This window comes from Hetaerina americana, unplaced genomic scaffold (assembly GCF_022747635.1).
Source record: "Hetaerina americana unplaced genomic scaffold, ioHetAmer1.1.p SCAF_4, whole genome shotgun sequence".
Lineage (NCBI taxonomy): Eukaryota > Metazoa > Arthropoda > Insecta > Odonata > Calopterygidae > Hetaerina > Hetaerina americana.
Window position 1 is genome coordinate 29,744,250 of NW_027286985.1, and position 134,108 is coordinate 29,878,357.

A 134,108-nucleotide genomic window follows, 5' to 3' on the forward strand; every position below is an offset into this window, starting at 1 on the left:
TCTGTGATTTATGACTACGCACTTGCGAGGTGAGATGGAAGGATAGCGGAGATTACAGGAGTAATAGTTAGTAGAGTAATTTACAGCGGAGTGGATGAGAGTCGACGAGGGGTTGCCATAATGTTGAATAAATAGGTATAAAGGATCGTAGTCAACAAAGAGCAAGCAACGGATAGAATTTTACCCAGGTAAATTAAAAGCAGAACCGACGAACTCGGTCATTATTCAGGTATACATGTCACCAAGCAATCGGAAAGAGGAAGAAGTCGATAAAGTATATGATCAGTTAGAGAATATAATCGCGGATGATCCAAGAGGGAAGCATTTTTATAGTGATGGGGGATTAGGATGCAACAGTAGGTGAAGGAAAAGATGGTTATGAGGTAGGCTAATCCGTTTTATGTAGGTGAAATGACCGTGGGGAAAAAGCAATTGAATTCTGCATCATACAGGAGTCAATCCATGACAAACTGAAATCCATACTCAAGGTGGGGCCTGCACCCTCTTATTACAATTCCCAGCTGTCCTTTTTATGAATCCTAACTTTTTATTTGCTATTCTGCAAGTTTCACTAATGTGTTTTTCCCAGGACATTTCCTAAATTATTGTTACACCCAAATATTTTACCAATTATGTGTTTGTTATGTTGGTTCCCTGCATAGTGTTAATGTTTTCAGGTGAAATACTCATTCTCCAAAAATTTATTGAAATGCATTTACTGGCTCCCATTTCTTGCACCACTTTTCAATTGGACTTGAGTTGTTAGTTAATGAATACCTTATCTTCATGACCGGACATTTCCCTATATATCACTGCATCATCAGTCAATAGATGAGGTTTACTGGAAACCTGAGACCCTATGCCATTAATGTATAACTAGCAGACCAATAACACTTCCTTGTGGGACACCTGATGTGACACTTTGTCAGATGGTATTACGGTGAGGATAGGATTGGTAAGTCTGTGTGGGTCAGAGAGACGTCATCCCAACGTCAGGAAGTAATAATTGCCAATACTTTTATATTCCATTGACCTGGACAATGGCCATAAGTTTACCCTTATTATGAGATACCTTCTCTTTTCCATGAATGGAGGTACAACACTATGGTTTTATTTTGAAATTGTTCTACTCTGGTCTGAAAAAACTATACTAAGTTTCATGGTAAAATATTACAAGAACTTCTTTAATTTCCCACAGTGAATTACCCAATAAGTAAAAGAAGCATTTTAATTAAATCATTAATTTTCTTATGAAAAAAATGGGCCCAATTTTACTGTCTAACCACAATCCTTCAAACTACAGAAAGTTTGATGAAATCTAAGTTGTAGTAGGAGGTGATCAAATCTTAGTGTGATCATTTCAGGCCACAGCTGGCATTATTGGCTCTAATGACACATTTAGAGGATCTAAGAAGTTTCAGAAAAGGAAAGAGGTAGTTGAAATATAAGGGATGTTTATAAGATATTATTGAGTTTTGTAGGCATCCACCATATTTACTACCTCACTAAGGCTAGAGGAGGGATACCTGAGACTCAGCAGCTGATCATCACTGCCTTATCACTCATCATACTAATAAGATTAATAAAAGATTTTCCTAAATATGATTCACCAACTTGTACATATCTTTATTGGAGAAAATGTCATGAAATAAATAAAATCATCTTTACATTTATAAAATAAATATTTTGGCGTTAATCCAACAGCTTGATTTACTGCCATCAACACAATGAAATGTGTACAATTAATTTTGTAATTTTAATCAAACTAAAATCAACATGAACACTGCTGATAATCTGATGTTGTAGATGGAAGTAATGAAATGCCAAGAACTTATCAAGAACAAGGCAATCCAACGTAAAAAATCAAACACATTATTTGATAGACGAAGAAACAAATACAGCACTTCGTTTCCTGTGGTCCAAGACCAACCAACATTAGGCTTGATGACTATTTTAAATGTGATTTAATCACCCCTCTTTTCATCCAAAACTTGAATAGATTAAAAATCACAACAGTAACATTCATGCATTGAGTGTAATAAAAACATTCAGTGCATGAAATGCTTTTATAAATCCTTGTATTAAAATCCTTTTCACAAATTGCCTTTTATGAAAGCTATAGATAAGCACTGGATATTTATACAAGTATGTTCAGTATTTATAAATGTCATGTCTTTGAGATAGAAAATTTCTGAATATTTGATCAAAAATTTTAATAAATGAAATGAATAACTTTCTTTCATTGCACTGATTAAAAAGAAAGATGAAAAAATAATCAAGCTTCTCTCATGTAGTCCATTATATTAATTTGATAATAAAATTGAATTTACAAAAAAACTCATTAATTTACAATGTTATTTTTGTTACTGACATGTTAGTTAATAAATAATAATTTTAGGAAGTATTATTAGAATAACTGGAGGATTTATGGAAAGCATTCACATTTTGACTATACAATTTTTCACATGTGCACGAAAGACGTCAAGGAATCATGTTTTACTGCACAGCCCATATTTAAAGAACTCACTGGCCATATAAACTCATATCAAGGCAAGCATACTTGAACATATATGTATATACATTCTCTCTCATACACACAATATTACAAATCAACATCAATTCACAAAAACTAAAGAAGTCACTGTGAAATATCAAATATCAAAAACAAATAAAACAAAGCATTAAACAACAATTTACCATAAAAGGGCTCATTAACAAATAATTGTTTATATATTAGAGGGGTTAAATTAACTGCCCAGCAGCATTAGGCTAATTTATTCTTTACAAAATATAAAATTCATTTATCATTATGTACCTACTTTTCTTATAGTGTTCTCTTTGCTCTAAAAATAGAAAGCCAAACAGAATTTATCATAAAATTGAGGCTTACTTTAGCCACTAAGGACCAAGTATTAGTGTACAGGATAAATCAATTTTTGTGCCTGGTAAATCATACCTAGGTATGCATGTGTGTTTTAGACAAAAGTCATATTGATTAAAATGAGATATCTATGGATCATTATCACAAAAGAAAATGGACTAGTACATAATGCAACTACAAGTGTTTCATAATTAACAAAATTTCACTGCATTATTGCCCAGAAATCAAACAATACAACCAAATAAGCCATGTTTTGGAGTAGTTTTTTTTCCAAAAAAAAACTAAAGAAACATATCCATGATACGTGACATCTACAAGTATGAAATGTAAAATCTATTACCTTCCTGTGACGAGCAATTTAATTAAGTGCAGAATTAAAAATTATCAGTGTGTTGATAAGCATAGACAAGAAATGCCAACACGCATATCAAACTTATAAAATGCATTTTTAGGTATACAAATATTCCATTTACCAGGTTAAAATGATTGTGTGTAGTGGGGATTTGTGATGTAGGAGCTTATTCCTACAAAATCTTTGAAGTTCTCTCTACACCTTACTCAAGAGTTTTAACAAACTTTTTATCACCAATATGATGCAAAAATTTAGCACTATTGATCAAGATTAAGCTGCAATCTCCAAAAAATCACACACAAGAGTACAACAGTCTTGGCAGGCAATATTTATTTCAGCGATGCTAAACAAAACTGCAGTCTTCAAATCTGGGCAACTTGGGGCCCAACTGGCCACTTGGTAACATCTTTTAAATGCCTTTTCACACAAACACTAATTGGAGTTGACAGGGTCCCAATCAAATTACTCATACTATTGCCCACATGGTCACTCAGCCGGCAGGTCCACTTGCCACACAATGAGATAGCTGGTGTCACTCCTTCCCTGAGATGCCCCAACCTTATCCCTGTCCATCAACGATGATGGCCTCACCTCCATTGGTTCATCCAGGTCATCACTAACCCCCACCTCACCTTCCTTGTCTACTCTCTCAATGCCATCCTCACCTCTGGCTGTGTCACCCTCGCCCCCAAGAACCTTGTGGTGATGTTCGGTGTGGGAAGACCTGTCCATCCCATCCATTTCATCTCCATCTCCTATTCCAAAGGAAATAATGGGGTCATATTAATAATGCATCATCCAAACATCATACAGAATGCATAGAAAGAGGGAAACATTGTGCCAACGATTATAAACATTGACAAAAATGAAGAATTTCTTCCAGAGGAGAAGAAAAATGTGCACAAGAGAGAAAAACACAAATAGCCAACATTTTTATCCAGCTATACAGGAGTACATCACACAGCAGTACCACTTACTTCGTTAAGTCATTATATAATTTATTTCCCATTTTAATGAGTTTCATCCAAGAAATATGTTGACTACATTTTTGCTCGCAATAAATAAGAAATAGATACATGATAATAAGTGCCTAAACTCACCTCGAAACATTTTCACAGCATACCAACACACAAAGCCTGAGAATACATATACATAGTACAAGTGCCTGAGATGGGAGCTTGCAGGAGACAAGAACCAATTCCCATGGTTTGATTTTATTTTACAATGGGGAAAAAATGTCCTCCTTGAAGTGCCCATTAGCTGTGACCGCAATGGTATTTCAAGGGATTGGTGACTTTTCATTAAAGTTATGATGCTCATTGCAATAGCTAAGAGCATTCAGTTGAATACTACAAAAGTGTATTGGTTAGATTTCCAATTGAAATGTTCAATAATTGATATCCAAAATAAAACATAGAAAAATAGTTTTGTGGCACAACATATGGTTAGCCTGATCAACTGCACAAATTCCCCTTCAATGTACACAGATGTGATGAATATTCTTTAAAATCTGGCACAGTTTATAACCCATCAAAAGCCAATAGTTTAAAAAAAAATCATTACATTAGTCATTCATTACACATTCGAATAAAGAAAATACATATGCGACTTTTTCTTCCACTGTCAACTTCCTCGTAATATCACATTAACTATCCAAAATTCCAAGTTTTACTGCTCAGGTCTACATTTTTTCCAGTATTTTTTCAAAGTTTTCCCCATTCTCAGTTTTCAAGGAATCATGTAATGGTCACCATGTTATGTAATTAGACCACTAGGTAGGTTAATGTGCTAATACATTTTCTTTTTCACAAGATGTAAATGTCTCTTATAAGAACAATATTTTTTTGAGTAAGTACCTCAATGCTCCATAAATTGTGGGGGGAAACTTGAATTAGATAGCTATAAATTCCATAAGAACAAAATTCCTACACTGTCAAATGCAAGAGGAAGAAAGCTACAATAAATAAAGGAATTAGACTGAGGCAACAGCATAATCAAATGTGTACTTAGATGGGATTAAGAACCATACCAATAACGCATCAAAAAAATTTAAATGATGGAAAAAATATTGTGCTTCATCTCATACATGACATTGCACGGATAGAAGAGAACTGAGAAGAACTGCAGACATTCTTGAGTGCAATGGACAAGCTGGTTCAAGGTTATAACATAGGAATTAATTGGAAGAAAACTAAAAAATAAGAGTAAAGAAAATGGAGGTTGAAGACAGACACTGTGCTATGAGGAAAGAAATGAAGAGTACGATTCTTTCACCCAGCTCAGAAGTAGCATAACACTGAGTGGAAGAAGCTTGATGACATTAGCACACCATTCCACAGGTTAAGAAGGCATGCATGTGGCAGAGGCAACTACTAAGATCAAATATGGTTGAAAACCAAGAAAGCAATGAAAGAAATAATCCAAGTGAACTGTGGGACTACGCAAATAAAAATGTGGATCAATGGGAAAAAACAGCACATAGGAATCCAAGCCTCCAAAACTTAGGAGTTGAATGTAGATACTGGAGATCAAGTACGGTGGAATCCTCATATGACAAGTCATGCTTATACAAAGAATAGCAATATATTGATTAATGCCAAGGTAGTTTATTGTCATAAAATTTACATGTCAAGGAAGTCAGTATTACCCAGGATTAATGTTACCCACATTGGCATTTCATACTACAACTACATTTGGCATATGGTATTTCAGATCATCTGCATGAAAATGAGACTCATTAAAAATACAACAATATTATTTGATCAAGCACCCATTATACACTGCCTCAACCTGACCATTTGTTATTTCTGGGCAAGCATGTTTTTCAAGCACCCTTTGTTTTCTCCAGAACAGATAGTTCAGGTACATTGAGGTAATAACACCATTTGCTAATGGATATGGATTAAAATTCTGGACATCACCACAAACTGTCCTTCTTGAATAATTTTGTAAGCCATGATCTAGATGAAGTGGTTAATACCAGAAGCATTACTAAGCCTTTAATTAAGATGAAATCCAAGTACCATCAGTGAGATATAATAAAATTGAGGGGTAAAATTCCCTGATGGTTGACTAATTTGGATCAGAGGAAATGTGTGGGAGCCAAAACTAGATCCTGATCTGAAGAGGATGTTTATGGAAAGAATGCCCATATCATTTATTTATACATAGCAGACAGTACAGCACTATTCTACAACCTCCTTCCCAATAAAACACTTGCTGGGTAATGTGCCAACAAAATGAGATGGATAGAGAGGATTTTAGTAAGATACAGAAAACACTACCATCAAACTGCACAATTAGGCCTCCCTTCAATTAGTTAATAGAATTTGATAGGTATGAATTCAACATTTCATATCTATTTTGGTGTTTATAATCTTTGTTCAACACAGGCTAGTAGAGGATGATGCCCAAGAAGAGTCTAACTTTGGAGGTAGATTGCAGTACCAAAGGATCCAAGTGACTGAAAAGTTATGAGCCTGTTTTTAATATGATCATCTGGGTACAGATGACGTAGGCCTGAGGACTTGCGATATCAAGGTTCCACTGTATGTATACATATTAAAAGCAAAGAAGAAGACTGAGAAATAATAGAAGAAAAGACTCAATGGGAGCAATTTACAGAAGAGGCAAGAGCATTTGGCACACCTCGAGGTAAAACAAAATTGTTCGGTAATTAACAGCAGGAAAAATATATGAGAAGGCTCCAGAATGTAGACAAATAATTGACCAATTGTACGAAAGACAGGTCAAAACGGCAAAAGAGATGGAAAACTGGGTTGGAAGAAATGTGAGAGATAAAGGCAACCAATCAATCAAATGAAAAACCTATAAAAATCACATTGATTTTCTATATTGCATGAGGTGAATGTAAATACCGATTTTGTGGCACTGTTATCAATTCCCACGCACAATAACACACACACACACACACACACTGATAATGACACACACTCACTTACTGACATTACTACTCAAACTCAGACTCACCAAAAATCACACTTACAGGTAGGCCACAAACACACACACTCTCATATTCACACTAACACAATCAATGATACGCATACACTGACCCACACACACACACTAACAAATATCCCTCCACAGACACACACGCAAAAACACATACTCTAGACACTCAGTCACTCAATCATGTGCACGATCGAGCCAACAGTAACACACACTCAAAATCATTCACATTCACAATCAGTCATTCACAACAACACACACATTCACTCACTTTTCACATTTTCTATTACAACACCAAATCACACACTGCTCACACACATGTAGACTGACACTCATTCACACAATCACCCAATTCACATACTCAAAAGACATGCACACACGCTCTCTCCCACACACTCAGTTCATGCCAAGCACATTCATCCAAACATACACACAATCACACACAACACATACTCATTCATACACACAATCCATCACCCATAAATGCACACACTCACAGAATCACATACATCCTCACTCACTCAGACACACACATGGTGGTCCACTGAGGATGCCAGTGCAAAGATTTAACAATTGAAGATACATGAGTGTGCATGTGGGCACATTTAATCTTAATCAGCACACAAAAAGGCACGTTCATGGACCATTCAACTTATACCATCCTTAATAGATCACTCTGAGCTCACACTCACGATATTACCACCACCCACTCAAAAACACCCTACTGGAGATTCACTCTCCTTTTCTGGAGGATGTGGATTTTAGATCAATGATGGTCACTAGAATAGAGGCTATAATGGAATGTACAAAAAAATCTGTCAGCCCACAGTGCCTATGGGAGGACATGAAAGTAGGAGCACAATATCAGTCATATATCAGGTGATGGATCACCACCTTACTGATGAGCAATGAGAAGATATGCCATGCCATGATCCAGATTAGAGATGCATAAAAAGCAGGAAGTGAATAATATTGGGCAGAAAGTTAAGAGAGACTCCTGGAGAGTGACACACCCTCCATTGTGTTGAAAAAAATATCCAAAGGAATGGACGAGAATGGTCACATTATCCCTATAAGGGCAGAGTAAGATCAGCCAACGATTGATTGCCCCATACTAGAGGAATACATTAAAAGCAGTGCACATTCCACCTGATGTGTGGCAAAATTCAACCCCAACAGGCTGATTTTATCTGGTAAGAAGGATTACATTGGGCTAATCTTGACATGGAGTGCATGACCCAGGAGGAGGGAGGGTTTGGACTCGTCAGGGTACCCAACGAAATTTCATATTTCCAGATGAGGATGGTGGAATTTCTCAAGCCACCATACACACTTGAAGGATCTCATCAACTGACAGTGCAGTGGGCACTTTAGTGGCAGCATGAAGGGCATTAAAACCTACACTTCTCGAGTCACATTCACTTTCTGTAGCCACTTCACATTCAACTGTAAGGAAAGCAACTACCACAGTTCCCAGAAAATTGGTCAAAGATTACTCCTTTTCCAGAGTTAGAGATATATTCTGAATGGACCGACAATGCCTAAGGCCAACATTGGCCTCTCCACAGTGCATGAGAGTGTAAACTTGAGACCATTCCATGTCAACATAATGGAGAGATGGTAATGTAATGCGGAGGCATTGTTGAGAGACTTGCAGACTATGTACTCTTGCAAGGAGGAGGGTATTGGAATCACCCTTCTATTACAAGTTTTGTTAGACATATGAGTGTATGAAGAATTGACATATGCTCAAGCTACCAAGAAGACAGCTGGAAAAAAAGAGTGCAAGCTGGAAAATTTCTTGGTGACTCTAACTAAAAGTGTAACATAAAATACCATAATTCTATTCCCTAGGGGAAGACAGCAGCAGTGAACTACATTGAGGTCCTGTAAAAATGCTAAAAAATATCTTTTAAAAGAATTTTTTAATGCCAACATGTGAAACAAACTACTCAACTACCATGAATTCGGGGGGAGAGACAAAATATTTGATGTTGTAGGAGAAGACCTCATAATTGACCAATTTTATACAACCCATCCTGGCTAGAGTACACAGCCAGGTGAAAGAAATCCTCCTGTGGGCATAAATCAAGCATAGGGAGAAGACAGGGACACAGAGGATATGGGTGGTCAAAGGTTGTGCTACCAAACCTCTTAGTCCCCAATTCTGTCCCTGAGTCAGATTTCAAGCTCCAAAATCAAAGTGAAAAATAATGAAAGAAACAAACATTTAGATGATGAGAGATAACCTAGACTACATTTCATAATAATAATAACACATTCACATAATCCTTCACACATCTACATACATGAAAAAATCATTCACACTCATGTTCTCATTCAAACACCCAATCTCTCTCTTGCAAACATTCTTAAACATACAATGACTCCACATACACAATATTCTCTCAGGTGGACCCACAAATACACATTAAATATCTCTCACTCACAACAAAATCACCAACGCAACAAGCATATTCACTCACTCATGCATTTGCCCACACACTATCTCAACCACAACCATGCACTGACAGGCATTCATTCATTTGTTCACACATTCAGTCATGAACTTGAACACAAGTATAACAAACACACAGCTTCAAAGTAATAACTTAATGTCAACAGAGCTAATTTTACATGTCTGGAAACAAATTTCTGACAAACATTTTTATGAAATGTAATTTGTTTCATTATTCAGGGGCCACCTCAACTACCTGTCATATCTGGAAGATGGTACAGAAGAAATTAAGCACATACCATCAATAAGTCATTCATCGTCATTTATATTATTAATCTCTTTACGCATTATATTATTTATGGAAAATGTATACCAATGAAAATAAATTAACCAAAACCTTTTTCTCTCATTTTCCTGTCATAAATTGATTACTTACAAAAATTAACTAATACCTTGAAGCATACATCCAAACAAACTGTAAAATTTATTTACATTTACCCTGGATAAATGTACGTATAGTAACACCTATACACAATTATTATTCAGTAATGTTCTGGAATGCTTTTAGATTGAAACATAATCATAAAAAATATTCAAAAATGATTAGCAATGCATTCCTAAACTATAAGGTACTAAATACACCATATCTAAAACTTTCCCAAAGCAAATAAAAGTTTAACTAAAGCAGCTTCACTTAATTCTCCCAGTAAGTATAATTATCAAGTTTTTATCCCAAAAAGTGACTCCAAATTTATTTCTACTACACATGATTGTATTTACAGCATCCGAACAACAAGCATTATCAAGTGCAGAGATTTAGCATGCATATCATTAACTAGCATGTACATAAAAATTTATGCAACGTATACAAATACCATGAGTTAGAAAAGGAAAATTACTGGAAGTTACTAAAGCTAACAGATTCCATGTAAAAATTTGACTAATTTAGTAGGCCAAGTAACCTAAATTAAATTAATTTGCAAACATCCTCAGAGAAAATCAAGCGCAGAGGCACTAAACATTTTCAACAAGCTACATTTAAAAACATACTGATTACAATGCAGTGAAATGGCTACAAGAACAATAAAAAGAGGAAAAACTGAGAGAAAAGTAACAAGGATACAAATAAGAGAATTTTAGGTTAGTTTGCATTTTACAAACATGTCATATTTCAGAGGGTAGAGAGAAAGAAATCCAAACTGCTCAACAGTTATTTGAACAGTGTTAATAACTAGAAAAAAAGTATACGAGTGAAAGTGCGCTAACAACCTCTACAGTAATTTTCAAATCTATGGTCAGACCTTGAGGAAAATTGTTTCCTACCAATGTTTCATGGGGTACAGGAGAGGGAGGGACAGGTTTACACCTTAGTCACGCGCCACATTCATCTTTGTCTTCAAGCCTCCCATCTGGTGACATTTGCCACACAATTAGGTGACTAGCTCCATCTGGTAGTTCTCCTGGGGTGTCTACTGTATCGGGAAAAATTTGGATGGTAGGTGAGGGTGAAAGGTACGAGGGAGGATGGATGAAATAATGGATACAGCCTCCAAATATATAAAAACTCATAATCTATTCTCTGCCAATTAAAATGTGAGCAGCAAAAAAAAAAACTAAAAAAATCATAGAAACAGAACATTTTTGTCACATAAAATATAAACTAATGATCATTGACAACAAAAAATGATTAATAGCATTGCTCACTTTACAGAAACAATGGAAATTAAGTAACTTCAAAAAGGAATTACATGGGTTATAAGTAAAAAAAAAAAGGATGATAAATCAATGGGAGTTAGGAATGGATAAAGCAAAACTTCCTCATGATTTTACTTACCTCCTTAGGCCAAATGTTACTAGTCTCAACTTACAAATCCTAAAAAGTCAAATGAATCAAAAATAATCCTGTTAGAATCTTGATACTATGCTTTTCTAAAACTCACCATTTCTGAAGTCTATATATCCTTCACCTCCAGACATAACACGCATTGATCGACTAACAGGTAACTGTGGAGACATAGGGGATGTAGGCTCTGAGCGGTAACCATCAATCATTGGACTTTGGGCTGGAGTAGTGGATGATGACTGACCGCTGCTCCCTGTGTAAAAATAAAAGTGAAAACATAGGGCATGCATGAAACATTAAATTTCATTTAATGATGACTTATATTTTAACTTCTCTGTTCACTCGAATGACTGAATGAATCTATCATACATATTTTTTGTGCTAATATCAAATAAATAAAATTAGTACAACTGTAAATATTTGACCAAAGATGACACTTTCAATAACACACAGCTAAAGACTTTCCAATCCAGTACTTAGGTATTTAAAAAATTTATAACACTTCTTTATATTTCACAATAAGAAACTGAATGAGAATGAATGATTCCCGGCAGTTCCATGAATCATCAGAGCAGGAATGCAAGACCATGATTCTCCAAAGTATCCAAAACATGACTTTTTCAAGTGTTTAACCATGGAAAATTATGCTTCTGATGGCAATAATGCACATAAAATGCAGCACTAGGCCAAAAAACACAGGCTGATGGATGAATACACTCATAACTCTTGATTAAGGCAAATTTGATATTTTAGGAACATCTGGCTGATTAATCCGCTTGGATATCAAAGGAAAAGTTAAGGTTTAACTAATTTTTCTCTCAATCATCCACTGTTTAATACAACTTTGGGGTAAGAATTCTATGGAACCTCAGTATCGCTGGATGGAGCTGTGAGATAAGGAAGGACAGCAAAGAGTAAGAGGGAAGGAAAGCACGATTAGCTGCAGAAAAGACAAAGAAAGGGCATATCAATCCATGGACCACTCGTGTCCATGGAAGATGTACACCCCATTTTTAAGAATTGAAATGAAAAATCTGAAATACTCACAGACATGGACAGAAATTACAACTTTTTGTAGGAGTAAAAGCATGAACTTTAACATAAGTGGTAACAAAAAAATTGTCTGAGAAAGTTCAACACAATGCTTTCCACTTATTCATTTTATGAAATGTACTCAATTATATCTAAATAATGCATGGCAACTTCTAACCCAGCCAATGTAGTGGCTAAAAACAAGTATAGAGGAAGCACACTAAGCATATTAATGAAAGGGTGCTTGAGAGTATTTGCTACCACAGAACCTGATGGCCATCAATGGCAAGCAAAGAAGCATTCCAATTCCTCTTCCGATCACAACTAAGGTAATGGAGGTTGAGGAAGGGTCTTCTGAGTACTACACTGCCATTGCCAAGGACAACAGGGCAATATAGAACAGCAGTACAACTTTGATGTGGCAGGTGTTACACTTAAATGTTTAAGTTTTGCACACTTTTTTTTGGAGGGGATACCTGGGAGAAAAGGTACATATGGTACACAGGTCAATTTGGTATGATACTTTCTCTTAATTAAGATTCAGAAAGGGAAGGATTCTGCTTTGGGATTAAGATTTGATCAAATATTGGATATGAACAATTCTTAGATTTTAGGCTTCAATTTAGAAAAAATGTTTATCCGGTCCCTCCTACCCTGAGATGATGATATAATATGCTTTGAATAATTAATTTTCCTCATTTGCCAATGTGCAGATATGCTAGCTCACTGTTTGGTGTCAGCACTATTCATCATTAAGTCATTACCAGTTTATACTTACCAGGAACTGCCACGAAGAATTTAACAGCATCATGATGACCATGAAATGATATCTGTACATGAGCAATTGAACAGAATGGAATAAAGCTACCAGGAGTCAGTCGTGTTCCTCTGCTATCAGAATAAACTCTAACAACACTTCCTGGAACTTTACCAGCATGAGATGTAACAGCCCTGCCCCCAGCATCTGAAAAGCAACCAACATTACTATCATCTATATTCTCTAAGGCAGTTCATATGCAGTAAACCACGTAGTGGCATTATGTTATTTATACACGTTAGTGAATTTTCATTGAAACCAAGATGTTAAAATCTAATATTACACAATCCACCAAAAACTTTATGCAGTACATTATCATCTGAAATAGTTAAATAAATACTTAAGGACATCTATAAGGATTCAAAAACATTTTGGAAGATTAGGATGACTAAAAAATGAACATTTTGCACTTCTTTATTGGTTCACATAAGTAAAAATTATGAAAAAATAAGCAGGCCTTTAAAGCATGAATTACACCAAAATCTAGCACCTGAATATTTGACTGACAAAGAGTATCAATGTTATTTTTGTAAATTTAAATTTACTGAGTGTGCAGAAAAATTATCCATTAGAAAGAGAATTTTTTGGTTTTGACCCCAAACCTTTGCAATAATTTGCAATTTTTGGATTTTCCTGAAAGATAGAAGCTCCAACATCTCATTGCCTCTACATGCACACGTAATAATACAATGAGGTGAGCCTTGCTGAGTTTGCTTCATGGCAAAGTCCCCCTTTGACAATTCATAAGAGGTTGGGCAATTTACGCAAGCCCTGTCTCATCTATAATAAATTTTTTTTTAAACATTGGAGTCATCATGATCATGATACAATGTTGCCTGCTTACAGTGAGCAAATGTTTCAGGAATACTATCAGATTCATGAAATATGGTTTTGTAAACAATGGCATCCTGGATTTTGAAGCAGTCTATTCAGCCATTTGATGCTTTGCGGTCATTACCTAACATTGCTGCATCATGCATTGCCTATTTTAACAGACGACTATTGGCTTGCAGCTCTGGGAAACTTAACCCAGTCTTCCGAATTTCCTGAAATTCATCATACTTTTGAGCATTTAAATGGTTTCTACTTTTTAACCAGTGGACTGCAATTTGGTGCACTTTTTCCTAATTTTTTCAAAGATTTGCCATAGTTTTCATTTTTGAAATGAGCATATTAAGTTTCTAACCCAGAAAACATGAGTACTGACAAAAGAGGCAGCTTTGTACAGAACTTTTATCCGCTACTGGCAAAGATTTTCTCTCAAGTTTATATTTTACCTTGAGGGAAGATTTCAATCATCATAAACCCAAATTAAGCAAGTTTGACCAAGGGAATTCGAATTAAATAGCTGAATACTTACTTTCCAAAAGTGGAACTGATATAATAACTCCATTTCCTGTCCCAATCCAAAGTCTACTAGACGATATGAGTAAAGCTGTGATTCGAGCAAATGAGAATCCAACTTTTCCTGTTCCTGTAAATATTATTGAAATATGAATATAACAATGAAGATTTAACAGTAATATAGTACACATTCTCTTGTACAAGGAATGAGATTTTTGACAATCACTGAAATAAATAAACAAACAGTGTACAAATAAATTTATATGGCACAGATACATATTATTAAATGAATTAGTAAAAGGAATATTTTAAGAAGATCTATAAGGATCCCAAAGAAAATTGGAAGATTAAGTTGACTGATTATATGAATAGTTTATACTTTTTCTTTACAGGTTAACAAAGGCACAAATTATGAAAAACTGACCTTTTGCAACATAATGAATAAAGTCCCTTTCTCATTGGATTATGAAAAGGTATAATCTTAACCTTGCTAGAAAAATCAGGTCACTTAAGCTATATACAAAACATTTAACAAACGCACCACAAAGAATTACTAACATTGCCAATTAAAAAGAGGTAAAAATCAGAGCAACCACACATTATAAACACTAGCTAATTACTTTGTTTACTTCAATTTCTCTTTCCAAATTTAGATAACAAATTATGTACTGTACCAACATGTCACCTGCAGATATGGGTGCTCCATTGAAAACATTAATTATTAATTTTAGCATGAATATATATACAAAAAATAGAAAACATCAAAAAATATTATAAAATAAAAATACTGAACAAGCAAACACAATCTGTGTCAAGGTCTGACTTTTCAGCTTACTTTGGTTTAGAAAAACATTTCCCTCAAAATGACTTTGCTCACAATTAAAAAAGTTACACATTCAAAAATTTAATTATGGCCATGGAACATCACTTAATTTCACCAGGGTTTACATTTTCATTTGAATTATTTCATATTATCATATCTTCATGCTACTCAGAACTTACACTATTTTACAGCCAAAACATCCCAGAAATAGAATCGACAGCATCAACACGAAAAACCAATGAGTAAAGGTCTTTATTATTTGAAGAAGAATAGCAATAAAATGATTTTATATGTTAAATAGTATAGCACAGTTAGTAAGTGATAACTTTTAGAAAGATAAATACCAACACCATGCATAAGGTTAAAGTATACAATTAAACATTATGCTGTAATGTGGCATGAGTGTAGGTTAGACATGAATTATATTAATTCCAACGGGGTAGATGTGAGTGACATGAATGCTAACAAATTAAATTTAGGATCAGGTGATAGATAACATATTTGATTTTTTTTAGCCCATAACCTTATAAAATCAACAGCATTCGCAGAGGTATGCCCAGAATTTACATTTGTAATTTGAGTTTTACATATTTCCTAATAAAATTAAAGAAATTGGTTTTTGCTGATATATTTGGATGTTTTATTTTAAGATGTGAAAGAGTGTGAGTGAATAACAAAATCCCCTCCTATAAAACTATTGCACAAAAATAATGCTCAGACACGTCTGCCCGTTTTCTAATTTAGAATGTGAAACATAATGAGTGATGCAATTGCTATTGAATTTCTCCAATTAGGAAATATCTCTCTATACTATCACCATGGGAAAAAATGAGGTAGACAGAAACAAGGAATAATGGACAGTTAATATTTCCAGCATTATTTCTCTAACCCTTAGTTAGAATTGATTCAGTTCTATGAAAATACCCGTTTTGTGGGTAAATATTTCTGGAAATATAATTTTCATGGTACTTGATTCATTAATCAAAGAATTATAAGTGAACTGGTTTCGGCATGCTCTTTACCGAATTTTCCTCAAGAAAGAGTATTTGCTTTTGAATCATCTTTCATACAAACAAATTCTCAAAATAGGCTGCTCATGACTAGAAATTTGGCTTTATGTGCATGAGCAAGCCATCTTAGATTCCTTGCAAGCACATCAAGGGAATGCACCCAAAATTGCATTGGCACTGGAGACATTAACCATTATTCCTTAACATTAAATAAGGCTCATGTATAGCTATGCTTATTAGATGTGAAATACATCATAATCAACAAGAAAAATGCACAACAAATTTAAAAAATTAGCAATAGGAATGAAATTAGGTACATGGAATACTACCTCCAGGGTAAACAGCTATTGTGCACAGGAATGTGGCAACACCCAAAGGCATGAAGATACACAGGATGAGAAGAAAGTGCAAAAAATTGTAAAAATCATTCAGTTGAAGCATGTCCAAATTTCAAGGGAAGCATTCTCACTATCAATAAAGCTGTGAAATCAAACTCCATATTGCATATCTATAAAAAACTAAAAAATGTTAGAGCTAATGTCTTTCACAATTAATAGCAAGAATGTAAAATAATTCCAGCCAAAGAAAGAGACATCAAGAAGCAATCATGATGAACAGTTTAACCATGAAAGATTACAAAATCTTAAATATATGCCATGTATGTAAATCAAAAGCACTCATCATGCATTGCATATGTATATTTGCACTTAAATTATACCAGCACATAACTGATAATGAAGACAAATAATAACTACTAATATCATTGGCCAATAACTCATATTGCAAAACACTTGTTCTTATCTAGATCTCTATTCTCTGGGCAAATAATCAGAGCTACTTAAAGACAGTAGATTAGATCCAGGTTGCCATGAGTTCCAATTTGGCCTCATTAGTATTTAATCAAATTTATTACAATGCTGATCAAGTAAACATAAGCTTAATGCACTTGTGACCTGAGAGCATATTTAACTTTTAAGTTAGGTTTTAAATGAAAATAAAAGGCTGCTAACCTCTAATAACCTCTAAAAGTCTTAGCCAATTGAGTACCCTAGTAAAATATAATTAGGATAATAAAAGGGTAGTCTGAAAAGTCTGTGCAATGTCAGAGAAATGGCAACACTTGAACACATTAATGTTTTTGTTTGTTAGTAGCATCTCTTGAAGGAACACACACAAAGTTTCAGCCAGATTGGTCAATCACTCTGTACTTAAATCTCTTTTGAGTTGATCAAAATGAGTGATTTAGAAAATATGAATAAATGAAATTTGTCTGTTGATGAAACACTTCAAAAATTATTTATTGAGCCATGCTATGGTGATGGATAATAAAAGAGTAGGTGTGAAAGGGTGATAATGCTGTAGGTATTTCAAATGAATTATATTTTATATTAATAAAATGAGAAAGCTACCTCACGATTGACTCTACCAAAATCATGAGACATTTTCCAAAGCTAGTTTTCAACTTTTTCTGTAAAATCCCCAGGATATCATTTCGTCACTGATCATGACATGGATAAACCACTACATGTCTGAAACTAAATTAAAGTCCAAGCAATAGGCAGATGGCTTGTGGGAGGTCTTCACCAAAGGAGGCGAAGACCATCCCTTAGGCTGGGAACATTATGGTGACTGTTTTTGGGACACGCAAGGAATAATCTTCATTGATTATTTGGAAAGGAGTAGACACTATTATAGGTTAATATTATGCATTATTATTACACTGTTAGAGACTTAGAAGGAAAACGTCCACTAACGGTCTGCAATAATGCCCTTTTCCATTATAACAATGCATCAGAGCTCAATTCTCTGCAGTGGCCACAAAATTGATCAAGTTACAACTCCAAATCATTCCCCATCCCTCCTATTCCCCAGATTTAGCTTCCTTGCACAACTAGCCATTCTACAGAATGAAGAAATGTTTGGTTGGAATGAGATTTTTTTCAGAGGGTGATTGTGAAAGAAAATTTACATATTGCAGAGTTGGAACAATTATTAATGAGTTGAAATTATTTTGATGGGTCAAAAAATAGAGCAGCATTGAACAAGCCTAAAAGGAAACTATGTTAAAAAACTGAAGTGGTTTATGAGGGTAAAAAGAAACTTAACATTTCTACTATTAGGATGTAATATTTCACAACCATGGTTTTGATGCTGTGCCGCATCAAAACCATGGTCGTGAAATGTTAAATCTTTATGGTGGAAATGTTGTTTCTGTTTACCCTTAAAAAAAAATTAATTTTCATTTTTCTCTGAATTTCTAATCACCCTCATGACATATTCTCCAAATTTGAAATTATTAACTGTAGGGCCCAAAGATAAAACATCTCAATATATACTAGTAGCGAAATAGCAGCTTTCAAACAATATACCGAGGAAAACTGGACTAACACTGTGGTTGTTTTTCAATCATTACAGCTAGTGTTTATCTATTACGCATATTATGGGAAATTTAAACAAAAATATCTTGAGATTATTTTATGATTATCAATCTCAAGTTTCCAAACATCAAGACTTCATCAAAATCAAGACTTCATTCAAAATAACATCTTTTACAAAATATCAATTTAAATGCCAATTGACAAAAGATTTATGGATAATTCAAACCAATGAACGTAAGGAAATGTATAATATTGTCATAGGAGAAATCAATAATAATGCATTGGACAAATATAAGATGCATGTATTAAGTTGGAGTTAAGTTGTACTGTAATTTTTGCTGCAACAGAGAGTATTAATGAAAAAGAACCTCACTGTGGTTGCATAACCAGAACTAACCACTTGGCACACTTCAGTGGGAGAGTGGTAGAAGAAAAATAAAATGAAAAAAGCCCACATTTTAGTACATGCAACAATGTGCTGACTTTGTGGGATTATGCCAAAAGATGAAACTCTAAAGTTCACCAATTTATGTGGGTGGATAGGCACATTATGATATCTTTTTACTAAGTACAAACAAATACTTTTTACTAAGTTTGTCAGATTCTCAGAATCACCACCAGATGTCAGCACTAGCACAATGAGTTTCAAACTTGGTAATAGGTAATCCTTTATAAGTAAACATGTAGCATGCCAATGCTCTGGGAGATCTATGGCGCAGATGCTTCTCTGTTGTTGTTCCCGTGTAGTAATTTGTGAAGGTGGAAAAATATGAGATTCAAGCAGTGATTAAATACTTCGTAAAGAAAAGTATGAAAGCATCGGAGAATCATGCCCACTTTCAGAACACTGGGGCTCAAGTTTACAGCTCTAGGGCATATCACATTTTAACAGTGGAATTGGATAGGAGAAAATTATCTGTTAGATGGGTGCCATCCATGACTCTTGACAATGGATCACAAACGCATCAAAATGGCAATTTCAGAACAATTTTTGACCCATTTCAAGAGCAAACAACAAGTTTTAGAAGCCAGTTTGTGACCACTGACGAAACTCAGGTCCCCTACTATACCTGTGAGACAAAAAAGCTATCAAAACTTGGTGGAAACTTGTTGATTCACCATCACCAAAGAAAGCAATATGGTCGGCTAGAAAGGTGACAGAGAGAAGACAACCTTGTAGAAAACTATTCACAAAAGCTAATCATTCATATATAATATGAGACAGGTGTGGTGAAGATACATATTAACATATAACATTGTAAATTTAACACATAACATCATTAATATATGCACAAACAATTATGAATCTGCAAGAGACTGTTGAAGACCACTACCGAAAAGTCAATCATACTTGGATAGTTTCATCTATGTTCTTTATTCTGCCTATAAATTTAATCATCATAACTTATGCTGATGAATGAATTATCTTACATACCCAATTAATTGGGATCAACCTGGTTTTTGAGCTGAAACAACTTAAGACTTAAGATTTAAAAGAAAGAATGTGAGCATATAAATGGATAGAAACCTATTTGGTAATGCAGTATCCATGAAAATGGACATGCCTTGATATATGCCAGATTGCAACAATTATTTTTCTGGAGTTGTTAATACTGAAGAATTGCTTTCAGAAAATTTTCTTACAAATTTTTGTCTAACCACAGATTTTAAAATAAACAATTTTCATAAAGAGTTATCGTCTGTCAAATTGCAAGAAGTTAATTTTTTCCTGACAATGATGCTTAAAAATGGTGTTCAAGTCAAACATTTTTGTAAGTGGTTAATAGGTTTCTATGGTAAATGGGTTTATGTTGTAAACACACACATTGAAAAGTAAATTGAGCCAAGTAAGTTTGCTATTCATCCTCAGGTCATACATCTCAGATGAATCTGAGGTAGCTTTACACACGTAAATGGTAGAAAATGTTTGAAACCACCTGAAAACTTTTTTATGTTAGCACAAGATCTTCACTCATTCAATTCAATTCATTTGGCTTTGCACAATATTGACACAATGACTTTCTACTGACAGCGAGTCATATAAAAGGAGTAAACTTAGACAAGCAAGCATGAGATAATTTATAAACAAAGCATTTTGCATTGGAATAAAAATAAGATAGTTGCATATTGGGTTATAAAATATTTTATGATGTAATATATTTACATAAATGACATATTCCCCTCTCCAAGTTGAAAAAGGAATATGAAAATGAAAGCATAAGAACAAAGAAATTAAAGCCAAGGATTGGATCTGACATAGGCATCCACAATACACACATTTTAAACATTAAATCATACTTACCCAACATCTTGCTGACATATGGTTCAATGTCGACATCTTGCAAGTGCTCATGTGTGTGTGCATGATAAAGCCTTAACGTGGAATCCATTCGTATAGAAACCCACACACCATCACCAAGCCATGCCATCTGCCGTACTTGACTGTCTTTTCTTGGGTGGACATTTAAGGAGGCCTATTATGGAATAAAAATAAACAAAATATACACGTATTCTAACAAGTTGTTAAGATTAGCATGATGAGTTTCAAGTGAATAATGCAGAAACAGGATATTGCATGAGTAAATGCATACAACTTAATCAGTTAAATGCATTAAAAATTACTTTTAAGTGGATTTAACTTTTCAGTTTGAATCACGGTAAGGTCAATAATTTTACAGTGAGAAGGCAACATTCATTACTGTTACCCAGTAATATTTCAATAAAGGAAATTCCTTCCTATTTGAACAATTTATAAGCAGTACACCGCCAATGAGATAACTAAACAAAAAATTGAAGTTCAAACATAAAATGTGTAGGAATTTTAGAAGCCATGTGCATAATATTTACCTCAATTTCTAGAGATCTTGGATCCAACACATGGATGTGATTTCCATAGCCACACCACACTTTGGAGTGCACCACTGACATACAGCGAATGGATTTATGGGGCTCCCCTAAATCCACAAGGAAGTATGAACCAAGATCCCACTGGCCAGCCAAATGCTGTTTACCATTGCTGTTACCCGATTCATCATCATTAGTCTTCTTCTCAAAACTGTGGCGCCTGAATACAGCTACTGTGCCATTTGCGAGGGCTGCCAGCACCCTACCACGAATGTGCCTGCAGGATATATTTAAAGAATTCATTTTCGGCATAAAATAATTAAGTTTACTGCAATTTATTATCATTTAATTAATCTTGACCTAGCTCAAAGCCAAAATCTACCATGATAAACCAAATTTAAAAACATTAAATAAACCTGATTGACACATTTTCCAACATGAAAAATTCATATTTAAATATTCATATTAAAAACAGATACAAAGGTGCTTTTCCACAGATTAAATTAGTATGATCCATGTCATAACATAATCATGTACTAAGACTGAATATGGAGTTTAGGTATAGGAACATAAACTTAGGATGGAGGTTTTCCACATAGCTTAGATGTACTTGGTGGGTAACTGCTGAGAACACCAGTAATGGCTGGGCAGAAGAACATCAAGGTGGTTTAGGGGTTAGACAATGTTGTGCTGGAAGGCAGCAGGGAGTAGAGTGGTATGTAATTAGATCCATCAAGGGGTAGTTTGGAATGGCAATGGGTAAGAAGTGGAGAGGGAGGCTTGCTCCTTGTAAGAAGGATGGGTAAAAAGTTTGCATGTAGCATACATTGAGGTAAGGATACTCAGAAGTTATCTTTTATTCCCATCTGTTCAAATTCATCCAACATCTTTAAGCCCTTTGGCAACAGGTGAAGGATTTCAGGTACAAATTCATCATAGTGATTGCAATTAAACAGAAGTTTGGCAAAGAAGGTGATGAAGCCACCATTTTTTTAAATTCTCCAATGTTCTTTGATCTGTTTTTGAAAGTTCCTACCAGTCTCACCAACAAACACTGAGCAGTAGTTATTACAGAGAGAGCATGAGGGATGTGCAAAAGAGCCTTTAGGGAAGCAGGCAAGCAGTTTGCAATTTAATACGTTTCCGAGATACGTGAGTTGGCTCGATCTGATTGTTGTCCATTTTCTGGGCTTGGAGTTGTTATGGCTTATTACAACAATATTCCTTTGTTGTTTTTTCTGGAATTATTTTGTTGAACAATCTAAAACTGTAGCCATTGTTAGTCGTAATTGATTTCACACAGTCCAAAATCCATATTTAATCCAGTTGTGTAGAAAAGGAATTTTCGAAGTTGATGGAATATTGAATATTGGGAAGAATGATTGTAAGACAAATGGAGAATAGAATTCGAATTCCTACTTAAGTAGTAATCATTTATTTAAAGGATCTAACTGAATGTTTTTTGCTCACATTGTAGACCAATGCCCAATTTTGTAAATTCTTTTCTAATATAATGCCATTATCAATTGTTTTTATTTCTCTGTAAATAATGCCATCATCTGCAAACACACTGATGGAGCTTTTTATATTTTCTCTAATGTCATTCACGTAAATTATAAATAGCAAAACTTCCAGCACACTTCCTTGAGGCAAACTAGAAGTTGCAAAAAATTCGTCTGAATAAATATTGTCATCTCTAACCATTAGCAATTGACCCAACAAGAAAAAAGATTAAATCCAATCTACTACCCTACCATCAAAGCCTAAGTTGCCTACCTTTCTCATAAAACCTTGATCAACTCGGTTAAATGCTTACGAGAAATCGATTATCATTCATATCAATTTGCTGGCTCTTATCTGCCCTATCCACAAAGTCCTGATGAAGAGATGCTAATTGACTCTCATAGGAGTACCCTTTCTGAAAGCCCTGCTGTTCCCCAACTAAATGCCATAATTGTGCACAATATGCACGTCAAATTAACTGGTCGATAGGAGAACACTAATTAGTCAACTAACTAATGAACTGGTGAACTGTCATTATTGATGATTACTTGGTTGTTACGTCCATCTAAAACCTACCTTAACCGGTAGATAACCTATAATAATTTAAATACTAAACACTATTTTACCTACAATTAATGCATTAATATTGTATTATTAACATATCAAACACTTCATTTTAATAGTGAAAATGGTCAATTTTTGGTCATCTTGGAATGGGTTTAGCCTTAAACATGTAGTTTCCATCTTCATTCAATGTTATTCCACCTGATGATAATTGTATGGAACCACTGAATACTGATAATACATAAAGGGTTTCACTGTAATGCGTTGACTTCAGATGAAATATTTTTGCCATATTTTATGCTCATTGGTTTATAGAATAATTCCATTATCACTTACACAATGCTCAGGACTGAGTCTTTCAGCTTAATAGAATGGATGCATCTTCGCCAGTGGGCCACAGAGGAATGGACATAGATAGCCCCCGTTTTTGATCCCAGCCACATTGTGGGAAGCACACTGCTCATCTTCTCAACTTCTGCATAAGCCAACTCATTCCCTAAAAAATAAATACACAACCATCACATTTACATTAGAGCACTAAGGCCCACTATTTCCAGTCAACTCTTTAATCATTTGTTTGACCACAATCCCCACCTAATTCTAAGAAACTGGAGGAGATGCCACAAAAGCAACTTTTAACAGTCATCCAATTATGCACATTACAATGCAATAATTTCAAAAAATAAAAATTGCTCAACCTGGATTCCATTAAAGAATGATTTTTATACTTCAAAATAGTAGCATTACATTCAATAAACCCAACATTGATGCACTATGCTATTTTCCTTAGACAAAAAACAATAAAGCCTCATGCATTATAAAATAATTCTCAATAATCAGATATTAAGTATGGTTGAACAAGCTTATTTAAATCGTCTTATTTTGAGGGGAGTTCGACCTGTTGCAGTATATTTTTGCTACTACGCAAATGCTCAAGCAAGCATGGTTCCACAGTTTTTTGAGTTCACCTAGCTACTCGAATAATTTCATGAATAAAGTTAAACAAAAAATATTTGCATTTTTCACTTAGTATCAAGATTATACACTAAATGATGAATCTAAAATCTATTTAGTAATCCAGCCAATTATTTAAGCATCCAGATTAATTGAATCATCACTTCTGAAAATATTTAAAGGGATGAATCTTTAACACAAAGTCCTTGAAATGAGTTCAAAGGCAAAGAAATACATTTGAGTGAGCAGTGGAAGTATCAAGGAGGGACCCACCCAAGTCACTACATCAATAAAGAAATAAAATGTTCAAAAACAAATTTCAAAAAAAGGTCATGCATGAGATCTGCAGAGATCTGAGACTGCATACTGGAGGTCCTATAATGCTAAAGGAGCAGCATTAACCTATTGCACAAGTAATCCAACTCCTGACATTTTACTTGATTACTTATGACTACAAATCTTCATTTTTTATTAATGACATAAAATTAATTTAATTCGATTAACCTATTAATGAATGAAGTACATTGTATTTCACAATCTTTACTGTTGTATCTTAATGGAATAATAGTATAAAAGGCATGCTACACACATTTCTGAGATATGTTTTGTTGAAATTTGGATCCTGATACAGTTGAACACAAAAAATATAAAATCCAATTCAAATAAATTACAAATAAATATATGCTTCAATTTCAAAATAAAACTATATTTCTCCTCTAATGTCTTTTTTTTAGTTATAAAACCAGGTTTCAACATAAACACTATGGTATTATCAAAACCAATCATACATGGGGATTAGGGATGGCAACGATATGAGATAGAAGTGATTTGCTGATAAATTTCAAATATGCCTCATTAATACTTATTGACTTCTCCAATTTGATAACTTGGGACAATGACTCATAAAAATCCTTCGATGCAGGGATTGTAGGAACAACAATTATTCATAACAAACATTTATAAAATTTGATTAGAAGCTATGTTGGGATTTCCTTCCTGTTTTCAATGGAATAGATTACAAAACTGAAGCACTACAACAGTATGATCATCTCTCCTAAGGAGGAGTACCTCCCCAGCAAACAAGACAATGTCCGCTACCGAATTCCCCCTTTTTGCTACAATGTAGCTACTATAAAGTCATCCGCCCTCCCCCCAAAGGAGCAATGGCGGCACTATCTTGATTGATTCCTTATAAAGCAAGACGATCCTGGAGCAGTTACCATTCCATTCCTCATTCTTTCCCTGTTACCCTGCCTCTGAGTCCGCCTCTCAAGCCTACGACCACACCAGAGATGCCCAGCCTTGCCCCTCTCGCTCATCCGTACTACCTGAACCCCATTGTTTGAAAAGGGTTAAATAAAAACTCATAGACCGAATAAGACTCTCTCATTCTGATCAACACTCCCACCAATGATGTCATGGCCGCCAACCATGCAACATCAGTTATATTTTATTAATATAACAGAATTAAATATTTAGCAATTTTTATCAAGGATAATTTTACGATCACTTTCTTATTGATGCATTTGAAGGAATCCTATTTTGTATTTTCATAGCTTCCCAATTAAAATGATAAGTTTCTTAAAAGAACGACGCTAAGTTTCACATGCATGAAAATAAATTTAAGAGAAGTCAACCTCGAACGATGCTAAGTATTACAAGCTTGAAAATAAATTAAATGGAAGCCAACCTCTAGAAACTTCTGATAAACCATCTTTGATGATTCCTGAAAGATCATGAAGATTATGCTGATTTGGTGAAACAGACATCTCTCCTTGTCCATTGGCAGCTTTGGGAATACTATTAGTTTCTTCCTCTACTTCTGTAAACGTAGTCAAATGTTATTATTAGAATAACCATGAAAAAAGAAAGACCACATTTTTTAAAATGCTATAACATTAATTTCACAAAAGTAGAAATAACCTTAGACTCTTCACTTTCAGGACCACCATTGATTATTGTCCATCAAAATAAATTAGAAATACGAAGGCATAAAAATTATACAAAAAAAGAATGTACGTTCACTACAATTTGAGTGAGCCATTGTACCTAGAAGATGCCATATGGGCACACTAATCAGGTATTCCTTGGCTAGTTAATAAGTGGCCAACTTAAACTTACTGCTGATATAAATGTGATTTCCTGTTATGCTATTTCCAAAGAGTATAAAATATAAGATAAAATCTTCTAAACAATAATATAAGAGAAAGTCTCAAAACAGATTGAAAATTGAAATAAAGATTGATTATCAATTTTATTTTGTTTACATGGAATTAAAAGCCTTTAAAACAAAATTTTATTTAACCAAGCATGCAATTAAAATTCTTTGGGAACTGAGAGTAAGAGCAGAATTACATTTTAATTTCATTATTTCTATGCTTAAGTAGTAATATGCTTTAATACTTCTCAGCACAATAAAGAGCAATTTCATTCCTCTAGCTACAAAAAATTCTCAAGATGATAAGGCATGAAGCAAAAAGTACTAACTCTTTGGACTGCAGTCAACCTTTGGGACAGAAGGTTCTGTGACTGAAGAATCTTTGGACTCTTCCTCTGCACAGCATTCTCCTTCCTTAGGAGGTGACTTGGCAGGTGCTTCACAGCCTGTAGCACAGCTCACAAACTCAATACTCCCGATCTTACTCTTTTCTTCACTCGCTGAGGAAGCACCCACTCCCTCCTCCCTTTTGCCTACATCCTCAGTTGCAGGTTCACTTGGTTTATCTAGGGATTTCTTCAATAATTTATCTTCGTCCTCATTTGGCAGGTAGTCATCTTCTTTAGCACCTATTTTATAATTAAAATCAACGATTTCATTATACAAAGAAAAATGCAACTACCTAAAAGGGTTGGCATGTGCACATTTTGAAGTATAATGCACAAGCAAAACTTGGAATAAAAATTGCCAAGTACCGTAATTATCAAAATATAAATACAAGAGGGGTATGGTGACCTCAGTCTCTGGCTACTGAGCAGGGAGCCTGGGTTTTTTTTCTGGGTCACTCAGAGCACTCTCACCTTTACCCAAGCCGTGATACATAGGAATTACATCTTCCTCGGATGTTATTGTGGACAGCACAGTGAAAGTTACTAACTCATCTACTAGGATGTGTGAATTTCACATGCTGTCAGGGCTTAGTATTTGGTTTGATTAGTGAGGCTTTATGTAAAAAATGTTATGTATCATGACATTACTTAAATATGTTATGTATCATGACATTACTTAAATAAGTGATAGATTTGGGCTATTTTTAGGTAAAGAGAATGTCTACTTTAATGCACTACCACGAATTTTTCGAGGGATATGGTTACAACTTGTAATATGACAGTAAAATCTGATTTTGTTTGAGGCAATAAGTTTTAGCAAAGAGTTTTCATTGTAAATATAGTAGAGTAAATTTTCTTGGGATGAGAGACTTGATGCAGTGAGTATTATGTACAGAGCAAATCTAGCCAAATTTTTCAGAGCATAATTTATTTATTCAATTGTTCCTGGCTCAACCTTTCTTTCTTGTATTCTTCATTTAATCATAATTTATTTATTTATTTAAAGACTTTCATTGGGGTGAAATTGAGACTTAATAGTTCCATCCTCCATCTAACCCCAATACATTCATACAGTACAGACAATTACAAACACCCAAGCACTAAGCAGAAGAAAACCCACCCAGGCGGGAATGGAACCCACGACCTCTGAGTTGGCAGGCAAGGGCATTAACCTGCTGCCACCAGGGCCAGCAATGGTACCAATAACCGTACCAATGCTAGGCGTAAATAATAAATTGCAATACTTAATTCTGCAGATATCAGGTTTCAACAAATAATGCCACACTTTGAACTGCTCAGCTAAGATACATAAACGTGCCATTTCCAATATCTTCAAAAGAAGTGTTTTTCAGATGTCATATTGCACCCAATTATATTATAAGCCACCAACTCTGAAGGGCTGCTATTTCCTGGATTTCATTTACTCATACTTAGTCAATTATTCACTAAATAAAAATATTTTAATGGAAAAAATTGGCTATTTGGATTAACTAATTATCTGAGAACCAATCAATATTTGCTTAGTCAAAAACCTTATTTTACACATTCATAATGATCACATGGAAACACAAGGAGGTACAACAAAGACTTAAAACAAACCAAATCAAAAATATGCTCAACAAAACTGTATAGCACCAAAAAAGCTATTATAAAGTGAAAACAAATGGGGATCAAAATGAGATTTTATATAAACATGGAAGTGAATGACAAAAATCTGACAGAAAAAAACCATTCCTTTTTTCTATAAATTACAGTTATTAAAAGACAAAATGATATATTTTCTCACCTGGCACACTGGCGATGCATAGAAGATGAGAGGAACACACTTCAAATGAAGCTAAAACAATCGCAGGGTTGTTTGCATCAACCACAGTCACTTTGCTGGCTTTTAGGGTACTAGTGCAGATCCACACCAAAGAAGACAGTTGCCTTTCCAACTCTTCTCCCTCTCGTCGAAGGCGTTCACCCTCCTATATGATTATGCCACAAAAAGGGATTAACTCCATTAGTTTACTTCACATCAAATATAACAGTCAAAAATATTATTCTCCCCTCACTCTCTCACCTCATGCTCATTCACTCTCAAATTTAATTTTATTTCATCATAAATAATGAACAATTAACTCCCCATAAGTGGAATAAATAGAACTCAAAAACAAAATTTAGAGAATGAGCAAAATTAAAAACAATAAAATTCCATTTGCATTATTGGAATCCACATGTTCCCGCGATTTAAAACATTTTAATGATGTCCCATACAATTTCCTATTTTTTCAATACATGTGTGGAACCCTGATTTCACTGTTTATTATTTAGTTTCTCCCTTTTTTCATTACTGTGTGCTGGATTAAAGAAATATCACATATTCTAGAAGAGTTACTCATGTACATCATCCTTTATAAAAATAACTTTTTTGAGTTTGTTTCGTAAAGATGCACTTAAAAAAGACATGAGAGATTGAACTCATAATCTCAGTCTACCAGGTAAAGATTCATGGTATGAAACGAATATATTTAATGACTATGGTTCAGCTACCTAATTTATCCATTGCTAGATAATGCCTGAGGAAGAATATTCATATTATGCATAAGTTAAAATCATGAGGAATGAAAATTACTTTGATCCGAATATGTTGAAGAGTGAAAAATGCAATAACTGGTGACTGACCTCTGGGATCATTTGTATTACCACAATACAACAGATGTAACAGTGATGGGCTCCTGATTAATAAGAAGTATTGAAACTTGCTTTATTTCATCAAAATTAAATTGAATCAAAAATATTATTATTTTCTCAAATAATTTTTAAGCTGGGCAACTGTTTGCCCTAGCCAAACAGTGAGGTTGCTCAGATTCTCATGTGTTAGGTTTTCCTCAATTACTCAAGAATCTCAATATTACCCTGCTTGAAAATGGAAAGACAACATGAAAATAGAACATTTTCGGTAACGAGAATTCTCCTTTACCCACTGTTTGTATTTTCTTGACATTTAAAACTTTTTCCAGGATCCCTAGAAATGTGAAAATTAGGGTTTTTACAATAATTGTTAAATATGAACACAAACAGTTCAAGATATTTGTTTTCCAATTACTTAGCATTATCACATAAAAAAGTAAATATGAGATTAACACTTTAAAAGTAAATATAAGATTTAATTCAAAACAACACCAAATATTTTATTATACCTAATACATATCTCAGATGAGTAGAGATATGATGTAAAGAAGCACGTACAAATTAGACTGGGACAAGGGTTATTATCTAGCTTATTTCCACAATTGACATAAACCTGTGAACTTAGGAAGATGACATGCCTATTTTGTGATAACATTGGGTAGAATTATTGAAGATGATAGGATTAGACACGAGGGATAGACAGCTTGTCTGGAATTAATATGTCTCAGAATATTTCAGTATTTCAATAGTAATTACGGAGACACTCAAGGTAAGAGAGTAAAACTAAACTGTATTCTGGATTAGTCTCGGACAATGGAGAACTCTCTGTGTTTGTGGTTTGTGAATAAAAAATTTCAAAATCCTTAGAAATGAATTTCAGGCAGATTTCATTCAATGACTTCTTTGCTTTTATAGTTAGCCACTGTCTTATTTCCAATTACTTATTCCAAAACAAGTGTTTTTCCACCAAGTCACAGAATAATATACTTTCTGATGAAGGCACTAGACCCCTCTTTGTTTCATCTTCGTGATAATGGTTAGTATAATTATCTATGGATTTACAAAGATGTTTAAAAGATATTCAGGTGCAAAAAAACCATTCCATATTTTTTCTGCATGCAGAAGTAAAATAGACATCTCAAATGTTCTTTTGCTGAAGGTTACCAAGGTACCCTTTAGTAATCACTCAGCAAATAATAATTGCAGAGATTATTTAGATTACAAAAAAATACCAAAAATATGAGCCTAAATCATGGCTTTGAGTCTTATTATACATAGGTAGAAGTATTTTAATTCAACTGTATCACAAAGCAAATGAAGTCCTATGCTTTTGGTAAATTCTGTTGTTAATTTCAAATTAAACATTACTTGAAATGAGGTAGTATCAAAATTATGAGGTAGTTACTAAAAGAGTTAAAGATTCATGATCTTTTTGATGGTAGAATAAGTATTTCACATGAGAATGTTGTGCCATTTTGTGAGCTTCTACAAATGAAAGAGCTTCTTCTTAGGGATAGCAAGCATTGCTGCGCACATATGGATGTCAGAGATTTTGAAAGTTTTAAATCTATTCTGCAGTCATCATTCAAGAAAAGCTGTTAGCAGATGTGACAAAATATAAAATACTCAAAATGAAACCATCAACTCACCCTGAGTTCCTTGTCTAATTTTTCTAACTGTGAGGGCCCTGCGATTTCCTTTTTGTTCTCTGCCTGCTTCAGCTCCTCAGAGGCAGGTGTTGATTCTGCTCCATCAGCATTAGTCCTGCCCTCCTCAGGTACCTCCCCATCTTCTGAATGAGCCACGACTTCCTCCACTACATTGTTTTCTTTGGCAACACTATCTGCTGTAGGTGACTTAAGGTAAAACACACTAGCTCCCACTATAGAGCCACCATCGCTTGTCCGACCACCTGTGAGATCAACCCCTGCAGCACACCAAACCTGTATGGAGAAAAATTGACTCATAAAACCAATGGTCACTGGAGTCCCTGAAATCAAAATCCAAGAGAATGTAATCGTGCATGTGCATACATACTTCATTTAATCAACATGAAATTATGGGATAAATCAAAACTGTGCAATGCATTATTCTCATAAATTCTTTAGAACAATAGTGAAATAGATTATACAGATAGATATATAAAATATGTATTGGAGAAATTGTAGAGAGATATTAACTTTTAAAATTTAGTTTTTGAATTCACAATGATGGGATAGCTACAGCTACTTACAAAAACATCTTACCACATCTCAATGCACCTACTCCTTTCATAGGAATGCAAACCAGGAATTTTATAGGAATATCAAAATTATTATCAGAAAGAGAAACAATTGCAGTAACAATAACCTTACATAATCTTCTTCCATAATCATTTCTTAGAACCAGAGAGAAAAACAATTTTTATTATGAACCCACTCCCTGGCGGATTAACAAGTGGCCAGATGGGTCAAGCCCACCAAATAACTTTAAGGCCATGGTATTGAATCCTACCTCATACAATGCAATTACAATAATGATATTTCATTTTCTCTGAGATCAGTTACAGTATTTGGGACTGAATATTAGGTAGACAGAGAATGTGAGGATGTGAATACTGGGCAAATAACTTAAAGCTGATAAAAAAGAGGAAAAATATCAGAAGCCTTACAACTAAACACTTCTGACTAACTTTGAGAAGAACTCAATAAAACAAGATTTATATGCCTATCACCCCTTTAACACCACTAAGACTATTTTTAAAGTATTCATATAGCTACTCAAAAGTTTGAAATAGAGTAAGATCTGTTTTCTGATGCTATGTTGTACTTAATATTCTCCAACATGTGACTCGTGGATATTGAAATGAAATTACTGACTTTGACATGATTGAATATTAATAACATTCTAACAAGCATCAAGTTTGAGCCCACAGTAAAAAGACTACCCTCACCTTCATTCCTCTCTCTTCCTCCGTGAGAGGCTGACAGAACACGGGCACAGGAACTGGGATGTGGTGATGCGATGATGATGAAGCTGCCGAAGGCGAGGATGCATTTGCAGCTGCCAATGAGGAAATGGCCGGGTTTGACAGGCTACCTACACCTCCTCCCCCTCCTCCTGCTCCTCCCCGACCTCCACCCCCTCCTCCACTGCCTCCTCCACTTCCTCGCACGGGTAGGCTCCATCCATAGGCCTGTATTCTTCCTTCCTCCTTTCGTACGTGAGCTTGCACCTGTCGATATTGGTCTCTTCGCTCACTCGCTCGCTTCTGCTGGAGCTTTTCGGAGGATCTACCATGGCAGTAGAATTGAAGACAGCCCTAAGGGGCATCAGTCTGAGGCTTCATGATTTACATGACATTTAAAGGGCATCACCAGAATGAGATAAAATCCTTTAATTCTCCAAAACAATTTATGTGAATTTTCTTGGTCTGTGGCATTTCTATTCTATCCACTGTTGCAAATCAACAATAGTTAAATAAAATAGCATGACTGTAGAACAATTTTATCTTAGTAGAGTAAAGTCTACATTACACGATACAAATATTGCATTACTGGATAGAATACATAACACAATAACTGTATAAGGACAATATAATGCTATAAAAACATGCGAATCTTCTAATATTCTACTACTACTAACATCCTGGGATTTTTCTGACCAAAAATTCATAAGTTTTTAACTGTATGGCTGACTTTCCGAATTATGTATGATTCACTGTGACTGTTACAGAGTGGCTAGCACAGTGCTGTGAAAATCCTTCACTGACCCATTCTTTGTGAATATTTCTTGTTCCAAATTTTACCATTGAAAGAACACAATTAATCAAGGGTCCACAAAAATATCAAAATGAAACTTGAAATTTAAAGGAGAAAAATTAATATTCGAAGATTTCAATGAAGATTGTCAAAATTTACTGATTTCCGAAAATATGGACAGCATGAAGAAATAGCCAACTTTTAGTCAATCATCACTTTTATGTATGCTATTTCTTGTATATCCCTTAATCATCAAATCTTAAAACATGCTATTCATGATGACATTTTTATAAGATAAATGGAAATGACAGAGAGTTATCTCATTCTGGTTACCCAATAAATATCTTGGGTATGGCCGACTCAAAGTGATTAATACCCAAGAAACAAAATACCCCATAAACACCATAACATTCACAATGGAAGCAAATAATAACAGTAGTAGTGCAGTCTTGCAGTATATATTTTGGGCGTCACAGAATTTTCTACATGTAAATAAATAATGAATATAGAGATTGGCGGAAGATTTGCAAATAAATATTTAACTTTATGTCACTTACTTTTAAGAATTCAGGGCACAAATCAAGATAATATACACCTATTATTAATGCAATAACTCCAGTTCTGGTGCTTTTGATGCCTTTGTCAAGTAATGTTTTACTAACATCATTATACCTAGCTGTAAGTTGATTAAAATGTGAATTTCATTTAATTTCAGGGGCAACACTGATATACAGTCAAATTCCATATCTGAATTTACATTTTCCTGCAATTTACAACATTTTTATCACATCTCATCACTTGTACTTCCACCCATCCTCCGATTAATTTTTCCACCCAAAATTTCCCACAGAGTTACCTCTATGGGTTGTTTATCTCTTCTATTTTTACCTGAGTTTTTACATTTATAATATCAAATAGCATAAATTGATGGCTACCCTATCCTACAAAAATCATAGGAAATAGCTAATGAGTGATTATAATACCATCATCAGCAATTATTACAACTCAATATAGCAAGGGATTTATTAAAAATTGTGAGATCTCATTACTTCAAGATTCTATCATATATGCTGCCCTGGAAACGACTGTTTTTAACAGAGAAGTGTTAAGATAAAGATTGTTGAGCCCTATCATATTTTATTTCGTCAAACAAAAAGACAAAGAGTATGAATACATGCAAGGAACTTCATTGATACATGGATGAAACCATTAATTTATTTAAATCACTTCAAATTACATGACACATAACTGCAGGTGGGAGATACTCATTGGATTTTTACAAAAAATTTGTCTTTTTCGGCACAGGCTCCATGAAAATCACAGTGGCACTGCATTTAGTTAAGTACCTGCGGTAGCCACCATAGAAATTGACAAGCAAATTATCTAAGCAAAATTGCATAAGGATGAATAAAGCAATCATTGAGAGCTGTTAAATTAGATATTATAGTTGGGCATATTTACCACAGCTTGTACCTTTAAACCAGTTGAAAGACCCATTACCATAAAAAATCTATTATAATACATGATTGCATAGCAATGAAATGGCAACCAGTGCAGTCACAGTCAACAAGTTAACTTTTCCGATGCTTTAAACATGCTCTTTATTCACAGTTAAAAAAGCCACTGAAATTTAGTGGACTTGAACACACTAACTAAAAGAAGACAACACATGAAAAACAGAGGTGAGCTATGAGAATTGCATGCTTTGGCAATAATACTAAATGATTGACAGACAATTTTGGTTTTAGTGCTGCAGATGTAACTTACTTAATTAACTTTAATTATTAATTGGTCTTTGCTACGGCATTTTTCTCAACATTCTTTAAAAAAAACTGAATAAACTAAAAAAACTCACGTATCAGCAACATCCAAATATTCAAGTGGAGGTGGACGACCAAAGTAATGGCCAGAATAATGTTTGCCCAGAGATCGCTTCCTCATGGTGTCCATTGCAGGAGATGAGTGATGACCTTGGGGACTGTAAGTAACGTTCAAGTTGGTCTTGGGTTGCAGGGATTGCTCATCTCCTGGTCCTCGAAAAAGACTATTGAAGCTAAAAATAGAAAATAGAGTAAATTCAAAGAGGTGACTTGATATTGAAACAACACACCTCCTATTTACATTGAAAAAAGTAGGTTAAAACATTCCATACAATTAGATAAAAGAAATACAGTATTAGGAAGTAAAAAGATATAATTACCAAGGTAGAAAACTAATAGGGGAGAAGAGGTGTGGTAGAAGACAGTGCAAGGATATGGAGGGTATACAGGGATCACAAGGGAAGGGTGAAATAGGTGCACTATACACCAATATGTGGAAATAATACACAGGGGACCTGGATGGTAAATGATATTAGGCCCGCAAGTACTAACATAGAATCATATTACTTATATGAGGATACTACTCTATGACCTGGTATATTGATTGCAAGATGGAAAGGGTATAAAGGTAATTGATATTAAATCAAATTTTGTCCTTATCCAACTAAACTAATCTTGAGTAAATAACGATACCGGTATCTTAATATGATATCTGTATTATACTTATTGAATATCTATATCATATTTTACTCATATAAAACTCATTAATCAAATCAAAATTAATGCTTGTTTCTTTTGGGACACATCATACCTAGACAGAATGGAGTGAGGGCTTCTAATTTTTTTGCTTAAATGGGGTAAAAATGCACAAAGTAATATAGGCTAGGTTTGACTTGGATATACTTCATGGACATTTTTGAGAACTGATTTTAGAAATTTTTTTTCTACACAGACGGCAACACCAGAACTAATATTTCTATTAATTCACTTTAATGAGGAGTGACAAACTGTCATGATTTATCTCTGCCTACTATATCATTTACATATGTACGAGGTTGGTCTAAAAAGATCTTGGCCTCACCCAAATATGGCATCACTAAGTGCATGATTTCTGTCTCTCATGTTGGCACAACTGAGTAGATGCCCAGCAAAAATGCAAGCCATTCCACCCAGCAGTTTGCTGTAGGCAGTCGTTTCATTTGGTTGCACTACATGTTTTGTCCGAAATAAGTGCACGGTTAAAATTTTTCATTGAATAAGTTTTAATGCCAACTGAAATTCATTTAAGGATTGTATATGTGTATGGCGACTCTTCTCCTTCAATTTCCACCATGAAGAAGTGGGCTACCGAGTTAGAATGGGGCCATGGAAGCCTTGAAGATGATCCATGTGAAAGATGTCCGAAAAGTAGACCAAACCAAATATCATTAATAAAGTGCACAATATGATTTTGGAAGACCGTCATAAGAGGTGCTAATACTTAAAATTGCTAATACTTTAGGGTTATAAAAAGAATGTATCAGTTGCATTTTGCAAGCGGAGTTACAAATGAAAAAGCTGTGAGTAAGATGGGTATCACTCACTGTGGATCAAAAATGCATTCAGACAACACTTTCCAAACAATTCTTGGTGCACTTTACAAAAAAACAAGAGTAATTTTCTGCATTAGTGTGCAACAATGAATGAAACATGGATTGGCTATTACACACCAGATTCAAAACAACAATCCTAACAATGGATAGAGGCCAGTTCTCCAGGTCCAAAGAATGCGAAAGGAATTCTGTTCATCGAATATCTAGGAAAAGGTAAAAAAAATAATTGGGGAGTATTATTCGACCTTTAAACGAAACTGGATGCAAAAATTCTTAAAAGCAGGCCTAATTTACAGAGGAAAAACACCGTTTTCAATCAGGACAATGCTACTCTCCACTAAAGTGTACTGATGATGGGAAAATTGAAGGATCAGCACTATTAAGTGACGGAGCATCCACCCTAATCCCTGGATTTGGCTTCCTTGGACATCCACCTCTTCTGAAAACTCGCAAGTCTCCTTGCTAGTCAACGTTTTTCATCTGATCAAGAAGCGAAAGTGGTTGTAGAAGAGTACTTTGCAGCTCATCTGGAAACTACAGAGACGGGAAACTACTGGAATACTACTGATGAATGAATTAATGTTAAATAATTATAAAGGAAATTATGTTGAAAAATAACACTTTTTTTTAAAACATTAATTGTTATTTTCATAATCACGGCAAGAAAGTTTTAGATCACCCACATACAAAATGAATTATGCTAACAACTTAGCAGATGCTTCTTAGATTGCAAAGAGCTGCTGCAATATTCGATAGTCTCAGATTATTTGTTTAAAAGTTAATTTTAAAAGTGCATCATTATTTCAGTAAACTGTTATACCAAAACTCAATGGTCTCAGATTATGTTTTTAACAGTTTACTTTTAAAGTGTATCAGTTTATTTTTTCAAACTCAGCGTTCTTTATGCTTGGAAAAATCAAATTGCATAGGAGGCCTCAGATGACATCGAGATGAAGAAATTGTTGAGGAAACTAAGAAGAGTATTATTTTATATAAATTTTGATCGATTTCAGCCTTCATTTAATTTTAAATACAAATTTTTTATTGAAAAGTATTGTCAGCCCCAATTATCATCAGGAATTTCATCAATTTGCATTCCAATCGCTCTTGCATTGGCATTCATGAACACACAAATTATTAGAATTTACATAATTACACTTCATTTTTTATTAAATGTTACATACAAATTCTACTGACTGCTTTTTCCTGTTTCATGTTATAAGCATTAATCAATTCACTAACAGTGCACGCCAATGATTTCACTCACCTCATTTCTCCTCTCACATTAAAATTTGTTTGAATAATCTAAAGACCTATTAAGTCAGAGCTTCACCTGGCAGACATTCTAAAATCACAAATTGATAACAATAAAAATGCTTTATTATTCATAATGTTTATCATTCATAAAGCCAACATAGAACTATACATAATTGTAGTTATATTAATTTGTAGGAGCTAAAATTGCTCTTTCACCCCACCATTCATCATAGTTAATATTAACTATACTGCAATAAAGATCAAATCACATGCATTAATGTTTTCTACCACAGCAGTATGTATATAAAATGGCCTACAATATCAATTAAATCCAGTTACAGTTGTACGGATAAATACAGCAAAGCCTGGCATAGCCACTAGTATGATGATTAAAATTATTTAATACTCACAACTGGAAAACGGTAAGAGTCTTTTTCTTGCGACTAATTGATGGGAGTTCATCTTTTCTTGCCCTGCAGGAGGCAGCAACCCGAACGGCTTCTTGAAGGTCCATGAATTTCTCCTTGTACTGATTTCTCTCCATGAGTACACGAGCCATTTCCATTCGAGTAAAACGTTTGCGCTGGGCCATAGGTACATCCTCCTAAGGAATATTAATGCCTCCAGCAAGCTTATCATAGCAAATATTATCATCAAGCATGACATAATTCTACAAGGTACATTCAGTGCCTACTATTCAGGAAATAAATTTATAGTAATTTATGAGATCAAAAGCTGCTTATAACTCATTTTAAATTTGCATCATACTGAATCAAAAACTTAACTTCAAATAAAACTTTGTTATCTCAGGCGTAACTTTGTGGAATTTGCATAACATATTGAAATGTAATGAAATAATTGAAATTGTAATTCCACACACTATATTTAAAAACACGACCCAGGTTTCGACGTTGAATGTCATGACGTTCAACGTCGAAACCTGGGTCGTGTTTTTAAATAAAGTGTGTGGAATTACAAAGTCAATTATTTCATTACATTTCAATATTCAAATGAAACCTTGAATTACATTAAACTTTTTCCTAAAGATAAATGAGATCTTAGAACATTTGAAGCATGATGACTCAAGATGATTATTACATAATGATATAATATTTTAAATACACATCACTTATGCCCTCCTAATTGTTTATAAAAGTATGAAGTTTTGAGGAAACATATAGCAATAAAGGAGATGACATCATTAAGGATGAAAATTACTTTAAATCACACCAAAAAATAATAAATACTGAAGACAAGAACATTATGCAATTTCCAATTTTTTTTCCATTAAATTTGTGAAAACAGATTCTCGAAATTTCAATCAATTTGAGATATCTTAAAGAATCGGCTTAAAATATTTATTCTAATAGAAGAGCTAATTTTTTACTCAAAATTAAGCAGGTGGAAATGTGCATATCCTAAATTTAATATTCCTTTTTACAGTGAAATTCAGACCTCATCATCCGATTTGGAGACTTTGACAGCACGTTCTGCTTCTTCACGCACACGCTTCAGTTCCTCCTCTAGCTCTCCCACTCGTTGTTTTAATCTCTCTTTCACCGTCTGAAGGGAACGAATTTCTTCACGAAGCATATCTTGCTCACTGAAAGAAGGCATTTATGTAATTTCTGTAATAAATACTTCAAAGACATTTGTGCATAGGGAAAAAGGAATACTAACGACTGGTGAAGTTCTAGAGTAACAGGATCAAAAAGGTCAAGATTTAGGTGTTTTGAGGCAAGAAGGAATTTTGAATGAAGCAAGCAAAATTCCTTGGTTGAATAACTATTTCTCAAATAGAATGCACTAATTTTAACCAGGAGGTTTAGCATTTGTCAAGTGACTTGTTTATATATACATACAAAGAACATTCCAAAAAAATATGCATCAAAACACAAACAATCATTTCTGTGTGAATTCATCCACAGAGTAGAAAATATATTATTTCATCTTATTATTTTACAATGGTAAATATAAGATGTGACATAAAAAAAAAACAAAAATGTATACATACATTTTGAGAAATGGTTATAATAAAATTACCACTTGCCATACCTTGATGACAAGTATTCATTTAGGTCAAAAAATAAATCTTGATAAAAAAAAATTTAAATTTAAATTCTTGATAAAGAGATTGAAAACAATACAAAATTAATGCAAATTTGAAAATATAGTTATCACCCAATTAGAAAATTCCCACTTAAGATACACATGCTGTTCTACAGAAGTGTTATTTCCCCCACCCCAAACTTTCCATTAAAGGCAATAGCAATAACTATAACCAAAAGCATGTGATTACCGCATGTAATGCTCATTATCTTAACCCTGCTGGACCTGCAATATACATATGCATTCCACCTACATACCTCAGTAGGTAGAAAGTAAAGCATCCATAAAAAAATGCAATATTTATATTAAAATTATTTTGACAACGGCTTAATGCTAGAAATAGCACAATGGAAAAATCTTTTTTGGAGACCGGGATTATAATTAATTCAATTTCCAATAAAGTACTTTATCCATTTAAGCTACCAAGGTACATGTGTATCACTGCAAATTTCTCAAGGATTTAGATGAAAAAGATTTTCTAACAAATTATTTAAGTAATCATGTACACAGCATCCCGATTTGCCGGTGTAGCATTTCCTGCAGTTTCATCGAGAAGTCTGTTAATTTTATACTTTGATTTGAAACTGGTTAAAACGTAATTATTAATTTATTGTGGTTTTAATACAGGGTGTTGACAGGCGTTCAATCAAAGGAAATTTTTCAAAATTACCCAGCAAATTGAAATGTACTTGTGTGTGTAAAAATAATCAACCTGGAGAGATATCAAAACAACACATGCTATTCATCTGAGCATAAAAATTATGATTGGCATAAATATGTTAAACCACTAATCAAATAAAAATAATATTATTAATAAAAGAAAAAATGAATGCTTACCTAGTCAATTCATCCACCTTCACAATTAAATCATCCTTAACTATGTTGAGGGCATTCCTAAAAGAAATAAGGATACGTTACTACGAGAGCAAACAGTTACATTAAGTATATTATTCTTTAATTTCACTGAACTACCATGAATGCCAAGGATTTACAAAAAAAAACATTACATCCAATACAAGAGTTTTCATTTGATAAAATGTTGAGCGTTAAGTGCGAATTGTCCTCAAAGAAATGGGTGTTATTGTTCAGACATTAAACAAAATTACAGTTAAACCCAAGGTGGTTAACTGTTCACAATTTCAACACATATAGTAATAAAATTTCATTTGTATGAAACTTATTACTATAAATTTCCATTCTAACAAAACTAAAACATTGACTCAAGGTACCCATAATATATTTGACCTCCATTATTACATAATAATGACATTTAAACATTTGAAACATTAACTGTGGTCCACAGTGAGAAAAAATCATTCCTTACAAAAAACTAGCAAGCAATCTGCTGGTTTCTTTTTATATATAGTGACCCAATCCACTTTGTTGTTGCTTCTACTCTGCTTTTTATATAAGCAGTAACTTGAGAACTCTTCAGGCTGTCTTTGATCCTGACTCTAAGAAATTTGGGTTGTACCAAATAGAACTGTCAAGAGTAGAAAATGCAACCATGGAAATATGTTTCCTGTAGGTGAGAATTTAAGCTGGTATCATATTTTGCCTTACTTAAAAGCTGAAAATTTTCTTTCAAAGGCTTTGTTTTTACACATTTATACTGCTATTCTTACTTAATATGATATAATTATTTTTTTAAATACCTCCATAGATTACAGAGACAGAAAAATACAGCCAAGTGCCGATAAAATGTTGATTTTTCTACTAACAATCACTTGTGAAATTTAATGTTACAAATTGACTATTTTTCACCCTAGCTAGCTTCAGAAAAATGAATTTTTAATTCAATTAGGAAAGTAACCTGACTTACAAGTTTTCATGTTTTTGTGTTTCCAATATAATTTATGAAATTAAATTATATAATCATGTTTCAAAATTCGAATGGCGGACAAAATAATTTATTTCATGCACACCAGACTCCTTATAAATGTATTATCAAAACTTAAATGAAGGAAGAAAATAAATATTAAATCTAGCACATTATAACCACATACAAATATTTGGACATATCCTTATATTTAGAAGCATTGATTATTAACACTATTCAAGTACATTGCGAACTAACATATGCAGAACATCAAGCCTAACACTGAAGAGTAAAAATAATCTAGAAGACTAGCAACATCAAACTACATGTAGCAATTTAATCGATAACAAAATAATTTTATGTCATTATTCACATTACTTAAGAAAACTCTTGCTAGTACATTTCCCCAATGCTTAAGGGTTAAGTTGAATGCTCCATTTTAACAGATTTGAGTGGAACATATTATCTCATCTCTTTTTCTCAACGACTTGAAATTGTGTGATTAAACAAGCAATCTAGGGAAAATTAGAGCAGCATTCTGCAGGGTCTGTGCAATAAATGCGCAAACTGGTGCAATCTGGTGGTCATGATGTGGACCATAGCCATACCTAATAATGGCGCTAGTTGCCTGAGACCCATTGAGCCATCTGTGCTTAGCAAATCGTCGAGCTGTGTGTATGATGCCAGTTATGTTGGTTTCTGTTGTCCTTGTTCTTACTGTTTGCCGAAAATGGAAATTGACGAAATCACGGAGCAACGAATCCAAATCAAGTTTTTTTTGTTAAGTGCGGTAAAAGTTAACAAGAAATTACTAAAATGTTGACAGCTGTTTACTGTGATAACGCCCAGACAAAAAATCTGATTTCAAGTGGATTAAGCATTTCTAAGATTGTCGACAAACGCCACGGATGATGTAAGGCCAGGACGACCTTCAACCACTTGCGCCAACAACAGCATTGATCGTGGGAAGTCCCCTGTCCTTACCGATTGTCGAAAACTGTCTGAATGATAGCTGATGTACTGAATTTATGAAAATCAACAGTGCACACTATTTTAACCGAACATGATGGATGGATCCTTCACCATGACAATGCACCTGCACGTTCAGCATTGATTGTTTGCTAGTTTCTGGAAAAAAATCAATCACAATCCTTCGTCATCCTCCTTATTCACCCGATCTCGCACCCTGTGACTTTCTTCTATTCCCAAAATGCAAAAATGTGATGAGGTGACATCACTGGGAAGATGTGGAGACAATAGAACAAGAAACGACGAGAAAACTAAAAAGCCTAACTGCCAAGGACTTCCACGGGTGCTTTAAACAGAGGAAAAGAAGATGGAATAAGTGTATAGCAAAGAATGAAGAGTACTTAGAAGGGAACAAAATCGATGTAGACTAAATTTTGTAAAATAAAGTTTCGATGGCCTCAGTTCGCGTATTTATTGGGCAGAGTTGTATAGTATAATTTAATAAATGGAAACTATTCATTAAAATAAAAAAAATCATGAAATAATGGATAAGAAAGGTGATTTAGGACCTCTAATTTCAAAACATAATAACTATTTAAAATACTGCTCAGAGCTATGATTTCTTTAAAGCTACGATTCAAAATAGGGGCCATCATCAAATATGTATCGATAATACAGGTTGTATACCACATAAGATTTCAAACAAAAATGGTTAATTAGGAAACATTTTCACAACTTTACTCAGTATCTTAACTCTTCCTTTGTATTATTTTGCCTTATATTTTTCATTTTTTAAAAATTATTTTTGTATAATTAACTAAAATTAGACACTTGCTCATTGTACATCATTTACATTATTCTGAGAATTAAAAAAAATATAACATGTGAATGTAGGAAGTGGTTCTTTCGGGTTTTCTTCCGCGTGTATCCATTTTTCGGACGATATTTCGCCAACGTTCCAGTTGGCTTCCTCAGGTCCACTGAAGTGCCGATGCAGGTTTTGGTCCAATATATATACCCTCCGTTTGGCGCCTATTTTTAGGAGGTGTGCTCTGATTCGTTGAAATCCTTGAGGACACGTTTCCACGCGCTGGCAAGGGGGTAGCCGTCCTCGCGGTTGAAATTTCTGGGCGTTTTTGCAATTTCAATTGCCTCTCTGATGATCCTTGGGTAGTAGCGGCCTTCTTTATTCAATAAAGTGGCGTTGTCAAACTCAATATTATGTGTCGGTCCACTCCAATGATGTTCAGCCACCGCTGACTGCTGGAACTGTCTATTTTTTACGGCCCTTCTGTGTTCTTGGACTCGGCATTTCAGCGCTCTTGATGTTTGGCCGATGTAGGAGTTACCGCAGCTGCATTTGATTTGGTAGATTCCTCCAGAGATGTCTTTTGGGAGGCGGTCTTTCGCGTTGACGAGGATATTGGCCACTTTGGTTACGCATTTGAACCTGGCTGAGACGTTGTGTTTCCGGAGGGCCCTCGCAATTTTTTTCCGTTGTTCCGGCGACGTACGGCAGGATAGCGTGTGCCGTCGCCTTTTTCTTAGGGCTAGTCTCGTCGGTCCTCTCCAGGGCCATCCGCTTCTTTCCTTCCACCCTGTGAATGGCGCTGCAATGGGGTCCCCACTCTCACCGGTGATCGCCAATCTTTTCATGGAAGCTTTTGAACGAAAAGCCTTGCAATCCTTCCACAAAAAACCCAAACTCTTTGTGAGATATGTGGACGACACATTTGTAATATGGCCCCACGGAAAAGAAGAACTCCAGAAGTTCCTGCAACACCTCAACGCACAAAATGGTGCTATTAAATTCACCATGGAGATGGAAACGGACAACCGGCTGCCCTTTCTGGATGTCCTGGTCGAGAAAAAAGAAAATGGGTCTTTGGGACACTCCGTTTTTCGGAAAAAGACCCATACGGACCAATATCTCCATGCAGACTCCCATCACCACCCTCAACAAAAAGCCGGAGTAATTAAAACCTTACTCCACCGAGCATGCTCCCTCTCTGACGCTGCCTCCATTGGAAAAGAAAAACAACATCTGCTGAAAACGTTCCAGATGAATGGCTTCCGGCGTGACAACATTCTGAAGATAATTCACAGGGTGGAAGGAAAGAAGCGGATGGCCCTGGAGAGGACCGACGAGACTAGCCCTAAGAAAAAGGCGACGGCACACGCTATCCTGCCGTACGTCGCCGGAACAACGGAAAAAATTGCGAGGGCCCTCCGGAAACACAACGTCTCAGCCAGGTTCAAATGCGTAACCAAAGTGGCCAATATCCTCGTCAACGCGAAAGACCGCCTCCCAAAAGACATCTCTGGAGGAATCTACCAAATCAAATGCAGCTGCGGCAACTCCTACATCGGCCAAACATCAAGAGCGCTGAAATGCCGAGTCCAAGAACACAGAAGGGCCGTAAAAAATAGACAGTTCCAGCAGTCAGTGGTGGCTGAACATCATTGGAGTGGACCGACACATAATATTGAGTTTGACAACGCCACTTTATTGAATAAAGAAGGCCGCTACTACCCAAGGATCATCAGAGAGGCGATTGAAATTGCAAAAACGCCCAGAAATTTCAACCGCGAGGACGGCTACCCCCTTGCCAGCGCGTGGAAACGTGTCCTCAAGGATTTCAACGAATCAGAGCACACCTCCTAAAAATAGGCGCCAAACGGAGGGTATATATATTGGACCAAAACCTGCATCGGCACTTCAGTGGACCTGAGGAAGCCAACTGGAACGTTGGCGAAATATCGTCCGAAAAATGGATACACGCGGAAGAAAACCCGAAAGAACCACTTCCTACATCAATAATCTCCGCGGAAGCCTACATGGAAACTTATAACATGTGAATGTATAACCCATACCACTTTTGCTTGGTTTTTATGAAATAACAAAATGATTTATTTCCAATTACTTACTATTTAAAAAATCCCATAACTCAAGCTAAGTACGAGTTGTATTTAAAGCAAATTTAAGCTGTCTTGGATGGGTTGCGCAACACAAAATGATAAATTAGCCACACTACATTTACCAACTTTGCCTGAATGCATACAAGGTATATACTTGTACAAGATTTAATTATTCCCACACTTACTCATAACCAGCATGTATGCTGCAAAAACAAATTCACCAAATCAGCAAGACTGGTGTGAAAAAATTAAATTTTGACACAACTGTGAGCTGATGCATCAATCAAAAGTCAGAATGGTTCACAGCTAATTATCCAAAAAAAAAATTTAAATATGACCTTTATAGCTAAACACCTTTACTCAAATCTTTTCTGACGACACTTTAGTTTAAAACATAAAGTGAAATCCATCCTAACATATCATGAGTTCCACAATATTCTTCATTTTCAAGTAATAGAGCATTCAACCAGATCTAACTGAGAAAGGTTATTTGAAATAACATTAATGTATAACAAAACTGTAAAAAATGTACAGCTATTGACATGCCATAGCAAGTATATCACAATGAACTACTTCACATATCATTGGCTTAAGCTGTAGTCATTACACACTGAATTACGGACACTTTCAGTAAAACCTCTAAAAGTGACCCTCTTTATATCAAAAGCCAATTCAAAATGAATTTGATACAATTCTAAAACCATGCCATCAAATCAAAAATCATATTTCATTCAAAACTTTATTTGTATGTTATTGCTACATACTTTGAACACATTAATGCAATTTATATTAGTAATATACTAATTAGGTGACTAGTGATTGTGAAAAAATTAATTATCTAAGGAAAAATGAAGAAGCACTCAAACATTTATAATTTATTAAAACTTTAAACATAATGACTACTAATTTGCAATCACTGTAACTTTACTATTACATAAGGGGCTATTACAAACTGCTCACTGATTGTGGAGAGATTCTGCCCATAGAAACCCACCACCTAAAACCAGTTTTACCACCAGAAGTGATGAGTGAGTTTTAAGCAGTATCATACCATGCTAAGGAGTTGGGAGTTTAACCACAGAAAACTACTTTCCCTTTGAAATTCCATCCAGTTACATTTTCGGATTGGGGAAGCTTGTTTGAGTCAAGTGGTCATTAGCTGTTGGTTTAAAACATTTCATTGGAGGGTATTTATCCTTATTGTTTAACATAAATACAGTATGATCATTTCGTAAAATCAGGAGAAATAACAGTGACAACATTACTTCTACTAAATATCTTCAAACAACTACTCCAGACTGTCATCATGATGATTTCATTTTCTCGCATGACTAGTAGCATAGTTTGGTCACGTTGTGCAGCACACATTAATTCCAATACTTATATTCATAATTCACTGTAAAACCCTTCAGTTTCAATTGGCATTAGTCACAGTAGCAAAATCAGTGGAATTCCACCAGGATTTTAATGAACACTTATGTCGAGAAATGTTTAGGAAATTTACAAAAGACAAATGGCTGTGATGTACAGAGAATGTATGAGTGATAACAAAAAAAGGCACTGAAGAATTTATGAAATACATTAGTTCTGATTTAAAGTTTGTAAGGTATTTTGTCTATGGTACATCATGGTGACATGCCTATTCTGTTGTTTTTACAATAGTTGTAAAAATATTATAGATATTAAAAAGCCTCCTAAATAATTAACCTGTCCACAGACAATGACCATAAAAAACCTCCTATTTTATGAATTCCCTTATTTGTTCTATTTCTATCCTCCTCAGAGTCAGAAATTTACCTTGGCTGAAATTCATATGACCAGCCATGAAAGTGAGCTTTACCAATGACTGATTATAGCTCATTTTAGTATATGTGATTTTGTTTGTCTAAAAATAAATATTTTCCTTGTAAAAGGGGGTCCCCTATAACTCCATCAAGTATCAATGTAATCATGTGACCAAAATTATGCAATGCTGATATCAAACAAACAAATACACCACCAAATACATTGTTTAACATTTTACGCAAAATATTATTTTATTTAGTTACATGTCAAACATTTAGACCATATAGATAAACAATTTTTCAGAAATATATATGCATACCAGGGCTGTCCAGAAAGTAGCTTATGTTTGCATGTAGCAAGCAAAGTAGTGGGGGGAGCTGAATGTTTGCTGTATTGACACATACACTAGGAGTGTAGGCCTCGAGTTGCAATGTTTGGAAAGCCACACTGCTTGTTGCTTGTTTACATTTGGGAGTCAAAATGAAAAATACATTTGGAAATCCCACCAAATGTAAAATCTATTTTGTGGTAAGTTTTTACTAGCAATAAACTTCAAAGCTGCTGACATTTATTGGGAAATTTGTGCTGTGCCCCGACTACATAATGAGTGACAGTGTTGTGTATCAGTGGTATTGTTAGTTTAAGAGTGAATGGACACCTGCCCATGATGTCCAAGAACTAGCCATCCATCATTTATTTCAACACAAGGTTAGGCTAATGGGGGCTAGGCACTGCGGTCCTTGTAATAAACATTGGTGCGGCCATTTTTACACTGAAAGCACCACTGCCTCACTCTGCACTTCACTCATTATTCTATCTCTGTACACTTCACAAAGTAGTCTATGAATTTCAATTTGCTTGTAGATTTGATCCCAATAAAACCTAACCACAGATCAAACTTCACAACTGGTGGGATTTTCTATTAGAGCACACATTTTAACAGCTCGCGGTGAGCAAAATAGAAGAACCACAGTTTGCACACTACCAGAGCAGGATGTGGGGACATTTAGCAACCAAGATGGTGGCTCTAACCCTACCCAATACTACACTAGGCCAAAACGCAAGTTGCTTTCTTGACAGCCCTCATATATATACATTTATGGAAAAGTTACCATGTGCTTTTTCATCTGCTATATTGCCTGATCACTAAAGACCCACTAGCCATTTCTAATTCAGACACACATAAATCAAAATGCTTTTCAACGGTCTGATTATTGAGCCAACACATTTCAGAACTGCCATGGTGTGGTCATATTATACCAATTGGATTCCACCCCAAATGTAGACTTAGAGAATGAACTTACAACTTCAAGGAGAGAATAGAAATATTCAAATAATATTGACAATGAAATAATTCTGAAAATTATAAGATATAATTATTACTTATAATATAATTAATACTTGCTATCCAATTAACCAGAAAAAAAGGTTATAATTTTATTAATGAATGATTGAAATATTCAAATGATCATAATGACTACTACTCTAATAATACGAGGTCTGTGCAATGAGTATTGCAAATTTGGAATTTTTGCGGGTTACGTATATTTGATATTCGATTTTTGTGGCCTTATGTTGGTACTTATGTGTCTCACTTTTGCTAAAAAGTTCGGCCATTTTTAATGTTCAGGTAATTGTTGACAGCTGTTTTGCTTGGACGTGTTTTGGTTTGTCTTTGATTTTTGCCTGTTCCAAAAAATGGATCAAAGAATCTGTATTAAAATTTTACGTGAAAAGCAAAATTAAGTGTGCAGATGCATTCTGAATGTTGACTGTGGCATATAAGAAGTTCCCTTGGACTGAAGCAACGTTTATCGGTGGTACAAAGTTTTCCCAGATGGCCGAGAAGATGTGAACGACGAAGTGAGTGCTGGATGCCCGAACACCCGATATTTACCAATGATTTGGGCATGGCACGGGTCGCCGAGAAATTCATTCATACCAAAATTGCTCAATTTTGACCAAAAAGAGCAATGCATTAATATTGCTAATGAGGTGTTGGACTCTGTCCACAACAACCAAAATTTGCTCCAAAGGGGCCTTAACTGGTGACAAATCATGGGATTATGGTTATGCATGCTCAATCATCCCAATGGAAGCTGCAGCACGAGCAAAGACCGAAAAAGCACACCAAGTTAAGTCGAATGTTAAAGTTTTGCTCACAGTTTTCTTCGATTGCAGGGGCGTGGTGCATCATGAGTTCTTGCCACAGAATGGTAAATAAGGATTATTATCAGCAAGTTATGCACAATTTACGCGAAGCAATCCACCACAAACGCTCAGATTTGGGGAAAAACGAAAATTGGCTTTTGCACCATGAAAACGCCCCCTGCTCACACATCATCGTTACTTGTGCGCGAATTTTAGGCCAAAAACAGCACAATAATGATGCTGCAGCCACTGCATTCCCAAGATCAGGCCCCCAGTGACTTTTTCTTGTTCCCAAAACTGAAGAGGCCCATGAAAGGATGACGCTATGCTACGATTGATGAGATAAAGACATAATTTTTGAAAAAAACACAGAGTCACGATACTTTTTGAACAGACCTCGTATGTTTTACAAGGTTTACCTGTATTTAGATTTTTGCAGATGTCTGTGTATGATTAAAATTGTTTTAAATAATAATTCTCTAATTAAAATTCCATGAGTGATAACTAGCAGTGAAGAAAAAGAGAGCTTAATTAAACCTTGCAGACACTCAACATTTTACACAGTCAGGACCTTTACAAAACACATTAATGAGAAATAACATGCATAACATTAGCATTGTGCTAATAATGATAATGTTGATCTAAGAATACTCACTGCTATATATTACTATGCATGATCAATTTATTCAGCTAGAAAAAAACATGTAACAACTGCATATAGTCTAAGCATTCTTTAGCAGTCAGTCTAAAACTGACTGTTAAACAATGTTTAGACTGACACTCATACGGAGGCAGGGATATATAGAGATCATAATTGAAAAGTGCCATTACTTACTTTGTGGCTAAAAGTTCATTATTTTCCATGATGAGATTCTCAACTTCTTTCCCCATTCCTGAAAAAAAATGCAAATGTTAATATCATCAAATTTTTCTTTGACATTTACAAATAGTATCACAGTAGCATCAAAACATGATTATTCTGAAACTATAATGTTTTCAAAAGTGGAATACACTACACAACAGACAAAATTAGATAAGGAGTAACATGCCTTCTTCCTGCCTCATGATTCCCTATACAAACATAGGTAAATTCTTAAAATAAGTAGAAAGTGATTGAGATTGAATCTAAAAAACTATAATGTAAATGGGGCTATATGGCTCAAAATAAATCAGATGAGTATGATAAGGCTGAATTAATGGGATTGAATTAATCAGTTTAATAAACCCAATAGTAACCAAGGATACAAATGACCTGTCATTGAGGCACCTAAAAATTAAATTTGCACTATGATAACGAAGGAACCATTGGATCATTAAATACCAGAAATTATATCCATACTAAGTTGGTAAGCTATTTTTTCCCCTCAAAACCCGAGAAAAAAATGGCTAAAAATATTTTGATGAAAAATCCCAAGGAGTATGTAAACTACAAACAGTCAATATAGCACCCACTCTATCTAACATGTAACTACCCTCTGGCATTTTTATGCTGATGAAACTTAAGGCCAAATTATTTTGAGGTTCTACCTTTTTGAATTTTTGTACACAAGAGAAACATTTACATAGAATCTAGATTCACTATTGCTCACTTTGTAATGAAATTTCATTTTCCATGAAAGTCAATGACAATATGCTATTTTTGGAGTGATACACCAGAATTTCCTTGACAACTTTACAAACTTGATTTTGATGCCAAGTTTTGTTCAATTGTTTTGACAAAAAAACAGAATTTAAGGGATTTCAACAGAAGTAGCACATATGTGAGTATCTCTAATGAGTCTTTAAGTGGAAAACCTTCAAAATGTCTTGGACCTCACATCATTCCTTTTTATAGTAAATCTGCTTATTTACAAGCCTGTCTAATCACCTTCATTGACATTATATGCCCATAGCGGGCACATGAGATTTTTTCAAGCTTTCCCTGACCTTGACAGGGATCCTATCGATGGCTGTCAGCTCATTCACTGATTGCTACCCAAGGTATACTAGGGCATTTGATGAAAATTACACACTGTTTATGCTTTCTCAATAAATAAAACAAACGTTGCTTAGTTTTTAGCTACAATGGTTATTTTAAGGCAAAAAAAACCATGGTCATGCCTCATTTAGTCCAATGGGTGAGTTCTATCGAATCATTGCACAATGAAATGTATGGAAAACGAGAAATTTAACATACAGCAGGGATGCATTCCATGAATCAAAAAAATCACCAGTTGAAAGTAACAGAAACAGAATTATTTAAAAGCTTTGGAAATATGTTTGCAATGAAAATTAGTAATTTTACCTTTGACATCTATGTATAAATGAATAATCTTCTGAAAGAAGATATTTATCATAGAATGAATATCATACTATGATAAATATCTTCTTTCAGAAAGCCTTCTTATGACTGCCTATATAAGAGGTATGCCATTTCACTGCTTTTAATCAAACCATGAAACAAGAAGTTTTCTATTATCTACCAATGCACTACATGAAAGAATTTTTTACAGATGCAACCATATCAGATGCAATTCAATCTTTTCATTTTCTTAGTCTGAAATGAACGTTTAAACCACTGAAGTTGGAAATTAAAATTTCTCTGAGGCAGTCCGTTTTAAAAACATTCCACCACTCTCGGTTTACAATCAGAACATACATTTATTTTCTAATAATTTTTTTGTTTTGTGAACAGTACATATCTTCCCTTCTTCACCAATTTATTTAATTTGGCTAATCTGATGTAAATAAAAGAATAAATATCAGCAAAAAGATTACCTACATTTACCTCAATGTTTTGGCATTAAGTGGTTGTATAGTTTACTGTAACATGATTACGTATCCATATCACCACTGGAAAAAATGTTTAACCCGAAATACCACTTTGCATTTTAGAAAAATTGCATTCTCCAAAATTGTGCTAAATGAAGCATGACAGCACAAAAATAACCATGCAATTTTTAATACGTATTGGACTATTAAAGGAACTCTTTAGAGTAATTTTTTTATGAACATTACAGCTCGCACATCTTTAAGTAGAATTCAATAGTTTTAAAGACACCTTAAATTCAGCAACAGTATTTAATCATTTCAAAAGTAAACAGGAGAATTTATAGAATCTTTGCCCCCACTGTGTACGAAAATTGGTGTTTTCATGACAATGGAAAATTGGGAGCCATATAATTCAAAGCGTTTGATTTAAATATATATATACACATTCAAACACGAAATCCCGCCAAACGGCGAATAAATACTCATATATACAGAAACAGATATAAGGAAAAGGGATAGGAACACATATAAAGGACGAACACAATAGAGGTGGGGAAGGCGGAATCGAACGGATCACAAGAGTAAAAATATTTCCTCAACCGGGACTCGAACACCGGATCTTTCCACTTGCCGGGCGGATGCTCTTAACCACTTGAGCTATCGAGGATAGTCAATTTACCCTGAGATCCGTGGGTCTAATATGTCGCCAAGCGCCCCGATTCTTTCAGCCAAGAGATGGCGTCAGGGGGCTGTTTCACCCACCAAAGGAGAAATAGACAATACACAAGGAAAGGAAAGGACAGTGGGTTAGAATTCATACAACATCATACAGGAAAGGAACAGTGCGTTTCGTGGCACGCATAGCCAGAAGAAAGAGATGAGCCACATTGGCCAAATACACATTCAAACACGAAATCCCGCCAAACGGCGAATAAATACTCATATATACAGAAACAGATATAAGGAAAAGGGATAGGAACACATATAAAGGACGAACACAATAGAGGTGGGGAAGGCGGAATCGAACGGATCAACGAAACGCACTGTTCCTTTCCTGTATGATGTTGTATGAATTCTAACCCACTGTCCTTTCCTTTCCTTGTGTATTGTCTATTTCTCCTTTGGTGGGTGAAACAGCCCCCTGACGCCATCTCTTGGCTGAAAGAATCGGGGCGCTTGGCGACATATTAGACCCACGGATCTCAGGGTAAATTGACTATCCTCGATAGCTCAAGTGGTTAAGAGCATCCGCCCGGCAAGTGGAAAGATCCGGTGTTCGAGTCCCGGTTGAGGAAATATTTTTACTCTTGTGATCCGTTCGATTCCGCCTTCCCCACCTCTATTGTGTTCGTCCTTTATATGTGTTCCTATCCCTTTTCCTTATATCTGTTTCTGTATATATGAGTATATATATATATATATATATATATATATATATATATAAATATAAATTATAATAAATAGTCATGGGATGGGTAAAGCTAAAGCTGCCAACCTGTACAATATATTGCAAATATGAATTTTTACTCCTTAAGGTTTGACTTGAGGGAGCAGAAGGAGCATGAACAAAAAATAAGTTCTCATTTTGGTTGATGAAAATTCAAATAATAACCCCTCAATAATTTATTGTTAAATATGATTAGAAACCAAGTACCCAAAGTCTAAAATTAAAAAAAAATTAACAAAAGTAAAGCATCTTGAATATTTCCAGGACTGTAAATTAAAAATGAAACATTACCCAAACCACATTAACCCCAATGAAAGATGAGTAAAGAAATAAAACTGTAAGAAGTATAATATTTTTCCAATAAAATGTCCAAAATATAATCCCACTATTTCAAAACCCATGCAGAAGACCATATGGGTGGCTCTCATAAGTATTCACAGAAACCAATCAGGGAATAAACCTCAATCAGGAAAAATAATGTGTATTAATGCATACATTAATCATTTAGAAATGTTTTAAAAAGTACTAATAAACTAATACAAATCTAAAGATCTGGGTAGAAGTTTTACATGATAAGATTTATTTGTATAACCAAAATATCTATTATCCAAAACAAGTGAAGACTTAAATACCAGTCAAATATAAACTCTGCACCTTGCTCAGTACCAACAGTTTACGTAGGTATTCTTGCAGTGAACTCAAACTGTCAATGATGCATTGGCTGATTTATTTCAGCTTACACCGTCACCAACTTAAGGCTTAATAATACCATTCAATCTTTGGAAAGTAATGGCCTCAAAGCACACATGCTATATAGACAAAAATATAAATAGGAAAAAGTTGAATAAGAATTATAATATCAAGCCATTTATAGTGTAATGTAAGGAAATTGATTTCTGCACTATGACAACCCCAGAAAATGGAATGAAGGCAATGCGAACTCAGGATAGACCAAGGTAGCACATTTATTAAGGTGGTAAATTGGATTTTTAATATAAAATCCAAGACTCACAGAAATTTTTCCAGAAGGTTTCTCTAACCTCCTGTAACTGATACAGTTCCATCTTCCGGCACTTCGTCCTAAATAGTATCCTATATATCCCGTATTTATGAGAGAAGCATCTACATAGTTACATATATGCTTTTCCCAAGTGCTAACTTTTCAGTAACAATAATAAGAATCTTTTTCTCCATTATAAAGTTTAAAAATTACAATTTCAAACATGCAAAAGAGAAAGACACAGAGTTTAGTTGGCCACAGTGAGTGAGAGAGAAAAGGCTTAGACATGTAAACACTATAGAACATAAAATGGAGTCCACACTACAGAAAGGGCAGAGCCAGCCAGTGCTCATCCCTTTCTCCACTCTCTTATCATTAATCTCCCTTCCAAACTGAAGCTTCCTGGTTCTCCCTGCACCAAGGTCACATGTGCTGGGCACACTGTCCATCATCTCAAAATTCCAGGCTCAAACTTATACGTACCATTCCTTTCAAAACCAGAGGGCCTTATATTAAGTTTCCACTAAAAAAATCTAAAGCTAACACCTGATAAAGCATATAATGCTTATAGCAACTGATACTTATAACATTAAGGAATCAATCTTCATTGTAAATTTTAAGAAATGTTAAATGGCTTCAGCCGTAATCCAGTTAGATTACAAAGATTAAACATCATATTTTTCCACAACATTATTTATACTAGCTGCTTCCTACTGCAAACATTTATGGGAATTCATAATACATTTATGCTAACAAAAGTAATGAATTCTAGGACTTAAGGTACAAACTATGTTTATGTATCAAAATAGAAAAATTTTATACCAAGTATCACATCAGAACTCTCAAGGACGGAAATATTCCAATGTGATGAAAAATAGCTAAGTGGCCAACAAAAGAAGACTAAAATACACCTAGTTTTCAGCAACGAGTGGCATAAGAAGATATTATTAATAATTTTTCAATTTGGTGGGAATGAATTCTTTATTTGTGCATTCCAAAAAGTGAGCTATTTGTGAAGTAAACAAGCTAATTTTTTTCAATGAGCCAGCCCATAAATTATTATGTAAGAAGTTAACAGGGACAGTAATTACATAAGTGCTTAAAAAATGATCCCCATCCATACAATATCGTTCCGGACAGAGCTCATACAAATCCATTAAAAATATATCAACAAATATAGTGTCACCTGACAAACAGGGCAGCACTTTTTCTCGTTAAAAATACTGTGTCTAAAATGGCATTTCATATAGAAGCTAAGAGTCCAATTAAGGCTTATCTCCAAGAGTAGACTAATAATTAATTGGTATTTTCAAATAAAGAATTCACTTCCTCAATTTCCACTTTAAAAAATAATACAATATATAATAAAAAATATTAAGCAACTTATTTTCAACCATCAAGAAAAATAAAGAGTAATTCATCCTTACCAAAAAAGTTGTCATTAACTAAGTTGTCACCGGATCCCAAGGTTTTTATAGGTGGAAATAGCCAGGAGGGAAAATCGTATTGTTAGTATTTGTTAAGGTATATAGATAAATTATAACATACACATTGCATTAATTAAATAACATTGGAAACATTTAATTTTTTTTAATGATTTCATTATTATTTCTTGTAAAAACATATTCTTAAAGTTACATTAAAAGTAAACTGAAATATTTTATAACTGTTTCAAAAAGAACTGATTTAGTCATTTATGATGCAAATTTTAGCTGGTAACTGGTTTTGAGTTTCATATAGAATCAAGAAACATACTTAGATTGCAAATATAAGATACTGATTATCACCATATTGTATTAAGGCAAATTATGAGGACCACTTTCAAAAATAATACAATAAGCTAAACTACACTACACACATGCACTCATAAATTATACTCCCAAACTCAAATTGCCATTCTGACATTGGTTTTGGATGAACCGTTCAATGCATCAAACAATACCTTTGCTAAACAACTTCAGATACAGGGAGTACAAATTTAATTATATGCCACTTGAAATTTATTCCGGTAGTACAGCATTCTTATCAAAAATCAGTAATTCAATTACATATTTACAATGCACTCAGAGGTGAAGGTGGTCAGAATTTTTTTCAGACATTACTACTACAAGTTAGCATTTCAAAGCCAAACCCAAATCAATATATATTATTGGCCAGGGTAATTTATCTCAATTGGGTACTTTCCAAAATACCTCAACCCATTATTTCTTAAGTTATGGGAGGACTCATCCACATCATATGCAATAACCTGGAAGAATATTGGTGCATTGAATAGGAAGTGATTAAGGCAAAGATTAGGAATTTTGGACAAAAAAAAGTTATTTCAAAATGTCATTTATAGTGTCACAGCAATTTTTGTGTGCTATATTCACATGAGCCCTATCAATACTCTCAACTTTCCACAGACTTTCAAAACCTGATATAGCCTTTCTCAGTTTGGTTACATATTGCAAACAATATATGCACTGTTTAAACATTTTCACTTGAGATGAGATAACTTGAGTCAAACTATTCTGGATTGGAGAATACAATAAGAGTGGGCTCAAGGTGGTAAGAGGCAATCATAATCTATATATTGCCAGAATCTCTCAATACCCAGAAAAATTAAGCCTTAAACACATTTTATGCATTTAATATCTGATATGTTATTGAACACCAAGGAGAATATTATCTGAACCCAAGATATTTCATGACATGTTCCACTTTGATTGCAGCTCCCTGGACATTTATGAAGAGGTATTTCAAATTCCATCATACTCAGCAAATGTTTAAAATTTTATTTTTCATGATGGGAATATTTATTTTAATCAGAATATAGTACATAACTTGAATACAAAACAGACTATGGCACCATTTATGTATTAGAAAATTAAAAAATTAATTATCTTAAAGGATTATTAAAAGAAGATACAAAACAAAAGGTAAATAGTTAGAAAAGAGGAAAATGACATTATGGTTGAGAATTTTAAAATAATTGCTGCAGATCACAGCTGAAAACAGAGAGATTCACATTTATGTTCATGCCAAACCAAATTTTTCACTGCCAATGTCACTACTTGTGCACCAACTACCAATTGGTCAGCACAACTGTACATGATAAAAACAGTACTTCCACAGAAATTTTACAGTTTCCCCTAAAGTACATTTTTTATGTAGTGCTTATGGTTAATTATAACATCATGGACACTGGTGCAATTCACATATGATAATTAGGCAAGAATTTAAGCATAATGCATTTGATATCACTTCTCTAAAGTTTAATGAAAGGCATAGAGTAACATTAATAGTTCTAACTGGCTGAGAAAATGGCCTAAATTAGTGAATCCAGGGTTGCATTTCAATGAAGCCAAATGATATTTTTAACTCCTTGGCAGACCTAACTTATCATGTTACCAGCAGTGAAATCTGTTCTCATTAATATCAAAGCATTATTAGTTAAATGAACTCAAATGAGCAATCATAAACAATAAGAAAAGTAACCTGGTACTGAATACGTATTAAGATTTAAAAAGGCTTGGAAAGTACCCAATTATGTAATTAGGGGAAGAATTACCAGGTGCAAGGTTTCAAAAGTTTAACTTTAATTACAAGCAGGAACCTTAAGTATTAGTGGGTCAGTTGTCATTGCTGACTATTAAGCGAGTGGTCTTACCTCCTGAGTCTTCAAAATGCACATGCCTATCTACAAAAGTACTATAGTACCCACAAGCCACTACAAACCATAAATACTGTGTGCTCTATTACAACTGATATCTATTTTCAGTATCAGCATATGAAAAATTACAGGTTTATGTGCAAATCATTGGACAATGAACCTTAAACCTGATATATCTGAAGTTTTTTTTAGCAAAGATGCAACTGAAATCTTTCTATTCATATCCTCGATTAAAAATTCTGATACACTGGCAAAAAATCTTCAATGTTCCCAATATGTGGAAGAATATTCCCTATTACTTTACCCTTATTGGATGAAAGCTGGCTTTCTTCCTCCGAGTCTAAGGGCGGGTCATTTGGTACATAATTAAGTGCAGCCAAGTTGTAGGGTTAGGGTGGACACATACAACCAATCACAGGTGGCAGATGAAGTTGGGAAATACCAATGGCAGTAGCATTGACAAGAGTGGACAAGGGAAGTCATTGTGGTAAGGTCATCCCCAGACAAAATTGTACGCCCACTCCCCCAAAGGCCATCAACCACAAGGGGTTTTGTGCACATGCAAGGGAAGAAGTGAGAGGAGAGAACTGAATGAACAGGAAATTTTAAGGCTTAGTGTAACTTATTATGACATTTTAAATATAACCTTGTTGAACTAAAAGCTATTAATTCCATTAACCATGTAACTTATACATTATCACATTAAGGTAGGATTTACTAATTAATAAATGTGTACACAAGAAGTTATGTACATCTAACTATTATACATCATTAATAATTTTAAAAAAATTGGATTCATCTCACTGTTATTATGAATGATCATTGTGGGGGGAGATAGCTTTTACAGGTAGGTAATTTTGTTATAAATTAACAAAACCACTAACCAGGCAATCAGAATAAAATGAGAAATAGTAAACATACACCTTGGGTCAAATACTAGCAGGGCTACTAATAGCCTTTTACCCTGAACCAGTGATAGGCAAAGGAAGCACTCTTGAAATTCATTTCGGACAATTGCTTGAGAGGTTGGGAGAGAGAATCCGATATAGATTTATGTGGATGATGAAAGAAGTACACGAAAGAAATACAGGATGACCTCTCCCTTTTATGGATTCCCATCCAAATTTTTTTTTCAGTGAATATGCCATTATTTTCCTGATTTCTCTCCTGAGTATTTGGAGACTGAATGTGTCCTTTTTTGTTGGTCCTAGCTTCATTGCTTTGATTACCACTGGCATCCCTGAGATTGATCAGAAACTATAATTTTAGTTTTCCAGCGTAGGCTTGCACACATGTCAGCCTTTCTTGTCATTTCCTTTCAAGCCACTTCTCAACTGACATATCAACTTTTGGAATTAATTTTTTTTAAATCAGCCCTTTTCCCCATTTATTTCCAAATACTTGAAGAAGCAGAATAGTTCCCGACTTATTCCCAAAGCCCCAATTTTCCCACAGAGCGATTTCTTGGTTAGGGTAGTGGATAATGTTAATAGCAAAAACTGCAATGAACATTTTACAGAGATTAAATGTTTCTAATCTTCACTCTCAAGTCAAAGCACTCAGGAAATAAACACTGTCATTTGACCACCACTGTTTCTAACCTTTGAAAAAATATATGCATGGCAATTCTCAAGCAAAATTGTAGATTTTACCAATGGTGTCAATAAGTGTTTCCAATAAAATCACATTACTTCTCAATGAAACACGCTACCCTGTTTCAACCCAATTTCCTGACTTTCATACCCTGACTTCCAAAGAGGTTCATGAATGATGCACACATAATGTAAATATCCAACCACCAAATGATGAAATGGCAACAACCTAATGATGCTCCCTGATGATAAGAGATGCACATTACATTTTACTAATTAAATGGATTCTTCACTCAAAACCATCATCAATTACAAGTTCGTTCAATATCTATAAAATACTCCACAATGTGAAGACAAAGAGGTCAATGCTTGAGGCTTTGGACTGTTCATAAAAGATGACACTACTCCATTTAAAAACAATGAACATAATGCTTTTGAATGATAAGGATTATGCTCATTTAATTGACACAGGCAATAAAAAATACACATTACATTGGCCTATTAATGAGATAAGCAAAAATAATTTTAAATTACCAACAGGAAATCGTTTTACTGATACTAAAAAGAAAGAGCCTGGTAAGTGAAAATTAAATTAAGCCAATCAACTTTACCAACATGCACCTTAACTTGCAAGCTTTACTTCAACTCAAAATAAAGCTTAATGCAGCTACCTAAAAAATGGTACAGCATCAACATATCTGATCTTTAACATTAGATTAATGAGTAATGATGAAGTGGAATCTGATATTAATGATGAAATGTAAGCCTTTGCATTATAACTAAGACCAATTATAGGATCTTATGCTACATCGTTTGCCTTTAATGTGGTTCAGACCTGTGATGCATTTAGGCACTTGCGGCGATCAATTTTGTAATCCTACCTAATACATGAAATTTTAATGGAACATAAATATATATCACCCTGAAGATCCTCAAATATTCCAATTTTTAAATTTCATTTGAATATTTGACTTGCAGCACTCGAGAAGAAAGTACAAACAAATTATTTTAAATGAAAAACAAACCTACCTGCCTAGGACATCTAAAAGTGATTTAAATTTTTTAAGGAATGGAGTAGAAAGGATTTAACAAGATATCTCCTCACAGCTTCCAATCATTGAAGGTGATAGGCATAGTTAATATTTTGGCACACAAAAACATATTATTTCATGCAGTCTTGCCATCAACTTTGCAATATAGGAGAAAGTAGTTCAGCGAAATTGCCGCAGTGGATGAAAACATTTCAAACTAACCAAACGAAGGGCTGTTTCTATTCCAACGCAAGTAATGAGTCATTCAGTAAATTTCATAAAACATAACTGTTATAATCTGATCAGAGAATTATGTGATGAATTTTCAACAACATAAGGAAAATACAATCTGTAATGGTGAGGAAAATGGATTATAAAGAAATACAAAATATTAGATACAAAATGGAAAAATGACGAAATAGGCATTTACTGAAGGTACTCAAAACTAATCATGAAAACTGAATCACAGTTCAAGATAGTGGAAGGCATTACCATATAACTGTGAAAACTTTATGTAAAATAAATACTAATCACCAAAGGGCAATGGACAACATGTCATGACAGGAAGAAACATTTTGAAAATGAAAAAGAAATGATTTGTTGAATAAATACAAGAGTCTCATCCTATCAATGTTGCCTTTATATCATCCATTTACTATTTCTACATATTTCACTGATATCAAACACGCAAACCCAAAGAGGTCTATATACTACCTTGATCAAAAAGTTCCCGGAATAACCACCGTGTGCCGCTCCCATCGTTCCGATTTGAGTTCTGTTTTTTTTGTTAAATTGGTACATCTGTTGTTGATATTCCCTTTAAATCTTAGTGTCATAACTTGACATTTGTAAAAGTTACGTAGCCAAGAGTACATCTATCTCTGTGTGTGTTGGCGATTTTTTACAATTGCAGAAATGGATTTAAATTTGCAACAACGAACTTGTATTAGATTTTGCGTAAAAAACGGATTTAGTGGCGCACGGACGTTGGAAATGTTGGAAAAGTGTTTCGGCAACGATTCTCTAAAAAAAACGGTCGTTTACCAGTGGCACGAGCGGTTCAGAAGTGGTCGTGAGTCAATCGAAGATGATGAACGCAGTGGCAGACCATCGACATCGAAAGTCGGTGAAAAAATTGATAAAGTAAAAGAAATGTTGGTCAATAACCGCAAATTAACCATCAGAGAAATAGCGGAGGACTTGAACATTGCCTATGGATCCGCCCAAGACATTGTGGTTAATGATTTGGGGTTCCGTCGAGAAGCAGCAAAGTTGGTGCCAAAAGACCTCAATTTCATGCAAAAAAGAGACCGTGTTGACGTCGCAAAAGACATGATTTGCGAGGCTGAATCCGATCCCACATTCATCAAAAGGATCATTACTGGAGACGAGACGTGGGTTTATGAGTACGACACGCAATCCAGACATCAGGCAAGTGAATGGCGTTCACCAAATGAGCCGAGACCAAAAAAACCACGTCGTTTTCAGTCAAAAAAGAAGGCAATGCTGACGGGTTTCATGGATTACAACGGTGTAGTGCATCATGAATTTTTGCCAGAAGGCCAGACAGTAAACAAAGAGTATTATTTGGGCGTTATGAGACGTTTGCGTGAAGCAATTCGCCGAAAGAGACCAGAAATGTGGGCAGAAAACTCGTGGATTTTGCACCATGATAACGCACCGTCGCACAGTGCTATCATTATTCGTAATTTTTTGACGAAAAATGCAACAAATACCATCCAACAGCCACCGAATTCACCTGATTTGGCTCCCTGTGACTTCTTTCTGTGACAATCGAGTTAAAAAACCATTACGGGGAACGCGTTTTAGCAGCCGAGAGGAAGTAATGGAAAAATCGCAGGAAGCACTGATGGACATACCGAAAACCGACCGTAACTTTTGCAAATGTCAAGTTATGACACTAAGATTTAAAGGGAATATCAACAACAGATGTACCAATTTAACAAAAAAAACAGAACTCAAATCGGAACGATGGGAGCGCCACACGGTGGTTATTCCGGGAACTTTTTGATCAAGGTAGTACTTCACAATTTTCCCAAGAGACATTATTAATAGCAAATCAGCCAACAGTCTTGGGTAAGGCTAAGAACACCTGAATTCAGATGGCAATGCAGTGATTCATGATGTATTAAGAGTCATCTTTGAATAATGGACATTGTACCTTGAAGGTTCTCAAAAAACCAGGCAAATGACTGAATATCCAAAAATACATTAATCTTTTTGAACTATCATTAACATTACTAACAAAAATAGTACATGAATTAATTGATTAGATATTACACCATTAGTACAATTAAACCTTCAAGGATTTCATACAAGATAAATATTATAATCACTCAAGTAACAACCCAATGTCAAACAAAGTCCTTAGCATTTTGGATGTCATTAAGAGGCTCAAAACTACAATTTTTTGAAACTCCATTTCAAATAATTGCAGTTATGGAAACAAGATATAATACAGTAACCTATGCTCATAATTCCAGATTCCACCATCACTTACTCAATAATCTTATAAAGATAACAGTTTGGGGCCATTTATCCACTATGATTTGTTTGCAAAGAACTCCATTTGTAAGAAACCGTGAAAAAAAAACTGGAGGAAAAAGTGCATTCCATACAGCCCTTAAGCTACTCTACAGCCCAATGCAATGCTGAATATGGAAATGGGATAAATACAAACCAGAGGATGCATACTCTCCTGGATGCACCCAACTCCCTGAGCATTTGAATTAAGAGGGAGAGAAAATCATTTAATTAATTAATATATTCATAAATGAATCACAGAAAACATTTACAAAGATCAAAATTATTAATTTGGATTTCAAAAAACCCTTCTCAAACAGTATATACACTTCTGTAGGCATAAAATCTTTAGTTTTCTTCCTTTATCAAAATAAAAATATAAAGTTTAGGGATAGGCTGAATTGGAAATTTGAACTAACACTTATCCTGTTTTTCAATAAAAACTCAACCCGAAATCTATTTTTAATTTACATTTGGGATCATCTCTCATATTCCATCCATGCAATATCCATCCAAATACAAATTCAATTTTATTATTTATCAGTGCATAGTTTTTACTGTTCCCTTAAATGCAAATTCACATTTTAAACAATTAAAAAATAAGGGGAATGGAATTTTTAATCAAGATTTTATTTGATTCCTAAGATGAATTAACTAGCAATCACTTGTGTTTCACTTTTATATATACTGCATTACACTTCATTATTCAAGACAGATGTCCAAAAGTACACTAAAAAATGACATACTCTTTCTTGTTGGTCAGCTAATGATTTACCTGTATTATGTATGAGATACTCTTTGATCAGATATACATATAATAAAATCACACATAAAAATTAAAATTTAGCCCAAGTGACAATCCACATTGAAATCTACCAGATATTCAGATATTCACACAACATCAAAGGTGGTTTTAAATACCCATGCATGCACACTGGTTATTGCTTACCAAGACAGTCAGCCATCTGTCAGTAAAAGTATACCATTGTGGCTTTAAGAGGTGATATTAATTACCATCAAGGTCTCAAAATGTCATTAATAACTTTTAGAGAGTCAAAATCATGATTTGGTTAGGCCTATGCATAATTTTATTATTTTTATTTCAATGCATGACTTGATGATATTTTATGATTTGGTTAGGCCTATGCATAAGCAGCCCAAATATGATGATAAATCAAGGTTGGTTTTTCTGAGAGTACTTGGGTAAAATCTCAGTTTTTTGGAATTGGGTCCATCCTTTTCCCAGAGGGTAAATTGCATTATTATAATTACGAGTGTATAGAGTGATTTTTAAATATGAACTTGATATATGATATTTATGAGTAGTGGTATGGAATAATATATGTTGTCAGGTATTAATCAATACCACTAAGACATCTATTTACCATGGATCACACACCTCTATACATATCATGTAGAAGCATTAATGTAGTATAAGTTTTCCAGATAAGAAATTTGTCTTTTTAATTAGGAGCACACCTGAATGCTTGCCTACCCTCTCCAAACTTGATTTGTTTTTTAATTATTCATAATAATAAACATGTAAGTTTCCATTGCCACATTTTTAGCCAAAATACACTGGATAGGCAACCCGCACACCCAGTACAAGAAATTCAATGATTCCACAAAAGGGTTTGATTCAAATGCCAAAATTCATGGATTAAATATGATTTTACCAGATCATAGGGACCAATGCTATTTTGAAAAATTTTATGATTATTTCTCTAATGAGTTACAATAAGCATACATTGGCTTTAAGAGCACACCCCATATTTTGCCCCAAATCAGCAATCACTAAGTAGAACTAAATATTAATTATTACAACCTACACTCAAAATATACTATACTCTCAAAAAACATACTAATGGGCATGATGAAACATGAACAATAGAAAAATATGGATGGCCGAGCTAAGACAAAAATATGGTCGTGATATAAATGGATTACAAGGACGGACTACTTTTTCCATTCCTTATCATTAAATTACATTTTTTAACAATTGGATTTTTCCATTTTCAGTTATTTTTTAAAGGATGGAATTATATCTTTACAAGGAATGGGACTATTATCTCATGGGTAGCAGAACATATTTTCTCCGAAAGCTAAACCAATCACATAGTCATGTAAAAACAAATGACTAGCAAAGTACAAATATAGACAAAGGATCAATGGTATACATTTAAAGTCATACCCAAAAAAATAAAGCAGTATAGATAGTTAACAGCTTATTTGTTCCATGGTAAATCTATGTATTTCTTTGCCTAAATGGGGAATATGGAATTCTCAAGGCTAATGAATGCTAGGTGAAACATAATGGGAATGTACGGATAGTACAAAAATGTTTTAGTAAAAACATTAAATACCATTTTACAACTTTTCATTTAGTGAAATGAAAATTTTTTAATATTGCCCAGTTATTTAAAACTTTTATTGGAAAAACTTATATCTAAATTTCAAAGCATTTGATTATTTTTAAAACTATAAATCTATTAAAATTTTGAGGAGCTAGGAAGTTAGTAGCATGGATAATCCACAAAACATAATCCTCACACGGATGATTGAGATTTCACTGTACCATGTTTTTGGTTACAAGTTAGATAAAGCTAGCAAAAAAAAATTACTTTAATTTTTGCTAGAAGATTACTTTGACAATTTAATTAGACAACCTAACTTAAATAAACCCCACTAACCTAATTACATCTAATATTGGAAAATCATAACTAGTGAACAAACAGAAATTTAATTCTTATCAATAGAGAATCAGTTGCAGAATCATTATCAACATGACCACTGGATGGACGTGAATATAATGGGCTTTTTTTTTAATAAGCTTAAAGCCCTTGCTTCCTCCTAAATTATTTGCATCAAATGCATACATTAATTTTGTGCAATATCTCATGAATTCAATTAATGCTTTTATAACCAGGGAAATACCCCATTCTTTCTGTGGCATTTTATAGTTAAATAATAAAAGAAAAATTGGAACAATATGCAAATAGAATTAAAATACACCTACATACTGGTGTGAAATAATTTTATAACACATTTTCATATCAGGAAAAGGAAAGAGTTACTGATTGTTAAGTTCCTTCATTCCCAAATACACAAAAATATTATTAATTAGCATCAAAGTATCAGTAAATGAAAGCCAAAGGATCAATATGCAAGATTGATTAAATACAAATCCATTGGGTTTCTATGCCATAATTTCATATGAGTACTTAGCAGTATTAATATCAATGAATCTGTACAATTACTTTAAGTGCAAAAGAAAGATATTTCATCAACAATTTCATACCAGTTATATCAGCACCCTCATCCATTTCTCCCAAAGCATCAGCATCCTGGAAGCTGAGTTCTTGATATAATGTGTTACCAATACGCTGTTCTCTGCAGAGAGACAAGTGAACATCAATTTCAAATGACATCAAAGACACTCATGCAACACTTGATATTAATATTAACTCTTAATGACACTGAAAATTATAATGTAACTGATAGCATGTGAATTGCTAAGTTCAGCAAAAATTTTAAATTTCACATTCAATTAAAATGTCCAACACATTTCTGAAATCTGCAGCATGAAAAATATAAAAGATGAAACAAAATGATGTGCAAGAGAAATTGTGGGAAACTATCCATGTATTTCGGTTTGCATTAGTATCGAAGAATTCACCCATTGCATCCATTACATAGCACATAACACAATATTCTCCTTGCTGCCTACTTATATTAGCTTAAATAAAATGATTTTACTTGCTTACACAACATTTCATACGAGTAGGAATTAATTTCAATAGATTGCAAAGGGGATGTACAATGTATATCAAGCATTCAGATGATCCTCAAATGCTATTATAATGTCAATCATTTATATTATAAATGCACAACAACTTAATTTTTCATATAGCCATGTATAGGTCGAATTTTTCTATTGTACAGACAAAATGAAACAGTTATTTCACAATAAATATTTACTCTATAGGACTATCGGTTTACCACCGTGTGGCATCATTAGTTGAATGTACATTGCAAAGCAGGGAAAATACATGTATATCATGTATATACACTTCCAGGAAGGAAGCGGGCTCTGAGGAGTGGGAGGAGGAAAGGGTGGAAGGAGTCATGCATAATTCTCAAGTCATATCTAACCTTCTATGCATACCTGCTAGTATATCTTAAATTTGGTTAAATCAACACTAGTATACCACAGAAAGTACATACGAGAGTTGTAGGAAAGGTTCTTGGAATCACCACCAGATGGCAGAACTAGCACAATAAATTTTTAACATAGAAATAGATAATCCTCCAGGTAACACAACGCATCAGTGCTCTGGTCTATTTATATAGATCTATAGTGCAGATGCCCCTCTGTTGTTGTTCCAGTGTAGTGATTTGTGAAGGTAGAAAAAATTGAGATTTGAGAAGTGATCAAATATGTCATAAATAAAGTTGAGAAAGGAAAGGAAATTCATGCCGAATTTCAAAACGCACTTGGGGAACTCTACTCCCCCAAGTGCACAGGGGGAGCAGGGAGCAGAGAAGTACTATTGGAAAAGTGAATTAAACGATCATGGAGGGTTGCCGACTGAAAGTGCCAGAAATCACTCGAGCTGTAGGGATGCCATCTGAATGGGCACATCACATTTGAACAGTGGAATTGAATATGATACAATTATCTGCTAAATGGGTGCCAAGACTCTTGATGCAGGATCACAAACACATCAGAATAGAAATGTCTGGACAATGTTTGACCCATTTTAAGAGCAACCATCAGGATTTTATGCACTGGTTTGTATCCAAAGATGAAACTTGGGACAAAAATATGAGAAATAAGTCACCAATTGTTGCCACACCCGCCTTATTTGGCTCAATAAGATTTCCATCTCTTTCCAAAGCTCAGAACTTTCCTCGGTGAACAGCGAATCTCTTCATACATAGAACTAACAGCCGAAGTGGTCAGGGATTTTGCTGGCCCGAAGGAATTTAATTTTCAAGATGGGATCAAGCCATTGGAATATCGCTGAACTAAGTGCATTAGTGTACAGGGAGGCTACATTGAAAATTTAAAATGTTTCGCGGAGGTAATGTTTATTTCTAATTCATTTTGAGAACTTTTCTAATTACCCTCGTATATGTTTATTTCTAATTCATTTTGAGAACTTTTCTAATTACCCTCGTATCTCAATTTTTTAACCATTGATTGTGAGTGCTGTATTTTTAAAGGCCTTTATGAAGAAAAAAAGGTCACCTTGCAAATGTTTATTTACCATATCACATTAGTCCTGTTTACCTAAATATTTACTATGATTATTTGTCCTACCATATGCAAAAGTTTACCATGGTCAAAGTAACTTAAGAGGTCCATGGGCTCACTTCCCACTAGAATGTGGATTAAAATTCTCCAAATGACATTTCATAGTCAAGCTTTTTCTTCATAAATGCTTCCACAATCCCCATGGAATTACCTTCAATTTTGAATCATTCTGTGGATATAATATTCATCCCAGGTACATCTCTAAGGCAAGTACGTCGTAACACCCCTAATAATGAATAGAAATTTAATATATAAGGACAATCGAACTATTTGTTCCTAACCAGCATCTTACCCTCCATTGCCTAAGGTAATTGATGCTCTGTTATAAACTAAATGTATTTAGAGATCCAACTGAAGTGTTGGAACAAGAGGCAACTGGTCATTCTGCTTATAGCATTAAAGAACAAGTTAGAGAAAAGCAAAAGTACGAACTTTTTGGTATGACTCCTTCCGCCAACCTGCTGCTGCCTAATTTCATCTTGAGGATCAGTTGGGGTTACACCTTCCACAGAAACTGGCCTCTGAGACTCAGATACTTCAGCCATGGGACTTGTTTCTTCCGACCAAATTTCCATACTTGCTGAAATCATGAAAATCAAACATAACTAAGATAAATTTACACACACTCCGAGTACAAACACACTATTAGTATACATCTAATTTGATACAAAATTACTTATTTTATTACTACCAATGCTAGGCCATTTACAAAGAATGAGACACAAACCGAATCCCTTTTTGGATTTAAAAATTTAAGTACATTTAATCATTGTGAAAAACCAACCGTTTTCTAGTACCCATCACAGATGCCTCCTATGAGTTCGTACTGTACAGAATTGTTGTTATCAATTCCTACTTTTAATCAATGATTTATAGCATTATTGACCAAATTTGGTACTATTATTACAGTTAGCATTGAATGATTCATAGGTTATTCCAAAGGTTTTACCACCACCTTTATTATCCTTTAAAGAAATCCAACCTTAAATCCCTTCAAAACATTGTACAGTAATAATCATTTCCAGAAATTATGTATAAATATGACTTCTTGATAGCACACACCTTCATCAGCTCCATGAAGGTGTGCTCCACCACTTGTTTCCACATTTGAGGGCTGTATTCCAGGTTGGTTTCCAGCATCCAGGGGTGATTCTGTGGCTTTGGTATCATTCTGGAAAGGAATAAGTATTTAAGTAGTAGTATTTAATGGAGGTGACCGACAGCTGAGGTCATTAGCACCATAGGGGATGGAGGGAAAAGGATCAAGGAATCAGCAAATATTCATGTAATGGTAAACCAGATACAGTCAACCACCACGATAAACCACATTTCGAATTACAATTTACATTTGGTATAATCAAATCTTTTAATTAATCTCCTGAATACTTAAATTTCAAGGCTCCAAAATCACAAGTTAACATGGGCTCATTTCATAAAAAAGGGGCATACCAAAATTCATTATTATTGACTTGTGAGTGAATTGGAGAAAATTTTAGGGAACTGAATCACACCGCAAAATAAATGAGGAACTGAAACTGTAAACAGGCTGCATGCATTCAAACTTTCTCGACTCTGACGGTGACAGATATAATATATTCCCTGCACACGTAATAGCAACAGTCACAATTTATTTATAAACACTTATGTTTTCATAGACACTTAAGACACGAATTAGTCCATATAAACATCATAGTATAGTAATAATCATTTCTAGAAATTTTCTACAAAGTTTTTAAATTTGAAAATAGTTCTGCCGGAATGTTATCTACCTCCATGACTCTCTTCAAACTGTTTGAAGAAAATCGTGGAGAAACGGTTCGGTTGTCTCATTTGATTTCAATTTTCAACCTTTCTATTTTGCCATCAATTATGTCTGGATCTAAACTACTCCCATTTTTACTGTATTCTACCCAGCTTCCTTTACTCACTTACGATTCTCTCTATAGCCTGCTTATACCCCTTTCTTATTGTTCCAGTTAGTGTTTACACATTCCGATTCCTAATTTTCTTCCCTGTTTTATCCTTTTGAATCAGATGATCCACTTCATTGGTACTAAATTATGATTTGAATTCACATCTGCTTGCAGGAAGCAATACATTAAGCACCCTGTTCCTACCAGGTGTGTTCAAACAGTATTGCCAGTTTTGAATTCTTGTGGGTTACGTATATTTGATTTTTTTGAGGCATTATGACGGTAATTATGTCTCTCACTTATGTCAAAAAATTTGAAATAAAATCACTACAGAGCAAGCAGAAAAACTAATGCCATACCTGTAACTCATTACGAAGACTAGTATTTGAGTGATTACTCTCAGGCGGTGATGTTCCAACAAAATCCAGGGGGCTCCCTATGCCACCTCCCTTCATGATTGGTGGTTCAAGAGAGCCAAATCCAAAAGACACAGGGCCAGAAGACCTGAAAATAAATAAATGCATAATTTAAAAAATTATTTACACAGAATGGCAAGTATTTTATGGAACTTGATGACAGAAAGGTATAAATACAAGAAGCTCAAGGAGAAAGTAGAGTCAATGAAGAAGTGACTACAGCTGAATATGATTCTGCAACAAGGGACTTCATGATTTAAAAGGCGTCACTGATACTCATGAAGAAATTAGGGGATGAGGATTTGACCGCTATACAGCCAAGGTACCCAATTATGGACTTCTATGAATTATAATTATGGAATGTATCCTAATTTTCCCAAATTTACCTGCATGAGATTCCAAGGAACTGCTGGAGATGCTGCAAAAGTAACTTTTCATGAAGTCATCCGCTAAATGCACATTACAATGCAACTATTTCAGAGTGCAGAAATCATTCGCTGTGACCATATCCTAGTCAAGGTGAATGATTTTTACACTCTGAAATTGTTACACTCCACGAAATATTAACATGATAGTTAGGCAGAGCAGGGAAAGGAATGAAGTTTTGAACAGATTTAAGAGAGACACAAAAGGCGTGGCAGGAGGAAAAAATTGCAATTATGGCAATTTGAATGGAGGTAGAAGGTATGATGAGCTGAGGAATGCGGAGGAAAAAATATTGTTTGTTGTACTATTATATAGAATTTCTAAGTTCCTTAAATGACTACATTAAGATAATGTTTTCATTCAACCTATTACAGTCCATCCATACAACACCAACAAAAGAATTCTATGGTATTCGACTCAACTTTATGGAACTACATGATGAATTGTAAAAAAAAAACTTTGTAAGTTCCACTAAGTTTCATTTAAAACGACCAGTTTCAGCGAACAATCGACAACATCATCATTATTTGAGTGTTTATTTATTGCAATTCTCAACAAAATCGAAGAACAATAACATCATATGTCTTCACAAATGATGGCTCTTCCAATTTTTTTCCATGTGAATTAACGCTTATCAGAGGAACTATTCTACACCAATTCCTCTCACAGGGTTGATCAGCATTACCTGATGGCTTTGCAAGCATTTTCTGATGATTTACGTCCGGTAACACTGATTCACCCTATATTTAAGATGAATAATGCCATAAAAACTTTCTTTCTACATATTCCTAAACCCTTAAGTAGTATAGTAAGTATCGTATAGTAGTAGTACACTCCAGGAATATAACCGTATTTTCCCATCGATAATGTGCACCTTGCGTATAACATGCACCTAGAACTTCGTAGCTCTCATGAATTTGTACAGATACCGCGCGCCCAGGGCTTCATAGTTATCTTGAACGTGTATAGAGGCCGCGCATCTATATATAAATATATATATGCGCGTAAAAATTATACTACCTTGATCAAAAATTTCCCGGAATTTATTCAGAAAATTAAAAATACAAGTTTATTCATCTAAATCTATATTGTCCCCTTCAAAGTAATCCCCATCGACTGCAACACACTTATGCCAGCGCTTGATCCAATCCTCGAAACATTTTTTATATTCGGTTTTCGGTATGTCCATCAGTGCTTCCTGCGATTTTTCCATTACTTCCTCTCGGCTGCTAAAACGCGTTCCCCGTAATGGTTTTTTAACTCGATTGAACAGAAAGAAGTCACAGGGAGCCAAATCAGGTGAATTCGGTGGCTGTTGGATGGTATTTGTTGCATTTTTCGTCAAAAAATTACGAATAATGATAGCACTGTGCGACGGTGCGTTATCATGGTGCAAAATCCACGAGTTTTCTGCCCACATTTCTGGTCTCTTTCGGCGAATTGCTTCACGCAAACGTCTCATAACGCCCAAATAATACTCTTTGTTTACTGTCTGGCCTTCTGGCAAAAATTCATGATGCACTACACCGTTGTAATCCATGAAAACCGTCAGCATTTCCTTCTTTTTTGACTGAAAACGACGTGGTTTTTTTGGTCTCGGCTCATTTGGTGAACGCCATTCACTTGCCTGATGTCTGGATTGCGTGTCGTACTCATAAACCCACGTCTCGTCTCCAGTAATGATCCTTTTGATGAATGTGGGATCGGATTCAGCCTCGCAAATCATGTCTTTTGCGACGTCAACACGGTCTCTTTTTTGCATGAAATTGAGGTCTTTTGGCATGCTACACGACGGAAACCCAAATCATTAACCACAATGTCTTGGGCGGATCCATAGGCAATGTTCAAGTCCTCCGCTATTTCTCTGATGGTTAATTTGCGGTTATTGACCAACATTTCTTTTACTTTATCAATTTTTTCACCGACTTTCGATGTCGATGGTCTGCCACTGCGTTCATCATCTTCGATTGACTCACGACCACTTCTTAACCGCTCGTGCCACTGGTAAACGACCGTTTTTTTTAGAGAATCGTTGCCGAAACACTTTTCCAAGATTTCCAACGTCCGTGCGCCACTAAATCCGTTTTTTACGCAAAATTTAATACAAGTTCGTTGTTGCAAATTAAAATCCATTTCTGAAATTGTAAAAAATCGCCAACACACACAGAGATAGATGTACTCTTGGCTACGTAACTTTTGCAAATGTCAAGTTATGACACTAAGATTTAAAGGGAATATCAACAACAGATGTACCAATTTAGCAAAAAAAACAGAACTCAAATCGGAACGATGGGAGCGCCACACGGTGGTTATTCCGGGAACTTTTTGATCAAGGTAGTATATAGTGTGTGTAAAAATACATCAATGCTTGGATTTTTTCTACATAACGCACATCATCATTTTTTCGAAAATTTGAACATTTTTGTATGGATGACGCATGCGTTATCAATGGGAAAATACGGTATTTATTCCCACAGCCTACTTTATTTCAATGCCTTCCATCAAAATCTAGTATCCGTGGGCATAGTATATCCTCATCTACATCAAATTCTCTTTCTGTCGTAACTCACTGGCCTAGTATATTTATAAATAGATCATCTATGTATTCTTTCCATAACTCTTGAATTTTTGTATTGAATTGACAATTTACCTGGTATCTTTGATAATGGCCACAGGGTTACATATCCACATCCTGAAAATGCTTTTGCCTTAACGTACAGCCGACTAATGTTACTCTTCCATTTTAAACTTCCCACACCTTGAACTGAATCTAACACCATACTTCTCTCACCCTATTATCTCTTGCCTCACTTTATTGTTAATCTCTTTGTCCTCTCTTCAGCCTAATTCTGAGGTGATTCTTTCCATTTATTGTGCCTATAGTTTCATTCACAGCTTTTGATATTACTTTTTCATATGTTCCCATTTTTCTTCTTTTGTACCCATATCCCAGTTCTCACTCAACTGTTTCTACTGCCTCCTACGGCTTAGTTCTTCTTGTCTCTGATAATGATTCTACATTCTATTTTCCCAAGCATCTTCCCATTATTACAAGCATTACATTTTATTGACGCTAAATTACAACCTTCAATCAGCATCCACACCCCAGGAAACCATGTGAAAGAATTAAACAGCGACTAAAGCTGTCTACCACAATTTAGTCTAACCGACAAATTTCAAAGTTTCGAGACAGTTTTCATGTACACCAATACCTATTGCAGTATTTAAACCAAGTGTTACAACAATTATTATCTCCTACAGAAATCTTATTATTTTCTTCCATTGGTTATTCCCTCTTCCATAACCATAACCTTTCATCTCATAGCCATCTCTCCCTTCACCTACTATCACATTCCAATGCCCCAACACATCAAATGTTTCCTCTCAGGAAAACCACCAGCAATTATTTCCTCTAAGTGATGGTATTTGTGCAGCAATATGAAAGTTAGATATAATAATAATTACAAATGTTTGACTGGGTTCATACTTTCTGATTCATTAGGAATTTGATGGAATGGGGCGAGTCTTTTGTTCATGAGAAAGTAAAGCAAGGGCTAAACTTTAGGTAATCCCTTTTAAAGAATGACATTAGAAAATTAATAAATAATAATTGTTTTGTTAATTACACAGAGAAATATTGCTGATTTCACCACATGGTTGAACATTGCAAAAGTAAAGCATAATAATGATTTATAAGGAGTGCCTTAATTCGTACCTTTATGTTGAGGATTTGGTGACGATAGATTGGTTTTAATAAAATTTCATAGTTAAATTAGTCTTTAATCTATCCATAAAATATACAAGTATAAGTATATAAGCATGTATACTCTACTGCAAATAAAATAAAACATAATTCGTCTTTATTTAGCAGTTGATTTTAAAAGACTTGGGAGTCATTTTACATTATCAATCTATAAGATTGGAACATATTATTGCACTATTTGGAAATATCATTTAAAAAATAAAAAAATTCTAAAGGAAAGTAAATTAATAGTCAAGGCCCACTAAGCAAGTAAAGTTCAGCCTTCAAGGTATTGTGCCTTAACAGAGAATGTATTTGCCAAATGGAAATCAAAGGTTATACCCACTAAAACAATAAGTATTACCACACCTGAAACATCGATGAGTTAGAGGGATGCACCAAAATTTGAACCATTCATAACTTTTTTCAAATATCATAAACAAGTTTTTCATCTAATTTTTCCTAAATGTCACCACAAAGTGACCAAAATAGAATCAATAAGTAGCATATCCATAAAATGATAAACAGAAATTTTAAAACGAAAAAAAGGCAGACAACAGATAAATTAAAAAAGACTAGAGTATGACGAGCTGCACTACAAAGATTAAGGAGCTAAGAATAAATGACGAGATTGACATTTAAGGGAATAGCTTGGAGGGATTCCACAAATTAATCTGTTGACTGACCAGCTATGATGCTGTCAGAGAGATTACCAATATTACGATATTCAAACCAGCAGAAACATTGCATTTTATCACACTTCCTGATATCTTGAACAGTATTTAGAAAAAATTGTACCAAACACATGAGTGTAACAATAAGAGCAGCTACCAAAAAAGCTGTGAATTAAGACATGGGCACACCCGCAGTTTTAAAATTTAATAAGTCAATAAATGAAACTTCAAAAATTAATTAAATTAAATTTCACGAATTGATTTTATTGTTAAATCATACTTCAAGATTACTTTGACTTTAAAATGCAGCTCACTTTTCAATACTTCGCCTATGTAATAAAATAAATAGATAAGAGAAAATTGAGTAACCTATTTAGCTGAGACAAACTCATTCCTGGTATCCTGGGGCGAGCCGTTCCAACCAGTGAGTCCACCCTTTCAGGACCCATCATTATTTTTGTCCTCTCCATGTAGTCCATGTGTGTTTTGAAGAGCTCTGTGTATCTATCGTGAAGCTTTCCATATTCTTTTTTCATTTCTGACTCCCTTTCTTCCAAACGTGAAACTATTGAAAAGAATTTTACATGCTATTATATATATTCAGTCGTTTAAAAATAATAATCAACAGAAATGTTTAAGCATGCAGCACAGTTGTAATTAATACAAAACAATGACTTGGAAAGGAAAAAAAATTCCTCGATTTTTTTGCACATTAATACAGAAAAAGCGAAACTTAGGGATTTTTGCATTACAATTCAGATGAGTGAAAAAGAGGGCTATTCATTTTTAGTAAAACATGGGATCCAAGTCCTATTGTTGGTAGTTATTAGATTAATGCAATACCATGTCAAATGATTGCTCACAGGTAACGCTACATTCAAACGATGAAGTTGCCCAATTGTTAAAATAAAATGCTAACAGAGCCAATTAGCTTTCATTGATTCAGTAATGTTTGCAATTAAAGAAATACGCTTCATTATTCACAATTTGCTCATTCCTAAAGAATAAAATAACAATTTCTAATAGCATCAATAAATATGTAAAACGTACAGAAATAACGAGAAATAAATATGTGGTCTGGTCGATGCCAATCCCAGGTTATAATATTAATCACAAGACATTATATCATCTCATCAATACTTGAGAATGCCTATCTTTCATATTTACGTGCCACTTCATACTTGTGGGGGGTAAAATATTCAACCATTGAATAAGTGATCCTGTTATGCAACTTTATGGTTGGCATATAAGAGAATAGTAATAATATGATCACAGTGGTATTACATAAGCATTAATAATAATGCAATACACATTTTAGGCATTAGATATGGCTAAATAATTTCAAACAATTCGTACGACCCCAATGGTAACGTCTTGGTGGACCGGAATATTCTTTTGAACTCTACGTGGGCGAAAAACATACCATGATCAGAAGAATTTTTTCCTTTCAGTTCCAACATCCTTACTATGGACTCAAGGCTTTCAATTTTACTGTGCAGATTCTTCCTATCATCCTCTGCAACATCTTCTATTTCCAAAAGTTTCTATAATGAGAGTGTCAGTTAACCAATGATAATGTACATTGCATTAACTACATTCACAACCTTCATTAACCATACCTGCTCAGAAGCCTTTCTCAGATGTTTCTCCCTTTCATATTGTGTCACCAGCTGTTCGTTATCTTCTCTTAGTAGCTCTAATTCGACTTCATGTTCTTGATTTTCCGTGTATGAAAGATCTAAACACTCTAACACATTGACAACAAGTGGCATTAATTCTTTCACAACATCTTCATCGTACTTGCTTATCATTTTCTCAAACTCTTGATAAATACTTCCAGCAAGAGACTGTACATTTTCTGACATAACAATATGAGAGTCCTCATGAGTGCCATACACAGTTTCTTGGTCCAGCTCCATCATGATTATTCTATCACGACACTCTAAAATGCAATTTTACGGCACATTTAACTCACTAAAACACCTTATCTACAACATAAGAACAATAAAACCGTGACTAGAGAATTGCTTTATCATTTAAGCCACAGCACTTTAGACACATCACCTATCGCCATTGCTGAACCGCCTACTGCAACGCCAACGTAAAATAACTGCGTTATACATTCGATCCATAAAAATTTGACATATATGGAAAAACAAATCAATTAAAACAACCTTGAGATGTTTCAAAATCAATAAATTATTCTAACAATGTTCAACTTCACGAATGAGTAAACATCATTACCCTTCCACATCCAATAGCGCATCACGAAAAAGAAATCTGCAGTAGTAGCGCTATTTACGTAACGACGTGGAAATAGTTAACTATAATTGCATTCAATTGTCAATTGGTCCAAATTTGTCAACACGAAAACATGGCGGTCAATATGGGACCGATGGGTCATATGGGAATGATGGAATCTTATCCACCGGATTATTTTAGACCTCCCCTTATTCATGTGCAGACGACGTGAGTAAACAAAGAACGTTTAAAATATATTGAAAATGAAATCCGTCCCTTAAAGACCCTATTTTGCTTGCATTCGTATATTTGGTATTGCCGGTATCATTATTATTGTACTATCCCGATTGTTGCTAGTTAATTGTGCGTTAGTTCTTGCTTAGGATTGATAACAATTTATTTTAGAATGGGAGATTTCGTCCTGGAATTATATTGGAACCACGCTCCATTAGCCTGTAAGAATTTTGCCGAATTATCCAGAAGAGGTTATTATAATGGAACCAAATTTCATAGAATAATTAGGGATTTTATGATCCAAGGTAAGTAAAGAAACATTTGTAATTGTTCGTACTTTCGTTTCGATCTATTCGCAATATATTATAATTTCAATGGAGTTAGCCTCCTTGACACTCGTTTAGAGTGCTGCCTGAAATTCTAGTTTTCACAAGCCAAACCGACCCGATTTTATCAATAAAAATATGAAATATTCTCATTGAGTGTCGAAATTATATTATATCGAGTATTATATATATTCGTAATACTAAATATACTAAAATAAATCCTCATAACGGCATTGTAATCACGAAGACTTACTTAACCAAGGTATCGGTTACAGGCAATTTACGGTAGAGAACTTAAAATACCATACCTCACCTATCGCAATCCCTTGGCATTAAGTTCCATCATCCATGGAAAATGGCACTCTGAAATATATCACTTTGTAATGAAGCATTGATATGAGAACGATGGCAGAGATTGGAATCAACTTCTTAAGCCCTTAATCTTTGTTCTATGATACATAAACGATATACATTTCAGGAGGAGATCCTTCGGCCACAGGACGGGGTGGTGATTCAATATATGGAAGAAGCTTCGTTGACGAAATACATGATGAATTAAAACACACAGGTAAGTACAGTTTTGCTTTGTAATATTATCCTTCTACATGAAATCATACATTTCTGAATGTGGGTAAGGTTTTCCTCACACCCCAGTGAAAAGAAAATGGAAACCCTTATATTTGTAATTATTCATTTGTAATGTTACATTTATGAAAGACGAAGTAGTTATTCACACACTTCAGTTAATGGCGTTTTACCTTTGATTTGATATAGAACTAATTTTCCTTGTTTTAAAGCCCAGTTCCATCAACAATTTTTATTTGTTAATACATGTTAAGAAGTTTCATACTAATATGCGCCCATCGGTGCGTATCCCTTTATGTTCAAATTTCATTTATGTTCATGGATGCATATTAATGAATTTGAAATTTATCTTATCAAAGCTTAATCTTTAGGGGCTGGTATATTATCAATGGCCAATTCAGGACCCAACACCAATGGATCTCAGTTTTTTATTACTTTGGCCCCCACTCAGTGGCTGGATGGAAAGCACTCTATTTTTGGTAAGTTATTCATTCTTTCTTCTCTATGAACTAAGACTTGATATGGTGAAAGGGATTCCTCATGCAGATGGATGGTAGGCATATGCTGGTGGAAATATATTGTTTAGGTAATAATACACAACCATGATGGCTCATTGGCAAGAGCCAGATGAATGTCTGCCAGCGAGTGCTCCTTCCCCAATGACATGCTGTGGTATCAATTCTTCAACCTTCAATTATTCTAGAGTTAAAAATGTATTTGCTTTTTACTGTCTGTCTGCTACCAATTGCTGTGCTAATATTCATGAAAAGTTAAGTTTAAAGAGCAGGTGTAAGTACCTTAATAAATTTGCTTTCCTTTACATTCACAAAATTAAAAATATGTTCCTGGTGAAAATAAATAATAGTATTACTAATTAGGTTTTTATAAGAATGATATCAAACTATGAATGCCTTCTCAATAACCTAACCTCCTAAGGATCACATCTTTGGCTTTATCCTGAGTCAATCCTGATGTTTTAAAAATGTGTATGAACAAATTCCAAATAAACTGCAGGAGAACGGAGTCATCCGCTAATATGCATTTCAATGCAACAATTTCAGAGTGTAAAAATCATTCCCCTTGACCAGGGAGAGTTTAAGAGAACGCCTCGATAGCTTAACTGGCTAAAGCACTTGACCGGACATTGAAAGATCCAAGTTCGAATCTCGGTCAAGGCGAATGATTTTTGCACGCTGAAATTATTGCATTGACGTGTATGTGCATTTGTTCAGTAAAATTTTGAGCAATGTTGTACGAGAATTAGCAATAATCAAGCAACAAACAGGAATTCTTTTGAAAAAATAATTTTTCATTGAAGAGTAAAGAAAGCGCTACCAAAACTTATTGGAGGGCCTGGAAATATGAGCGTTGAATTATTCATAATATATATATAGCCAAATCTGTGAATGAGAATGAATTATTAAATTTCAAGGGACTTTATCGGAAAAGTAAATAATTTCTATGAAGAAAAGGACAAACAAGGACTTGCTACCATAGCAATTGGTGATGTTTGAATGAGGAAATGGTTAGGGCAGGGTTAATAGACATTACTCCACAAGGCACTTCTCAATAGGTATTTTGCGCATAAATATATACGAGGGTAGTCTAAAAAGTTTACGGCCTCAAAAATTTCAGAAAAAAATGACTTGTATCTTTGTTAGGCTGGAAACTTTTCAGACCACCCATGTATAAGTATAAGAGCAAATAGGTATTTTGAAGTTGCCTGTTTTTCTTAAGGTGGAATGGTTATACTTGGTAATAGAGTGATACAACAAATTGCTGATATTTCAAAGATTAATGTTATATAAATGCTTATATCTCACAGTTGGTAATTTACAATGTTTACACATCATAATGGCAACCTGTGATTATGTCTTGAAATGAGATGGATTAAATATGGAAGTCAGCCATGGCACTTAAAACTATGCCATATGAAGAAGAATCTCCCTCGATTGTAGGGCATGGTAAGGTAATCTGAGTCATGATGAAAGTACATATGAATTCATGTTTTCAGAGTGGACTGCATTGATGTTTCATGGAAAAACATTTCAGGGCATGCTGACCTATTGTGGCTTTTATTTTCATCCTTCCGGAAATGTTTGGTAGCCTTTGATTTTATTGAGTGGAGTGTTACTCTAGGTCGTGTGTGTTTGTTGAGATGATGCACTTCTTTGAATAAAATCCTGATTTATAAGTTTCCTTGATAGAAATTTCCCCATACATTAAATTTGATTGTTAACATTGTATAAAATAATTTACAAAGCAGTTACCCAATAATGGATACCATTATTTTATGAACAAAAAAATTGGTGTGTTAATTGAAAATAATGATCAATGTTGTTTTCCTTACTTATGCTTGAATGTATTTCATTCACATCCACTTATGTACACAGTCAAACAGCCAAAGCGAAAAATCTAATTTAACAACTGCAGTTTTTATCTGTCTTTTATACCCCACAATTCCATCTAGAATGGGTGCATAAATTACCTTTAACAATCAGCTGCAAGCATTCTTGTATTCAGTTATTTCATACTCTACGCTTTTATAAAGGTAACTTGTTTCATATTTAAAAACATTATTGGTTCTTCGTATGTAAGGGTGAAAATAGGATAGATGCAATGTTTATTACAGGAAATGTAAAAGTGACAAATCATTAGAAATCTTTAACAAATACTTGTCCTAACAAAAAATTGTTTGCCTATCCTGTTAGTTGCATAATAACAAATATTCCCTGCCATGTCCAAGTTATGGGCAGCTCTTAGATATGCAATGACAATCTACCGAAGTCCTTATTCTAATCCCCTGGTTCTCAAAAAATGCACTTGTCTCCTTAAAAATATTTGTATAAAGGATGCGTACTATCTACAATACATTACTCCATGGTATTTTCCAGTATATACTTGGACTATTGACATAGATAGTACACGAGTATATTATATATATGTATATTATTAAAGCTTGAAAGACACTTAGTTTTACATCTTAGAAGTAAAATTATTTGCAATCAGTGCATGAAAATCTGTTTATGTTGAAAGACTATTTTTCTTTATCATCCAGGAAGGGTACATTCTGGAATGAATACCATCAAGAGAATTGGATTAGTTGAAACAGACACAGGAGACCGACCAGTTGATGATGTCCAAATAATTCAAGCTATTCCCAAGCCTTACTAAAACAACAATGTATAAACTATGAAATTAAGTAATAAACTGAAATTTTATAAATGTTGTCTTTAAATATGGTGATTTCAGTTGCCCTTATGAATTTCCTGGTAGGAGGAACTGCTCAACAGCTTTTTTTATAATGCAGACGATTGGTGAAATAAGAACGTGTTACATTACTCACTTAACATCCTCCTATTCCTGCCTTGCCCCTTTATATATTTCTAAAGGTGCATTTATCTTATGATATTTTTCAGAATTTGTTTTGCTTCTGTCATTTATCCCTTCAATGTTTTGCTTAACTCTTTTTCTCTTTGGATCCCTAACTTACCATCATCTATCCTTTCTAAACTTAAGCTCCCAACTTTCCCATGCTTGTCACTTCCTTTTCATTAAAAGAATTTAACTTTTTCATCTGATTTAGCATTCACTTCCTTTAACAAAACCAACACTTCTCTTATCATGCATTTTTCATGTTATGTAACTTCCTTCCAAACCACCATTCACATTTCTCTTCAGCATACAGGGTGGGTTCCAAAAGTAATTAACATAACAGATTTGCGCAAACACTTTTGAGTACTGTCCTTGGGCCTCGACACATTTTTTTCAGACTCTACCATGACCAGTACGCACCCTGAAAAGCATCTTTGGGAATCTCTCGCAAGGTCTTCGTCAACAGCTCATTGGATCTCTTCCATGGACAAATAATGGGTTCCTTTCACGGCTGCCTTGATCCAAGGGGAAAAAAAGAGGTCTGCTGGGGTGACGTCACAACTATAGGGGGGTAGGGCAGCATTGGCTAGTAGTGCATTGTGGCAAGGCGCGTTGTCATGATAAGAGTTGCCAGGTAGCGGTAATGTCTTTTCTCTTCCTGATGACCCTTTTTTGGAGTCTTCCCAACACATCCGCATAGTTGGCAGCATTAACTGTCTGTCCTTGAGGAACGAACTCCTTATGGACCACTCCTTTACTAAACATAACAGTTTCAGATTTAACTTTGTAGAATTCCTTCATGATGAGGGTTAAAAAGAAACTTTACACTACCATAATCAAGATTTAATATTTCACGACCCTCGAAACCATGGTCGTGAAATATTAAATCTTTATTGTGAAAAAGTAAAGTTTCTTTTTTACCCTTGTCACTTCTTTACTGTTGAAAAAGACAATGAGCATCGTGTTCACTTTTGATTTACTCATTCTTGCCTTTTTGGGCTTGGAGGACTGGTTGATGTTCCACTCAGAGCTTTGGCCTTTTGTTTCTGGGTCATATTAATAAACCCAGGTTTCATCATCAGTGATGACATCATCCAAATAATCACGTTCATTTTCAATACGTTGCAAAAGTTCACTTGAAATTTCTGCTCGGTTGGTCTTTCATGACACAGTCTGCACACGTAGGTTTACAATAAATGATGTCCTGCCAGTTCCACAGCTTGGAGAGCACTGAGACTGGTTTTGCGGCAAAGCTTGGCATTATCTCCCCCCCACCTACTCCAAATGGTTCGATCCCACTCCAACCAATGGGAGCGGCGCAAAAAATTTAATGGCATTACTTTTAAGACGCACCCTGTATATTGGCCCCATTCTGTCCTTTTCAAGGGTAGTATGCACACAACTGTATTCTTAATTTAGTCTTATTACTCTTAAAAATTTATCAAAATACGGATGTTGAAAGCTGCAAATGAAACTGGACAAATGAATCACAGAAGGGAGAAGAAAACCATGGATTATACATGAGATGGTTGAAGATAGTCAAGAGAAGGAAATATGAGAATGTAAAAATAGAGGTTGAAGATGTTCTCATCTCCTTCACAGTGTATTAAGCTATTACTATCACTCCAGTATTCCCCACTATACTTCCATCTTGCCTCCCACAGTCCTAAAATATCGTTTATTTCTTCAAAGATAGACACCAACATATTAAACCTCCACAGTTTTACTTTAGCAGATTCAGATACCAGCTCTACAAGGCATCTTTTGCCACTTCGGTACCATGTTCATCATGAGAATGCAATGATCACCACTGTCTGTGAGGACATTGAATATATTTCTCCTTAATTTCCACCCACGGTGGAAGGAATACTTTCATATAAAAATCTAATAATTCAATACTCTAATGTTAGAGGACATTATTATTTCAATTGATCTTCTAGACCCCAACTACTGCATTAAAGTAATTTAATGTTTTTCTGCTAGAAAAATGTACATGTACATATTTCATAGGATAAGTATAAGGGTACTCTTTAAAAATAATATAATTTATTTTCCAGTAATACTCATACAGTACAGCCAGAGAAGCTTTGCACGGTTTCATAGACATGTATCTACAGACCAGCACCAACATCTAGGAAAGCCAATGAGTAAATAAACTACATCTGAGTTGCAGACAAAAGAACAGAAAACACAATTAATTATGAATAAAGTTAGAAATCAATTTGCATGTCATATGAAATTTAGTAGAAAACTTATAAGTCCAGAAATGTTGTGTATAAAAACTTCAGAATATAAAAATGACTTCAAAAATATAATTATTGAAAATAAGTATCAAGGGCATTGGTTTATTGATCCATATGGATTCATACACATGCTTTAGTGACAAAAAAAGTTCACCATATTAGAGGTTATGGCAGAGGCCAATGACCACCATATGTCATAATACACTAAACCTCACAACATGCAATGCTATACCTGTGAAATGCCAATGGATCATTTATGTTACAACCCTTGCATTTTAAATTGTAAGCTTTAAAACCTTCTCTAAGTCAGGTAAGGCATTATCAGTACAAATATTCCGAACACATTGTTACACAAAGAGCCTATACATTTACTACATTTTCACATAGGGAACTATTACCTTCATAGCTTGTATTACTTTTTCTTTCATATAACCTAATTCACAAAGGCTTCCTATATCTGTTATGGACCAACAGACATTATCACTATGGAACATGGACTCATCAATTAGTTTAAATATATTTCTGAACCTTTCATATCTTGGCTGGCAAAATATCTCACATTACAAAAGAATGAAAAATCACTTCCAAACATTTTCTCACATCTAAGTGGACATACTTTTCTCTGGTGCAACAAAAATGGGCCAAACAAACTGAAAATACATCAAATTTTGAAATGCAGACATAGTGTGAACATTAACTATAATGAATCACTATACTTAAATTATGCTAACCCACAACCTATTCAGGGTGTAACTTGTCAACCAAGCAGAAGGCACAAAACCTAAGTATACTAATGGATACTAAAATCCTAGTCATGGATTTTCCCTGACTTTTACTTATTGCTCTACTGAAGTTTGTAAATACATCCTGTAAATTACCTGAATGAGGAATTTTTATACACATCGTATTCCTTCAACTTTTCTTTCGCTTGAATAGATTCCTTGCATAACATGATAGGCGCCGAACTTTCAATGATGAAATCTATCTTCAGCCACCCAACTAAAACATTTACCAGCCATTAAAAAAAATTGCTAAATAATTTATAATCACACTATTTGAGTGCAGATAGCAATAGTGCATATTTTAACAAAATTTATGATTTAGTATTCTTCTCCTATTGATTATATAAGAAGAATCTAGCTAAATTAAAATCAGATATGACAGTTCATGTTTTCAAGTAGGTTAAGCACAAAAAAAATGCAAAAGCAGAAACTTGTGTGAGAAAATAAAAATAACACTGCCTTAGCATCTCTAAATTTTTAAATATACTCTGAAGCAATGGGTTTCTCCCACATTGAGCATCTCATGTTCTTTCAGAGACCATCTATCATTGTCAAAAACTAAGTAAAAATAAACAAGTGAACTTCTTTCAACAATACATAAACTTTCAGCATTTAAATTGTGCATGCATTGCTCAAAATATCATTCCAGTTATTTTATTATAATGATGAATTAGCAAACTCCTATAGCAACAGAAAATATTTCATATTTTTTGTAATCTGAGCAAATTGATCACATCACTAACTATAGAGTATTATTTTCATTAGAATGGAAGCTATATATGTATACATAGAACCTGATGAGCATTGGGATATGGACAGTAGAGAGTCTAAGCAAATAAATTTATTATCTTGAAACATGAGGAAATATTGAGAAGTGCCTTCGGCCAATTCTCATGGACAGCATACTCTGAAGCCACTAAACCAGTAAATAAGAACAGTTATGCAGGTCAGCAAACGTCACAATAAAACACTGAAAACCTACAAGGAATTGGAGGTAGAGGTGGTAGCCTACAACTGGAAGACGGCCATGAGCAAGACCATATCACTCCACTTATAATATCACCTATATAATTTTACTTCAGCTTCTAGGATTAACTAAGCTCCCATGCCAAAGCCTTTTCATTAGAAATAATGCAAAACTGAGCAAGTATGAACCAAAATTAGGTTTTAGGAAAACCACTGCAGTCATCACAAAATGATTACTTTCATAATATCAAAATTCAAAAGGAGCCACTACGTATTAACCTCGTCAACTAGTTTAAGCATATTTCCTCATCCCAATAAATGGAAAAATGCAGGAAGATATGAGTGCACATGGCAATCACCTTCCCCATTGCTTTAGCACTAAATTACCAAATATGGTGAACCTAGTGGGTAATGCCATAGTCTGTCTCCCTGTGCAAAATTTTTGTTGCTGATTTTCCTTGTTTAGAGTTGAAATTATGACACCGTCATATCATAGTGATTAACATCACTTTATAACCTGCACACTTATTAAATTTAACAGTTTCATGATATTAATAATAATAGCCATAAGGCCATATATGGCACTGAATGCAATGTTGATTTTAGTGTGATCTAGACCTTAACTACAATTATTTAATCAGATGCAACTATTTTGTGATATTTGTCTTTAGACTAGTAACAAAATCGCACAACTATTGACTGATTCTATTATAAATAATTAACAACCATCCTGACACCATACTCACAGATTGTGGTCAATGGCATTAGGTTTCATCCATCACCACTCAATTCTTCTCAGCTTTCAAATGGCAGTTGAAGCAAGTCCATTACTTTTCACAATGTCGAGAATCAAAACAGGTCTAGCTCAAACTTCACAGTCAATCAAGTTAGTAAGTCCATTTTAGGATTACCAATAGATAAAAGTGGGAACTGTGCAAACATTATCTATAACGAACTACATACATACCTCGATTGTGGATTAGTGCAACAGTTATATGCATGTGCATTCAACAATAACAGCTCAGTTATATATGCAAACGTAAGCATTATCTTCTTAGAAGACAGTGCAATGACTATATTGGCAAGTGATTTCAACATTCATTTTGTGTAACTATACAAATAATAACATTACAAATTAACCTATATAACGGTAGATGAATTTCTAAGCAGTCACAGAAACAAAAGTGCTTACTATAAAAACCAATTGCTGAATCTAATGAGTGAAAAGTCTAAAGCCAATGAGTAGCTTCCCCTCTGTTACCCTGTCTCATAGTAACTTCTTCAGTTAGTCAAGATATAATGCAGTATAGGAAAATACAAATTAAACAAAATAAATGTGTCCACCAGTACATCATCAGTTGAATAGCACACAATGTCAACAAATAACAACCACTTTGCATGGCAGTAATTCTTACAAATAATATTTCCAATCTATGATGACTTCCAAATCATACTCATATGAAAAGTTTCTCCATTTCAACAGCTTACATCCAAAATTCAAGACAAAATAATCAAATAATATTAATCCACAGAAAAAGAACATGATCACTTTTCTTCAATGTCATCATCATTCATGGAATTTAACTTAAAAGACAACTCTCAATCAACAAATAAATAATTGAAGTTCAAGGAGCCAATGGGACTATTGGCTCCTAGCACTTCAACTCCTTATGTTTCAATCTTAGTGTAAACTATTAATAGTTTCAAGGCTATGTTATTATAATTTTGATATTTAAAGTAGCTCAACCTCATTAAAGATAAGATAGGATTATGTAGGCATTGTCCACAGATCAGGAAAAATATATAACCATATATACATAATATCAGTAGTACACTGGGTGTCAAGAAATGGTGTTAAATGTTAATAAAACTTTTCATTGGAAAATTTATCACATAGTATTTAAATCGTCGAACTGCAATATGTTGCATAAATACTCATATTTACTGAGTAAGGACAAATTTAATGTGGATTTTATAATGAGACCATCATAGAAAAACTATTTCAAATCCAAACCTGTCCATAGCATCATAAATTCAAATACATATTTCAAATAGAACAGTGGAACTATGCATAAAAGTCTTTTACAGATCCAGATAGTGGCATAACCTCATAAAGCTTCCACACGGAGTAATTATATTCCATGTATGAATATTTGAAGACTCATCAAATTCAAACATGGAAGGAAGGAATTTAATACATTTGTTTGGAGAACTTTCTGGCATGGTTCCACTGCAATAATAGAATAATACAGGATACAAAAGGCATGGCAGGTTTATTTTTTAATAACCGAGTGAAAGTCACAACCTTCACTTCAAGGTAAAAATATAAATAAATATTTCCTTCACATATTTTACCAAAATACTGAGCATCTATTTCCTTCATTTATGAACACATACAATAAAGATTAAGCACTGAATTATCCTCACATGAAAACAACCATAGAGGCACCAACTGTCGATTTTTGCATTGAACATTTACAGCAAACACCATGTACGGACAGTTACATTGAGAATGAAGTACTCAAAATATGTTAGTGATATAAAACATTTACGTATTGTTTGAATAACCACAAAAAAGCCACTGTAACTTGGAGTTACAACATTTTGAAGATAATGAATGCAAGAAGAAGATTGCTTTTATAACAAACTCCATTAACAAACAGTCATTCATGCACTGTTTAGCACAATATTAACAATGTACAAGACTTTTATCAAAGTCTGCATCATAACCACAACCATAAACAGAGAATTGTTACTAAAATTGCTGTTATTTAATGGTTTTAAAGTAACATTTCATTAGATATCTATCACCACAATATGTGGAATATGTTTTACTCCAAACTGATTATTTACTGACCCTGTAAATCGCATACAAATCAAGGAGAGAGTTTAAAGTGGTGACTGTAAGAAAATTCTGACGATAGCATGAGATCTCATTATAAAAACAATGTCTTCTGTAGCAGGCATTTCCATCAAGACAGAGACCAATGACTCGATCATTAAATTATCAAGAGAAAATTCCAAAAAATTGGCAAAAATCCATTTGTACTCGGTGAATAAAAAACAGCATTCGTTGGCAATATATTGTTTAAAATGAAGAAACGTCAAAGAAAAAATTGGATTTGCAATTCTTTGACGCAATGTTGAATGAATGCAACAATGAATACAATATTTATCACTTAGGAATAACACACAATCAACTGCAATTCAAAAGGAGATAATCATGCAAAATGATGTACATATATAGTAAATAAGTATCCATACAATTTGATATGAAATTATTAGATCAAATTCAATTTAATTGGCATTAAAAGCACCATTTTGAATAACACAGTTAGTCCTCAATTCAATGCGCCCTACTTGATTCAATATCAATAACTGCTGAATGGTCTCATTAATCCCAGAAAGCATTGCTATTTTGTGAGAAATCTTAATATAGAATGAAAATGAATGCACACACTATTTCCAGCATAAACGTAAAAATTGCAAAGAGAACTTCAAAATTGGTACCAGTATAAGTACTAGGCAACAATTACATAGTACCAAGGTAAATTAAATATGTATTAGTTTCTGCCAGGTTTCTTTTTTCATTTAAGTACATAGTTCCCAGCAGATAAGCATTTAACTTCACAATTTAATATTTTTATACCTTTGGTAGTTTTAGTCTACATAAATGAAATTATATGTTAGTCGCAATATTTACCACTTCTTTAACTTAATATTTTATTGTCACTTAAATAGGTTGTAATTATATGATGAGACAACTAAAGGATTCATTTACTACTGTGACATAATAATCAAATTAGAAGCAAACTGCAAAGAGGTGAAGAGGAGGCATTTATCAAATACTTCTTAAGAGTCTAGAAGATTTTTTATGAACACAAACCTCAATAATCAAACAAGTAATACATCTGAGCATACGGTTACATGGAATTATTGGGAGAATAGTTGGTTTTAGTCTTTCATAGCCAAAATACCAAACACAGACTATTATGGTGGATTTTTACAATATAGAAACCTTTTGAGGATACAAGATAACTTTTATACTAGAAAATGAAATCCCATCACCAAAGTAGTCACTGGATTACGAAAGAATTCATTTGCCACCTTCAAACCTATGCGCTATAGCTCAAATGGTTACATAGTTACTCATATATCTGTTTATATAATTTCAACAGACATTGATTGGCATCCTGATGCTTTACCTCAATTTTAACATATTTAATGGCATGAACATAGTAAGTTCTGCATAAGAGGCCTCAATTGGACCCAACTTTGGTTCTGACATAATTTGCTCCCTTTTATTTATAAGACCTACAAATTAAGAGATAACCTTTGGAAAGAATCAATTAATGCAACATTGATTGCTTCTACCAATAAACAATTCTGTGTTCTACATAAAGATTTTTAGAAATACAAATATCTTCAGATGGTTATGTAAATGTCATGGACAACTAGCTCGCAAACATTAAATGACTAAATATCAAAGGGCTTCCTAAAATGTTAGACATTTCTACAGCTTTTCATGTAACTTCCTACCAAATATATTTCACGAGAATGGTCTGAGAGAGATTTAGTGATATTTCCTTGAGTCTAAACTAAAAAGCTTAAGAGAAAATGTAGCAAATTTTTATGGATGTAATTAATTGGAAAAAAACTTCAGTTTCAGGGCACATTTTTCCAAAATATGCAATATACTTTGAGAGTTCATCACATTTGAATTGAGGACTTGCTTCATAAAAAATATGAGATTCTAACTTGAATACCAGTAATACTCATTTACTGAAATAAATTAATTTTAAACAAAGGGCATCTTGTACAAAATATTATTAACAAAAGGAGCAGGTAAAATGTCCGCTCAGCCATTGAATGCAGCAAATAATGCCTTTCTTTATGTTCATAAAAACCCCATGTAAACCATTGTTATAAACACCAAAAACCTCTTCAAAATTCACCAAAGACAAAATACAGAGCTCTGTAAAAATATCATTATGCAAGAGGGGTAATAGGTTTTACCAGGGTAGCATCACACTTAATTCTAAGCACACTTGTGAATATTCTAAACATTGGGCAGTCTGTCCTGAACAACAGCATCAACAAAATATATTAAAAACTTAGATACTAAATGTTTAGTACCTAATTTACTCACAGCCATTACTTCTCAATACTCCCTGCTTAACCTACTAATGATCACACATTTTTTCTAGGCTCAGGATCTGGACTTCTCCGAGTTGATAAGGTCCTGTGTCTTACAGGGGAATATAGAGATTCTAATTTGGCCAAATGTAATGAGTTCTCCTCTTTCTTCTTTAGAATTGTTCCACCTGTAAAACCTGTAAGTTAACAGAGAAATTCAGATAAAATTAGCCTGATATTATGGATTTTGGCTCATTCAAGAAGCAACTCAGTTAGCCCATCGTCTGGATCAACAATACAGATGGCAAGCATTAATTGCTGCTGTACTGAGCATACAAATGTAATTTTGAAGTAGCATGACCTCCAACGCTCCAAGGTCCTCCAAGGAAGTGATCCTCCAAGGTTTAAAAAGTATATATGAGAAAAAAATTGGCTTCAGTAATCAGTAAACTTTAAAGCCAATGAATTGTGTGGAAAGAGATATCAAATGAATTACAATGCTTCAGGCCCAGATTAGGCAAGATTTGGATTTGAGCTCATGAATTATATTAGGGGTTATTTTACATGATCAGAAAATATTTAGTGAAAGCGTTAAATGCTTAGATTAATATTCTAATATATCCCTTCAAACCTGACTCCTCTTTATTTCAATTTTCATGTTTAGCAATGAGGAAAATATGGAAAGAAGAATAATTAAAATTGAATCTCCGCCAACGAAAAGTTTCCAGGTGATATTGTCTTCTATATGTATCACTTCAACCTCAGTTATATAGGTCAACGTATCCAAAGATGGCAAAGTTATGTGAACATTGCATGGGGTTACCTGGAAGTGTTTGTCAAACTTATATGACACTGACAAGCCCTCATTGCTCATAATCATACATTTTGTAAAAATAAGGAATAGACAATTACACCATGAATCCTGCTAAGAGAAATATCATGAATCTTAATGAAAAAGTTCTAGATAGTATACAGGGTTTTAAAAAAATGATGGCATACCGATTTGTAGATTTAAGCACTCTTTCTCTCTTGGTAAAATGCCCACAACTCCTTAGTCACAGAGTATTGGCAACACAAAACCTTAATAAAAAACATTCTAGCAACACTAAAAATGCTTCAATGTTTACATGAACATGTTTACTACTGTGTGCTATTCTTAACTAGATATGGTGGAAATCTATATTAGTCAGAAATGTCTTTTTCTCACACACTATTTATGTAATAGCAACAAAATTGTTATAAATTGAGAGGAAATTTAATTTTATGCCAATTTCAAAGAAGTTCTTTTAAATTCACATTAAGTTCATTTACACCCTATAAATTTATAAAGACATGATGGAAAGATGGATGAAAAGTACTTTCAATCAAAGAAATTTTTAAGAATTTCTTGTTCCATCTTAAAACATCTAGGTAATAACCAGCAACATTTTATAGAAAGATATGAATTTAATTTAAGGGCATAAAAAGATTTAAACCTTTAGTTGTTACGTCTATGAAAAACCTTTCTTGGTTACTAGAAAATGTTTTTAATTCAAATTTTGCACTGCCATAACAAAGGAGTTTTGGACACATAACCATGACACAAAAAAGTGATTGACATTACAAATTCTACCACTCCACACATTAACCATCATTTCTTTAACACTCTGTACACATACATATATGTAGATTTACTAGTAATGAATATCTATTAAAATCCAAAAGCCGTTCTTTTCTATTGGCTGCTAGCCTCATGGCCTGGATCTACATTTTTAACTGGAAAGCCAACCATTGGTGTAGCACAGAGGATGAAAATTTCTATGAAAAAGGGGTGGAGAATGGGAAAGGTATTTTGGGTATTGGATTGTTGGTGGGATTTTAGTTGTTGCTATCATTTGCACATTTTTCATGGAAAAGAGACTTGGGTTACATTGAGACATGCATTGGTTCTGGCAGCTCTCAAATTTTATACTCATGGTCAAATTATTAAACATATATTTGGTTAACCCTTAGGCTTTCGCGGTGTCTATTTGATGAATTCATGCTGCTTCCGGGAATTATCGTCGCATAGATGAGTTGATGGACAACTGTTTCGCCCCCAATCCTGGAGGCATCTTCAGGTCAAAGTGATTTGCATTGCAATTTGGCCGCTATCCATAGGAGATGCTGGCTGGCCACGAGCTCTCTGATTGGCTCTTTCTTGGCGGCCAATGGGAATCAACCTTTTCCATGCCGGAGCCAGGGTATAGCCGTCCTCACGGTTGAAATTGTTTGGATTCTTCATTATTTCAACTGCTTCTCTTATCAGTCTTGGGAAATAATGCCCTTCTCTTGCCAGCAGTCTTGCTTGATTGAACTTGATCATGTGCCCGGGTTCCAACCTTGCATGTTCGGCAATTGTCGAGAGTCGGAACTGTTTTAGAAACAGAGCAAGAAGAGGCCCAAAAAAGACAAACCAACGACATATGCTACCATCCCGTAAGTCGCTGGAACGGCCGAAAAGATAAGTTATCTACTACGAAAGCATAATATAACAACTAGGTTCTCCACGGCAAGAAAAATCAGTGACATAACACCTAAGACCAAGGAATGCATCCCCAATCTCATGCATAAAGGTGTATATGAGATTAAGTGCACCCGTGGGAAGTCGACCAAACCAGACGGTCCATCAGATGCAGGACCAAAGAGCACCGAAGGGCCACAGACAAAAAAAGTTCCGACTCTCGGCAATTGCCGAACATGCATGGTCAGAACCCAGGCACACGATCAAGTAAGAGTGCTGGCAAGAGAAGGGCATTATTTCCCGAGACTGATAAGAGAAGCAGTTGAAATATTGGAGAATCCAAACAATTTCAACCCTGAGGACCGCGACATCTTTCCGCAACTGCTACACTCATTCATAGCCTTTCCTACATTGTTTTTTATCCACCCCAAAGAGGAGTTAAACCTAAAATGGGGTTTCCGTATTGTTTTATTATGTTTCTAATATATTTTATACACATCTCTTGTATCGCTATTACTTTACGGAAATAAAAACCTTTAAAACTGAAACAACGTTAATCACTTTGACCTGAAGATGCCTCCAGGACTGGGGGTGAAGCAGTTGTCCATTAACTCACCTGTGCAACAATAATTCCCGGAAGCAGCATGAATTCATATATTTGGTTACAAAAGATTAATGAACTTAAGGAGTGAAGTCAACAGCGCTATTTTTTTCATATTTTCAATTGGTCTATCAAGTAGATATACAGTTCATTATACTGTAAACACATTTATTTTGGTTCCTGATTTACATTTTTTTACTTTGAAGCAACACTTCTGCAATTGGGCACCAGGCTTTTACACAACAATGATCTTTTAAAATTTATACTAAACAGATAACCTTTGGTCTAGATCTTTTTTCTATATGTTTTGTAGTATGGTGTACCATCTCCAATCCTATCAAAACAGCCAGAAATCGTAAGCCTTATCTTTCTCAATCTCTACCATGAATTGAATCAAAGGATGTTGATTATTTAGTCAACGTCTTTTAGTTTGAAAAGGCAACAAGTACATCATTTTCTTGTGGTTAAACTATTAAATCATCATCAAAATATTTAAGCTTAACTGATGGATGCTGATTAAAGTCATCTAATACTTTTTTTCAAATTCTCCCAATTATTGAATCACACCACTGTCCACATCAGAAGCCTCAGTTATCCTATTTGATTGGGTACATAAAGGTTCCATACTATCTTCAATTTCCTAGAAATAAAACAACCCTGGAAGACATGAAGGGAAAATGGATTATTACTAGCAATGGGAATCTACCATTACGTATATTTTGGATGGACACAGACAAAGCACCACTAAAATTTCGAAGCCTCACCTAGCACAACATAATGTGACATCTTACACTACAATACACCCTCCTTCCATTCTGCATACACACTGCCTCCCTTCGTCCAGAATTCCTACCTGCTGTCTCCAAAATTCAAGTTCATCTCTCAGAAGCTAATAATTCATTACCTCTCTAATATACTTTATGAAATTTTTTGTTGCTGCGGAAAACATACGTGGGCTATACAAAGAAAGCCAAATCCTGTTAACTAAAGGAGCATGTCATTGAAAATTTGGATCATTCTGAATTAACTGAACACTTGTTAAAACAAGACCTCTCTATTATCATGAAGACGTCAAAGCTATGAAATTGATAGCACCTACTAACCACAAGTTATCAGATAAATCGCTAAAATAGCAAAATTACCTAAAAACTTACATTATGTCTATAAAGTTCCATACATATGGAAAAGAAACATTATGGTTGTGCCATTTTTTACGAATAAACACAAACTGAAAAATATTTTTTAATTTAAAAATATCACTGTTGTACAGACAATTAAAAGCCCAATGTCCAATTGTAGAAGAGCAGAGCAAAATTTAGCTCTTAAGCTAAAAATAGATCACAAAAACCTAAATTAAAAGTACAAGATTTCCATCGGATACAAACATTTTGCTAATGATATCCAACTTAGATCTGAAAGGATAGTATTTAAATATATCATCATCTTATTACAGATTTTGATCAACCGAACTACCATATGGTTGCAGATTCATGGGCTGCATAGAATTTGGCACAGTATAAATTTAGTGGTTCAGCTCAAGTGAAACTCAAGAACAAGCCAAGAGTGACTCATTGAGATTTGAAAAGCACACTGACCTCCTGAAATATTAAAAAAATTTGAGGATCCCTCACCTACACACTTGTAAGTGGGTCATAAAACATAATACTGAGTTCTAGCAGCATGCTATTATAACTGCTCAAAATTAAGACCAATGCCATGCATGACAAAAAATATGTTGTGTCAGCTATTTAAAATTTTGATGAGTGCCATAGAATTCTGAATGGTAAGAACAGATGAATGCTCAATGTGCAAAGCTTGCTTAAGTAATATGCATAACATCACATTTGAAGTTTAGAAAACAATAATTTACTGATACTAGGGCTAAGTGAATAGGGTTTTTTTGTGACTTGGATCAAAAATCAAATGATTCTGGAGTAACAAATTTCAATTAATCGACAGCTCATTTTTTCCATTAAAATTCATCTGAACTTGACTAATTTGACCACATTTAAATGCATGATATTATAGAAAGGGAACACATTTATGGCAAAAGTAGCTGGAGTTGGAAATGGTCTAATCATACAAGTTAAAACAATGCCACTTCATTTATTTTCAAAAACAAAAAATATATATATTCAATTAAATGAAGGTATTTTCTCATGGATGGATATTGTACATTTATTCATTGCAATTTCACAGTTCTCTAAAATTCAACACCTATTTAATTTACTCTTGCAATTTACTGTATGTTAATTATTCTGATAGGCAGATTTGTATATAATCATAAATCAAAATAATAACAACTACTAATTAATAACCACTAAGATGAAATGCTAGCATGACCACAGTCTAAATGTCTAGAGAAATTCAAAAATATTCCAGCATCTGATTAAATAGAGTATCAAGGGTTAAAAAACAATTCTAGTGTTGGTTGTATCTGGAAAAATTGGAACAAAAAATTAGAAAATTACCAATAGAAATTTATTTGATCAAGTAGAGGAATGTATTTTAGCTGATTAGAGAGATAAATTAAGTAGTTCCATAAAGATCAGGCTGGGTTAGTCAGGTGGGTAACATGCTTGTCTGCTAACCCAAATATTGTGGCTTCAAGTCCTGCATTAGGCATGGCTATTGCAGCAACTCAGGTGGTTCTTCCCTGGGAAACCAATTGAAAAGCCAAATGCATAGAGGGACAAGGACCACCAGAGACATCCAAAAAGCAAAAAAAATACATGTCTCAGGCATCGCTTGTGGAACTAATTATTATCAAAACAAAAATATCAACACATAACCTATGCATGAAAAGTGTGACATTTACACTTGTCCAAAGATAGCAGAACTTAATAAGTCCAGAATAATAGCTATCATAGGTGAATGCAAAGTGCAGCAGTATGTAGGGTTAAAAACCTACAAAAAATTACCAGACCATTGAACTTTACTAGACTAATTGGGAAGTGTGAATACACTTTATCCATAAAAATTTCCTTTGAACTCCAACACATACACAACATTTTTTTCAGATAGTAGAGGTCCAACTGAAGATCATTATTTAACTATCTTACCACAGTTATCAACCCAATGATTGATTTGATAAGTGAGGGTAGAGCTCACCTAGTACTTAGCAGAATGGCATGTAAAACTTACACATCAGGGTAGGGGGGCCAGTTACATTCTTGGTGACACCTATTGTTTCCCAGGAAGATTTGGTTCCCCAAAAATCACATAGCTTGGGTGAAACTAAGACAGCCCTGGAAACGAAACCCGGGCCTTTTGGTCAGTAGCCTAAAACTCTACCAATTGGACTACAATTTAACCTTTTAGCAACCATATCACAAATATTATACATTAAAACAAAACAACATATGCATATGGAATTCATGACAATTATTAATATGCACTTTATATTTAATGAATAATTATCTGAAGTTCCATGGAATATACAGAGATCTAACAGGGCCAATGATATAAGAAACTATTGGGTCTTAAGTTTTTGTAGTATCAAGCGTCAGGTACGCGTAATCAATCCAGGATGGCTCACTATGATAACCAACCATTTGGCAGCTGGGGATTTTTAAGAAATAGCCACTTTTAAACTAAGCCAATATTCTCCATAACTGTGGGGTAAAAATACCAATTTTAGCCAACAATTTCTACTTTTCCATGGTATATCAGGAGTAATAGCTTTCTAACACACAATTCCCAGGGACTATTTTTGACATTTTGAGGAAGGCATGAAAGAGAGCCATCAAGGTGTCAATCACTTTGATTCCCATGAATGAAATCCATTTTCACGACCATTCATGCAAAAACTGCTGAGAATGAGTTTCGATCAACTGTATTTGTCATTCCTTGTTTAACCAAAGGTCTTCATTAAGAGTAAGCAACCTTTTTTACATTGCTTACTTGATAAATTGAATATCACGCATAGCATATATTTCTACTTCATATTCATTGCTAAATAGTTTATTCAGTACAAGATTTACAGATGAAAAATCATCAAAATAACAATACAGCCACTGGAAAGCTTCTTCAAGTGCAGCATAAGCATGCAGTGTCAGTATAATGTTCCTATATCTCCTCCTTCATCTCAGTTAGATGTGAGGAAACAACCTTTGAAATAAAATTCATTATTTTTTCTGAACTAACCAGCAAACCATTGGTCTTAAGAGTGTGCTCTGAAGTGCCTGTGCTGTGACTATATTTTATTATTCATAGTTTATCACTTATCACAGTGAATTCTTTTGAACTGATCCCCCAAACAATTATTCTAGTCTTTTATGAAACATTTTTAACCATGGGTTACTCTCTCCTCTGCTCGATATTACATATACACGAACACAATTACTAATTGTCCCTGATGTAAGAATTCAGCATTCCACAAAGTTTGCAAGTAAACAACCAGTTCTGGAAACAAATATTATTCAGCATGATTTAATTCATTATTATTTTCACTAAATCACTTCAAAATTCATTGTAAAGAACATTTTCCCAGCTTGTTTGAAACCAAACAAGCTCATGCCATTCATTATAATGACCTTCAGATAAATTATCTGATATCTTGTTCAACAGGCATATGCTTCAGTGTTATTTCGTGTAGTTCTGTGATAATTGTGTAGCCATCTTTGAACAATCATTGCAAATTATATTTGGGCATAGGATATTTGGCATATAAATCAGAGAGCAAAGAAAAATGCAATTGAGAATAAAAATGTGCACTTGGCTGTTATTAATATAAAAGCTCTTTAGCTCTTCATTGGAAAATGTAACATAATGGAAGGTGTTAGCTGTGAGAGAAGCTGGGGCTTTGAGCTGTGATCATACAATTTGCTAATAGATGTAGCTAATTTCTGGCCAAGGCTACTGGAATGTGGTTCAGGAGGAACCACAATTCCCCTCTAACGTGCATGCTTGAGCCACCCAAGATTGTGCATATTCTTATTTAGTCAGAAGTTTATTTTGGTGTTGGTTAAGAATCAAGATTGACATGCTCTCTTGAAAATGAGTGGAAATGTTAGTAGGCAATGGATTCTGGTAGTTTACTCAGTAAAATTAAGATACCTATCTAGAGCTATGTCTAGTTTCTTTTATAAAGGGTTCCTTATCATACTAAAGATAGTGTAAAATGTCACTTAAGGCTATTATGGATGCTTACATTACTTACATTAAATTTGGCTGCCATTTTACGCTACATATCTTATTTGAATTTTGCCATCAGAAATAGTCAGAGAAGATTGGCAAATGTGAGAGAGGATGTAAAATTTGTACTATATAATTTCTTGTAGCTCAAAGAAAAAAATCAAATGTAGATGAAAATTTCACAAAACCTCATTGGTTGATACATTGGCAGCAATTGCAGAATAAAATTGATGGTGCATGGCATGCATGCTGAATGAGATTGTCAATATTTAGGAGAAATGATGGAAAACCAAAAAGAAGGTGGAAAGCATAATGCAACCTGTTCGAAAACCAATGCTTAATGATGATAAGGTTACAAGCAATTACTCAGCAAATATGAGTAAATATGAAAGAAGAAAAACATCCTGAAGATGCATATACTTATTTGAGTGAACTAAAAGAATAGTGATGTGAGCAGATTGACGGAAATGACAAGAATTATAAGGTCCAAATTAAGTAGGGGATACAATATACAAATGGGCTACTATTAATCACATTCTATCTGGAGAATTCTAGACTAAATTTCAGATTTAAGACAAATATTCCAGATTTTGACATGATAAGCTTAGAATAGGTACTTCCAAAGACATTATTCACAATTTTTAAAATCAAATACAGAGTTATGTAAATGAATCAAAAGCAATGATGGCAAGAATGATGATGCCAAAGTAAGCTTCAAACTCAGGGCTGAATAAGGCACTGACGAGCATTTAATGGCTAAAAAGGCACCAAGAAAATGATTTTATTCATGGGAATTGATAAAACTGTCAGCAAAAAAGACTTTGACGCAGCTCTATAAACTAATTGGTGATATCCATTCATAAGAAGAAATACTGATGGACTTCCAGATGAATACAACAGTCCCCATGCCAAAAAAGAGGCCATTCAAATGAGAAAACTTACAAATAGTTAGCCTGATGAACCATGCATTGAAGAGTACAATAAGAATAATTCACTGAAGAATGGAGAGAAAAGTGAAAGAGCATTTAAGTGAATATTAATTTGGATTTAGAAGAAGCAGAGAAATGAGACAAGCTTTTCTTTCTCTCAAGCTTATCGCAGAGGAGAGATTACAAAGACCAACTGACCTTCATTGCCATTGTGGATCTGGAGAAAGCTTTGACAATGTAGACTGGAACTTCTTCATATCCTGAAGGAAATTGGAATGAACTACTAACACAGAAGATAGATACACACCCTATATAGAGATCAAAGGGTATGGATCAAATGCAGTGAAAGTAGAGAAGAATCTAAAATAAAGGAGTAAGGTAGGGATGCTCATTACTACCTTTGAACTTTAAAATAAATAAAAAAATATTATATATTATAATACTTATAAAAGTATTACGAAGACAATTAATGAGGAGAGAGAAATTATAAAATATGGTGTATGGATTCACAGAGAATAGTCAAACAACATGTGGATTGTTGATGGCATTGCAATACTCACAGAGTTGAAAGAAGACCTGATGAGGACAAAGCCTACATGAAAATGGGGATAAAAAGGAAAACCACAAAATAATCAAATGTAAAATGAAGAAATTAGACAGTGGGCAAGGAAATTTTAAATAAAACTAGAAAACAACCTACTATAACAAGTGGACAAATTTTGACACTTATGCAATAAGATTTTCAACAGTTATGGAAATAGGAGGGAAATAAATGAGCAGAATTGCTTCAGTACAAGATTTCATTCTGACAACTAACTAATAACTTCAAAGCACACTCACTATACAAAAGTATATGCTCATATACAATCCATTGGAAGAACTTCTTCATCATGTGACAAGAAGAAAATGTAGATATTCCTCAAAATATTCTCTTTTTGTCACATACTTTTATACAAAGTATTATACTCTTTTGTGGGTGCTTGGAAAATTCAGCGCTAAACTGAAATCTACTAATTTTTTTGGGAAAAACAATTTTTATGATTCAACATAGCCTTCAACTTTTAGGCTTATTCATTTCATGTAACGTAGCTAGTTTCCTTGAGTTTATTGATCTTTCAGTTTTTTGATTCTTCCAACGCTGCAAAAAAGGCATTTAGTTCCATACAAAATTTCCTTCCCACTAGCAATTTCGTTATTTTAGACAACAGGAAGCTGGCCATGACTGACTGACTGGGCCAAATCTGATGATTAAGGAGAGTTGAGGTACCGGTTGAAATATTAAATCCACAAATTTTGCAGTCACAACTGCCGAGAATGAGCTGATGGGTTGGCATGATGGAAAGGGAATTTTTTGTGGACCCATCATGGAGATATTTCTGGCAGCTCGGTTTTCAAATGGTCTCACCATGATACATAGTGGGTACCTATAATAGTTCGGCCTTTTCCCAATTATTTAATGAAGAGTATTCCTAAGAAAACACGATAAATAGTCATCCTGACCATTACGGCTGGAAGAATGGTCTAGGCCTTCCTTGGCACAGAAGCTACATTAGTAAGTTAATGTAATTTCACTTGTCTATCATACAGCACCAAATCATGATTTATCAATAATTTCTGGACCAGTAACCTCAACAGGGCATCCAAAGCATTCAGCATCACTTGTGCTCATAAAACCACTCAAAAAATTTTGTAACCACTTTGAAATATTGGTAATGAAAGATACAGATTCAATATGTTTATCAGGTTTCTCTTTAGAATCCTAAGGTACATTTCATAAAATTATGTTTGGTGAACACACAAAACTTTCTTCCATCCATTTTGTTGAAAATCACTTGACTTGCTCAATTCAAACAAATGCTAAATACATCAGTAATAGACAGATCTGGCAAAACCTTGATATGCTCCTTCAAGAATAGCTACTAACTAAAAATAATTTAGATATGCAAAAGTGATACCATCACCCTGACTTTACACAGAATTTTCATACTTCCACCAATCATCTGGACATCAAGATATAGTACATGTCCAATGACTTCAAAATCTACCCCAAATCACAGATATCAACCCTAAGGTCAGTTTGAAAGGTGAGGGTCGAGTAGTACTAAGCTCAGCATTGTGAAATTCACGCATCAGGGCAAGTTCCTTTCCCTGTGACACCCATAGTTTCCCCGTAGGGTCTGGTACATCAAAAAGCACAGAGCTTAAGTGAAGTTGAGGGTGCTCAGATGTATCCCCGGAAATTGAACCAAAGCCCTCCAGTCAGTAGTCCAATACACTACTCACTGGACTACCCCATTCCATCAAAAACCTAGACATAGAGTTAAATTTCTATGGCCATAGGATGTGGCCAATAACAACAACATTTTGGAAGCAATGATAATTTGAAATTATTATCATGTAATGGAAGAGGCCTGGACATTTCCTCTTTCTTTTCACAGAACACTTTTGCATTGCTTTATAGGAGATGCCCAGAATAGGCTGGCAAGGAAAACTATGCCTTGAATAGGTAACCTTTCACTTTCCCGTCTCATTGTTTCTTTGAACTTGGGCAGCAGGTCAAAAACATCAGTTTGGAGTTTCCTACATGATGGCAAATTTTGTGAACTTAATGCAGGAGTTGCATTTCAGGAGTCTGAGATCAAATAGCCTGTTTTTGGCCATCATTACTGCAGTTGAAATTTAATAAGTATCCAGGATATGTTCTAGATTCACCTGAAGTCATCATGCTATCAACTTCACCTTCTGTTCTTGCAGAGATGCCCCGAACTTCACTCCAGTAATTCGGGGAATACTGTTAATCAACAAATACATTATTCACTTGTTCAACAAAATGTCTAATATCACTTTGATCCCAACCAATTGCAAGCCCACTGGAGCCAGTCATGAAACTATGGAAAAATTATGAAAATTAAGTGGACACTCATATCATGTACTCTTATACCAGATTTTTTTACAGAGCTTCTGGAAAAATTTGCCATCTTTACTATCAACTTTTCACACAAATGTTATGAAAATGATATAGTATTATTTTATAGGGTATCCCCCCATCACTTTGTTAGCTACAGGTACAACTGAAATTATTTGAACTACAGTTTTAGTTTTGTCAGGAACTGCAAATGCATGGTGCACAGCAAATAAACAAATATTGATCTCTTAACTAAAAGGCAAGTCATTGTCATTGAGATCTCCTGATTTTCATACCACATTCCTGATTTCCGTATCAAATCCCTGGCTTTTGATAAAAATGTCAGGCTCATCCAATTTTTCAAATGTTGAAGATATTCAGTAAAAACCCCATATTTTTCTTTCTTTTTCCTGATATTTCTGATTGGCATGAAGACAAGGTGCACAGACAACTGATTCCCTTAAAATTTGGCAGTAATTTCTCTCTTCTTCTAAATTCCCTGATCACAAAAAATACCCTCTCTTGTGAGTATATCGCCAAGTAGTAGTTCATGAGATAATCACATTAAAATACATCATAAAAGTGTGCAGTTGGCTGAATAGTCATTTTATACTGTTGAAGAGAATTCAGTCTTTGATACTGTTGTAAAGTCCTTGGCATTTCAAAAGTTGTGGGTTCACTGTCACCTTAGCTTATCTTTCTCACTCTATTAACATTTATTTCTGCTAATAATCAAGTCCCGTCTAAGAAATGCTAGGATAAAAATAAAATTCAATAATATGTAGAAACTAAAGAAATGATTTGAAAATGCATCCAACAAAAATCTAAAAATAATGATACGAGGCCAAAAGCTAAATTACAAGTATGCTACAACAAAAAAAATAAAATGTCACCATAAAATCACTGGATATTAACACATAAAAAAGCTAAAAAAATTAGTTTTGATTTGAAACTGAACCAGCAACCTAAGGACTCATTCTGAAGAATGTTAAATTTGAGCTATCTTTTGTTATTACTTGCATTTTTGCACTGTGACAGAGGGTAGACACTTTTGGCAACATTGAAACATTATTATCAAGTAAATTGTTGGTCATTTATCTCCAGAAGAGGATATTTTTGTACTTGAGAGTTATGGAGAACTAACTGCCACATTTCAGAGTGATCAGTAATCTTTGGGCCAGGTTCATCCCTTGGAAGGGGCCACACTGTACCATATTTGAAGCTGATGTCACATGTATTTTCTTGATACTTATGATGCTAGACCCCTCTTACACACTACAACCTTGACAAGGAGAAAGGGCTTGTATATTCAGTTGAACCCTGGAGCAGTACCAGCAGGTGCAATGTGATTGCCCCTGGTAGGGTCACTAATGCCAGTTAGGTCAAAGGGTAAGAGCCAAACAAAAGGTAATCTGTGCAACATCCTTTCCTCAGTGAAGTAGCTGCAAAGGCCCTAACGGGTGGCCATTTAAGTGATGATGTGACAATAAGTACACTATTGAGGAAGGCACTGGTAAACCACCTCAATTATGTCTCCATGATAAATACAGATAGACACAAAGATAAAATGTATTCTAGCAACTATAAGATTGCCCGTTGGTCTGGGTGTTATACCCAACAGCGAGGGAGACATGGCCTATGTGGTGATAATCACACGAAATCCTTGCACAACTGAGCTGAAAGTATTAGAAAAGAAGATAGAAATGGACACAAACTGTCAGGATATATACCTGGAATGTTAGGATGATGATAACTGGAAAGCTGGAAAACATCAAGAGGGAAATGGAGAAAGGAGGGAGGTAGGTTTAGATAGGACTGTGTGAGGTGAGATGATTGGGGATTGCTGCAGGAATAGTTACAGAGTACTTTATGATAACGAGAGGAGATTAAATGTGGAGGGGCCATGGTACTGAAAAAGAAACTGGGGAGGAAGATAATGAACATAGAGCAGGTGAGTGCTAAATTTCTATTGGAAGTGATAACAGTAAACCCAACTATTGCAGCTGTAATCCAGGTTTACATGCTGACGGGTACATGGTCACCAGGAGGAAAAAGTAGAAAAGCTTGTACGGACAATTAGATGAAATTATGGAAATGTGCCAGAAGGAAAACACCTAATCGTTATGGGGAATTAAAATATATTGGAGGGATTGGAGAGAGGAGGGTACAGACTAAAAACCAGAAATAATCATGGAGAGAAAGCATTTAAGTACTGCAGGAGAAAGGGTTTTATAATAACACCTGATTCAAATATCAACACATACACAAAAGGAATTCCAGGAGAAATAGGTGCACTAGCTTAAATTATATAATGTTAGACATAGATTAAGAAACAGCATCATCAATTCACACACCTTCCTGGGTGCCTCCCTCCCACAGAATTACTATGCAGATTTAGATCGTAATTTAGCTACCAAGAAATGCATTTTAAAAATCAATAAGGTTAGGAGGGGCAAGAGAGAGCCAAAGTGGAACCTTGAAGGTTTAACAAGAGTAACAGGGAAGGAGATCTAAGAAAAATGATAAGAACATTAACAAGGACAGAGGAATGTAAATGGCTGAGGAAAGGTGGGTAGATCTTAGGAAAGAGATTAAAAGAGCAGCTAATGAAATGATAGTTAAAGGAAAGAATATGAGAATACCAAGCCAAGCAATAGTTACTCAGATACCCAAGGGATGAAGATAAAACCACAAAAGAATACACTAATGAGAATCTCAAAATGAGAAGAATTACATTAGCAAAATAAAGGTTTACAAGAAGAAGAATAAGAGGACTGATGACAGTCATTACTTGTAATGAGGTGAAGAAAAGATTAGTATACACTTAAGCATGGAGTATAGCATTTTATAGATTCGAAACCTGATATTTGAAGCTAGAGGATGAACGTAGATGGGAGGCTTTTGAGATGTGGGTATGGCAAAGAACGAAGAAAATTAGTTGGACAGAAAGGAAGACAAGTTTTGAAGTTGTAAATAGAATGCAGGAAAAGAGGAATTTGTTGAGAAGTTACAAATAAATTAAGAAAGATATATATACATATATATGGAAAGATATAACATAGGGTAAACAAGTGGAAGTTCTTGGGATACGGTGAAGAAGTAAATGGTTTTTAGGGACTGTCCAAAACCTACCTTTATAAGGAAGAACACCTTGAATAAATTATGCGAGAGAAACTAAAAGGTGGCAATTTTTTAAAATGTGAAAATTGCCTTCCAGTACTATTCTCAGGCTGTTATATAAACTGTTTTCCAGATGGTATTCTGCTGAAGCTGAATATAAGGATTGAAATGAAAATGCTGTATGGCAGCCTAAAAAAATTTTTTTCAGATCAGCATAAAATATTGTGGGGTAAACATTGCCATTCGAAGCGTTAATATAATGTTTTTCTTTTACCACGTACTACCACACAGACTGAAATATTTTTTTATTTTCTCTACATGCTTACTTGTTATTATGGAGAATATTGATGAAGAAATTTTTCTTATGCATCCACTACCCAAGTACTACTGCATTTCTAAACCCCACCTAACAGGACACTGAATAAATACTCTTAAAATTTGGATTGCTATAAATTACTCTTCAATTCCACATCCTACAAGCACCCCTTCATTCCATCTAACATGCTAATTCTCTTCATATTTCCGCCTATTTTACCCAACATTCTCCCTCTACCACAGAGGTCAACATTTAAATACCAATCAATATGAACTACATACTTTTTCCTGCCTTCTTTGAATGTACTTCAATCATCTGTCTTCCCCTAGCATGACTAGGATCTTTGTTTTTCTCTTTGTCCATTCCACTTTTTCTATCCTTCATCACACCCTCATTTCAAAAGACTCAAATTAATGATTCTCCTCTTCCCTCAAACAACTGAGTTTCCAAGCCATCCAATACTATTTTCCATTTTCAAATTCCAGCTTATCTTTTCTTCACATCTTACTCAGCCTTATCTCCCTTATTTGTAAAATCTTCTTTATCTACGGCAATTCTTCTTTTTATGTACTTTCTACTCCCCCTATATTCATCTAAAACACTTTATAAATAGATTTTCACCTATTTTCAAATTCTAGCTTATATTTTCTTCACATCTTACTCAGCCTTATCTCCCTTCTTTGAAAAATCTTCTTTATCTAATGCAATTCTTCTTGTTATGCACTTTCTACTCCACCTATATTCATCTAAAACACTTCATAAATAGACAAGGAGCCCTTCCACCCACTCTAGTTTATGCCCCTCAACTTAATGTTTACATTAGCCATATTTCTTCAGAACCCCATTACCTTTATATTCTTAAGATATCCTCATCCCCTAGACATGACATTGTTTTTCTAATGTGCTCAGCAATGATTGCAACATTTTGGCTGACTGGCTATCAAATGCTTGACCATCCATTAATCTAAAAGCTTTTTATGATTTTTCACCTAATTTCATCCCTAACTCAACCTCTTTCCATGCCCCCTTCAGCATTTCCTCCATGTATACGCTAAAAGACACCATTGATAGTTGACAGCTATGTCTTACTTCCCTCTCTGAAAATATCATCCTGACTTTCAATCTGCCACGTGTGCCTCTGCAGGTGGAGACATTACAGATACACACAGGTATGAGACATTTTGGATAAAATATGTATTTCTCCAATCTACTTCAAGTATTCTTAAATGCATTTATAAATTCTATTCAAATTAATCTCTCAGGTGTCTTATTGAAATTCACCAAAAAAACAAATGCATCCTGATTCCATTTGCTTCTCTATTAGTTTTCTCATTTCTTCTATGGCAATATACATATCCATCCCCTTCTGAAACTCAAAATAATATTTCCCGAAGTAATCTTTTGCCATCTTCTCCCATCCTTTTGTTGATGATCCTACTTGATGTCTCAGTTGCGTGTGAAATAAACACACATACATTAGTCCCATACCTACGTCCCTAACTACCTTAGTCAGACATGCGATTGAAACACCAATTAAGCCAAGTAAGAAGAAAAATGGGGGACTGAAAAAATGTAATCAACAGTCTGTGGTAAATGGCCTAGAATACACACTGACAAACAGAGGAGATTAAATTAAAGATTCAAATGAAGATGGTTAATTTTACTCAGCAGAAGCATATATGATACACCAGAATAAGAATAACCCAGAGCAACAACATCCAAATTAAATTTTGGCTCTGAAAATTTTAACTTAATATGTAGCACCAAGAGATAGGACCTAACTACTATACCAAATAGAAGTTAAAGCCTACACATAGAATAAGGGAAAACTGAATGAAACAATTCTTGTAAAAATGGCCCAGAAAAAGGAGATGCCAAACCTCCGACTGGAAGCTGTTATCAGTTCAACATCAATCAAGGACAACTGAAAGATCAAGCAGAGGATTAAAATGGAATTCACAGTTCCATCACCATCCCCTTGAGTAATAACAGTACATTATGAACATCTATGCTCTTAATGACTTATTTTTTTAATACTGAAAAGAATCCAGAAGTTATGACCCCAATATGATTTTAAATTGATGAGGCTTTTTTTTTTGCTTTTTCCTCGAGAAGGAAAAATTATAATTGTGCAAAGTCGAAGATTTTCTTATTTTAGAAGAAATAGAATGTAAACTGAAAATCTTAAATACTAGATCATTCAATGTAGGATTACACCATGTTAAGTACAATTCGTAGTTAATCATTAATACTACCTTGATGATTTTCAATCAGATTTCATATACAGGAAAAATGAGTACTTATTCAAAAAAACAAAAGAAGTGATGCAACCTCATAAGTCCTAGAGTGTCATCCATTAATAACACCACAGTGTTTTAGGCCTTATTAAGATGACATTCCAATGGCCCACCCATCCTCATAACAATTTTGTAGATACTTGGCATTGCAGTTGAAATACATTTGATTCTTCCAGTAAGAATCATGATTGGCAAAGAATTTAAGTTTTATACCACCAACTCACGAGGAAATGACTAAACTCAATACAAAAAAAGTAATATTTTGAGAGGAAAATGGTAAATCAAATGGTGAAGCATCATTCCAGGATCTGGCTACATGATTTTTTGTTCATTACTTAATGGCACATTCAACATAAATTTAAGTTTATTGCATGATCCTTAACTTAGTCAACCCTACTTAGGCACCACAGAGAGCCAAACTCATCCATTCCTTACAGCACGGTACACTATTGAAGAAGAAAGCCCTTTTCTCAAGAGCATGACATAAATTATGAATCATAACTAACAACGCAGAATTTATTTATTTACTTGGCAACGTAATCTGATACTTTTTAATGCATGACCTCGTTGATTTCTCATTTAAATGCGCAATTACAATTCGGAATACATTATATAAACGTTAAAAGCTTTTCGAACTGAATACAATTTTTTTTGGGTAGCAAATCAATGAGTACTTGAATCTACCCAAATTGGGAAATTTTACATAACTTACCAACAAGAGCACATCCAACAGCCGCTAGACCACCGATTTTCACGCCAGCTAAGAGACCAATGGGACCACCGATACACCCACCAAGCACTGCACCAGCCAATGGATACACGGCAGATTTCATTTTAACAGCATTTGCTACATCAGTCTGCCCAACAGTAACATTCTCTGACGAAGCTTCAATATGATCCTCAATTTTGGTAATACTTTCTTGTTGTTCCTATAAATGAACCAACAATGTTGGTCGTACATTAGTAACTTAATCTCTTCATTTAAGAAGAGATTAAGTTCAACAATTGTTCATTGATCAAAAACTTAAAATATTGCAGAGAACTAAATTTGAAAACCAGATAGTTCATTAAATTATAAACCTTGACAATATTGGTGAAATCCGCAAACAATTGCCGGAGTTCATCAGCATCTGAGCATAACTGCTGCCAGGAATGAAGGCATGCCTCCTTTCTAGCAAGATCATCCTCCTCATTTTTTACTTCAAGTTTTAAATCGGTTAGCTGTACTTGCTCTGACTTAACATCCTCAACAGACTTGGAGCTCTCGCCTTCATCCGGACTGGAACGCAACCATGCATTGGCCTGACCAGGTGTTATGACTGTAAAAAGAGTAGCCTTTTTGTAAGCGAAGGTGTAACACAAAAAATACAAATGCGACTTAAGTCTGTAATAAAATTCTCAAATTGCTTGCCTAGATAAGTCTTAATTGCATTTAACGCGACCTGTCGCGATTTTTCAGTATGTTTATCAAATTGTTCTAAATCGGAATCCACAACTTGAATCCGAAGGGAGTCAATCTCGACAAGTAGATCTTTCAATTGCTTAACAACCCTCGTAGCATTCACTTGCTCACGATGTGCCTTTTCCCATTCTCCTTTGAGTTGAAACTGAAAATGAAGAAAAAATCGACGATATCGCTGCTCTGAATTATCTCACGCTCCCATGAAGTAATTGAAACTTTACCTTTTCGATACTCTCTCGATGACGATGTAACAATTCAACGTGGTGGGGAATAGCGACTTCGTTAAATTTGTAGAGAGGTATTTCTACCCATTTCAAGGGCTTCTTCATTTCCAAAGGCACCCCATAAACATTAGACTTCGCCATTGGCAATTTTTCTCGAAATACAGTCGTGAGGAAAAATCATCAATAAAGCGCAACCAAATATAACATTTCATTAAGCACTATGATATGTCACTTTCTGGAATCCATGCGGTCCTCCTCAGCAGGGATTCTTAGAAAAACAGTAACCAAAGCAACATTACTTAACAACATGCAACAAATGATGAGCAATACTCAAGCAAAAACAGCTGACGTACACCCGGTCTATGAAACCACCAAGAGAAATGGCGGCGAGTTGAAAATAAATTCTACATAACTCGGAGATATTTTATTATTTAACTAGTGGTTCCTTCCTAAACTACATCGCTCATGTATGGATAAAAATATTACAGCATTAAGTTATATTGCCCACCCAAGTCCAACCTGGAAGATCTATTGGAAAGATTTTTTAACTAACAAAATTATTACCTTTGAATTTTATAACTATGCTTGGCCCAGGTCTCCCTCAAGATATGTTAGTGTATGTAAGTCAGTACTTGAGGAAATTCAAATCAAAACCTTTGGTGACACCCCATAAGAATATGCGTTAAAAGACAACACTTTCAAAGGGAGGGGATAATCATAAAATTAATTAATCAGTCCTCTTCCGTTTCGTCTAATTGTTGATTAAATTGTACCCATCTAGTGCATAGCATACACAACCAAACCATTGTTTCATAATCGGAAGCGGCAGTAGTTTTAGCTATGAAAGTGGATACCATCGGGAGCATACGTCGCACGCGATCCATGTCGTGCTCCTATTAAAGAGCCTCCTACGAATTTCAACCGGTTGCACTAAGGGAATGCTTCGTTTACACTGGTGATGCACTCTAAAATATTGTTTTTATTACGTCCCGGAACTAGTTTGTATCAATATCTTCGTCAGTTCCCATATTTTCACTCGCTGATGTATGGAAAAACACGTGTGCACCCCATAGTTACAGTCATATCTATTTCTCGAACGGCACTCATATTCCTTCCCGTTTATGTGGACAGATTTTGTCCTCACTTAATGTATCCCGCTTCTTAGAGAAATATTTGGACCATCTCAAATGCTTGGCAATAGCCATAGCCACTTTAAAAAGACGCTTAGAAAGAAAAAATAACAAATGCCCTTTTAAGGTAGTGTCTGTAAATACAGTACATAACCTAAGTCGTCCTTAAGGGACTATATGCTTGGACGTTTCGCATACAATTCCCTTATATATAACCAAAAAACCTTAGGATCATGGCACAGAATTTTTCTTTAGACGCTTGCGTACGTGATTTGCATGATTATTTTTGCTATGGTGCGTGTTGAGTATTTTTTGCACATCTTTTCAAAGGGTGTCCCTCCGTTAATGATAAATTGTTGAAAACTGGTGAAAACACCAGTTCTCATCCGATCACCGGGAACACCGGATGCTGTTGGCAGTACTTTTTTTCATTTCGCAAAAGACGTTAATTGACATTGAACAAACTTTCATTTATTCGTACTAATTCTGCAGAATAAAAATATATAATACTGTCTGTAGTAGAAATGTGCTTCTATATTTCACTGAACTTACCTAAGGACTTAAAATTAAAATGGTACGTGATTGGTTTTAACAACCAACAGAATAATCAATTAAATAGTTTTTCAGGGTTGAAATTTCCCCAGCTATTTTGTTTATAATATAGTTCGGAAATCTAAATGCAAAACAATGTCTATAGACTAGCAAACCTTGCTATCCATCCTGCAATCAATGGCCCTCCCGGACTATCTTCTCCGGGGTATCAAAACCCCATATAATGACATCTTCGCGGTGATTAAACTAGGAGGGATTGGGATTGTGCACTGGCTTCCCACCCAGAGGGCTCGAGTCCTGGCGGCGACACATATTTTTCAGTGATGTCCCGATCCCTACTTGAGGTGCTTTGTCAGGGGCACTTATAGACTTCGTGTATTAAAACTCATAAAGGGTAACGGACGGCGTAATGTTTTGTGTATTATTACTATTTTATTTCTTTTCCTTACCTGTTCTATGTCATGAACTTGACCAATAGAACTGTAAATTTATTATCATTATTCTTATGTCTCGTCCACTTGACCCCGCTAGAACCAAGATACTTCCAGCCATCGACTACGTTCGGTTTTTTTCGCACACTCCCGCGGGAAGAACGGCTTTAGCCTAAGAGTTCTTCCTAGAGACCACGGGACGCATCCTGCCGAAACGGAGAGGAATGGGGAAGGTAGGGGGTGAGAATTAGGAAGTAAGGTGGGGGACGAAGAAGAGGAGCGGTTGGCCATCAGCGGCAGCTCAGTATTAAGCGCGTGATCAACGAGTCTTGGACTGTAGAAGATGAGGCCAGTTGTCGCCGGCGATTTCCCAGCATATCTACAGGGTCCATCATGAAAGTAATGCGCATGAATTTGTTGTGCGGCGAATATCCATGGCAGCGCGGTAAAACCGGTTGGGAAATGTGGTGGGGGGTCTGCCCTTACAACGCAGCCGCTAGCCAGTTTCCTCCGAGCAGTCTGAGCGGAAAGATGTGCCGCGCGAAATTTGTTTTTCGTCTTTGTAACACAGCGAGATGGATCGTTCGCTTGAACAGCGATACGCCATCAAGTTTTGCGTGAAGCTCGGAAAGAATGCAACGAAACATTCCAGATGCTTCAAGGACGACTATATTTCAAGGTCACATTCCGGGAGGTGGCACATGGCGTTCGAGGAGAGCCGGGATGAGGTCGCCGACGAACCTCGTTCTGGACTCCCAACAACGACCAGAACCGACGAAAACGTGAATCGTGTGAGCAAAGTTTTGTGTTCCGACCATTGATTGAGCATCTAGCGAATTACTTACACCCTTCACATGTCCACATTTGCGGTACATGAGATGATGACCGAGGATCTGGAAATACGCCAGGTCTGCGCAAAGATTGTACCGAAAGTGTTGAAGGAAGACCAGAAAGAACTTAAAGCCTCGCGCTGTCAAGAATTGTTGGGTTTCATTCAAAATGAGCCGGACTTCCTAAACTTTGTCGTAATCGGAGGCGAATCCTGGATGTTCGAGTACGACCCAGAGACGAAAAGGCAGAGCAGCGAGTGGCACACAACATCATCCCTCAGCCCCAAGAAAGCGCGAATGAGCAAGTCTCGCATCAAAATGAGGCTCATTGTCTTCTTTGACGTCCAAGGAATCGTCCATTTTGAGTTTATACAGCAGGGAGAAACTGTCAACTCGGCCTTTGACGTGGAGGCACTCAAGAGATTGAAACGCCGGGTCGCGAGCGTGAGGGCTGACATAAATGACACGGTCAAGCTGCACCATGAAAATGACCCAGCCACACGTCCTTCATCGTTACCAATCCTTGGCCTGGAGCACCATCCCGGTGGTCCCCCAGCCTCTTTACAGTCCTGACCAGACTCCGTGAGTCTTTTCCCTCTGACTGAGGAGAGAGCTGAAAGTAAAGCATCTGGAGACTGTGGAAAACATTCAAAAGCACTTTGGTACTCCTACCAAAGTGAAAGTAGAGTACCAAAATAAAGAACAGTGGAAAAATACATTGTGTTCTTCATGCAATGAACTTCAACCAAAGTGAGCCAGAAACCATCCAAAAGCATGTTACAACGTTCCTGAGAGACATTCCCGTCGAGGAGTTTCAGGGTGCTTTCCAGGCGTGGCAGACACGTCTCCGCTAGTGTATTAATGCAGGGGGTGAGTATTTTGAAGAATTTTAAGCATTTGTGCAAGGAGGATCAATAAAACTATTTTGACCAGAGAATGCGCATTTCTTTTATGGTGGACCTTGTGCATAAGGCATCGGAAAAGACGTTAGTTTATTCTTTAATCAAAGATGTGTGTTCCTGTGTTTGTCTTTTGCATCTATGCATATATATATATATATATATATATATATATATATATATATATATATATATATATATATATATATATATAATGGGCTGACACAACATAACACAAATAGAAAAGAATAGACACATATAAAAGAACACTTACACGGTAAATTGTTCGAGCTTTCGGCCCTCTCAGGGGCCTTCTTCAAGAGAGACTGAAAATATGCTATGGATCAGGAGAGGGGAAAGAGTTATGGGCGTGGAGGGGAGGTGTGGAGGGGAGGTGTGGAGGGAATGCTGGGAGGAAAATTATATATGGCGGTTAAGGGTGGGAATTTTAAAGGAACGGAAGGATAGAATGTAGGCGGATTCACGAGTTCTCACCTCTATGTTGGTAGCTGAATCAGGTAGGGATTCTAGGATGCTGAGGGAAAAACACTGGTCGAATGAAAGGTTGTGGGAATTGGCGTGTGAAGGGATAGGAAGAGATGAGAGTGAGGCAGAATTACAGGAGTACCAGTGATTATTCATTCGGATGGATAAGGGGGTAATGCATTCACCTATGTAGAAGGAAGTGCAGTGTTTGCATGATAAAAGATAAATAATATTTTTTGAGAGGCAATTAGCGTGGGAACGAGGTGGGGGGGCTATGAGGGGACGTAGGGAGAGGGGAGTAGGCATAATAAGAGGACAGGTTTTACATCGGGGGCGGTTGCAAGTTGGGGAAATATTGGGAAATTTGTCACGGGGGGGCGCCAAAGGGTTGGTGGATCTCAGAAGGTTTTTGAGATTGGCGGGTCGTCTGTATGCGATAGATGGGCATTGGGGTAGTAAGGATGAGGTCGCGTCATTGTCATGTAAAATTGGAAACAGTTCTTTAAGGAGGGTTTTCAGTCTGTGTGATCCGGGGTAATAGGTGGTGCAAAGGTTGAGTCCTGCGTCAGATGTGGGCTTGTTATTTTGTGGTGTGTGTGGTCGGGTGGAACGGTGGATTTTATTTCGTAGCAACTTTTCTGGGTAACCGCGTTTGAGGAGTGCAAGGTGTAGATTGGCAAGGTATTTGTTGAGAGTGGCTGTGGTGTTGCAAATTCGGTGTCCGCGGATAGAGAGAGAGTTAGGAATCGAGCGTTTCGTGTGTTGAGGATGACAGCTTGTGTGGTGTAGGTATTGCTGATGGTTAGTGGCTTTGATGTGTACTGAAGTAGTGAATTTGTTGTTTTGAAGTGAGATGTCTGTGTCAAGAAAGGTGATGGTGGAGTCTGAAATGGAAGAGGTGAATTTAACCGTGAAAGATGAATTTAAGGCGGATAAGAAGTTGTTGAGAGAGTCAGAGCCATGTGTCCAGAGAATAAAAATATCGTCTATGTCGCGGACCCAGAAAAGAGGTTGAAGGGGTTGCTGTGACAGGAAGGTCTCTTCGAGATGGCCCATGAAGAGATTGGCGTATGATGGTGCCATCCTCGTTCCCATCGCTGTGCCTTTTGTCTGTAGGTAAAAACAATTTTGGAAAGTGAATGCATTTTTTGTTAGGACGAAAGTGGCAAGATTGAGGAGAAATTCCGTTGAGGGGCGCTGGGGTAGGGGGCGCAGAGAAAGATAATGCCGGAGGGAGGATAAACCTTCTGCATGGGGAATAGAAGTGTAAAGTGAGGTAACGTCGATGGTGACCATAAGTAGGTTGGGTGTGGAGGGAATAGAGACGGAATTTAGACGGTCGAGGAAGTGGTACGTGTCTTTCGTGAAGGAGGGCAAGGAGAGTACAAGTGGTTGTAGGTGGTGGTCAAGGAATGCGGAGATTCTTTCGGTGGGAGAATTGTAACTGGAAACTATAGGACGACAGGGGATGTTGGGTTTGTGTATTTTTGGGAGGAGATAAAACTGGGGTGTTCTGGGGTTTGGGGGTGAAAGTAGGGATATGTCTTGGGAGGTTAGGCCTTCTTCTGGTCCGGAGTGGAGGAGAAAAGACCGAATTTCGGTTTGGAAAGTTTGTGTTGGGTTTTTGGTTAGAGTGGTATAGATGGATGTATCGTTCAGGTGAGCGAGGGCTTTGGAAATATAATCATTGGTGTTTAGAATTACAACAGAGGAGCCTTTATCGGCGGAGGTAACAACGATGTTAGGATTGGACTATATATATATATATATATATATATATATATATATATATATACATATATATATATACATATATATATATATATATATATATATATATATATACATACATATATATATATATATACATATATATATATATACATACATACATATATATATATACATATATATATACATACATATATATATATATATATATATATATATATATATATATATATAAATTATATATATATACACATATTTAAAAAAATATATATGTATATATTAATAAATAAATATACATATATTTATATAAATTATATATATATATATATATATATATATATATATATATATATATATATATATATATATATATATATATATATATATATATATATCACTTTTTGAAAGTCTCACGGACGTGAATAATAATGTATAACACTTAGCACTAGTGGACACAAACAAAAACACACAGAAACACTTAAAAAAGAGACTCACTATTTTTCGAATTTTCGGTGGTCTTGGCCACCTCTATCAAGGAAGAGAGGGACAGACCTGGAGGGAATACCAGGGCTTGAGCGATGGATGGAAGGGGAAGGTGGGGAGAGATTTCGGAAGGGAAGGGTTTGGAGGGGCAGCGTTAGAAGGGTTGGGCAAGTGTAGAAGGTGATGGGGGTGGAGGGGGATGAAAATGTGTTTGGAGCAGGGTAATTAATGCCTAATATTGATTCCTGGCCAATTGCAGGACTCCAAGAGCTAGATGAAGGATTACTCTAATGTTTTGAGTTTCAGTGGAGGATCAGAGGGTGGGAGGGATGCTAAGAAGGATACACTCTAGCATTTATCAAAGGGAGTGTTGTGTTCGGAGGCGTGTTTGGGGATAGGGAGCGTATCAATTAGGGAAGAATTCTTGCATGAGGCTCGATGGTTGTTAATTCTAATGTTAAGGGGTATGGTACACTGCCCAATATAATAGGCAGGGTAAAGTTGGCACTTCAGAAAGTACACTACATTGCTAGATGAATTGGTGGGGGAGAGTCATAAAGAGGCAAAAAAGTCATCCGATTAACTTTCAGAACATTCTTACATTGTTGCTCTGTTGGCGAGGGGTCATCCTGATTTGGCTTATTGCCCCTTTAAAAAGGTTACACTACGGGCAAAGCTCTCGATTAATATTCATAATGCTAACGAGGTATACATTTTTAGAAACACTTCGCCAATAAGTTTATCTAAATATGCTCATTTTTACAGAGGAATTAGAAAACTAAATTGAAAATTAGAAAAGCTTTGTCGTGAAACTCATGAACGATGGACGTTCCTTAATCAGAATAAGAGATGATTACTTTTCTTCTAAAAAAATATTTATCGCGGTTTAGTCATGCGATTTTTTTACAATATTGTAACAATTACTGGTCGATGTCACATCCAGAATAGTAGGCTCTCCGCAAAGCAGGTTCATGCATTTTGTACTACTTTTACCAGCTATCTATTACTAAGGGTAAATACATTTTGGTCGATTTAGTGAAATCGAATCATGGTCGACTTCTGTACGATATTCGTTAATCGACCTAAGTTATCCCATGTGAAACGTCGCCTGAGAAATGAAGTTCAAAACATTGTGATCAGCCCTCTCATATTTCATGTTTGACTATTCCTAGAGCTATGATAAATAATTATGAAACTCTTTCGTATGATACAAGACTACGTGAATAAATGTCATCGTGGACTACTTACTGTTTACATTCGTACACTTTCTTTAATTGGTGTATATTATATCTTCTCCATTGGTCTCGTCTTCTATCAACATTGGTTACTGAAGGTGTCAATTTTATGCTTCTTATTTGATAACAATTCACCTGAGCAATGGAACTTTCGTATACATTTATTTTGTAGTTATTTTAATTTGCATTAGTACTTTATAATACTGTTTATATTCCAGTTCTTGCCATTCCCACTTTCTGTAGCAGTATGTCACATGGCAGTGAAGTTTATTTTAGCAGGAATTTGCCGAATGCTTTGGGAGTGTTACCACCAAAAAGATAGAGTCACTGTAGAATGGAAAAATTACATATTGAAAGTAGCCCCAACAGGACTCGCCAGTGGTCTTGACATTGGGATTTCTAATTGGGGCTTAGAGCTTGTTACAGTTTCCCTGTGAGTATGATCTTAACAATTTTCCAGCGAAGGAACTTCTTAGATTCTTTCGTTAGTCTTTGAAGTACATTATACCTATATATCGAAGGTTCTTAATGCTATAGTGCCTCTTTTTGTCAGTGTATATTTTTTATTATTTCAGTTACACAATGACAAAGTCAACTGCTATAATTTTTATCATGGGATTTGCATTAATCTTCAAGCTGGAAGAAAAGGTACTTGATCTTAACCATTTTCAGCCTAATTTATGTATAAATAAAAAAATATGAAATGATCAACCTGTTTTTTTATCATCTCTCAAGATTAGGCAATTTAAATTGAGAACTACATTTTTAAACAAAAAAGTTGTCGAAGGCTGAATACTGATAAGGTTATATCATGTTGCGTAGTCCCTTTTCTTTGACATATGCTCCCATGGTCTTACAGCAAAGCAAAGGTTGCAGTCAAGTCGAGGCTCTTCAGTTATTAGATTGGAAACAATTATTTTGTAGTAGTCTACATTTTCAATTTACAAAATAGAGTTTTTGAAGTCTTAAGGTTGAATGACAATGTCAATGAATGTATTCATAATTGGCTATAGGATTGACACCTTACATACTGATAGAATAATTATTAAATGCAACTTAAAAACCTTTCTGTCTTGCCAATTCTATTGGATTTTTATTAAGTTTTTGTTGAATGAAAATTAAACATTTTATTAATCTGTCGAGCATTAAGCTAGCACTCTGTGGTATTCTTTGTGGGTAATTACTTTATTTGTATGCTGCTATCTGATAGTTTCAATGCCACTTTGTTGCCAACAGAAATAGAAGCTATTATTATTAATATCTGATCCCTTTTATATGACTGTGGGTTTCTGTATAAATAATTTTTTTAGTAGAAGTATTGTAATTGTACAATAATATTTTTATGTGCTTGTCCTAGTGGATATTTTTATTTAGGAGGACGAATAGGCCCTGATTAATGGTTCTTAAATAATAGTTTATAAATGCTGGAAGTTCATGTTGGTCACCAATCCTGGGAATCAACGAAAAGTCACAGAACTTCGTTGAACAGGATGAGCCAGAGAATTTGAAAAAGCGATATGGAAATGTACAATTGATTAAACAGCAAGATACATAGCATACACTGTTCAGTCATTGTGAGTCTGTTATTTAGTTGAACAATACTGAGTGGAATAATGAAAGCAATTTTTGTACTAAAACCATCTAATAACTTGTGATAGCTTATGTGATGCTCTAATTGACTAATGGGTAATCATTGCAAAGCAATTAGCTTTTTATTTAATTGCATTAAGTTTCTTTTATCCATTAGAGAGAACAATACATGTGTGATAAGAATGAGTATTAATAGATGGATTTTGAAACTGGTAATGTAAAACCGTGTGTTATAAATTAGAATGTACGAATGCAATTGAATTCAATTAATGTTTTCTGGCAGAATAGTTATTTTGCTACTTTAACTGTTACTTTATGTTAACATTTTCGAATTAATTTTAATTTTTTCAATAAACCTTGAATTTTCTAGCTGTGAAAAATTTTACCCAGCAATATTTGTAATGTAATTGTTACTCATCAATTAACAAGAAAATCCCAACGTTTCACCTAAAATGCTGGTGGGCTATTGACATTATTGGCTGGGGAATTCTGAGATTTCAAGAAAAATTTCAAATTCCATTTAGTTGGCACTTCTGAAATAAATCTTTGTGGAAGATACTATTATTGAAATTCCGTCAGAAAATTAAGTTTCCACAAAAAATAAGTGAAAAATTTGGTTACTGACTTTTTATGTCCGGTAGATACGAACAAGCAATACCTTTTCATAAAAATGTACTTACTGTGGACAGTGACCAGAGTCATTTAATTTATTATAGTGTAAAATTACAACAAGATGTTCTATTATTTCTACTTAACATGGAATCCCAAACAAATGATAGTGCTGTAAATTAGGTTCTCATCCTAATAATATTTTAGCAGTGACTTGAGTTATATATCTTATCCTTTTCATGTCATTGATAGGGATTGCGTTATGCTTTTATCCAAACCAGAATTTGCTGAATGCCATAACCAAGTGCTTGCATAGCTTGAACAATAGAGGTATGTTGATATCATTCTTTGTACCTGAGGTATTAATGCACTAATAAAATTGGTATCTTTTCAGTCATGGAAGCTAGTTTTTATCGTGTTAAACATTTCCCTTGGCCTGATGTTGTTCACCTATAAGGCTACAGAATTCGATGTGTTGGGATTTCTCTTAGTACTCCTTGCATCTTTAATTAGGTAAGTGTCATCCATTATGAGAATCAGTGTAGTGTATTTTTTATGTAATGCCAATGACCGTTGAAAGTATTCCTTACATCTTGAGGCAGGAGGAAAGGGAAAACTTGTGGCCATTTAAATTTGTGTGATTCTTTATTATGGTCCTTGAGGTTCACAGTGTTTGAGCTCATATGATGGTTCATATTAGTGATTAAATGTCCTTGAGAAGAATGTTGTCATTTGAAGTACTCGTGAATTGTGGGATTAATGTTTACTGTATGTTCCAAATAATCCGGCATGGTTAATAATAATAATAAACAATTTTTATTGCTCTGGGAGCAAAGTCCCTTGGAGCAGAATACAGGTTACATTAGGTTTTGAAACCTATGGAGTGAAACTGGTTTACATAATCCATAGAATAAGGTAATTAAACCAGTCACAAGACATAATTTAACATCAGTTGAACGAAACATATAGTACAATACATACATACAAATACAAAGAACAATAGTTAAATATTTAGCCTGATAGAACAGTAATAAGGTCATTTTGGTAGTGTGGTAGACAGATATTCAAACATTTTCCTGTTGAATTGGGATGTGTTCCTGGATAATTTTACTTTATTAGGCAAAGAGTTCCATAATTTACAGGATGAAATACTGAATGACTTCATATATAGCCGTGCGGTATTCGGGAAGATGGAATGTTTTTCTAATGCGGGTTGATCTCTTTGTCGTAAGTGAATTGAATATAAAATTTTCATATAAATATGAAGGGGTTTTTGAATTCAGAACTATAAATAATTGTGAGGCCTTTTGAAGCATTCTCCTCTGATCGAGTTTTAACCAATTCAACATTTTATAGTAAGGAGTTACACGTTCAATAAAATGCATATTAAAGATGAATCGTAGACAAGAATTTTGGAGCCTTAGTAATTTGGTACTTAGCTCCTTATTCACATCAGCGTAGACAACTGAGCAATAGTCGAGATTAGGGAGTGAGCAATGCTGGATAGTTGAATTATTGGGATAGCCAAGGAAAAGGTCATGAGGATCTTTATATTTCATATTGGAGGGACTTCATTGCCACTTTCACTCTGCCACTGGCATTGTATCACTGATCGTCTTTCAAGGAACATTTTAATCCTTTTGGTTGGTGGAATGATCATCCAAGTATATCTTTCCTGTGTCAAGTGGGCTCAGAAAACAGCCTAATCATGAAGTGATAAGGTGAATTGTTAAACATGGTACAATATTTCACTTCCAGTGTTATCTGCTTTTCTAGAAAAATAGTTTATCATTTTTAGTCAAAGTTGAAAAATATTTTCCGCCAACTCCATTAGTCACCTCTCTTGACAGTAGGCAGCTGGCTGGCTTTTTCGGGAATCCATACAATAAACTAGTCATAATGTGTATAAGTGACAATATAAAAAATTATGACAATTTGCAATAGTTTTGGGTTGGCCAATAACATAGTTAAAATCTCTATTATAAAACAATTCTACTGGCTTAGTTTTTTCAAATAAAGTAAGATGCTTGATGTATATTTGTTTATTTACTTTATGTCACTATTTTAATAAAAGCATTTTAAACAAATTGGGAAAAAATCATTTTGTGTAATTATTTGAATCCACCCTTGTTTTAAGACTAATACTGTTTCAGTACTTTTAAATATTGCAATTAGAATCTCGAGTTGAAAATTCACAGGAGTATATTTAATTTATAGAGCTTTGGTTTGGACCTACCATTTAGTATTTATTATTGTCCTGTTTGCCTTCAGATTTTCATAATTGACGTAAGATGAAACATATGCTGTAATATATTGCCATGGATGTATATTTTGTAAAGGCAGCTAGCCTAAGATTTATGAAACCTACAAGTATTTACTTTACTACCTGTATTTATATGCACCTCTTATTATCAACATGAATAATGTCAATTGTAATCATAACAGCAAATATTTCATCTTTGCAATCGCCCTTTGAGGTGTTACTTAGCTTATTTTAATTTTTGCTTTACTTTTCGGTCTTGGTTATTCAGTGGCCTTCGATGGACTCTGGCCCAGCTGGTAATGCAGAAGTCAAAATTGGGTCTTCACAACCCAATTGACATGGTGTACCATATACAGCCATGGATGATTGTGGCATTGCTTCCTATTGCTATTGCAGTAGAAGGTGAGGTGCCTTAATACCTCTTGAGTGAGGCAACCAGTTTCTTAGAAGCACTTCACAGAGTAACATTTTATAGGCTAATTTTATTAGCTAATCATTTGATAATGCTTTCTGATTTCAGGCAAATCTTTCATTGTTAATCACAATGATTTCAATTTGACTCCATGGGAAATTGTATTTAAAACTATCGGAATGGTTTTAATTGGCTCAGTTATGGCATTCTTAATGGAGGTGGCTGAGTATATGGTAGTTTCCTATACATCTAGCCTGAGTCTTTCTGTAGCCGGTATATTTAAGGTAAGAACGGTGTCCAGTTGAATGCACTGTACAGATCTTCATTAACTACTTCATATATATAATTTGATTTTACACTTTAATATTGTGGCTATTATTAAGTTATAAATAAACGGTTGTCATTCTAATAATGATATGAAGAACTAAGGAACTGAAATATTTTGAAACAAAAGAGGATTTAATAATGATAATAGAGTTAATGATCATGACTATAAATTATTAATTTGTATGCAATTACACTATCTACCTTGAAAGCAGAGTATGCCCATATGATAGGAAAACAATTCAATTTTTCAGCATCAAATATCTCATGTTTTGAAAAAATCCAGGAATGTATTTGTGTGATCCCCCACCTGCTTGGTATATGAATCGGTAGGGGCTTTACCATCTAGTCATGTACCTTTTTGTGGTGCACATCCTGCACAAAGGATGACTCAGTCCTGATTGCATACTCAAGATAGCACAAAGCCATAATTTTAAAAGTCTTGATATGTAATCTGTATTGCAAACATAGTCATGCTTTGGGAGGGTGTGATAGTCCTAGTGAGTAGAGTGCTGGGCTACTGACCGGATGACCCAGGTTCAATTGTAGGTGATGCTGCTAGAGTACCTTCGCTTTCATCTAAGCTGTGTGATTATTCACTTACAATATCTTCTGGGGAAACCACAGACTGCACAAGGAAAAGAACCCCAGCACGCTTGTGTGTGAATTCCACACAATATGTAGGGTTAAGTATTAGGTCAGTTCTACCCTCACCACTGAAAAGGCGGCTGATATTTTTCAGTGGTATCCCAATCCCTACTTGAGGTGCTTTGTGGAGAGCACTTAGAGTGAGTATGCCATCCATCGGTTAGGATGGTAAATTGCGGACCACTTGGCGCCTTTAATTAACAGCAGGCTAATGCCGATGCCGGGTTTCTCTCTACCCTTCATCCTTTCATATCCATCCCTAGTGGCAAAAATGACCTCGACTGTCAGCCGCCTCCCCTAAAAACTGTTACTATTACCAATGAAACCAACCTACAGGTTAATTACTATCATCATGTTTTAAATTGAATTTTTGAGTCCCAGTTTCTCACGCACTTAACATTTGCTTGTATTTATGAATTGTGAAATTCTGCCATAGAACAAGATAGACTACCAATTAATGGAATTTCCATAGAACTGTAAAATTGTATGATTTCAGGGCTATTAGGTTATTCCCATGTTGTTCCATCTGGCTGAATGACAGTTGCAGTAAGCATCACCAGCTAAACTGCCATCTTACTATATGGAGTAGCGCTCGAGTAATCTGAAAACTTTGGTGTGATCTCTACATAACCTCAAAATTTGATTGCAATAAAGCCTTCAATTCCGTTGATTATGACTTAATCCTGCCATAACTGAATGGGCTTAGACTTTTCCTCAATACCATATGCTGGGACCAGTCTTATCTGTCTAAATGCTAATGAGCTGTAAAGGATGTTGGCAGTAACATGCATCAATTACCTCCTGTTTGGAGGCATTCCTTAAGTCTTAATCCTGGGATGATGTTATTCTCTGTACTAATAAAGACTTTCCCAACTTAGTACACAGTCCTATAAATGTAACTTTAATGCAGATGGCTTGCAGACTTACATGATCCCTCACAGAAGTAAACAACAAATTAGTCAGTGGCCACATCAAAGCCATGTATCATTGAATATCCATCATTTAAATCAAACCCTATCCTGATAAAACTAAGGCAACTATAATTAGTAATTCCAAGTAGGTTCATACTTAATGGTCTAGAAAATACCAAAATTTATCGTTCAATAGATGGAAATGAACTACTCAAACTCTGTTAATAGCCTTGGAGTGATGGTCAACAGAACATTAACCTGGGTTATGTCACTTTGGGAATGTAATCTTTGTTCCACTGTGACAAATGCAAGTGTTTGTGCTCATTGGTTGTTAAATTATGTTTCCAGATGTATCATGCAGTGTTAACCAGAAACTCACATACTACCTTGATCAAAAAGTTCCCGGAATAACCACCGTGTGGCGCTCCCATCGTTCCGATTTGAGTTCTGTTTTTTTTGTTAAATTGGTACATCTGTTGTTGATATTCCCTTTAAATCTTAGTGCCATAACTTGACATTTGCAAAAGTTACGGTCGGTTTTCGGTATGTCCATCAGTGCTTCCTGCGATTTTTCCATTACTTCCTCTCGGCTGCTAAAACGCGTTCCCCGTAATGGTTTTTTAACTCGATTGAACAGAAAGAAGTCACAGGGAGCCAAATCAGGTGAATTCGGTGGCTGTTGGATGGTATTTGTTGCATTTTTCGTCAAAAAATTACGAATAATGATAGCACTGTGCGACGGTGCGTTATCATGGTGCAAAATCCACGAGTTTTCTGCCCACATTTCTGGTCTCTTTCGGCGAATTGCTTCACGCAAACGTCTCATAACGCCCAAATAATACTCTTTGTTTACTGTCTGGCCTTCTGGCAAAAATTCATGATGCACTACACCGTTGTAATCCATGAAAACCGTCAGCATTGCCTTCTTTTTTGACTGAAAACGACGTGGTTTTTTTGGTCTCGGCTCATTTGGTGAACGCCATTCACTTGCCTGATGTCTGGATTGCGTGTCGTACTCATAAACCCACGTCTCGTCTCCAGTAATGATCCTTTTGATGAATGTGGGATCGGATTCAGCCTCGCAAATCATGTCTTTTGCGACGTCAACACGGTCTCTTTTTTGCATGAAATTGAGGTATTTTGGCACCAACTTTGCTGCTACACGACGGAAACCCAAATCATTAACCACAATGTCTTGGGCGGATCCATAGGCAATGTTCAAGTCCTCCGCTATTTCTCTGATGGTTAATTTGCGGTTATTGACCAACATTTATTTTACTTTATCAATTTTTTCACCGACTTTCGATGTCGATGGTCTGCCACTGCGTTCATCATCTTCGATTGACTCACGACCACTTCTGAACCGCTCGTGCCACTGGTAAACGACCGTTTTTTTTAGAGAATCGTTGCCGAAACACTTTTCCAACATTTCCAACGTCCGTGCGCCACTAAATCCGTTTTTTACGCAAAATTTAATACAAGTTCGTTGTTGCAAATTTAAATCCATTTCTGCTATTGTAAAAAATCGCCAACACACACAGAGATAGATGTACTCTTGGCTACGTAACTTTTGCAAATGTCAAGTTATGACACTAAGATTTAAAGGGAATATCAACAACAGGTGTACCAATTTAACAAAAAAAACAGAACTCAAATCGGAACGATGGGAGCGCCACACGGTGGTTATTCTGGGAACTTTTTGTTCAAGGTAGTAGCTGCAAAATGTCCGAGTCCACATTTTTTTCGTGTCAAAAAAATGAGTGCATCACTTCATTTTATAAATTACATTAATGACCAAAGCTAGATCAAATATAATATATTATGAATTGAGTATTTGTACCAGTATTAATTGAGTACATTTAAAATTCAGATATGTTTGTACTTATCTATGTAGGCAATTGACCTTTAATGTCAATTCAGAAACTAGAGATTAACAGATCAATGTATGGCATGAAACATTGAAGCTTTACATATTCGACACACTCTGACCATACCCATTTAATGTCATTTCATCACGTAAAGTATGGAACTCCATACCTAAAACCTGTTAAATGTTTTGAAAATGACTATAAATTCCAGGGAAAGATGATGATTACTTTGTTGTTGTGTTGAGCTGTGCCAAAGCATGTACCTTATTAGTTTTTATGTGAACTATATAATTATATATTTCATCAGAAATTTATTTTCTAATACATATTTTGCTTTATCTTGTTCATTTTCTTTTCATTTTCTTTTAATTTCTTGCTTTTGTGCGAATGAGTACTTAAATCATATGCCACAAAGACTGACTACTTTGTTATACTTGATTTTACAACAAATTCTCTTATTAATGGCACTATGAAGTCTCTTAAGCAAGTAAATATTATTATTTTAACTAAAGTTATAAGCTCATGTAAAATGCAACTTTAGTGATTATTATTAAATTGTAATGGTAGTACTGGGCTAAATCTAAACAGTGTTAGAATATCTGGTATTGGGTCAGTCTTAAAAATTTTCTTTTAAAATTTTTAATTTGTGCACCATTTCTTTAAATTTGTACTGGTTAATGGGCTAGATACTGGGCTATCTTTTTGAAGTAAATTTTTATGTGCTTAATGAATGGTTATTTTCCTGTTCAATAAGCATATGGTGTGCCATAATTACAAGTGCTTCATTTTCCTCTCAAATGCAGGAACTGGTGACTGTGATGTTGGCTGTTGCAATCAATGGAGACAAGTTGTCTTCAATCAACTATATAGGTTTCCTCCTGTGCCTTGGAGGTATTATCAATCACGTAGCTCTCAAAGCTATGTCATCACAGACTGTTTCTGCTGATTGTACAGAAGAGAAGATATGTGTATCATCTCCACCATTGAGGAAAAGAGCAAGTTGGAAAGGAAGTAACAGTGACTCACACATTCCATTATTAGATATAAAAGAAGAAAGTGCTGCCCAAGTTTTTGGTGACCTCAGTGATACAGAAGATGACGGCAGTGGAGGCAGTTCAGATGAATTATTTAACATACTTGAACGGAAATGGGAGCCATTGAATTCTTTCACACATCAAGAGACATAGCTACTGAAAAGTGGTGCTCCCTGAATGATTCACTTCACACATCATTACACTTGTACACATTCTCCTTAGGGTTGGAATTATCACCAGTGCTTAAGTCAATTAACCTGAGATTGCCTTTGCCGTAAAACCTCTTAACTAAAGGTCAATATCCCACTTTTACATTATGCCTTAAATTAATAGAAATTCCTATTTAACCTATGCAAAAATTTTCATCCTCTGCCATCTTTATTTTTGTGAAAGGGTCAAGTGTATGGCAAGTGATGAAAAAATATTTTTATAAATTAAGAGCATGACCTGCTGAATCTGCATACTCGACTCCTGGGACTTCAAAAATTCCTTATTAACTAATTATCAGGAGCAAAATGTATTTAGCTAAAATGTAATTTTAATGTCAAGTCAATTAATAGGATACTTTCGGCCTCAATTCAGTACCTTAGGGAATTTTTAATATTCATGGTTTAAAATTTTCCATATTCTCTGGACAATAAGCAAAGTGAAATCTAGGAAACTCTTCACGGGTTACTTTATTTACTGCATGGTATGTAACTCGGCAGTATTTCATGTGAGAGAGACCAGAAAATTAATTTATTGTCTAATGTTGTGATCATGAAATATGTATTCGGTGGATAAAGGGTATGCGGAAAGCGATAAAAGCTATGAATATGATAAATCCAATATTTTGGTTCATTATATTTAAATGTGAAATTAGTGGATTCTGTCTTATTGTGGACAATGGTGCAATAAACCCCCCCTTAGCATGGTGAAGTAAAATTTTCATTTCACATTAGAGGACAAATCATGATTTTGAATAATCGCAATTAAAATATAGGTTTATTAAGTCTTTGTTAATGAGGTCTCAAATACCCTGTTGTTTTCATGTGTCTAATGTAATTTAACATCCATTGATGGTCATAAAGCAGTTATTGGATCAAACTATATGAATTATAATATTGCATTTACAATATTATAACAATGTTCAATGAATGAATTGGCTATGATCAGGCCTTGTGTATATTTATTTTCACAGAGCTCTTCAGTGCATTCCTATCAATTCTTGGTGATATGACGTGCGAGAAAAAAAATTAGCACTTTTCCACCGCTTTATTTGGAACATACAATGCATTTCAGTTCATTGATGGTTCAATGATCTGAAACACATTGTACGTTACAAATAAATCTGTAGAAGAGTGCAAATGTTTTGTTTTTTCTCATAATGACCAACTTCCACTACATCTCGCCTGAATCTGTTTAATATACAGCATGTATACAACATGTGCTTTCTTGTGATACATTCTTATCTCATTATTTGAAGAATTTTGATGTGAATATTTGGTGGGATGATTTCTATCAATTAGTTCTAGCATTAAGCAGAAGAAAATTTCAGATGCATTTTTATCAGAAAAGTTTTTGTACCGTGAAATTGGTTCTTAAACAATCTAAATTGCTTCTTATTATCTTATAAAAACTATGCATCTCCAAATGTAATTAACTCTTATCATTGTAATGAGATTTCTAATAGAGTTCATTTTCATTTGGGAGTTTCAATTTCACTTTGACTAAAGCAGCATGAGAAGCCATATAGCTTAAGTGATTTTTATATGACATGTCATTTCCTTAATAAATATTTAGGTGGCTGAAACACTATGCTTGAATTTTAAATATACCTGAAATATAATAAATATGTACTTCCCAATATATTATTATTATTTTTACTAGTAGTCTTCAAACTTACGGTAGGTTTTTGGTGAACCCTGACTCTGTACAATACTGTACTCTTAATCCCTTACTGACATGACACAAATTTACTTAAAAACCATTCTACATATTACAATGACCAGCTCTTTAGCTGGCATACTTTCTATCACCTTTAATTCTATCTGAAATGGCTTTTTTTTCCTATCTCTACCTACCTTTCCCAGCATTCTTACCTCTATTACTGTTTTCTCTATCCCATTGCCCATTTTATCTCCCTTATCCATTTGTCCTGCCTTCTTCAAATTTTTACCAACAGCCATCTATTTCTCCTCCCATGCGTGCAACTTCAACATTGGCCGTTTTTTTCTTTCTATTTTATTTTTTCTGTTCTTCTCAACACCCACATCTCCAAGACCTCTGATATGCACTCATCCTCTTGCCTCAATAAAGTTTCTAAGGCAAAAAAACTGTGCTCCACATTTAAGTTTTAACCAGTCTTTTCTTTGTATTTTTAGTTAACGCGAATGTCATCAACATCCACTGCTTTGAAATAGTTCATTACCTAATGGAATTCTTTTTGTTCCTATCTGCCCGTCCTTCTCCTAAACACTTCCTAAAAAGCTGCACTGTTCCAATTGTTCTATTTTATGTCCCCAAGCTTTAATGACTATCTTAACATCATGTTCTTGAGAATCTCATTACCTTCATTTTCTTATTATTAATCATTGTCTTGTACTTATCATGCTGATTCTGCAATGCGCTAAGTAAAGGTTGTAATGATTTGGCTGACTGGCTAACTAATGCTTTATCATTTGCAAATTTAACTGATGTGAATAGTTCCCCGCCTACTTTCACTTCAGCTCTTTGTATGCCACATACATCATTTTCTCTGAATCTATATTATAAAAAATGTGATGATGGATATCCTTGTATTACTCCCCTGCCTAGCACTATTCATCTTGACTGCATTTTCTATCCTTGCCGGTGCAGTTTGAGGCTTTGCCACAGATCCACTGTTGTGATATATCATTACAATGTCTACTGTTCGAGGAAGTTTCAAATTGTATTAATCATTTCCCCGTAAGAATGTTTATTTTTAAAAAGTTTTTGTCTGGTGTTTTTTTTCAGGTTAGATGTCAATTTTCATTAGGAAGATCATAAAACCTTAACTAGGATGAGAACTCTGTCAGGGAAATCAGGAAATCAATCAATGTCTTAAAAAATTTGGCGAGAAATGAGGAATGGCTTATTCATCCAGGAGTTAATAAAAAAGTCAGGAATGGCAACCCATATATTGAATGAGCCTGTGACAAGAGTAAACATTCTGTCCATATTTCATTCATATTATGATCCTTTAATATGGAGGCCACCCAACATCACTGAATGCATTAAGATAAATTGATAAGTATTCGTGAAAAAAGTCACTATTTTTCTCCATGTTCAAGTTCACATAGGTATCTAGTTCCTAAATTAGCTAGTGATCAAACGTGCTTCTTGTGCTGCTTTTGTGTTTTCCATGGGTCCATCATGAAACTTGATCTTCATTTTCTAAATTCATAGTACCTACCTCTATTTAAATCAATTCCTCTGCTTAACACTATTAATAGGTGCCTATGAAACTACTTCCAATTTTATTTTCTTGTTATTAGGTGTGAGGAAATATTCTGATTGACATTTCTGTAAAAAGCATTTTGGTGCCTTATGTAACTAGTTGCTGATTTTGATAATGATGTTTTTCCTGTAATGTATATTGTTGGTCGTGTCACTGAGTTTTTTGTGTCAGATCTGTATTGCTCACTGTATTTCCTTCTAGAAATGAAACATTGAGGTTTTGGTCACTTGTGTATAGTAATTACAAAAGAATATGTGTTCATTTTTTATTTCATGACTTATTATTTATTGTATCTATCATATTAATGGTATATCTTGAATCATCTGTGTAAATGGAATAGTGTTGCTGTGGTAACATCCTGTAAATTGATTAGGTAATGTATTGCTTTCACAGCCGATTGCAAAGTTGAACAGCACTTCATAGCCAATGGGTTAAAAAAAAAATAAGTGTAGGCAGTGCCACCCTGCTATAATATGTAACTAATAGTTTTTAACAATGATGTGCTTCCCCAAAATTTTACTTGTTTTCCACCCAGGTTAAGCAACCCTGAGCTGAAAAAATTTGTTTCATTACACCCCTATCTTGTGGATGCAAGATTCAAGTAGTTAGCCCAGGAAATCAAATGTCTCAAGATTGACTTTGCTAATAAAGTCGAATTTTTCTCAACAATTGGTTTCTCCCAGAAAAAAAATTTAAAATAGTGATAAAAATGGTTCTAAGTTTTTATAAGTTAAAAGGAAGCTCATCGGTTAACGTATAGTGCTCATCAGTAGTGTGGAAATAATCTTCTCATTCCATGTTTCACTGAATGCTAAAATTTCAAGTTGTGAGTAGAAACAATTTTCTAGTTGATTTTACAAGCGATAACAACCCAAACACAAGTGGTGCCTCTAACATGGCATACTTTGTATGGCTTGCATTCATTGCTAGATACCCAATCATGAGTGAAAAAGGTACAATCGAGTACAGAAGAAAAAGAATGAAGTTTTCTTAGAATAAAAGCAATGACGACTATGGTCATCCCTTAAAGTCAAAAACATTTAAATTAGAAATGTACTACCCCCTACAAACTGGTATGAAATCGCTAATTGAAGCTATGACAAATTGAGGTGGTAGTCGAAGTTTCCACTTTTGTGTAGAGAAGAAAACCAAGAGAAATTGCATCCAAATTCATGCTTGATATGTTTC

The 134,108-nt window shown here is 34.8% G+C and overlaps 4 protein-coding genes across 13 annotated transcripts; 2 read left to right on the forward strand and 2 right to left on the reverse strand.

The window, feature by feature from the left end:
- Window positions 1-1,600: 1,600 nt before the first annotated feature.
- On the reverse strand, window positions 1,601-78,905 carry syd (JNK-interacting protein syd). 8 transcript variants are annotated; one of them, XM_071590841.1, is made up of 29 exons: window positions 78,284-78,905; window positions 78,088-78,208; window positions 77,034-77,229; window positions 71,766-71,910; window positions 70,556-70,664; window positions 69,926-70,073; window positions 67,475-67,566; window positions 64,334-64,369; window positions 59,314-59,349; window positions 56,782-56,799; window positions 50,992-51,049; window positions 41,351-41,407; window positions 39,860-40,007; window positions 38,815-39,008; window positions 35,591-35,788; window positions 32,928-33,267; window positions 31,645-31,938; window positions 29,106-29,289; window positions 27,260-27,559; window positions 26,463-26,594; window positions 24,155-24,314; window positions 21,755-22,028; window positions 21,210-21,381; window positions 16,859-16,873; window positions 14,713-14,826; window positions 13,314-13,499; window positions 11,601-11,756; window positions 10,984-11,132; window positions 3,880-3,988 (listed from the first exon to the last, which is right to left on the reverse strand). In XM_071590841.1, the coding sequence occupies exons 1-28, from the start codon at window positions 78,584-78,586 to the stop codon at window positions 11,032-11,034; spliced, it is 4,287 nt and encodes a 1,428-aa protein (XP_071446942.1). In that variant the 5' UTR covers window positions 78,587-78,905; the 3' UTR covers window positions 3,880-3,988; window positions 10,984-11,031. The 8 variants fall into 8 exon arrangements, with proteins under 8 accessions (XP_071446938.1, XP_071446937.1, XP_071446940.1 ...); XM_071590837.1 differs by lacking the exon at window positions 10,984-11,132 and having other exon boundaries at window positions 1,601-3,988; window positions 38,815-39,005; XM_071590836.1 differs by lacking the exon at window positions 10,984-11,132 and having other exon boundaries at window positions 1,601-3,988.
- Window positions 78,906-79,024: 119 nt separating this feature from the next.
- On the forward strand, window positions 79,025-83,275 carry Cypl (peptidyl-prolyl cis-trans isomerase-like 1 Cypl). Its single transcript, XM_071590195.1, has 5 exons — window positions 79,025-79,133; window positions 79,311-79,444; window positions 79,944-80,033; window positions 80,422-80,529; window positions 83,109-83,275. The coding sequence occupies exons 1-5, from the start codon at window positions 79,039-79,041 to the stop codon at window positions 83,222-83,224; spliced, it is 543 nt and encodes a 180-aa protein (XP_071446296.1). The 5' UTR covers window positions 79,025-79,038; the 3' UTR covers window positions 83,225-83,275.
- A 2,465-nt stretch (window positions 83,276-85,740) lies between these two features.
- Window positions 85,741-112,336, reverse strand: Syx17 (syntaxin 17). 3 transcript variants are annotated; one of them, XM_071589751.1, is made up of 5 exons: window positions 112,022-112,336; window positions 111,750-111,945; window positions 111,419-111,657; window positions 111,051-111,267; window positions 85,741-92,749 (listed from the first exon to the last, which is right to left on the reverse strand). In XM_071589751.1, exons 1-5 carry the CDS (start codon window positions 112,163-112,165, stop codon window positions 92,607-92,609), a joined length of 939 nt encoding a protein of 312 aa, XP_071445852.1. In that variant the 5' UTR covers window positions 112,166-112,336; the 3' UTR covers window positions 85,741-92,606. The 3 variants fall into 3 exon arrangements, with proteins under 3 accessions (XP_071445852.1, XP_071445853.1, XP_071445854.1); XM_071589752.1 differs by lacking the exon at window positions 85,741-92,749 and adding an exon at window positions 109,311-109,407; XM_071589753.1 differs by lacking the exon at window positions 85,741-92,749 and adding an exon at window positions 109,786-109,965.
- Window positions 112,337-119,671: 7,335 nt separating this feature from the next.
- On the forward strand, window positions 119,672-133,188 carry LOC139692307 (solute carrier family 35 member C2). Its single transcript, XM_071590413.1, has 7 exons — window positions 119,672-119,899; window positions 120,020-120,234; window positions 120,377-120,449; window positions 122,395-122,513; window positions 124,532-124,665; window positions 124,784-124,959; window positions 129,230-133,188. Exons 1-7 carry the CDS (start codon window positions 119,756-119,758, stop codon window positions 129,611-129,613), a joined length of 1,245 nt encoding a protein of 414 aa, XP_071446514.1. The 5' UTR covers window positions 119,672-119,755; the 3' UTR covers window positions 129,614-133,188.
- Window positions 133,189-134,108: the final 920 nt, after the last annotated feature.

What these genes read in the sequence shown, in the direction of transcription:
- Cypl (XM_071590195.1), top strand. Translation starts at nt 79,039, where the DNA reads ATGGCGGTCAATATGGGACCGATGGGTCATATGGGAATGATGGAATCT. An exon ending in CTTATTCATGTGCAGACGAC is followed by an intron (nt 79,134 to 79,310) that starts GTGAGTAAACAA and finishes AATTTATTTTAG; the next exon opens with AATGGGAGATTTCGTCCTGG. An exon ending in TGGAAAGCACTCTATTTTTG is followed by an intron (nt 80,530 to 83,108) that starts GTAAGTTATTCA and finishes TTTATCATCCAG; the next exon opens with GAAGGGTACATTCTGGAATG.
- syd (XM_071590836.1), bottom strand. Translation starts at nt 78,586, where the DNA reads ATGATGGAGCTGGACCAAGAAACTGTGTATGGCACTCATGAGGACTCT. An exon ending in AAGGTGGATGAATTGACTAG is followed by an intron (nt 40,008 to 41,350) that starts GTAAGCATTCAT and finishes GCCTTCTTTCAG; the next exon opens with TGAGCAAGATATGCTTCGTG. An exon ending in TTTATCAGAAGTTTCTAGAG is followed by an intron (nt 24,315 to 26,462) that starts GTTGGCTTCCAT and finishes TTTATTTTTTAG; the next exon opens with GGAATGAGTTGGCTTATGCA.
- Syx17 (XM_071589751.1), bottom strand. Translation starts at nt 112,165, where the DNA reads ATGGCGAAGTCTAATGTTTATGGGGTGCCTTTGGAAATGAAGAAGCCC. An exon ending in TGCAATTAAGACTTATCTAG is followed by an intron (nt 111,658 to 111,749) that starts GCAAGCAATTTG and finishes CTCTTTTTACAG; the next exon opens with TCATAACACCTGGTCAGGCC. An exon ending in TGTTGGATGTGCTCTTGTTG is followed by an intron (nt 92,750 to 111,050) that starts GTAAGTTATGTA and finishes GTTAACTTACAG; the next exon opens with GTTTTACAGGTGGAACAATT.
- LOC139692307 (XM_071590413.1), top strand. Translation starts at nt 119,756, where the DNA reads ATGAAACTCTTTCGTATGATACAAGACTACGTGAATAAATGTCATCGT. An exon ending in TCTTCAAGCTGGAAGAAAAG is followed by an intron (nt 120,450 to 122,394) that starts GTACTTGATCTT and finishes GTATCTTTTCAG; the next exon opens with TCATGGAAGCTAGTTTTTAT. An exon ending in CTCCTTGCATCTTTAATTAG is followed by an intron (nt 122,514 to 124,531) that starts GTAAGTGTCATC and finishes TTGGTTATTCAG; the next exon opens with TGGCCTTCGATGGACTCTGG.